The sequence below is a fragment of the Trematomus bernacchii genome, unplaced genomic scaffold (genome assembly GCF_902827165.1).
Source record: "Trematomus bernacchii unplaced genomic scaffold, fTreBer1.1, whole genome shotgun sequence".
NCBI lineage: Eukaryota > Metazoa > Chordata > Actinopteri > Perciformes > Nototheniidae > Trematomus > Trematomus bernacchii.
The window spans coordinates 2653766-2775000 of NW_022987567.1; the positions used below are offsets into that span (position 1 = coordinate 2653766).

Sequence of the window (121235 nt, forward strand, 5' to 3'; positions counted from 1 at the left end):
GCACATAAAACACACATACCTTTCTGTATCTCAACATAAATCATAATGTGGTCTGCATGGAGCCTCCATTATATAATAGCAAGCTAGGTCTTGTCCTAGTAAGTGAATATGCTGTGCAAAAGCATTGAAGTAGTTTATTATGTTGACATATTATCTTGTGTATGAGTCTAAAGGTGCTACTGTCAGCAACACATTTCCATAATCTCCACTGAAAATTGGTTGCTTGTTAGAGAGTCAACTGGGAGTCATTTAGCTTAGATACAGACATTTAGCTTTGAAAGGGCTATAAAAATGTATGTCCCCTGTGTGATAGTATTATATATTATATCATGAGATTATCATTACTCATGCATTAATGTAAAAGCAAGGGGTTTTACTGTTGTACAGTAGTTGGCGAAGGTGGAATAACAACACTGACATATTGCTTGTTACAACCTAAATAGGGGTCGTTTTTTCCACAAGGATGAATCCAAATAACTCCCACGCAACCACATGCACACATTCTGGGAAGCCTCTGGCAGTAATAAGAATAAAAAGCCGATAACTGGTGGGAACAAACAGTTTAAGCTTGGAGCCTCGCCTGTCTTTCTCTACTAATGGCAGGAAACCAGGTCCCTTTGTGGGGGACTAACTGTGCTCAAATAGGATCTCATAGCATCATAAATAAGACATCACAGTGACGACTACACCTCTTTGATCAGTGTGGGATATATAGACAGCCCCCGGCAAGTTAAGTAAAACAAATCATAACTATCATCCAAGCCGTTATGAGAGAATGAAATACAGCATATTTAAAATGACTTATCAGCAGCGTTTCTTCCTTTCTTTTTATATCAAATAAAATAGCGCATCTCCAGTCCCTTTCATAACTTAAAAATGTATGAAAAGTATTTAAATCAGAGAGCACACTCAAATTCATGAATACAATTGTTGTAGAGCTTGTGATTTTCCAAAATGTAACTTACTTTTAAGTTACATAAGTCTGGTCATGAATGTATTTGTATATGTAGTGTATCTATATGGTGGGCTATTTGCATGGCACAAATATAACTCAAGATTCAAGATTCAAGGCTTTTATTGTCATTCGTACATAGATACAGTGTAGTTATGTCGATGAAAATCTTAGGTCCCCAGGCTCCTCCAACAGTGCAACACAATAAAACAGATAAAATAGTGCAAGTAAATACAATAAAATAGAATAGAAGTACCATAAGGGTCTATATACAAGTGATACATAATTTGTAAGTTGCAAACAGTTGAATGTTATGGATGTTCTTAGTAACTCACAAGTAAAGGCAAAACCCCAAAAAGCTTTATAGGGCCCCTTACCTAACCATACAATAATATAATTGATTGATTCATAATAGACATGTATGGGGTGAAAGAACCAGTTTGCTGTTTGCTAATTCAAACGAATGTCGTCACCTTAGTATTTGCATTAATTAATAGGACATTCCTCAAACTGGCTTAGCCAAGTCGCAGCCATTAATTGTATGCCATGGGCCGTTACTCCATTACATTTCCATTTGAGGTTTTTCCCCTTCTTGCCTAGACTGTTGATGAATCCACCCTGTGTTTCTGTCCAGCCTACAGGCTTTCTAAGTTAATGAAACAAAAGCGCTCATTTCAAATTCCATTTTCCCGTTTCTGAGTGCATTCCATGATTAATTGGACCCATAGTTTATTTTTTCCCAAACAAGTCCCCATGGTATCACGGGCTTCCACCATCCTCCCTACAGAGCCCTGCCCAGCGCAGGAAATCAAATTAGGATTGACATCATTTCTTTGAACCGACAGCCTCGTGTGTACAAAGGGATGACAACATCTAGTCGTCCATTTGATGGATGTAAGTGCACCACAAGTCTATCGTAACAAAAATCAAGTGTAGGCAAAGGAGGCTGCACAGAGATGTTTGTCAGTTTTCTTGCTCAGTATAAAGAGCTCAAGCTTATCCTGGCTGTGTGACAGCATGACATAACATAGGTTGCTGAGCATGCTGGGTAAATGGCATGCCAGTTAAAGCCACAAGGACAGGGGGTATAAATGGTGTTGTATCTCCTTTGAGCACAAGTATTAGGTTTAGGTGTTCAGAAACTGTCATAAATGACTTTTAAGCCACATACTTCTTAAATGTAAACCTTTTGCACAGGGGCTAGATTCTGTGATTTACGGTAAACTATGGAGTGAAAATCAGCCACCCTCTCCTAACTTTATGTCTGACAGCAAGAATGAGCCCCAAACACAGAAAAGAGTTAGCATTCTAGCACTTCCCTTTACTCCCTCGTCTCGAAGTCAATGGATTTTTCAATTATGTTTTGGTTAAATTCACGAAACAAGGTCTGTGGTTAATACAAGCTAACAATATTTTCACATTTTGTTCTATGAAAAAACGTCAGTTAACACACCACTCGTGAACCCCTGAAGCCCCTTTGAGCCATAAAAATGGTGGTTGCTAACGAACGAGCATTAGCCACTGTAAGCTTAGCGGCAGTGACATGAAGTCATGCCATTTTGTTGTACCTCCGTTGAGCAATAGGTGTAGTTGTTTGTTAAAACATGTCCTAAATTGACTTTGTATCCAGTTGCAAGCCACATAATATATTATACTGGTCTATTTTTCCTATAAATGTTATCCGGAGAAAACATTTTGTTCATCAGATATCTGAACAATCTTAGCAATCCGAACAGCAGCCAAAAAGTCTCAAAGAAACACAGATTGTTTACTTGAAACTGCTTTATTTAGTATTTGTATTGGTTTTGATCACTAAATCTGTTGGTTTTGGATCAGAGGAGGTAAAATCCTCCCTATTGTCTGGATCTTAAGTTACCAGAGAAACAAGCTGAGCAAACAAGTGGAAACTCAGCTCACAGCCCCTCCAGGACGTCTTAGTCCTCCATGCAGCGTCAAAAAAACATAGAATTTCTAATGTGGAAGTGCTTAATTCAAGTTTTTAGAGGTTTCAATCAGCAGCTCAGTAATTAGTTTTGAAGAAGAAGATACCTTTGAGGATAATTTCTTTACCTGTGAAATCCTCCTGAAAGATGTTTTACTTCACAACACCACCAAGATATGTATTTCGGGATTGTTTTAATTGAGAAAAATGTGAAATGAGTTTGGTCTCTTTAGGGGGCAACATAGTAGGTAACAAAACCAAAACAGTGAGCTCAAAGGGGCTAAAAAGCAGGGTTGGGTGCTAATTATCTAAAGGTTTGGCATGAGCGACCCATTCACATTTCATACACTCATTTCATTCGATGCTAATTCCTAAATATTCATGAATGCAAGTTTAACAAAAGACTTCTTGAAGGCGTTTGGCATTGAGACAAAAATAGAAATAGATAATAAAATATCCATTCGCTGCAGTTAGCAGTATCCCTTGCTCCCCTGTGCGGTCAAGCTTTTGGAGTCAAAGACTAATGTGTGCTTTTCATCCATTGCAGGCAGGATACCATTTTCTTTTTACAGCAACAAGCTGAACATTCAAACTGAAATCATAAAAACTATTAGATTTGATTAGAATAAAAACGGCTGTGATATTCTTGCAGCAATTCAAAGGATTTTATTTTGCAGAATGTTGGTTGAAAAACGCTTTACTCGACAGTAAAACATGGTACATTTGCTCGTATGAAAATGAAACGAGAAAGCAAGCAAATCTGCATATTGTGAAGGGGTTATACTGTAATAGAATATTCATGTATTTGCTGGAGCTTGAAACAGGCCATTTAGCGATTGAAAATGCAAGAGACCCAATTAAAAATGAAAATGATACAATAGCTATAAAGGGTTTTAAAAGGTTTGTCATGCTTTGTGGTTGCTTTACACAGAAAATAAATTACTTATTTAAATGTCAAACTTTTACACAGGTGCTAGATTCTGTGATTTATGATAAAAACATCATCAACTTTACAGCAAGAATGAGTCCTAAAAACCAATGAGTATGCATAGGTAGATTGCTTTGGCTAATACAAACTGACAAGATTCGCACATGTTGTTTTCTATTAAAAAAACACCCCGCGAGTATTAAAAAAAAGCGGATTGCTAACACTTGACTAAATGAAAGTATTAAACGTCATCTCTTCTAATATTAGCCGCCATTAGCCTAGCGGTGGTGATCTGAAGTCATGCACCATCATGTCGTTTGTTCATAGCTTTGCTTTTTACTTCTGGCGATTAGATTTAGGATTTAACTATTATAAAAGCGGCATACAGTATCTGGACATTATCCAAATAGTTTTCGATTCGAGGTAGAAAATTCAATGCTTTCTTTAGGGTTGTTCTACAAAAATACGTCATTGCTGCACCACTATATTTCCCTTTAGTTTTACCAACCTGCAAAGTTGGAGGTAGCCATTTTCGCTTAGCTGACTATATTAAAAGTCGAAGGAGCTCTGTCAATACTTTCTGAATGTCTTGTCTCTTTTTCTCATTAATGAAATCATCCCGGATGCTGGTGTTCAGCCAGCCTCACTCATTCGAGCAGCAAACTGGATGAACAATTAGGAGTACTAATCTCATGAGGGCAAGCCTTTACCTCCCTATGAATAATTTAGCATTTAACAACCTATAGCTGATAACAATGAAATGTATTTCCCTCTGCCAAGCGGAGACTGCAGCCGCACGCTTTTGCATTCCCTTCGGCACTGAAAGGAGAGTGTGGGTTTTATCCAAAATGTAATCACTTTGAGATGTCTGATGTCAGCGAATGGGAGAGAACATCAGTTATGAGAGGATGCTCGGAGCGCTCCTCTGCAGTAATGGCTCTTTGAGATGCCTGTCTGCCCACAGCGAGGAACCTGACATTAAAAGTGAAGTTTACTTTTATACTTTATATTTTTTGTGAAAGGTAACACCATATGAACAACAAGGCTACAGACAGGAACTGAATACCACAATCAGAGAAGCTTCTACCCAAGGGATGGATGACAATAGATCAATTTCAGGGCAGCAATGTCAAAACTTGTATTACATAAGCTGTGCGAGTGTCCTTTTTGCAAGGAGCAAATCATAACTTAGAAAACCGCCTTCCCTTCAATAATCGCAGGGATCAAGGACAGAGAGAGTATAGGGAATAGCAGGAAGAGGAAGAGAGACTTATTATTGAAGTCTAAAGTGCAGTTTGTACTTCAGTGTGTGAGTCATTCTGTTAACCCTCAAAAGAAAAACTGTCATTTAAGGTCAGGAACACACAACTCCTCATAGTTTACATCTGATAGAACTTTGTGACCTATGAAAATGAAAAGACGGCGGTAAGAAGAAGAAGAAGATTTCGATTCTAAGAGGTTCACACAGAGCAACTTGACACAATCCTTGAAGGGGTGTTTTTATATTTAGTGGCACAGGTTTAGTCATAAGTCAGCATTTCTTAAACAGATGCAGATATTAATACATGACATTATTTAAAAGCTTTTATAAATTGTCTAAGAGGGGTTCCGCAGTAAAAGTTTGCCATGTATGTTTGCAGACATTCAGTAAGTATCAGAACTGTTCTCTAATACATCATGATTTTTTGCATCAAATGTCAGCTATCCTCCCTTTATCAAGCTGTTATACATATGTGTGCTCAGTAATTTTCTAGACATACCATTAGTTAGTCATGGGACTTTACTAATGCGATTTAAATTACAATAATACTAAATATAATGCACTTAAATTCCAATTTATTGGGTACTACTAGCTAAAGTCAAATATGATACTCCTGGAATTATTCATACCTACATGAAGGTTATAATGTTCAGGTTTTAATTCATTTTGAAAAGTGCTAATTCAACTGTATGGTTATTCTGGTGGCTGTATGATTCTGTAAAATTGTATTAAGTTGTACACATGTCCTATAATAATACAACATAATAATGAGGGTGGACTACATTTATTTATTTTTTACAATTTTATGTTTCAAAAACATTTTTACACAATGGGCCTTAGCAACACTCTTACATTGTGGATATTTTTTCTTTCATTTTACCTAAGAGATCAAATAAGTCACCTCCAGATGAACCGAATGTTCTTAACCATCCAAATGTGCTTTCCCCCCAATGTCGTTAGAGATTGGAAACATGTGGGCGATTGTATATTATTAGCATGGCTACACCCCCTTAACACTAAAAAAGGGCCATGTGCAAACACTCTGACACATGCGATAGAAATGGAAAAAGGCTGCAGTAGTGAGATTAAGGTTCTGATAAATAAACAAAGTAAGCATGTGATTTTACGGATTGTCAGTACTGGCAGGAAAATCTAAATCATCCAAAACCAGTATGTAAGCCAGTAAGAAGCAAAACATTCAATCTTTCAAAGGTTTTTAATAATTTTGATTGGGACCAATGGACCTGAAGTTTTTCTTTAGCCAAAAAAACAAATAACTAAACCATTATAATTACTCTAAAGCAGTGGTTCCCAACCTGGGGGGCGCAGCGCTATTGCAGGGGGGGGCACGTGAAGCTTGGGAAGAAGTTGTAAACAAACATTGTTTGCTCGTAAAATCAATACAAATTGACACATTTTTAACACAACCGGCAGTTAAAAGAAAAGTGGACACGCCCACGACAAGCCTTTCAGCAATAATGCCCACATCAACAAAGTATGATGATGAGGCATACATCTCCCTTGACTTCAGTTTGGTGTAGCACACAGAGATCTGCCGGTGGAGAACAGAGCGTTCAAAAGTGACAATCTACAAGGCTCGATGTGGTCAATGCTCATTTGCCATAAGTATTTTCGCATAAACGCGGAAACACGAGCAATCTGTCCATCAGCTGGCCAGACGGAGAAATGCACCGTTTTCGACTTCCTTAACTCGGAGATCTGTTGCCCCAATTATTACGTGTAAAGTGGGATAATTAATCCAAATCTGTAAAGTAACTAAAGGTATTTTATACATGTAGTGGAGTAAAAGTACACAATTTACCTCTGCACTAGTGGAGCAGAATTACAAAGAAGCAAACGTGGAAATACTTAAGTACCTCAATATAAGTACAGTACTTGAGTAAATCTACTTACAGTAGTTACTACCACCACTGCAGGTATGTCATGTGTGCTAGCAGCTCATAATCCACATTAGGCCTATACATAAAATAAATCAATGTTAATTCTGTTTCAAATTTGTTTAGTTTTTCCCTTAAAAAGTAACAAAAATAACCTATTAAAATAATGTTAAAGTACCGGATTGATAAGCAGTATTTGTAATTGTTTCAATTAGGCCTCATTATTTCACAGTGGAACAGGGTCATCTGCCAATACAAGCACTTTTATTTTGTTGTTCAATCCATAATAAAAGAAAAAATTCTAGTTGGACCTTTGTGTCTTGTTATTATTAGCAGAAAAAATGTAATGTTTGTACAACTATATACAATTGATTCAACCAATCTCGATGGGAACCGGGTTGGGGGGAGCTCGAAAATATTTCCAATTACCCAAAGGGGACCTGACTGAAAAAGGTTGGGAACCACTGCTCTGAAGCAATAATTCAAATTTGACTTTATGATATTCATGCATTTTTGTATGTTCCTCAAGTTGAAAAATGTGTGTTTCCTCAAGATGGAAAAACTATTTGTGGACTGTGAAAACAATGTTTTATTTTTCTTATCTTGGTAATAGCGACCTCAACAACCCCACATTTTCTCTTGAAAAAGAAAAATCTAAAATATATAACATTTGCCGACAGAATAAGAACAATTGAGGACAGAAACAAAGAGGATATTTGTTTTGCCATTTATTTTTGCTTTCAATCTAACAGTATGTTTAGATTTGAGGATGAAAGGTTCCCTCATCTATCACAGTATATCATAATGTACGCCCCGTTCTCCATCATCACTGACAGATGGTCTTCTCTTGAGAATTCACTGCCATGCTAGCAGCTCTTTGATGCTGTATTTAAGATCAGTGGATTATTTGAGCTAAATGCTCACTGACTATGCTAAGATGCTGAGGTTTTGCAGGACATGCCTACTATGTTCACTGTAAGTATGTGAGCAAGCACTAAACACAAAGTACAGTGAAGGCTGATGGCAATGTCATTTGTTCTACCTGTACTTTTTGTTACTGACTAAAGTATTGGAAGTCAAATTGAATTTTGATCTAATGAAAGGTCAGGGTTTCAGTGAGGTCACTTAAAAAGGACAAACGCCAATCTATTCAAGAAAGCGGTTGAAGGGATCAAGGGTTTGTTTGCATGTCAAGTAAACACATTTGAAAGAAATCCTATTTTCACTGCAGCCTTTAAAAGGGAATATAAGTGGAATAACACATTTTGATTTGAAATAATTGAACACAACTCCGGTGTTGCCGCTGTGATTCCCTTCTGTATAATGTGCGCTTTATGCTTTAGGGCTGCTCGTATCATAGTATTCATATTGCGAGCACTATCTGTTCTGTTCCAGTGGTCTCCAGTCAGTGAAATATATTTGGTTTGCCGACGTGCTGTTCATGGTAAACATCCGCACTGGAATTACGTGAGGAAGTTGGGGTCAAACTTGGGAATGGGATGAATTTGCGACAAAACCGGAAAATGTAAATGTGGTCTCTGAAATAATAGAATGCAATGTTTTAAACCACTGCAAAGCCCTGTTTGTGCTTTAAAGTGTATCTGACTTAATGCAGTCAGGAAGAAGCAACACAATCATAAGCCAGCTCTGTGCTCATGCACAGTGTTTTAAAATACCAGGCAAAGCACCAAATATGCATCTACTAACTGATGTGTTCCTCACCACACTCTTTGGCAGTGGGGTGTGCAGTATCCATGAGATGAATCTTAATAGGGAGTTTCTTTTCACTGTTCCCTTGAATAAGCATCAGTTTACTGACTAAAGCCAACGCTCTGAATACCAATGCAAATGTTAATGAGCTTATGTTAATTCCACATATTCTGAACAATAAAACACTTTTTTATACTCAGCCAATGATAAGTCTAAGGACAATATAAGGGCAGCCCTGAATGAACACTGAATGCTGCAATATACACCCATAATGCAGACTAGAACAATCCATACACTAGATCAATACACCTGGCGGCAGCAGACTTATGAGAAAACTCTGCCATTTGAAGATGAATGCATCACCCTGACATTCAAGACAGGAGGGAAAAAAATATATCTCAAAGTGAACACCGATGCCAGGGCCCTCAGCGGCATCTGAGACACCTGTGGTCGGGTCACGGAGCCGTCGAAGAAGCCTTAAATAACTCAACCTGAAACAATAACCGGAGAGATGGAATAGCTAATTTTTCATCCTTGAGGTATATGTGATGAACTAGACACAACCCAACCCCGTTCGGAGTCTGTGTCAGTATGTCTGGTATTCCAATAAGAAATAAAGCCAGGCACCACCAGGGCCGAGCAGTTCCCTTCGGCCCTGTGGAGCAGAGCACATCCCTCATCTTTATACTTACAGTAATAAAAGTCCTGAAAATTCTAACTTTGTGTCAACCCCATGTGTACAGCTATTTCCAGTTTCATCATGACAACGTGTCTTCATACGGCATATCATGTGAATAATTCGTAAAACAGAAACACAAACAGTCATTGTGCAGTCAACAAGCAAGCTTTTTTGTTAAAAAAAATGAAAATAACTCTATACCAATGTGATCTATACTTCTTCATATGAATAGCTACATTTGGATATTGACCTTACATGCTTTGTCTTTTCTTTGCTTTCTTTTTTAAATGTTCCATAAGCGTTCCATAAGTTGTAGCCCGGAAGATATAGCGTCCTGTTATCCCAGGAAGGGCCAAATGTTTGGCATGGCATAGAAATAAAAGATACAAGTTCAATTAATTAATAAAAAACGTATAGAGGACAATAGGCATACACATTCTGGGAACTGCTGTTTAATATGTTGTTATAGCTAAGTATACTTTACTTTTTTGTACCTTAACATACGTTATACGGAGTGTCTATTTGCACCCAGGGTAAAATAGTCACATGGAAGCTATTTGGCTATTTACACCCTGCCCAGGACGACTGTGTTTAATTTAAGCTTGCACGTCACTTCATTCCGTAAAGCAACATGCCTAAACGCCAAATCACTCATACATCCATGCTAAGCATGCGCCGAGTCATGGCCTAATGCCAAGTGCAACCAAAGACGGTTCAAAGGCAGAACATCTTGTGGTGAAATACAATGTTATTCATGTGTAGATGAACCATGTTCGGCTTTCCACTGTGTTTCATAGAGTGATGCAGGGCTGACTCCTTTTTGTTGACCTATACACAGAAATTAGTTTAGCAATGGGATTTTTCCAATGGATTTTGTAATATTGCAGAAAATAAGACCCTTGGTAAACAAATGTTGATAGCACTTAGACGTTTTGTTCAACAGGATATTCCCTTTTTGACACCACTTTTGTGATTGTTGAAGCGTAAATAAAAAGCTAACGAAAGGCTATAAACAACAAGGTTACGGTCGCACCACTGTGCATCGCCTTCACCAGCGCTAAGCTAAACGGACGGACTCACGTTCAGCGTGATGGCGTTTATTATAGTCTCATTTAAACATATTAGCAACCAGGGTTTTTAATGACACGTTGTTGCTTCAGACATTCAAAAGTGGGGTATTCACTGATGTACTTTGTCATAGTAGAACTAAACGTGAAAATCAATAATAAAAGGCTAATTTTCTGGGGTTAGAACTCCTTCCTGCACCATTCTATTACTTGATAAAATACCACCCGTCAAAATTACTAGTAATAAACATCTACAAACATTTAATAACTTTGCTTGAGTTGTAGCCTTTAAATAGAGTAACAACACTAACAGCTTTGTTAGTTACGGGGTCACTCACGTAATGGCTGTGAGGAAAGCCGTTAAATTGAAGAGGCACGAGCTGTTGTGGCAGGGGGCGGGGCCTGTGAGGACCATGTCGGGGGGGGGGGGGGTCCAGTGTGACTTTCTCTCCCGCCAGAGGAGTCAGGAGGACGGCAGGCAAGGAGGCTCTGGAGCTCTGTGGTCTCCGAGCTGCCCATGGAGGACACACTCAATAACGCATGACTGCTTTCAGAGAAAATTAGCTCACCGTCTCCCCTTTTTTTAAACTCGCTGCAGTGAGGTGTGTGCGCTCTGGACAAGGTAAGACTTTTTTTTCTTCCTCACCCCTAATCCCACATCAGGCTACTTCCCTGGCTGAGTGATTTACTATTTCCAGAGTGGATAGTTATGAGTATTTTTAATCAGGTGGGGGATGTGTTTTTTTTAATAGGCCACTGATTGGCAAAATTGCTTTATTTCTAACATCAGGTAGTGATGCTAATTCATGCAGCCTAACATTTAGACATTGCTTAATCCTTGCATATTCTTAAGTATTCAAACAAGCAAAAAGCAATATATTATTTTAATGATATTGCAAAAACAAAAGGCTTTTTGCCTCTGCAGACTTATTAGGATACATTATTTTGAGAATCTCCCCTCAACAGGTAGGCCATCTTTATCTAAAAACTTGGTTTATGGGACGTAAATAAACATGTTTTATTAATATTTTAAAATGATAAATGACTGAAGCTGCAGAGGCTCGCAGCATAGGAACATTTATTATCATCCTGTCAGATATATAACTGCCATGTGGGGATAAACACTAACAACACAACGTCCTCAGATGGACGGAAGCTTGAGACACTTTAACTGTCCTCTCTTGTGTGCAAGAGCTCAAGGTTAATAAAACATAATGATTAATGTCATGCAGCTTTTGAATTCCCTCCCCTGGAGAGTACAGCTTTTTAGAGATACACTTCCAATGAAAAGCCATTCATCATGGAAGTGCTACAGACCTGGCAACAGTGTTTGTGCAAACTAATGATATATGAACTCTGCAGTGGCAACACAATACACTTTATACTAAGGAGAACTGTGTGTAGGATTTTTTATTACATGTGTTCAATGTGACCTGAAGATAGTTATGCTAGATGAATATCAAATACAGAAATTCAACTCAATAGTGGGGATGTGGAGAAGTAATTACGGGATTTTAGGAATTCTTACATTACATTACATGTCACTACATGACGCTTTTATCCAAAGCGACTTTCATACTCAATACTGTGGGCAATCCCCACAGGAGCAATTTGGGGTGAAGTGTCTTGCCTAGGGACACAACGACATGCTGACTGCAGTGGGGTTTGAACCTGTGACCACCTGATCTGAACACCACTGCACCACACGCCTTCTTACAACATGTTCTGCTTCCAGCTGTGGCGATGTGCTGCTTTTCTCAGTTTTACATTTCTCATGAATCTATAGGAGTTTTTTAAAACTGATTAAACAAAATTCACAATTTGAAGAAGTATATTTGGAATCTAGGAAATGGTGATGACTATTTCTCACTTTTTTCTGGCTTTTTTTTCTCCTATTTGCAAAAACAACACAGTAGTGGTTTACAACACTAATAAAAAGTGACATAAAACCTAAAAAAAACAAAAAAAACAAGGACAGAATCAACATAATGATTCTCGTGATGAAATATAGGAATGACTGTGATTGAATATGTATAATTGCCCAATGATTAAGGAAGAATCTGTTAAATATGACATGCACATTTATCTTTATATTTGATTTAACACCTTTTAATGACTTTCATAGTATTTAGCCAACCCATAAATCAATACAGTTTTCATGTAATGGGTACATGAATCAATAATGAGAATAATTGTAATTTCCAAGCCCGAAGCCAGTAATACATGAGATGCGTCGGAGGAAGCACTGAAGCCTTTATTCTGTCTTTCTACAGCCATAATGATGTGATTATTAAATATAATGAATGTATAGGCCTTTGTGCAACACAATGCAGAGAAAATTCAGCATTATGGCAGACACACATGCTGCAAAAAGAACAGGAGCTGCTGCATAGACGAACTGTCAGGAAGCTTTATGCTCATTATTGTGCACATTGCCCTTGTGATGGTAACACTGTCCTCTCTCTGTGAACTGCTGTTCTGATTAAATATGCCCACGCTTATGCTACATTAAGCTATATATTATGCCCGCTAATATTCTGTCCCGTAAAACAAAATCCTAATTGGGATTCCAATATAAGATTTAGTCTTGTCTAAATTGTTTAATGGCCACTCTGAGGCTGAGGAGGCTCTAGCACTAAAGTTTCTTCAAGGGCAGAGCAACCATCTTTCCACGAGATCCCACTAATGCAATTCAATGAGCGGTGCACCTTTGGGTTCCAGATGTAAATTGGAGTGTAATGAAGTCCGCTGAAAGCTTTTGATCAAATATTATGCGCAGGGAATGAGAGATGTATGCAGTCTGACGGTAAGGAAATGCACTTAGGGATGTCAAAAGTGATGGTTTCTCTATAAAAAGCTCTCCATTCTTTTTCAGAGAGCAAAGTAAACTTGCTTTGTTCCATAAAAACAATCCAAAACCCAAAGATATTGAAGACACAATTGTAAATAAAGTGAAAAGCAGCACATCGTCAGATTTTTGGCAGAAGGTATGAGCAAATAATATATACTGTATGTTATGGTTGATTAATGACTTGAATCCATCAACCATGAATGCTCTTAAGAGACTTATTGATCGGACATATTGACTATTTGATCCTCTCCCAAAGAACACAGATTAACACATAAATGGGATTTTTTGTATAGATTAACTCTACATGTGTAGGTCTGTGTCGTGACACACAGAAGCTATTACGTGAACCTTTTTTATCTGCAGCTACATAGAGTATGTGGATAAATGCACAGGCGTATTTTCTGTGTCTGCCACTGTCCTTTTGTGAAAAACATAAATGGTTCAAAAATAATTGCATTTTCTCTGATAAGCCTCCTGTCCTGGAGGAAGGAAATGATACGTAAAGAAGCCAGAAAACTGATGCAAGGCGGCTGTGAAGGCAGTCAATAATGCCGCAGAATGCAAAGATCATTTAACACACCCCACACCACTTCATCATTCTGTCACAGCGCTGCCATCACCCTGCTACTCCAATACTAATACTATTACATGCAGGAATAAAGCAGGAAGCGCAAATACATATAGGAGTTTTTACTTTTTAAAAAGATTAAAGGGATACTTTTCCAACAAAATGACAATTTACTTGTTATTGACTTGTCCTGTGTTGCCTTCAATTCTTCAAGAAAACTAAAAAAAACCTAACATCAAAATCTTTAGTATAATCCAAGTATCATTTGTTTTTATTCATTCATTCATTTATTTCCGAACACACGCATTTTATGAAGTTCGGAAAATGATATAGTGTAGAAGTTGTTTAACATGGCCCCTATTTCAATGCATCTAAAAGGTTCTAAATCTTTCAAAATTGGACCATTACCAGAAAGAAAAAAAAAAGTTTCATTCACGATTTCAAGATGACACGAGGTGAGTAATTCATACAACAATGATTGATTTGGCGGTATTCCTTAAAGCAGGAGCCAACACAGCACATGAAACTACAGTAAAACTTAATGTGTTGGTTCGAACATATGAAAGACTTATTTCTCTTGTCACAATAGCCCACAAAAACAGCGGGGCTGTGTTTTCAATGGGGGTTTTCCGTTTTACACCGGCACTTCACCGCACCATGAAATCTCATTACATTCGAAAAGGCCATCCGAGTATCACATACATTTAGCCATCCTGCAGAAACAATCTGAGATATGCATTCAGCGCCTGTTTGAATTCCATTTCCCCTCAGGCTACTGATGCTGGAAATCCCGGCATTAAGTGTTTGTTTGGATGGATTTTCGTTCCGCCTCATGGTGGGATGAAGCCTTTGATCTTGCACAAACACGTGACGAGCTTTATCGCAGCTTCTTCTACATTCTTCTTCCTCTAGCTGCTGTTTATCTCAGTCAGTGACATCCCAGCTCTCCAACACGTACATGGAGAGTGCCATTGAGTGGGACTATCAGCAGGCCAGAGCCTTCCCCTCGGTAATATAGAGCCCACCTCAAGGTTCAATTCCTGGCCTGTCATCCATCGTTGAGTAAGAGCCCGGCTTGCAGTCACAAGACCTTCAATGAAGCCATCTCAGGCCCCGTCTGAACGTCTGCTCTTAAAACATTTTATTTTTGTATTACCCGCATGGCTGGCTGGTTCTCTTATAATGCCACGGATGATTTTCTTTATTCCCCCGTGGATCGTAATTGCCGCTGTGGTGTCCTTGTCTTTATGCCCTGTTGTTGTTTTTGATTATGTCTCCTTTTTTTATATTTTCTATTATAATACCCGCCCTACCCCACTGCTCACCAGCTCTATTAAATAGATAATCGATATGCCTGAAAAGGAAATTGTGACTGCCACTTAGTTTATTCAAGCAGAATACTACATTTTCTCTAATGCAACGAGGGAAGAATAGATGGACTGTTTCCTCTGAAAAGAGACTATTAAAGGATATTTTTACTTTTTAATCATATCCGAGTGCTGTATAATTACTTTTTTTCCATTTACCTTTAATGTCTTACATTCTATGTGTGAAGTTTTGATTAGTTCCCGCACTGATGAATAAATATCAGCTCTTAAAAGGGTGATGAGCCTGTTGTGGGTATTAAAATAATCCTTGGGTAACTATAATGTTTTGTTAACTATACTTATTTGTTATCTCTTTTCTTGTTTCTAAAAGGTTTGCTTCAAGAAAGCCTTTCAGCATGGCAGAACATGACATTCCAAATCCATCAGTGGCCGCCTCTGAGAAATTGAATATTTGTCATTTCCATTAGGCTGTTCTTTAATTCTGGACACAATTAGACAACCCATGGCAGTGTTCCTCTCTCTGACTTTCTGCCAAGGAACTCTGGCAGAGGCCATGTGATTGGTGGATCGTTGTCAAGTGTCACCTCATTTACTTATGAACTGGAAGAGCAGGTTATGCGGCAGGGAGGCTTTCATCCTCTGCATCAGGAGGAGCAGAAAAAGGGATGTAGCTGTACTAATTCGAGTAACAGATGTGTCATGAGTGTTATCACTCTTCAAGGCATTTAGAAACGTGATGCACCCAACAGTTTACAATGGATTCCGCTGAGAACTCGAGTGTTTTTCCTGCAGCAGATCGATGTCCCAACTGCAGCTCATCCTCCCAACATGAAGTGGAAGTAGCCAAGATGGTGGTTCTGGGGATGGTTCTGTTGGTGTTTATCGTGTTTGGGGTCCTTGGCAACATCCTTGTCATCCTATCGGTGTTGTTCCACCACCACTGGCGCTCTGTGACGCACTACTTTATTGCCAATCTGGCCGCCGCAGACCTGCTGCTGAGCTCGGCTGTGATGCCCTTCTCTGCCACCTCGGAGGCTCTTGGAAGATGGGTGTTTGGCCGCTTCTTCTGCAGCGTCTGGGCCGCTCTGGACGTCCTCTGCTGCACCGCCTCCATCCTCAGCCTCTGTGTGATCTCCATCGACCGCTACCTGGCAGTTAGCTATCCTCTGCGCTACCCTGCCATCGCTACGGGTCGGCGAGGCCTGACGGCGGTGGCTGCTCTCTGGGTTCTCTCTGCGGCTATATCTGTGGGCCCTCTGTTTGGCTGGAAGGAACCGGAGCCAGAAGACGAGACAGTGTGCCGGATCACGGAGGAACCCGTCTATGCTTTGTTCTCGGCGCTAGGATCTTTCTACATCCCTCTGGCCATCATCCTGGCCATGTACTGCCGTGTGTACACTGTGGCAAAGAGAAAGAACGCAACCCTCCGGAAGAGCGGTACTGGAGAAGGGGTTGAGGCAGAAGGGGTGACGCTGAGGATTCACAGAGGGAATGCTGCTCAGACTGAGAAGCAAGAGGAAAACAAAGGGACCGTGGCACGCAAACGCACCACCTTTTCCCTGCCGAAGATGCTTAGGTTCTCAAGAGAAGAGAAGGCAGCCAAGACTCTTGGCATCGTTGTCGGGTGTTTCATTCTGTGCTGGCTTCCTTTTTTCCTGGTATTACCCATCGGTAGGTACCTCTTAACCTGGGATTATGTCATTAATGAACTATGACTTAGTATGGTCTTAAATAACCTTTTTCCCCCAGGACTAAAGGCTATATGATGACAAGACAACACTGACGTCAAACACGTGGGACTAGATTAATATGGAATATGTGACAATTCTATTTTGAACTAAATGGTAGTGTAAAAGAAGACTAAGACAATAAGAAAATAGCTTACAAAATGTAAACTACACCAACATGCTTTTGCCTGAAATGTGACATTACCTGTCTTATTATATTCAAGTCACAAAGTGAAGATTCTTCTAAAAAAGATACATCTTTTAAAAACAAAAGTAGGTCTTTTAACAACTTTTCCTTTATCAAACTATATTTTGTCTGCAGTTATTAAAACTTTTCGTTAGAACTTATTGAATTACAACACCAGCAATTCATTTTACAATCTTCACTAACTGCTGAGGAAGTATATAATTCTCTTAAGCTGCTAAATAATCCACTTTGTTAACCATCTAGTCACTAACAATGTCTTTCCTGATACTGAACAGGTCCCTAACTTTGCATGTTATCTGCCGATTAAATGATGGTGATCAGATGTTATTGGGGGTCAGATTTGATGGCCTTACACAACCAATTGGCTCAGTACTGTATGCTGTTATTTCTTGGTAAGCAAGATAACAGCAGGGAGGTGCAAAATTGTTAGGCAGAGACCTAAAGTTTGCTTAGTGTTTACGTCAGGAGCAAAGGATTACAATTAGTGACGCTGACTTGTTGCAAGTGAGGTACGTACAGTAAGTATTTAAAAAAAGATAAACTCACGTCACTCAACCAACAAACATATTTACCTAGACATAAACACGTTTCTAAATGCGATCAATCATTCATCTTCTTATAAAAGTAACAACCTGGGTTTTTGTTTTAATTCACAATTTTAAAAACGTTTTACATTTGTGACTGTTTGACATTATATGCAAAGACGCCATTTAGCCATTGATCAGTCTGAACCATCACAAGAGGGATAACAGCCATTGCCATTTAATGAGCTGTTAAAACAGGTGAGCAAGACATTTCAGTGCTTTTTTATTGCTGAAAACAGATTCCTGTATCTAAAACAGCACCATGAGAGCGTTGAAAGGGAAGACTGGAGAGTAGAGCCATTTTTAAAATGTTGTTTAGCTAAAGCAGCTACAGATTCAGCTGATCATTCTCTGCAGGTGTATTGCTATGAAAGACTCCTATCACATTGTCATTTGTCATCATGTCCACTGTAATTGGAATCTCAATCATGTTCATTATAACTAAATAAAAGACCTTAGTCGTAAGTCAGACATTTACCTGCTCATTTTGTACAAAACAAACAACAAAACAGACAATTTGATTATTGGAAACAAATCTGTTTTCATTGTAATAATACACATCAAACCCCTACTGCAGTGATATAGAAGAGTATGTGGGTGTGGATTCAGGAGGACATTTAAACAGCGGCTTTTCTTTAGGATGAATGTACAAAAATATGCAAATATGGATAAAGTTACAAAGTCATTTGGCTGTTTAGTTGTAGATCCAGATGAATAGAATAAGATTTGAGGATTTTGGATATACTTTAAACAACAGCATTGTCAAACAACCTTCTGGGTTTTTGGAAGGTTTTCAGAAAAACAAGTCTTTATGGTAGCAAGGAGAATGTAATCAGTAAGAAAAATGGAAACTAACTTGTGGGAAAATGACGAAAAGAGAAACTTAGAATATTTGATTTGCTGTGTCTGAAAATGGAAATAAGGTATTTTCTGAATATAAACGGTATTTAAATGTTTCAGACATGAATTGAGTCCATAATGAGGGCTCTGATGATTTATTGTAGAGGCCTGCTTTATTCTGTTAATTTAAATTCAGCAGAAGCAACACAGGACAGAAATGAACTAATTAAGGATTAGTCCACCATTGTATCAAAACTCCATGTCGGAGCTTTGGTTGCCAATACCAAGAGCTCAGGGAAAGGTAAATGTCTACTAAGCTCGATATTCTTAACTTTATCTATGAATTACACCTACATGTTGTCAGACTCTTTCAAAGAAGGCGATAACAGCGATGTTATCATAAATGTAAGAGGGGCTAGAAACCGACCATTGTAAAATCTAATCTTGAATCTTAATTGTTTCTGAAATAACTCTTACGGCTTGCCTGCGATAAGTGATTGTCAGTGTGGACCTGTGTGTATTTAAAGGGTAATAGTCTGTCAGCAGTTACTGCCCAGGTCGCAGATGGTGAGATTATTTCTGAAATGTGTGTTTTGTTAGTGTTACACAAACTGTAATCGTATTGAACATGATGGAGGAGATGTGGTTGAAACACATCTAGACAAGTGATATGCATTACCTTTTTTCCTTGATTTGTGAACATTCATAAGTGAATGTATTAAAGGCCAAATACGGAATCCAACTGTAAACAAAAGGGATAATCTGCCAAAAACTGGGATGTATTGTCTGTACTGTAGGAAATGTATTAAAATGTCTAAACACAATAACTACATTTAAGTAATAATGGTTTTGACTTAACTTTCATGGCTATTTACTCCATGTAAATAAACACTTTAAACAGAAGCTCTTTTGAAATGTCACAATAGGAAAAACACAGGTGTAAATAATACAATTAATGATGGCTGAATATAGCTGCTTGTGTTGATGGGTCCTGGTATTGTGTTTACTGGCCCACTGCCACACTGTGATGGCTTACTGTGGCCCTCGAATAGCACTGCCATGATTAGCTATGATTAATGTTATTAAAAGAAACACCTGTGCTTTCCCAATGACAAGTCAACACGTCTGCTGTGAGAAGAGATGTTTTAATTAGTTATCCGTTTGACAGAACGTTTATCAGTGGCGACAATTTTCTGCTTTTCACTGTGATATATCATTACAAATTGAATAATCCCAAGTTTTGGTCTGTTGGTTGGACAAATCGAGCAATTTAAAGATGTTCCCTGGTGCTCTATGAAACTAATGGGATTTTTTCAATATTTTCTGACAGTTTATTGACAAAGCAAACAAAAATGCCAACCTTATGGTGGCGCTATAGGAAATGTCAGGGGATTACGAAGAGTCAGGATCCTTCCCCATGAGACCATGACTAACAACAACAAGTTTTCATGGCAATCCATCCAAAAGTTGTCAAGCTATTTCAGTCTGACCCAAAGTGGCACACTGACCAACTGACTATTTGACTGACAGATGATCTTACATACCAACATTGTATCCATGGCTAAAAATATAGCCTGAGCCATTTTAATGTAGCTCTAACAGCATCCCACCAATGGCTTGGCATTGTAGCCATTGTGATACAAAAGCTGTTGAGGCTTGAGTCATTTGTATCATATTTCTTGATAGGTTTTGCACCATGAACACAACCTCAGGCAAGGCCTTGCTACTTCCCCGCTGTCCCTCGACACTACTGAGTTTCTTTAGAAGGGACATCAAGAAATTCAATTACAAGCAACCAAATAGACCAAATAAGACACCACAATGGGGCCGAATGGGCTTCTACTGTGAGATGAAACTGTAGCCGCCTCCTATGAAAGCTATTATAGATTACAAGCACCAGGCTTAATGGGCTGTAATGCTAGGAGGCATCCTCAGTCACCCTGTAGCCTCCCAAGGCAGCTAGTCATCGGAGAATAGTTATGCATTTCAATTGAGACAGACCTTCATGGCTCACAGCACAGTGAGCATTCAAGCTTTGAGGCAATGATGGTCTGAGATTCCCAGACGGCTGTTGGGGAAAAAAATACTGCATTTTTTATTATTCCTCCGGAGCACAGAAAGAAAGCCTGTTTTGTGCTGAAGCACTAGGTGACCGCCAGGAATGCTTTTCAGCCACCGTAACAACGCTGGCATTAGAGTATGCATACCAAATTCAGAAAAGAATGTGATGTGCTGTCTAATGGCACCATATAGTATAGGCACTGTGAAGCATTATGCAAGCAAGTTAACCCGAAGGTATTGAGCTTATTGTTGTAAATGTGAATTATGTGCTCAGTTTTTCCAACTACAAAATGGTAAACAAAAAACTACTACTATTTTTGGGCTAATGTCATGTTGAATCAGGTAAATGCAAAACACAAACTGCTGCCACAAAGTAGGGCTGCTCAATTAATCGTATTTTATTCGCAATTACGATTTTTTATTTAAAAAAATAATAATTATTGGTTTTTCAGTTGAATTATACTTAAAGTTCACGGTAATCAACTGTTAAAAACATACTGTTCAATAAAAAAAATTCAATAAATGGATGTTTTCAAAGTAAATGGATAATCGTTTTTAATAATCGTGATATCAATTATTGACCCAAATAATCGAGATTATGATTTTTGCCATAATCGAGCAGCCCTACCACAAAGTTAGAAACACTCCAAGCTAAAAGATCATTGATTGTTGAACGATGTGGATTTCTCTTAATTAGAACCAAGGGACCCAAATCATGAAAAACAGTATATGGCTAAAAGTACACCTCAGTCGCCATACTGTGTTTTATGATGTAATGCCAAAGGAAAAGGGTAAATGTAGACTTTCAGGAAGGCAGGTGCAGATTCCATGTTCCGGTTAAAGAAGTTTCAAAGAAAAAACACAGGGCAAGAAAGAGACATTAAAGGGGACCTATCATGCAAAATGCACTTTTGTACGTCTTTTATACATGAATACGTGTCCCCGGTGTTCCAGGGAACTCACCAAGTGTCAGAAAACACAACCCTCTCTATTTTCCTCCATACCCAAATCTCTAAAAAAGGGGCTGCAACGGATCTGATAAAAACTGATCCAGATTTGAACACTGTCCTGACGTCAGGACGGTGGCGCTACGGCTATTGGGCCAACTCCACCAATCAGGAGGAGACAGCCACGGCCATTGCCGTTCGAAAGCGCTGGAGACGCTGTAGTACATATGCCAGGCCAGTAGATGGTGCTGTTCTCACAGAATCTGCCCTTGCAGAACAGAGCCAAAAAAAAGTGCAAATTGAGCGAAATGAGGCATGGCTAAAATGCATGATCTGTTTGGTATTTTGAAAAGAAAAAAGTATAAATATGCCTTATATAGGTATGGTCCTACACTATATTATTCAAATATAGCATGATAGGTCCACTTTAAATGTGGACGAACTGGACAGGAATTAATAGTACTGAGAGGCTGATGAGGTAATGACATGCAGGCGGGGGGGGGGGGGGGGGGGGGGGGGGGGGGGATCCATGGCAACTGCAGTGCTGATTTAGAAGGTGGGAACAGGTGTGTAGATGGGTAGGGCAATGGGCAAAGGTGGGACAGTCTAAGGGCATCTGTTGGATGGATGGAAATGAATTGCCTATCAGCACAAAACAATAGTAAATGTTCTTGAGTGTGAGATTTAGAAAAAAAAGTAACCCTTAGGAGCCTGTTTGTACAAGGGGAATAAGAAATATGTCTGGAAAGAAGTGAATCACTGACAATTTACTAGCATTCTGTGCTAGTTGTTGAGCTTAAATGGTATTGACTGCCCAAATGCTTATTAGGGTTAGGGTTAATCTTGAAGAATAGCAGTGTATTAGTGTGTTTGCTTCCTTATTTGATTTGTGTCTCTTTATTTGGTTACTCTAGGATCCATATTCCCGTCCTGTAAGCCTTCTGAAACCATCTTTAAGATCACCTTCTGGCTTGGCTACCTGAACAGCTGCCTTAACCCCATCATCTACCCCTGCTTCAGCCGGGAGTTCAAGAAAGCTTTCCAAAACGTGCTCCGTGGTCGCTGCCTTCGAACTGGGGCGCCTGCGGTCAAACCACAAGGACACGTCGGCCCCCACTCCTCCAGTCCACACCACCCATCCCGCAACTCTGATGTCTCGTGCCAAAACCGCGTCAATGCTTCCTCGTGGGGCTGCTGCAGGGCGCTGTCGACCTCCTCGTCATCAGTCGCTGGTCCGGATCAAAGCGCGCAAATCCAGAGTAAGAGTCTTCTGAAGGCGTGGTGTTTCTCAGCGAGCCGAACGCCGGTGCCCCAGAACCCCTGCAGTCACAGATCGGCCAAGGTCTTACGCCTTTCTCTTAGTGTGGCAGGAGAAGCTGTTTGATTGGCCCAATGATGCAATGCCGGGATCTTTGGGAATCCAATCTTTGGTTTGCCTTCCGGAAAAACTTCTGTACAACTTTTGCATGTATATTCAAATTTCTCAGAGACATAGAGGGCAGGACTAGGTCATAATGTGACATACCTCAAGCACTGGCAGAAGATAACTGTTGCCTTAAGATCTTATGTGTCAAAGGAAATATGATTTTAGAAAGTGAATGAAAACATTTTTTGTACAGATTCATCAACAGCATTCTACCCTCATAGTGCTCTCAAGTGTCAACACCGGATCAAACCAACAAGAATACTGGAGAAAGACTTACAGCAAGATACTTTTGGAAAAAAACATTACAATTATTGAGTTAGCAGGGATCATTTCTGCACTTGCCATTGTACAATAACTGTAGAGACATTTCTTTCAACTTTAGTGGTATTTATTCAGAGTGCACAGAAGTCCTTAAGGACCAGATACTCACTGGTGGCATGGCATTCACTGACAGCTCTTAAAAGGTGTAATCTAGTGAAAGATTGTGTGTATTATATATGTGTCCTTCGTGTTTCTAAAGGGACAAAACACCTGCAGGATTCGATGTAATAATTCCTGTCACATGTGAATCGTCGGACTGAAGAGAAACAAGAGTAGATCTTTGAGTGTGGTATGAATAACAGTTTGCAGAAGCAACACAATTGTACCCCTCTGAAGCTTTCAATGTTCTGTTTTTGTTGAGGTTGTATCAAAGTGTGTTGAATCAACTTGTTTATGTTTGACATCTTAGCTTGTGGTGTTGTTGAATAAATGAAGAGGTGTCAGATAGTTTTCTCTGGATCTTTGAGTACTGGTTTCCTGCCTGTGCAGTTTTGTTTTACTCAGGCAAACATATTGTATTTCTTTAACTGACATCTGTATTTGAGCTGACAGACAGCCCTGACTATTATCAATTTAGCTGTCATGACTAACGTGTAAACAAACAATTATCTACTTACAGGCATCCAGGAGACACAGAGCAACATAATAGTCACATTTGAGTTGTGCTCGTGTCCGCCCAACCTTTACTTTATGTCTAGTTTTAATTGCTAGCAATTCCTGGAGGGAATGAACAGGCTCCTTAACTGCTCAATTTTCCTTTTTGGGGGGTGTTTTGCCGGTAGTGTACAGTCAGTTTAATAATTAAAAATACAGTTTATTTGTAGAGCACCTACTATAAGAGATGTAGCTCAAGGTGCGTAGGAAAATATAAATGCAACATTAAAACGTCAATTAGCCAATAAAAGACAATAGATGATCAGCTTTAAATGTTTATTAGGCTGATTTTCTGGTTAATATTTGTATTTTGTGACATACTGTACTAGCATCTTATTTCCCCCTCTGTCTGAACCCAGAGGCCAGTCTTCTCTGATTGGTTAGCTGGCTGGGTCTGTTTTGATTGGTCAACTGCTTAGAGATGTCCCGCCTCCTAGCCTATCATGGTCAATGTGTTCGAGTGCCAGCCAATAGTATCATGAGTGTTACATAGTGATGTCACTGTGTTACTAGAAATAAGGAGTCAAATGGAGGTGTGTCTGGCAGGGTGTGGCAGAGAAACTCCCTCTTTGGGATTTTAGCCTTTGCAGACCATTTACATGCACTAAAAACCTATATAACACACAACAGGAAAGCGAAAACCCCAAAAAGCATAAAAGGGACTTTAAGTAAAAAAAAAGAAAGCCATAGTGAATAATAACAATTTGAATATTTGTTTAAAGAAATATAAGCATGACGTTTTTTCAGCTGTCATTTATATATATCTATATATTTATATAGCTGAATTGTTCACATAGCCTGCATCTGTAATTGTCCTTTGTAGATTATAATATTGGAGCATGATTTCATAGATTTAAAATGAAGTATAAAAAACACAGTTTAAAAAGGTCAAAATAATACGTCTGTAGCATTGCACAGATGGTGGGTTTTAAATCATTACAAGTAGACGCTTACAGAATCTTACTTTTTAAATGGTGGCATTTTAGCTTCCAAGGCTTAAAATAAATGTCCATTTGTTGCATCTTAATGAAGCGACATTGCTGTGAGGTTGTTGGTATTCAGTTCACATCATGAAAACGCTAATTGGCTTTGAATAAATTACTGCTGCAGAAGCTACAGTACAAAGATGTATAAATGTAACCTTCAATAAAAGTGACAAATACCCACATAGAAAAGACTTTCAAAAAGCTATTGAAAATATATTTTTCATTGCCAAGGATTTGACTGCATTATACCTTATGAAAGCTTCTTGCCTGCCCACCCACGCCGTCTTTATTGAAAAGTAAGTAATTATATTAATTAGCTAGCCCACCATATCACACAATTCCAAACAAACAAACATTGTGTGGTCCAGTGTTGAGAGAACGGCAGCATTAAGAAACATGACATTGATTAATAGTTTCAAAACATGTTCCGGTTGTCTGATCCTTTTGTAAGAAGTTGTCAAACGTTTCTTCTTATCTATTAATCCTTTGTTGTTTTTGGTGTGCTCGGATTAAAAGACATTTTTCTACCTACAGACATAACAGGGATGAATAGCTGAGTACGCTTATCTGGGAAGTGCAGGGTGGTGAAAGGGTTTTTAGAAGACAAACTGTTTGTTTTTATTTTACAGTCACCTAAGGTAAGGACACAATAAAAAGTGACATTTGTTTTGCGTTGTCGTGCTGAAAACAAAGGGGGTATTATGTTGTTGTTCGGGGGGATAAAGTATGTTTAAAGTCTGCATACCCCACACTTTATGTTTTCACAAGGACAAATATAGCAGCAGCTCTCGTTGTGTGCGATTATACAGCCAGGGACTCGATGTTACGCCGCGTTAGGCATCAAGTAGCTGAAGGCGAAGTGTTGACTTTTCATTAGAGGGGCATGACTGAATGCAATGAATATAATATATAAGTAAATACAATGACATTTACCGCTAAGGCTTAAAAACACATTATCATATTATTCCTTAGGATCTTAATAACGTCTGTCTCCGAACGAACATAACATGCATTTGCATCTCCAGGGACAGCTTTCTCATGTTTGAATGTCAAACCCACTTACATATTCTATCATTTTTTCAGTTTTGTTCAAATTCACAGCAGACACTGCCTTTCTCCTTGAAAGCTAATGGTGCATAACACAATGTTAGGGCTACAGGGACACTAGTATTCAGATGACTACTTTATATGAAAATACAAACACTACTCTCTGAAAACACTCAACTACAGGTAAGTCAAGCATTCATAATAAAAAACATTGATTTTCCATTTAAAATGTTACCCGTCAATCTTTTACTATGAGATTCACGGATTATCATTACAGCTGCATCAATGTGTACATTGCATTTTACTACTACTTTAATTGTAACTCCTTTATGTGTGTGGAAGTTTAATATACAGCAATGCATTATGTTTCATAATATCATTATATTTTGTAGTTTTGTCACTGTCCTGTAAGAACCAGATATCTCTGTTTAAGAGGCTTTCCCTCTAATGTAGTGTTTTATACAAAGGATTCAATGTATACTGTAGTGTTATAGGTTTTTGTGCATGTGAATGGTCTCCAAAGGCTAAACAAAGTTCACGCCACAGGGAGTTTCTCTCCCACCCACCTGCCTGAAACACCTCCTTGTTGTCCTTTGTTTACTTCCATATAACTTAGTGATATAACACCCATGCTTCTATTGGATAGCACTCCAAAACATTGTACATGTCAGGCTAAGCGCCTGGACAGCATTAGGAAATACCAATCACAACAGAGCCGGCCAGTTAACCAATCAAAGAAGACTGGGTTCTGGTTTCAGACAGAGGGTGAAAGAGGTGCAGCAGCACAGGTAAGAGGACCATTTTGAACATTAAAACATGTAAACATGCCAGAGTAAAAAGCACAAAATGCAAATATGAACCTGAAATGAGCATATTTCCAGATATTATTTATGGAAATGAATGCATCTGATTTCTATTGAAAATTCCACTCTCATTTTCAAAAGAGCAGCACAAGAGTCAAACAGTGCTGCAGCAGCTGTCATATTAGGGCAAACTTAAAGTGCTATGGTAAATGGCTTCAGGCACCCATTACTGGAAAGACAAGCGTGTGCAGTTTAACTTAATCAGTTGACTTAGCAAAGTGATGTTTCATTACGAAACGGCGATCATGATTAATAACAATGTAGAGCAGCGAGATGACAAGAATTAAGCTGCGTCGGGAAGTCAAAGGAGCATCATTATTTGCAATGAGTTATGCATCAAGCTGGAAGACTTCCACAAAACTTCCGACAGTCTTTTCTTGAGTTTGGGACTGAGCATAAATTCTACATTTTATTGATACTCTCAGAAATGTTCCCAACAGTAACTCGAAAGAAATGTAAGAAAGTAACTGCACCAAATCCTTCAACTCCTGCTTAATGAATGTCATGTGCAAAAGTTCTTCATATTGCAAGTATCTGCAGTGATGTCTGTGCAAATGTGCTAAAAGTAAGTAGCATTTTTGCAAAGGCATTTCATGGTATTAATGTTAAAGTTGATGCCAGAATTCCACACTATGTTGTTTACTGTCTGTGTCATTTGGAGGTGACAGTTTCTTTTTTACTAGCAGAAATTCAATTGAACACGGATCCTGATTTATCATTGAAAGTGCTTCTGAAGGTTTGGGTCAAGGTCACATTTTTCTTTTAAACTGTCTCCCCATTATATATTTACTCAGTTGGATGGATTGGACAGCAGTTAGAATTGTAAAAGGACAACATTTCTCTTTTCCTGAAACATTATCAGTATAATGCCCTTCCACCTTGGGCAGCAATAAGAGTTGAAAGGCATCCCTGATGTACTGATATGATTCTGTTTTCTTCAAGTTTGTATCTTCCTGGTCGAATGCACTTATTGTAAGTCACTTTGGATAAAAGCGTCAGCTAAATGCAATGTAATGTAATGTAATGTAATGTCCCAGCCATGGATTGCAACAGCATTCATCAATACTATTTAATCAACTACTTCCTTTAGTACATTGTCATGTTGTACACTGTGAACAACTGCACAGTGTGTGAATTTGAACTGTATAGCATTGTCTCAAATCGCCCACAACTGCTGAGCCCTCAACAGAATTGATGATTGTTGCGGTTAACTAACTAGCTAGCTAGCAACGTTATCGTTTGCGGTACCAAATCACTACAGACATCTCTATTAACATGAACAAATTCAAGATGGTTTTTTTTCCACACTAGAATATGTAATAGTTAAAATCCCTTTTGTATAACTTTTATTCTTTGAGTGCTGTGTTCAGCGGAGAAACTCCTTTAACGTAGCCAAGATGGCCGTCTCTGAGTGTGAGAAGTGTCCTGCTTTCAACACTCGACTTTTTGACCTATAGGTGCACTCAGAAAAACAGATGTAAGAGTAAGCAAACTGAGACACAGTAAAACAATTGATGTAATGTCAAGTGGACATTATACAGTGAAGTCACCAAAGATAACTGGAAGGGTACTAGAAGAGCATTCGAAAACTGCAGAACCTCTGCCAGACGAGTCCACATAATCAAATCCCCCAGAACAACAACAAAAAGACACCTCGCTGAAGCTGGCTAAATCAAATAAATAACATAATAATTTACTCAAGGAATCCTACATAGGGGTTTTCACTAATTGTCCCTTAGAGACAGATTATGTGCATCTTGCAGAGTTTTGTTATTCTAAACTCAAAGTACTCCTAGCTTTTCCAGACCTGAGGGGGGGGGGGTCTCATCAGGCACAATACGTGAATGACCTGTGTGGGTGGGAAGGTCCTTGCAGATCTTTTAAAAAAGAACACATCCTGCAGCTGTTGCATTGATAGTGAAGCAGAAGTTGTATGTGCAGGTCCAGGGTCAGTGCCATACAGTGACTGAACACGAAAACAACTTTTCTGAGAAATGCATAAACAGCTTTTACATTGCATTTTCATTAAATAACATAAACATACTGTTTTCATGGAAGTTTGAACAAATGTATGCTCTGGTGTGTACTATAGCTACAGTTTGTCTTCCAGCAGCAACAAGCACAAGTCTTGTTTGAACTGTTTTTTTTAAAAGCCATACTCAGCTTGAAAAGGTCAGTGCACTCTTCCGGTCATTGTTCACATGTAGTCTGAAAGTGCACACAAAATCAAGACGCTTGTAAGTGTTACGGTTAAATAAACACAGTGTTGACGGTATGTCTTTTCACGATTTGGGTATAAAGTTTGAGTCAACCTTGCGATTGTGCAAAAGTATTAAAGCTGAATGCATCGTTCATTCCTCAGTTGGCAGAAAAAAGACATCGCAGAAGAGGCATAAAATATACGTGGTAAACAGGATCAGGGCCAACAGACTGCTATAAGGTTAAGGAGAGTGTGGGAGGCTTAGATTGAAGTGCAGAAACTCTAACTCTGTTATCAGGTATTTAAAAGCTTAACTTTGACTTTGATTCCTCAATTTATTCTAAATCAGAAAATCCCAAACTAATTAGGTGCACTAACACCGCAAAGAGGTTTGTTTGACCCACAGTGCCCCGCAAAGTCAAAGCGCAGTAATTGACTTCACAGTTTGTTTATTTTTTTGACAAAATTAGCTTCTGTAGCCTACTGTAAGGACACATTTCATTTAAGAGCGTTAACCCATCCTTACAGTTCAGCAATCTTCTTATTAATAGCATTGATATTTATGTCCTGCTGTTCAGTTCAGTATTTTTTATCCTTCTTTTTTTATTTGTTAGTGTTATGAACAGTTTTGCCTTTTCTGCACCGAACCTTAAAACAATGTTATTTCCTGTTCTTTATTGTTGCGTGCAGTCTCCCGCTTTCATTGTGGTAACTTCTGTAATTGGAAACGGATACAGATCACTAGTTTCCCTAACAAATAATGAAACACTAAATGTTTTCCTAAAAGCTATGAAAATGATATTCATTTTCGTAATGTTTTAAACTGGCAATAAAGCTAAAAATTAATAGAGCATAAACCTAATCCTAATAAAAGTACTCAACACTGATTTCTAAGAAAACTTTCACTTAAATTAAGATTAGAACAGAGTAACAAAATACATTTTATATTGGGATGTTAATCTTTTTTAATCACTGGCATTTAGATTAGTAACTGTAATAGTTTTACATAGTTTTTCTTGGTAACTGTAATTGATAAGTTACATGTATTTTAGATGTAATTATGTAACTCTGTTTCATGTAATTTGTTACTTTTTACAGCAACGCTTTTGTATGTGTATCCGTACAGTTAGTCCTCTGTTAGTCTATCTGGTTTAGACCTGAGTTAAAAATTGAAGCCAGTTGAGTCCCTTATCTTCCTGAAGTCAAACATGTGTAGCCACAGGTGAATCTGACTTAAAGCTGTCCATATTTATGAATGTGATAATGAATAGTTGCCTTGGGATGATAGAAACATTGAATGTGGAGAAGTGGGAATAGAAAATGGATGAGTGGAGGCTATTGACATGAAGGTGAGATGATGGAAAAAGTGAATATGGAAAAAAGCTTTGCAATGGAACCTACTGTGTCAATGTGACATGAACAGCCACTAGAGGGCTGTGTGGGCGATACTGAGCTCCTTTGGTAATAGGTAATACACTGTAGTATGTGTCACAAAAACACATGATTAACAACCAAATATACAGCATATTTAATCATTGTATGGATGACAAATGATGCTGATCTCTCCAAAGGAAATTACATGTGAACTTGGGAACGATTTTTGTTTTTTTATTTTGGCTGCAGGCTGGATTCGAACCCTGGCCTCTACGGTGAGTACTCACCATTAGAACAATAATTTTTAAACACTTTCCTTTGAACACTGCAAGCCAGGATAAAACCCCAAAAAGAAAAAAGAGAAGCCGAAAGAGAAAACATAAATTATACTTTTCATTTGAATCTCAAACAGTCCATTCATCCAGTGTATATCTTGTCTTACTCTCCTCTGAGGAAGGCACATGAAAGAGCCTCTGAAGTACAAGAATCCTTTAAGGTTGGGAAGTATTTTAATTCATGACAGAGCAGGAAATTAGCGGGGGGTTTTGACTTTAACGCTCATGGGAGCAGGCCTGGCAGGTTAATAGTTGCTTACCACTTATCCCACACTTTACATTTTGCATTGATCCAACATGAGTATTACTGTAATTGTAAAACATGGAGGATTTATAAGTGCAGCAGAAGATGTGTCATCTAACAACTGATGGCAATTTTCATTCATTAGAAGTATGAAAAGGAAATCCCTCCAGACAGTGGCAGAAAAAGCAGGAAGTGGTGAGTGAACAAGATGACAGTACTGCCCTCTAGTGTACAAACATTGAATGCTTCCTCCTGGTACTGATTCACTAACTGCAGTAAGCTGTAATAAAAACTAACTGTGATGTTACCACCCAGTTGCAGTGTTTTTAAAGCTACATTTGCAAACTGGTGGTTAAAACTAGCAACTTGTTGGGACCTGGTTGTCTAGTCCAGCTGGCATTCATCATTACAATAATAATTTGCAATTAATGAGTGTCGCTAACTAGAATCATAAACATTGTTTGTTGTCTCATACCAGATGGTCAGACTTAGATGCTGCTCTCACCGTTTTTCTTCTGCTGTTTGGAGGTATATCAATTAAGAACTCAGATTCCAGTTTTATCAGCTGCTATGTCTCTCTGGTTTATGTGGTTGCCATGGTCACACGACAAGCCGCAGCTGGAGGTCGCAGCTAACTGTTAGGAGGCCTATATTGAGGATTTTTCAAACAAAAGACAGGGCGTAGGATTTCACACAAAGTCAATTCAACATTGTTTCAAGAATACTAAGGTTTCAAGCTGCACTGTTCATCTGCTACATATTCTTCCTATCATTATTGCTTCCAAGGCAAGTAAGAAAACAAATTCTGTTGATCTGGCAAAACCTTTTTTTTTACCTGTTCTTCAGTGATAAACAAAGGAAATAAAAGTGTTTAGATCAAATTTAGAAAATGGATCACCAGAAGAAAAATGCTTCTTACTGGCCTCTCAGGGCTTCCGTACAGCTCAGATCGAGAGCTTGGTGTTTGTATGTTTATAGATCGTCCAAAAAAAACAACATCTGAATTCTACACTAAATTATATTTAGTAGGCTATACTAGTTTACATGCGAACAGCACATCCAGATGCCAAAAACACTGTAGTTCCATTGTTTTGTCTCTCCTTTGATAGAATCTATAAAACCTAACAAAAAAACAATCTTAAAAAGTGACAGATTATGCTTATGGTAGTACTCTTGAAATGCACTTTGTAAGTATATTTAATGAGTTTTACATGCAGCTTTTTATGTCAGAAACAAAAGAAACAGAGATTGAATTCCCTTTTTCTTATTTTTTTTATTGTTTGTTGTCCTTCTTGTTTTTTTTTTTTACATTACCATCCATGGGATTTTACTCTTTTTCCATACTGAGCAAGCATCCCAGAAACCCCACAGCCACCAAGACAAATACCGTCACACAGTTTCACTTTCACAAGGGGTGGGGTGGGGGGCTTACAGAGGGGGGCGAGGGGGTTTGGGGGCAAGAAGGTGTTCAACAGCATCAACAAAGGAAGCTCCTCTCAGCCTGCAGCACGTTGCGTACATACATATCACTCGTATACAATTAGCATAATATGGCATAGAAAAGCATTCCAGCCGACAGAGCGTTAAAAGGGGTATAAGTGTGTGTTTTAGTGTGTGTACGTTTGGGGAGGCATGGGACACGGGGAGGGGGTGCCGGTGTTGACGGATGTTTTTGTTTTTTAAGTCAATTCTCCAGGCAAGGGTGCTGCATCACAGCAACTGATGTTTAGTGGTGAGTTGGTGTGTGTTTCGTCTACAGTCTGTAGTGCTTTTATTTCTAACTGATTCCTTTTTAAGCCACAGGGGATTCCAAGCAACTCGGCACAGGATTATGTCGAAACGGTGCAGAACGGTCACAGAATAATAATAAAAACCTGGGTGTGTGTGTTTGTGTGTGTGTGGGCGCAAAGCTGTTTCTAATAGCGCCAGGTCAGCACTGGTTGCGAATGGCAACCTCCGATCTGACAAGCGTTGCCATGACAAACAAAAAAGCAGAACCCTGCAGGAGTGGAGGGGTCTGTCGCCCCGGCAACAGCCAGAAACATTAAAATAGCCAAAAAGGGGAGGGAAGCGGGGAGGGAGGAAGACGGCTAAAGACAAACTGAAAGGAAGGAGTGACGCGGAAAATACAAAAATACAAGCAGCATGCTATAACTCTCTCAAGAGCTACGTTTGCTGCCAGATTGTATTTGTGTGCTGGACTTCGCCTCCTAAATCTCCACCCACATACTCTCCCGCCTAAAGCAGCAGAGAGAAATACAGTGTAGATTAATATGAAAGTCGCTGGTCGGGGTCAAATTCCCCACTCCTGACTGACAAACACCTTGTTGTGTGATGAGTAAGTTGCCGTGGAAATGAAGTTTCCATTTCCCATTCCTATCTTGTCACATATTTGAATGCTTTCATTCCCCCTGCTGTGGATTCTTTAAATACATATACACCATGCGTAACACTGAAAGACTTTGTCTTCTATACGTTTCCAGTTAGATCAGAGGGAAAGTTTAAAAAGTGTGTATGAAAGCACAGACAGACGTGGTGTATATCTAGCCTACAGTATGCATGTGTGTGAGTCAGGGTTCAGTAAAGCAAACGCAAGCTCTTATGTGCTGCTATAGCGACAAGAAGCTCTTCACCACCCTGTTGACTAAAATGAAGTCTGTGTTAGTAGTACTGTATACATACAGAGTTAAAGTAACTGGGGCCTCATTACAGAAAAAATATCCTAGCTGCTTGTCCTATCTTAAGTAAGTTTCAAACATATAATTTTATCTTACTATCACAGAAGGAAAAGCTTAATTCATGGCCATGTCCCATATTTTTTCAGATCTAATATCTTGTCTTAAGAAATCCTAATACCTGTACATTGGATTCTGCCTGAATCTTTGATTAAAATGTACTCAAGACGGACCAGCCACAATATCAACTGCTCTCACTTGTCATCGGCTAGCTAGCTCTTGCTCTATCAGCACTGTCATCAGCTAGCTAGGGAGAGCTAGCTAGCGTGCTATCATGGAGGGAAAAAAGAGACACGTGTTCTTAAATAAGTGTCATCATATGGTTGGAGTGGCCTTTCATGTATCATATTTGATCCGTTCCCTGCTTTCATTGTCATTTAAATGTAGGACAGAGTATATGCCATCCTAACTTAGTAGGCTATAATTCTGTTAAAAGTAAATACTACAATTCAGGTTTTTATTTGTAATCCCTATAAATAGTTAGGAAACATGTTTCTTGCATGTCATCCTAAACCGAGATGAGATTCTGTAAAGAGGCCCCTGATCCTTTTGTGAGCTTGTTACTCCGTGTTGAGTCATGGGGGGAAAAAAGCCTGCAGAGAGAAGGTGACTGGTGGCCAAGACCTCGTTGACACAAGAACTAACACAGGAAATCAGTTGCTTGGCTTAATGAAAACCAGATCACGTAAAAAATAAAACGTCAAGTCCACAACAGTAAGCAGTGCTTTACATGAGCCTGCTGTGCGTGTCCCATTCCTCACACATTAACACTGCACAAAAGTACATTAGCTCATGTCTACTTTCAAGCATAAATCAATAGTGCTCAGCCCTTAGGCACCTAGTTACAGAATGACACTAAAAAGCAGTTTGACAACAAGTTAAAAACTCTAAAACATTTCAAGATATCGAGCATTTTTCGACTTTTCAGGGGCTCTACCGGTAGGATAGGCCCTATGAAAGCACAAACTCTGGCACCCTTGAATCGGTTTATCCTGGCTATTTTACCAGGATTATCAGTACAACTTCTGTGGGTTCAGGCACATAAAGAGTAGAAAAGAAAAAGGGATTTGGATGAGTATAAAACAGTCACATTTGGAGGAGGAGAAACATTCTGTATGTAAATGCACTGGTTGGTGATGGGACAGTTAACGGCTGACTGACAGCTGTCTATCAAAACCGTTATAATTACAGGAAACAAACTGGGGAATTTGTAGCAGTGAATGGCACCTTTCCCGCACCTCTAAGAGTTATCTAATAGGACGGCATTAAGAGACAATAAGGCAAGGAAAGGTTTGAAGTGACAGCGAATACAACTTTCTCTTTCCTCCCTAAATCTTTCCTACAATTCTCCCACTTAACAATGGCCTAACGCTTAAAAAAAACGAGGCATAAAGCTCTATTTACTACCTGCAAAAGCTCCTTCTCCTAACACTCACAAGCTCTAAGGCAGCTGCCAAATACGGAATATGGTTTTTTACTTATTTAGCTTAGCAAAAGGGAAACATGAGATGAGAGCCAGTGCAGCCAGAGTCTATAACCCAAATAAAAGATTTGTTTAACCTCAAGGCCGACCTCATGGTTAATAATCAATTGGAAATGGATCGCAGCAGTGTGTGATGGATGGCGGTGCACTGGAAAGGGAAGCAATTCAAACGCAACACAGTACAAATCACAGATACTCTGTTCTTGCCTCCTGAATAAACTGTAAGACTATTTCAATCATCCAGCTTGGCCTATTCAAGGAAAGATAATCTAGTTTTGTACAAATGCTCCATTTAAACTACTCCCCAAATGAAAAGAAACACAATGGACATCCTGCATGAAAATGTTCCTCTTCTCATAATTCAGTCCCACTTGACCCCCTAATAAAACAACAAAAAAAACATTAAAAGAATACAATGGCAGGGAAAAAAGTACGGTATAAAAAAACGAAATAATGCAGTCAAAAGTGCTCAAATAAGGAGTATTTCATTTTTTCATCATATGAGGCAGACATTTTTTTTCTTCTTTTTTTTTCTAACTGTGTCCTCTAGGATCCGGTTTTGGGGAGGGGGAGGAGGGTACGTGGTAAAGGAGGAGGGGAAAGATGGAGGCTGACGGATGGACCGGTGCTGGGAAGGGTTTGGTTCCCGGTGTCGTGATTTTTCTCGACCCCTCAGCTCCTGTCGGCCGACCCGTCCTCCGGTCTTTGTTTCCTCCTAAGTGGCCGAGGGCAGACCCCTAACCCAGGCTGGTGATGTTGGCCCTGCCGCCAGGGGGGGCCAAGGTGCGCTGGGTGTTCCGGCGAGGAATGTTGTCGTCCATCTGAGCGCCTGTGAGATCAAGAGGAAAGATGGGTATTCAAAGTTGTGTTTTCACTTGGTTGTTTAAAGGTCTCCTATTATACTGTTTTTCATCGATATATTATAGGTCTCGGATATATACAAAACATGTCTCTGAAGTGTTTGGCTCGAAATACCAAACAGATCACCCGTTGTAGCATCCCATAATCCCCTCTGTTTCAGCCCTGTTTCAAAAGTGCTGATTCTCTGTCTGTTACTTCAGATAAAAATAAGGAGCCACTCCCCACGCCCCTCTGAGAGATATTTGGTTAAAAAGAACACAATGGTGCTCTAGGAGGAGATTCAGGTGATAAGGGGGGGGGGGGGGGGGGTTACCTTGGTTGGTGATTGGCTAATACAAGCCAACAAATCGTTATGACATCATAAAGTGGCCAAAATCTGATCGGCTCATTTTCAGACAGGTTTTTATATAAATGGATCAGGACAAAAAGAGTGAGAATCTTTTTTCCTGAACGTTTATACATGTTGATGTATAAACGACATGAAAAAGTGGACTTAGCAAAATTGTATGTGGGGAATTCCATACATTTTACAACTGGTTCACTGGACTTGGTCAAACCTACGGAAGCCCTAAGGGGCATGTACGGAAGAAAATAAATAGCATCTCTTTTTTGTTATTTATTTTCTCCAGGATAACCTTCTCAAGTGTTTTTATTTAATTCTATGAAGTAAGGTAGTAATGTGCTTTTTCAGGTGATCTTTTTTTGTCAGGATCACTTTTAGAGCAATCATAACCCGTTTACTTACATTAATTAATTTCTCCATACACCTTTAATAATAGGTCATATTTACCTGCATGTATACATGTAACAAAGTTTAATATAAACCTAAGACCTACAGAATTTAAAACATGGTGTGTATATTTTTTTGCATCTGTTTTTTAACTCAAAAAAAGGAGAGAAAAATGATTTAGGTCAGACATAGAATAAGGATCAGGGATATCATAAAGTGGCGGGAAAATGTATTCCATGCATTGATTCACTTCTGCACTGTGTTTAACTAAACTAATGTAAAGTCTATCAGAAATCAGTACTTTTTTTTATCCTGCGAGAAACTTGCTTTTGTGACAGTTGCTACAATTATATGAAATTGAATAAATATTGTTCAAACTAAAATGCGCATATTTAATTACAACATATAACATGTATTTTACAATATACACTGGTGTTTGAGTACTAATAAGATATCATTGCTGAATTGCACGGCCAAGCAGGCAGGGTCAGGGGAAAAAGTGATGCAAATTAGCTGGAGGTCAATAATGTGATTACAGAGTTTACCTTAGTTGAACTCTTTATGGATTTCATGTAACCATGCCATGAGAGAATCCAATGCAGTGACACGGCTCAGATGGATTGGATTTGGTTCAATGTTCTCTCTCCTGAATGCTGGTGTGGTGGAACGCTTTACGTTTCCATGTGCCAATAGATGCTGAATGGTGTCCTTAGCTCACTTCATAGATGTTCATGGTAACAATAAGCAGTGTTAAGGAATAATTCTTCTAGATATCTAACCTTTTGCTCTGTGACGTTTTATGATCTACTCTGACGTCTGTTATCTCCTTTAAGGAAAGGCATTGGTGCCATATGTGTTGTTGTCACCAGTTTGTGACCGGTCAACTTGTCTGGCACGAATGGTAATTGTTGTGAGAACGCTGAGGCACTTCTTTATCGGTGTTTGTGGACTCTTAAGGTGTGAAATCTTTGAGGCCATAAGTGTCGGACGCAAGTGATTCAGTGTTCCCAGCTGTTTAGTCTACTCCTTCAGAGATGTTGATTTCTCTCTGTGAACCAGTTAAAAGGTCTAGCATAGAGAGAGGCTCTTCAGAATTGACGTGGCAACTCTCCCGTGTAGTCAGAACCTCTGACTCTTTGATTTGTGATGTGAATCCTCCGGCCGATACTCTGAATAAACCCATCAGTGTTTGACATCAAAAGCTCCAACTCTCACCGTGTCTCCTTCCTGAGTCGGTGACTCCCACTGCATTGATACACAGAAGTTTCCCCCACACTAATAAGATATGATTGCTGAATTGCACGGCCAAGCAGGCAGGGTCAGGGGAAAAAGTGATGCAAATTAGCTGGAGGTCAATAATGTGATTACAGAGTTTACCTTAGTTGAACTCTTAATGGATTTCATGTAACCATGCCATGAGAGAATCCAATGCAGTGACACGGCTCAGATGGATTGGATTTGGTTCAATGTTCTCTCTCCTGAATGCTGGTGTGGTGGAACGCTTTACGTTTCCATGTGCAAACAATAGATGCTGAATGGTGTCCTTAGCTCACTTCATAGATGTTCATGGCAACAATAAGCAGCACTATTCAATGGTACAGAAGTGCACTTTCTCTAATGCTGGGGATGTCATGCTGTGTAGTGTAATCATTTTACGACTGTAGGTAGATGAGTGCAAAATAGAAGTTTGTTATTCCCTTTTGTCTTTTCAATTGAACCAACACAACAGACATTAATTGCAAACTGTGGTTAATTAGCCATGTATTTAAAGAGTTTAAAGCAAAAAGCCAAAAACTATTTTTGTCGGTGTAATAAGGACATTGTAAGTAACCAGAGCCAGGGGAGGGGGGGTTATATTATAAGCAAATAACTTAGAATATTCAAGATAAGAGTTAGTTTTTATTAAGAAAAATTATGTAGATCAAAGTGGTAGATTGATGGGGGAAACAAAAAAAATCATACATTCACAATAAATTACAGTAGCTGATCAGAACTGACCGGAGAGGCTGAACCCAGACTGGTGCAGGTTACGGACGGGCTGGTTGGGCTGCTTGGCCGGCGAGTTCTTTGCGGAGGAGGCAGGGGTCATGGTTTTGGGGGTGACGGACACCTCGCAGACTGGGCCATCATACAGACCTCTGGGTACACCCCTCAGCTCAGCAAGCTGGATGCAAAAAAGGACACAACATTCATGGCAGTGAGAATAAACAAGAAATATCTCTAAAAAGCTGCTTCATCCCCCAAAGTCCTAAAAATGATTAATCCTTAGAAATGGCTGGGTGTGGAGCTTTGCCTCCTATCTAAATATAGTTTATGTTAGAGGAAACTAGAGTACGGTACCCTGCTGCGAGCCTTTATCCTCTTGTAGACGTAGTCGGGGAAAGGCTTGCGGGCCACGAAGCGCCCCGAGCCCTCGATGGTGTGGAGGTTCCCTTCCTCCAACACGATCTTCCCCTGGCTGATCACCACCAGAGGCCCGCCGCGCACCTCCGTGCCCTCAAAGATGTTGTACTCCACAGTCTGCAGAGGAGGGAGAAGATAGATAAAGTGTGCGAAAATGAAGTGTGAACATCTCAATATAACTTCTTCTAACACATTTCATAGACAAAGACAGTACAGTACATAATGAATCCACTATCCTTGACATTAGTTTTTGATGAAAGTGGGTAAATTCAGTTTGTGTGGGTTTGTTGTTATCTCAAGTACGCCTTTAAGATTTCAGTCTCCAAATGATAACTGGATGCTGGGTTCACGTGGTGCTGGAATAATCGGAAAAATTAGTTCCAGTCTGGGAAATTGCACATGTATCCCCCTAAAGTTGGAACAATAACTCGAAAAGTAATATGGTATTAGGTTGTAAGTTATCCAAAAAAGTAAAAAGATAGTATTGGCAATAACCCCGTTACAAGTAACGCAATCTTCTATTGAATTTAGGTAAATTATTTTTATCCCAGCTGCTTGTACTTCAAACTACTAATGAAGATAAATCCTCACAGAAACACATTTAAAGCTGACTCATCTCCAGCTGATTTCCCACCATCATCATAAAGATTTAACATCGGGTTGTATCTGGGAAAGTTGCCGCTTTCATTCACAGCTTTATCCAAAAATCTCCCTCAGACTTCCTCTGGAAACTTGCCACAGAAATATTGATGCACTTTCCAGCCTGTGTGTTCACAGATGATGCACGCCACCTTACAGAATTGGCAGAATGTCGATGGATTACAGTGCACTTGTGAAAAGAGCTTAACTGATTTAACTCGAACAGAGATGAAAGCGATTCGCTGGGCAAAAAAAGAAAGCCTGATGTGGTAAACAGACCTCAGTTCTCAGGCCAAAGGAGGAAGAGGAAAGAGATGAAGGAGAGGGTCCTGTGAGGGGTTTGGCTGTTTGGGTGTGTGTGGACAGGGAGGGAGGGGAGGTTGCTGTGTGACGAATTTGGACGCTGTATGAATGCTCTTTCCTAAAAGCTACTGGAGCTGAGGTCATGGCAAGCTGGTGGAGTCTGAAATGAGATCACCAGAAGGCTGGGCTATCCTGTGACACACACACACACACACAGACACACACACTTAAAATGAGCAGTTTCTCCCTTGAACATTGGTCATTTTTCTGACCAAGAGGAATCAAAAGAAACTAAAGAACATGGGCTTAAGCAAACGGAGTCCGAGGACATACACAGTAATAGTCTCTGTGTCTCACACACGCACACACACACACACACACACACACACACAAATCCGCCTGCTAACAATCAGAAGCGATGTGTTCAAGTTCCCTGGCAGATTTTAAGGATGACATCACTCCCTTGACGCTGTGTGAGGCCCACACCCTGTTCAATGGTCAGACGTGGATACAACCAAAAGTGCAAAAATAAATCAGTGGCTCTGACGGTCATGAATAATATTAGCTGGATTCTAATAATCAATCAGATATTTTAAAAAAGTATTTATTTTGAAACTAAATAAATGTTTTTGCACGAATCTAGGATGTATATCATTGACAATCACTAACCTGCTTGGTATTTTTTAAACTTTTGGAGTTACGTTTCCATCAAAAGTATTCATATATTTATTGCACCTTGTGGACAAGTCAAAACTAGTTGCATTATTTTCAGCTACTCACTCATTTGTAGGGCCATTGCTGCCTGAATGTAAAACACCAGTAACTTGAGAAGCATTTCAAAGAATCCACTATTTTGAGAATGTCAAAATGTCTGACTCGGGATTTATCAAAAAAAGCCCTGTGGGCAGAAACCGCATAACAAACACACATGTGGCTTCAATATTTGACGTCAGGTAGCCTCAGCATTTGTAAATATTATTAGTTATGAAACTCTGAGAGGCTGGTACCGAGTTGTGGCTCTTGGCGGAGATGATCTTGGTGACGTCGGGGTCCCACAGCACCAGGTCGGCGTCTGAGCCCACGGCGATGCGGCCCTTGCGGGGGTACATGTTGAAGATCTTGGCTGCATTGGTGCTGGTCACCGACACAAACTGGTTCTCGTCCATCTTACCCGTCACCTGGAATCAATCAGAACTGGGAGTGAGAACAGAATAGGAACCACTGTCCCACTTTCATTTAGTCCTGTCAGATCTGATCTACTCCGTGCCATAACTATTTCCACATGTTTATTCAATCATTCTTGCTCAGTACGGACTTTTATGTTCAACAGTTACAGTCATTTGCTTATGTGTGTTATGATGGATATGCATTTTTTTGTGTGCATGGTTGTTGCGATGTTTTCCCCTCTTGCCTGTGTCATGCTGCCGGTGCATGTGTGTTGTCAAATTGCTCTACTGTTAGCATTTAATAAAGGCGAAATGCTAATGAGTTAGACAACATGCAAATGTGAATAGCATGACTAAAACAGACATATCTTTCTGGTTATTTTAAATCCAATCATTTGATTTTGCAAAAGATGAACTATTTGATTGGTTTGATATTGTTGTTACATATATGGTATGGTATCTATATGTCTTGCTCCTTTTTTGCATATTTTTTACAAGAAGATTAGGCAACACAAATATTTTTGTTATACTATTTTGTAGAATTACATTTCAGAGATGCTGGGTGAAATTTGTTACAGACGATGCAGACATTTCTTAAAATTTCAGAGCCCTTTAAAGTCTAAAAATCAACATTTAATGAAAATTCACAACATGCATTTGAAAAACCAGATAGACTGCTTGAACCAATATTTGTTGTTGTTTAGCCTTTCAAAAACAATATTGTTTAGTGTGGTCTGCTTTCATGCTTGCTGCTTAAAAAGGGAGGCAATGATGACTTGTAAGAATGAAAGAAAGCTGATTTTAAAGAAAGCTGAATAAAAAAAAACTGATTTGATTGGATGATTACCTTTATTTAAATTGAGGATTTTGTTCAACAATTGTGATGACATGATAAAATATGACAGCAAATGTTCAAAGCTTGATTCAAAAACCTCAATAAAAGCTTCAGATATGTTTTGAACAGCATTCGAAACAGCCCTACTATGGGCTTCATTAAAAAAAAATAGTATAAAAATACGTACCACACACTTGTCCCAGATGATAGACATCCTCTCCTCAGTACCATTGACGCCTTCAGGGATCAAGCTGAAGTCATCTTTGCCCACGGCACGCTGGGCCGTGTTAAAGGGACAGTGCGCACTTCCTGTCACCTGCAGGTCACCACTGAAAGAGAAAGTGAAGTTGTCACACAAAGTCCAATTTGTCATTAGGATATTTCTCCCTGTTTGGATCCTCCCTCACCAGGACAGCAGGGAGTTGAGATAGTCTGGTGTGGTGGGGTCGGGGCTCAGGGGGGGGGGAGGTGACGAAGGCCGCTGCCTTGGCCCAGTTCTTGCTCCAGTAGTGAGAGCCATCTGTTCCCAGGCTCGCAGTGATTGGCTCTCCGTAGACCACAGTGCCTGCAATAACAATCCCACATTTAACACCAGTTACTACACTCCTAAAATGTGTGAGTGTCTGTTTTGATGTCTCTGTTTGGCAGAATACACTTGAATTTTAAGTTATTTTAGGAGTTCCTAGTCCAAAACCTAAGATTGAATAGTGGAAACCCACAAATGAAGTGTTTATGTCAGTGTTAGTGGGGTAGATTGAGGATTTGTTTTAGGGCTCATCTCTTTGGTTTCTAGTTTTGGAAAAGAGACATTAATAGGCTATTTTGATTTTGATTATTAGGTATGGTTGTTTGAGACACCCATGCCATGGGTATGGAACCAAAATACACATTAAAAAAACAAAATACACGTTAAAAAAATGCATCTTATACGTTTTTCTTACATGAACTTTTCTTAATTTAGCATACCAAATGTGAAATCAATATATTTAGGTGACTTTCTTTTCGACTATAACACAAACAAGGTAGGTATCTTCTGAAATCTGATCTATCCCATTTAAATGGTGACATATTGCAGGAAATGATGGATTTGTGTATTTTGAGTCTCACCCTTCTTCCTGGCCTGGGCGATGACATCAGCAGCGCTCTTGCTCATCACCTTGGTAATGTAGAGAGGGCAGTTGGTCTGATTGGCCACCGTCACAGAGCGGTTCACAGCCTCCGCCTCCACCTGCACAAGAGAGGGGACAACAGAAAGTGGAGGGATGATATTAGTTTGATATTCCACTTCTACATACTTTTTTATTCAATACTGACCACCACATCTCCATCATTTCCCTACAAATATAACCTCCACAGCTCTTACGGTTTCCCCAGTCCTATGGAAAATTCATCAATTCCAACTTTAAAACATTCGGGGTGTTTTTTTGTATAAACAATACTTCCGACTTTCTTAGGAATTAAACACAAGACCAATACACAGATAAAGTGTCGATCAAAGTGAGTTGAAAAACTGGCTAACATGAACTTCGTAAACAGCCTTTGGACAACATTCTTAAGAAAGTAGATCCAGAATTATGTTGAAAATGTAATCGTTTTGTGTAGACATTAGCTATTTGCCGAGAGATTAAAAAGAAAGAAAATGAATACCACTCATCTGTACACCATTTATGAAACAGCTGGTTAGCCTAGCCTAGCTTAACGACTGAAAACAGCTAAAGGAAGGGACTGAGAGTTCATCATTTGTCCGCACTTTGTTCTTTGTATGTACTGATAAAGAGGGGATAATATGCTATGTAGTCCATTGAGCTTTGGACAGAGTCATGCTAGCTGTCTCCCCCCAAATCCAATCTTTGTGCTAAGCTAAGCTAACCAGCTCCAGACAGGATCTTTATATTCATGGTAATGACACGGCAAGAAAGCGAAGAAAGCTATTTTCTAAAATGTTCACTCAAGTGTGTTGATGCTTTAAAATCAGATTTTCATCCATAGCAACAAAAACAAGGTAAAACACTTAAGAGAATCCTGGCAATTTATTTTGACAAGTGAGATGGCAGGATGGTGATATTTCTGTGACACACTAACAAAGTGTTCCAAGAAGTAAGAACACACTCTCTTCTTTTGGATACTGTTTTACATATTTTTGGTTGTCTTTTTTTGCCCAACCACCAACGTTGCTAATAACACTATTATTAAATCCGTAAAATAACAGCTTGGATTACAATCAAGATTTGATTAACCTAAGCACGAATGGCTCAGTCATGGCAACTTCCTGTAGGGTGGTGAGAAACCCTTTATTACTTTACCTTACTTAAGTGAAAGCATGTTATAGCCACAGAGGAAAATATATGCAATTTATTTTATTTGAAGAAAACCTTCCTTTAGAAGAAGACGGACAGTTCAATCATTAAACCCAGCTACCATACTACTTTGTTCCACCGTCTGAATGTTCATGGGTAACAACCATGATTCATGTGCTCCCAACAGGAATTTTCAAGTTAAATATATGGAGGTGGATCTGAAGCGGATGTTTAAGTATTTGCCAAGGCAGCGAGAAACCCATGCGTCAGTGTAAAACTGTCAAACAACGTAAGGCCAACAGCTGGGAAGCTTGGAGAGGTCAAAAACCCTGGCTCAAGAGATTAATTGATTTCTCACTTCCCAAAGTCACACCAGATTGAGGTGGTCAGTGTCCACAGAGCTGAACCTGTCTTACCTCCTCAGGGCGGCTCAGCACGTGTCCCTCAGGCCCAGTGATCCCCTGCTCCAGGATCTTCTGCTGCTCCTAAACACAAACAAACAAATCAGCCTGGAAACGGGAGATATTGAGTCCTGTCAATGTGCATGCATCGACACTTAAAGCCTAAGACTTCATTGGTTGACTTAATGCCATGATGTATTCATGTCTAGATCAATTCCTCAGGAAGTGAGAAGGCGCTGAAGTAATTTTTTCATAATCGCCAAATGGTGGTGCTACCGCTGTGTTAGTCACATGACGTCAGAGGGCCCAAAAATACTTTTCCCCCCATTGACTAACATTGGGAAAGAGACGTCTGTAAATGAGCAGATAACTTGTTCGCAGCTAATCCAACTACCCAGTTCAACACTTGAATAGCCCTTAGGGTTAGGTCCTTGTGAGATGTGAAATGCACTGAAAGTAGAATCAAGACTTATTTGTCCTCTTTATTCATTTAACTACAGCTGAGACCAGAAGTGTTGTAACGAAGTCAACTAGAGCTTAAAGAAAATGGGTCCAAATCAAGGTAGTTGAGAGTCAGAGCACTTTGGCTTATTGTGCCACTGAGTAACTTTAACAGAAATGAACAGGGCCCCGCCTTCAACACTTAATCCAGTTCTCTTAATACATCCTGGGTCCAGATCCCGGCTCTTATGAAGTGAAATGTCGTACCTCAGCTACAATGTCTCCATTCTCAGCGTGCACCTGGGCGATGGCTCCCAGATCTCGGATCACACTGAACACCTCGTACACCTGCAGCGAAGAGAGGGAGACGCACTTATGATCTGATGCATGAAAGCAACTTGTGGTTGTCAACACACATTTATACAGTCTTCTCTCTACAGTATGTCATCTAGGAGTTTCAAATAGCAACAAGCCAATATCATTCATGAAAAGTGAAACACTGACAGATTACATATTCTTAAAAAGGGACGCCTTTATTTGGAACTTCCCACGGCACATATGTTTCACCATTTCTGTCTAAGCTCATCCTAGGCATTGATTGACTAGTTGGTGTAGAGAAAGCATATCATATCTTTGTTTCTTTCAAATAACATTTCTATCAGTGTGTTTTCTAAAGAATAAATACAGAATATATTTGTCTTCTTTTAGTGCTGAAGGGGTCTTTGAAAAAACACTTTTCATCTGTTAAACAGGGTTCTGACAATGTTTTTATTTTTGTTCTTGTCAGTATGATTGTCAAAGTGCTTTTCAAGTCATATACACAGGAGAGAAACATATTTGGATTAAACTTAGAAAAGGGGTTCAGAGGAAAGATAAAGTCTCACTTGCTTCCCAAAGCTTCGATAGAGTTCTGACAGTTTTTCTTTTTCTGTTGTTGTGTATTCCTATTTTTAGCCATGTTTGGGATGCCGATGCGAGTCTGACACTTGAGGTTTCGAGGGAAAGTATGCGTTTATGGTGAAACGGAAATTCGACACTGATTTCTGCAAAGTATGTTTCTCTCTCTCTCTCTCTGATTGTTTATCAAACCCTGCGATAACTTCAGGGACCGTAGGGAAACTGACGAGTTGAGTGAGTCATCCCCTCCTGACTGCAAGACGCTTAACAATAAAGAGTTGCCAGAGTTTGACGCGAGAAAGTAAAAATGATAATCTCTTTTCTCCTCACACAGGTGCAAAAAGAGCGACACAGATCTGTTTCAAAACACATTCACGCATGGACTCATTAGTTTTGCACCATGAGTCAGAAAGAGACTTGGACAGAGATGTATTTTTTATTATCCATTCACTCTCCCTGGAGAAACACACACACACACACACAGTCGGTAGGAAATGAAGAGCCAAAATCAAGGCTAATCTCTACATCTGCTTTTTTGACTCATTCCAACAAGACAACATCCCAACAGACTGACTGAAAACATATTTAAAAAAGATGGTTTGTTCTTCCTGTAATTATTCTGAATGACAGCAACAGTAAACAAGTTATGATTTAGTTGTTTTCTGGATAATGCAAAAATGCTTCTACAGTAAACGGCACTATCTTTGATTGTGGATTGTGCGCTGTCACTTTCCATATGTCATGTTACAATGAGGTCCATTATACTGACTAGAAATTAATATGGATCATATTTGTCTTCAAGTGCCGCAGAAGAAAGTCCCATGTTAAAGTCTCAGTTTAATTAGATTAAGTGTAGGCAAAACAGTGTCAATGTGAACAAGCCACAACACGCCCCCAACTTTACTTAAAATCGATAACATTGTATTCGATTTATATTTGACCTTTAGTGTAGCATTATTCATATCTAAAAGCCCTGCAGAGAAAATGCATTTAAAGTCTTCTGTTTGTGACAATGAAAAGAGGAGAGGTCCCTACCTGAGAGTCAGATAGCTGGAAAACGTCCTTATAAGCCAGGTAGACCAGAAAAGAGTTGACACCTACAGACACAGGACATCAGTGTGAAAACCACGAAAGGGAAGATAAAAGCAGAAAATATATAAAGTGTGAAAGTGTTCGAAGAGTACCGTGGTCCTTCACGAGCGTCTCCATGTCCTCCTGGATGCCCTTGTGCCACTCGGTGATATCGACGTGCAGCGAGTAGTCGCAGCAGGACTTGCTGTCGGCCCATTCGCGCCACTGCTCGAAGGCCGAGAGGAGGCTGACGCCGGTCTCAGGAAGCACGTGGTCAACTGGACACACACACAAACACAGACATTGATTGAGCCAAACAGATCATTGCAGCATCCCATAATCCCCTCTAGTTCAGCCCTGTTTCAAAAGTGCTGATTCTGTGTCTGTTACTTTAGATGAAAATAAGGAGCCCCTCCCCACGCCCCTCTGAGAGATATTTGGTTAAAAAGAACACACTGGTGCTCTCGGAGGAGATTCAGGTGATACGGCGGGGTGGTTGGTGATTGGCTAATGGTTACACAAGCCCAAAAATCGTTATGACATCATAAAGTGGCCAAAATCTGATCAGCTCATTTTCAGACAGGTTTTTATAGAAATGGATCAGGACAAAAAGAGAGGGGGTCTTTGTTCCTGAAACTTTCAGAATCTCTTTACACAGAGGGGACACATGTTGATGTAGAAAAGACATGAAAACGTGGATTTTGCATAATAGGTGACCTTTAAGAAATGTAATCCTTAAGTGTTGTTAGCCTTATTAGACATCTGTTTTAAAGTTTCGGACAGTGTTTTATACCACTGCAAGATAAGGGTCCGTGGGAAGAAACACAAACTGACCTGGGGTTATAAGGTCACCTCTTGCAGATCCCCTTCAGTATAAACATCTTGTGTCTTGTGTGTCTCAGTGTTTTATGGCGGGTATCTGGTCCATGGTTTTACGACATGTATGTGTTAGAAAATCGCTCTCTTGTAACTCTTTAAAAAGCTGTATGTTACTCACCAGTGGAGAACTAAACTAACATTATGTTCATGTGTGCATATACTGCTCACTAATCACTCTCCAGACAGCAACTGATTTTAGGTTGCAATGACACTTCGAACCAAACAGAGACAAATTAAAGTTGACACCTGATGGTCAGATATGTTCCAGATTATTCTCAAATTACCCTTGATATTAATCCTCGAGGATTACCAGATCCATGACTCCTGTCATTACAAACCATCATCTGCTCCATCTGCTCATGGTTTCCACCACACAGAGAAGAACTATATGATCTCAAGATGCTATTTTTGAAGAAGCTACTTTTCAGTGAATGTAATGGCTCCCATCTGCTGATGTGTGTTCCTTCAGTAGGCCTAAAAACGATGTGCTTTTCTACATTGGGGACACAAATCCTGAATATTTTTACCCAATTTCACTGTCAATCTGTCAAATTAATTACTTACTATTTTAGTCTGTACAACTTCAAAAAAGTAGTTCATAGTAAACATCAGAATTTCCTAGACCATGTCTCGACATTTCTAAAGATTGCAGTAGATAGAAGCATGGAAATATATTTAATTTACTAGCCAATCCTCATGCTAAGCAGCCAGAACCAGTAGGTATTGATAAATCAATTGTAAAAGTGTATTTTTTTTATTAGTAAACTTGTCAGTTAATTATTCCAGAGATAAATCAAGTCATGCTATGTGGTCCCAAGAGCTTCTAACTTCCTTTTTTGTGAAACTACTTTGAATATATGTTCAGACTGACGGCTCACATCAGATTTCTGGAGTTTAGACGGAATTTGGATTAATTTGAAACCCAAAATCCACAGGAGGATTGACAAGCATGTTTTCTTAAAAAAAAAAATCACACCATTCATCTGAGCCAGAAACTGCAAAGACATCAATTATTTGCATATTTTACAATTCAGAACAGTCCTTAAAGGGCCCATGTCATGGCCATTTCCACTGATCATAATTCCATTGTTGAGGTCTACTAGAATAGATTTATACTGTGCATTTTTCCAAACTCACATTGGTTTCTCATACAGCATCTCTGTAAACTACGTGTATTCACTGAATTTCACTCTCTGCCTTTAACGGCACGTTGTAGCTCCAATAGCTCCAGCCCCCACCCTCCCTGTGAGCACAGTGTGCTCTGATTGGTCGGGACGTTGTGAATCGCGCTGAGCTCTGTGGAGGTGTTGTTTCCTTGTTAGCGATCAGAGATGGGGTCGTTACTAAAAAAAAGTAATATATTACATATTACATATTACTTTTTAAAAAAAAGTAATATATTACACTACTTCGTTACTCTCTACATAAAAGTAACTCGTTACTTTACTCGTTACTTTACTCGCAGGGCCGGCCCGCCCCTCCCTACAGGCAGATCACGCAGACTGCTAAAGTTTTAAATGTTCTCTTTAGTTCAGTTTCCATTGTCGCATAAGACTGATCCAGATAGCTCTGACTATGGCTGTCCTCTGTCTCCTGCTATCTCCTGCGCAGTATATCTCTGAACGATGCGATGGTGATTCCACTGTGCAAATGGGCAACATTACCTCTACTATGAAGGATGCTACAAGCCTGTCCATCTCTGCTTTGGTTACCGGTCCTCCAAATTCTAATTTGTGCTGCTTCAGAGTCGGCGGCGGCGTACTCACAACATCCTCACTCTGGGTTCGGGGGTCCTTAGCTATTAGCTTCACCTTAGCATGTGTTCTTTGCAGGTGTTTGTTGAGGTTTGACGTGGTGTTTGCAGCAGTGGATAACAGCTTCTGGCCTGGACACAGTTTGCACCTCACCGTCACATTCCTGTCTATTCTTCGGACGAACTCAAAATAATGGGCATACCTCCACCCCTCGAAAGTTATCGCTGACTCCATGTTTATGCAGCACTGCACGTGGAGATGTGGACGTGCAAGTCGCGCAGATTACGTACATATAAATCTGCGGCGGAAACCCCTCTTGTCTGTCAGTGTGATTATGACTGATTTTATAAAAGTAACGAAGTAACGCGTGTCGGGGCAATGTTAGTAACTGTAGTGTGATTACTGAATTATAAAAGTAACGCGTTACACTACTCCGTTACCGACAAAAGTAATATTATTACAGTAACGCGTTACTTTGCACTAGTTACTTTGTAACGCGTTACACCCAACTCTGTTATCGATACACAGCCAAACACAGCCAAACTCATCCTGAGCAAACACAAAGTCACAGCCGAAGTAAAAACAATAAGTGTGGCTTGATATTGAGTAAGAAAAAGGTTGATAAACGCTGTGAGAATGGGTCTGCAGAGAGAATTTCGCCGCGATCCCAACTGTCTGTTATCAGCCTGCAGCCAGGGAGGAGAAATCAGCTGAGCTGCCTGCTCCCTGCACACAGATGTGTGTGTGAGGAAGTCCGTGGATTGGTCAATTTGGACCAATCAGCGGGGGCTTAACGTAACGGCTCCGCGGACGTAACGTAACGGCTCCACGGATTGGTCCATTTCGTTCCGGGTACGGCTTGACATCATGCCGTACCCGGAACGAAATGGAAGAATCAAATGGACAATGACGTATCTCCGATGAGGCGTTTTGGGGAGGTATTTTCTGTGTTAGAGTTTTACTCGCTACAGGGTGTACTTTGAGGGTTTGTGACTCTGCACACCGTTTACATGCATAAAAACCTTCATAACACACAAGGGGACGGGTAATAACTGGAAAAGCATGACATGGGCCCTTTAAATGAATCATGTGTAATACAGCCTGGCTTCAGGAGATACAACCACAATACGCTACAATCTTAGATAAAAGAGCTAAATCTATCCAAAGAATGTATTGTACAGAAAATAAACAGGGTGCACTAAACGTATTCTTTAAAAAACAATAAATTCAATCCAACAGTCACAGAAAAAATTTAATTAAAACTGATCAAAGAAGACAAGAGAGGTTTGAAGTAAAGGTTGTTGAAATGTCAATAGTTCAAGTAAAGCCTGTGGAGTCCCTGTTTCTTTTTTGTCCAATTATTGTAAAAGGAATGATCAAAGAAACCTTTTAGAGCATTAAAACGATGTAATACTGCACCATAGCAAAGCATTCTCCTTCTTATAGCCATGATTGTGCAGTTTTACAGGCGGTGCAGGACTCATTTACTGCAGTGACAAACGAGGCTGCAGAGTATAATGTGACAGGAGGAGGAAACGCCCTGAAACTCCTTCAGAGGGTTAAAGTCTGGACCACACAGAACATCATGGAGTTTAATCGTAATGTTTGATTTTAAACACATCTGTCCGTCTACATGTTAAACGTTTGTCTCTGTCTCATCTCTCAGAGGACATTTCCAACGCTCACTTTGACCCTCTTTATGCGTTTGGTGCAGTCCCGTTCGGCCATGCGTTACGGCCGTGTTGCAGACCTGATCCTGCAGCAGTCAGCGTTTACGCTCTGAGGTGGCAATGACACACGAGAGCCTGGGAGAGTTTGTTTTACTGAGAGGGAGGGTTCATTTGCTGAGTCAGCACAGAGGAGGGCCGAGCTTCATTTAAATGTGTTGTCTATACAGTCCTCTGTCCTCTTAAAACAACGTACACAGGAACGTAAACCGCTAGTAAGGGACTGATAGTATATAGACAAAATGTACTGACAAATCTCCTCGTGGAATCAACGTATGTATTCAATGTATACCAAATCTATATAGGGTGGAACACTTTTAAGTCTTAAATAACCTAACAATTGGTCTCAATATTCACATAATTGCATAAATAAGGATATAAGTATTAAGTAGAAAACCTCAAAGGAATACGACATGACCAGGTCAGCAGCTTAAACAACTACGCTAGTTAACTCTACACGATAACTAATAACTATGGCATTAATATTATGTTTTTGTTGTAAAAACAGAGCCAAGGGAAGCGGGGTTATATTCGAAGATGAAAACATTCAAGTTTAAAGTTGTCAATTTACAAAAATATATGTACACTCTCAGAATATAAAGTCATATATTTGCGAGAAACAAATAAAAATAAAAACCCAACAAAAAACCATCTCGTATCTCTGAAATGTAAGTTTGGAATTTTATAAGAAAACGTTTCCCGGCTTCTTAATTATTGTATTATTTTAGAAACAATGGTCCTATCACAAAACATCATGCAAACTAGATTACAACCCCCAAAAACATGAAGCATAACATTTATGAAGGACATAAATACATACAGGTTGTTTAAATAAACAGTGTCAGGCTGATAGTATCTATGGGTCAAAGGGGAAATGAACTGACTTCCTGTCTGAGTGCGAACAGAAGTCAGGCTCAGAGCAGATGGACGGTTTTACATTTCGGCCCGACCTGGCACCAGTCGTGTTCTCATTTAAATATTTGTAATTAAAACCAATCAGAGAATGAAGGAGCAGTCAGCCTCGGTGAATAACTCACAGAAAGACTCCAAACAAGCTGATGAAATAACCCTTGACAAAAGTTCCTGTGGAAGTACTGATACAGGGTGTATGCAGGAATCCTGAAGTCAAATGTAATACCTTTTAAGACCTTTTTTCAGACCCTTTCCATACATTTTAAGACCTCATCGCCACTTCGAGTTTTAACAGGTTACATTGGCGACACACTTTACCTCACATTTACTATATACAGTATTGATTGTCCTTCCTCCTTATCTTCCAACCATTTGGACGCAGACTTGCATTTCCCCATAATGATGTTGTTTAACAACCGGCGTAAACGGACTTTCGCGCGCTATCAAGCAGTGAGCGTGCGATGTCCTGTTCAGGTGACGTCAAACCCAACGGGATGCCATAAATAAACTACACAGAATCACACTACACACCTAGGCAATGATTACATTCAGGCAGACTGTAGAATACAACCTCTTTGGACAATTTATATACTTATTGACAACAAGCTACAAAATGATATACCTTGGAAAATCCCGTTTAATACTTTTTAATAGCCTTAATTTTCACTAAATTGATTTATCAACTTTTAATACTTTTTAAGACCCCGCGGACACCCTGTGATATAGAAATGTTATATACAGTATTGTTATATACAGTATTGTCAAGTTAATCATTGTAACTGACTTCAGTCCTGATTATAACCAAATATTATTCATTTTCAGAACTTCACTTTTAAGTGCCACTGTGTTTTTAAGGGGAACATTCATTTTAATGCATTCTTTCTGAAGCAAACCTGGTTATTGGGCAAATACGTGAAAAAACGGCTCAATCTAGTGGGAAATAGTATTATAAACCTACAGTTTTGAAGGCAGGGCTTTAGATTGAAAGCCAGATATAACAGAAAGCTTGTTTTTATGCTGTAATGGCTGTCTGATTCATATCTTAAACGGCACTGTAACTTTTATTCATGTATTTTTTCTTTTAATGTTTCTTTTATTATCTTATCTCCTTTTAAATGCCATTTTCTTAATGTCTTTCATTTTTGTAAAGCACTTTGACTTGCCTTGTATTGAAAGGTGCTATATAAATAAACTTGCCTTGCCTTACACAGTTTAATATAGACTATAAAAGCTGAGATCGTATTCCAAAATAAATAAATAAATCCCACCCTTGTCAAAAAGTTGCCGTCTGCATTAAGTGTTCCTAGTAAGGCAGAAGGTTTTAATGTTCAATCAGTAGGATCCTTCTGATAACTCACTGATCATGGTGGTTCCTCCGGCCAGAGCAGCCTTGGTCCCCTGGTAGAAGTCATCGGCTGACACCATGCCTCGATCCGGCATCTGGAAGCGCGTGTGCACATCGATGCCGCCCGGCATCAACATGCGGCCGTGGGCATCGATGGTTTTCACCCCGCCGGGCACAATGAGGTTTTCCCCAATTTGTCTAAAAAGGAAAGAAAACGTCACAATTTGATTGACACAAATCACAACTTGGACAAGGCTTTTAAATTCTTCACCTGCATTATTAAAAGAAAAATTCACAATAGTAAAGAAATGTAATGTATATGATGAAATGTGAATGATTTAGAAAAAATCTAATTCAGCAAAAGGTAAGTTTATTTATAGAAATCAATAAAGGACAAATGTAAAAAAAACTACTGTACTGTAGAATATTGATTTAATGGATCATTTTTAGGGAAGAGATGGAAACGTGTAAAAAAAAAAAACTACAATTTCAAAAGAAAAGCTACAATATAATTGTTTTTTTCGGATCATTGTCAAGTGTTTGTTGATGTGATACTAATTTCTGCCACAAGAGGCTGGAGACTACATGTTTCATAAATAGGGGGAACAAATTACTTGGAAAGATTATACTGGAAAAACCTCATCTGTTCTTTAGTCATAAACAAAGAAAGACTATTGAGACCTGACTTATAAAATGCATCACCAGATTTTATTTTTCTCACTGGCATTTAAGGGCTTCCATACTCCTTTTGAACCACGTCATACATGTGGATCAATTATAACGTTTTAATTATGATTAAACTAAGATGCGACTTGAATAAAGCAGTACACTCACTTGATGACTCCATCCTCCATGTAGATGTCAGCACAGAAGGACTGGTCATCGTTCACGATCTTCCCTCCTTTGATCAGGAGACGATCACTCTGCAAAACAATAAAGGTGATTAGTTGCTGCACTTTTAACTACATTAAATAAATCATGAGAGAAAAATATATGCTTGTGGGAACTTTTTGTGAAAAATATTTTATGGCAGGATGGGGTTTTATAGAATCCTATAAAAATACACTTATAAAGCCGAGTAACCGATTTGGCTGGATCGGATGCTGGATTAAGTGCATTTGAGGAAAGGCATTAAGGGAAACGTCACATAAAAGGGACGATTGGTCTCGCAATGAAAAATAAATAGATGAAACCTGCCGGATTTTACACAGCAGCCTCCGCTTGGTCTTTTTAGGATGCTTTCTGATAAGGAACACATGGCTTTCAACTGATACTGGGTTTCTTCATCTCCACACACGCACATAATGTGAGGGAGGGATTAAAGAAAGGATGCAGAGGATGGAATAAGACCTGGGGTGGGAGTGGGAGTCTGGCATTGGATCAGCCTGGCAGTCGGTTTTTCCTTTTTATTTGTTGGGTTCATAGCAGGACAAGTGTCTGAATCTACTGAGCAAATCCACAGTAAGTCACAATGAAGTAGGGCTGTGCGATTATGGCAAAAATCATAATCACGATTATTTGGGTCAATAATTGATATCACGATTATTAAATACGATTATTCATTGACTTTGAAAAAATCAATTTATTGAACTTTAAAATAAATACAAATAATTATTTGAACAGTGTCTTTTTAACTGTTGATTTCCCTGAATGTATAATTCAACTGAAAAACCAATACACAAATAAATTAAATAAATGATAAATTTAAATAAATAATATCAAAATAATAAATACCAATAAACAAGATCAACAAATATTTTGGAGCGCACTTCCACAAGCTACTAAACATATATAAATATGATAAATACAAATAAATGAGACCAAAATTAATTAGATCAAATATGTCACAACCTAGCAAAGCAAAATAATTGTTTTTTTCGATTATGTTGTTTTCGTAATTGTGGCAGGCCAAAATCGTAATTGCGATTAAAATACGATTAATTGCACAGCCCTGCAATGAAGTGACGGCTTATGAACCGATTTAGGAGCAGTCTAACACATCTCAATACTATGGACTCTTTTATCTAATAAATAGATCAAATTGAAATGTTTGCACTTTGTGATGTAACATTTTTGTATTTAATGTTAAGTGGACGACCCAGTTATTGGTGTTACAGAATTTTCAAGGGAATTTGTGTCAAGAATATCCTTGTCACAATAATTGTGATTCATGATGTATACAAAAGATAATCCAAATATCCTTAACTCTTAAATTGGCACTAAAACTGAAATCACTTAAAGGTAAGTTAGAGAAACCGGCTCGAGATACACGTTTTGTTATATTCCGTGGAATGCTCTTAACATCCCGATAGCAATGAATATCTGAAGTGCTTTGACAAAAAATCCATAAAAAATGTCATCTGTGGAAGCTGTAGTACTGTAAAAAGCACGACCAATCATTTGAGCCGGCCCGGCTAAAGTAACTGGATGGCCTACCTGCCTGTCAGCCTTCCATCTGTGCACAAACTTATCTCGTGCCCTCATTGGTCATGTGCGCGTTCGTGTGTGTTGGAGGAGGGGCTCTGTGAGGAAGTGGCAGATTTTCTCCGGTTGTGTATTTTCAAATTCTAGCGCACTCAAGCTGGTTTCTCCAAAATTAACTACCCCACCTTTAATCTATCACTGTTAAGAAACATTTTTTTTATTTCATCAAAGATAAGAAATACCTTTTTTAGTGTTAAACAAAAAACATACTCTTAAATAAGGTAATCATAAATCATTGGGTCTTCCTGCCTAAATAACTAAAATAAAAAATAAAAACATTGTGTGGGTCTGTTCTTCCTTACATGACCATTCCTGTATTTTAATTTCTCTAGCATCGCTCCAAAGTTTTATCCAATCACTTGTGTGATGAAATGTACCACCATTAACTTATTGTTATTGTTATCTAATTTGATAGTTACACTACAGTTACACTATTGGGACTTATTAGTGAACAGATTAGTTTAAATCTAGATTAAAAGTGTTGGTGCTTTTGTTCAGAGAGCTTCCACAGCATCACTGCTTTCATTTCCTAATTCCAGCTCTGCTTGAGTAACAAAGTGAGGGATAAAGTATTCACTGTGGCAACAATGAAGACAGGAGCCCCCCTCACCCCCCCTCCCTCCTCATGTGTTCGAGCTGTCACATGAGAGAGCCAATCAGAGCGCAGACTGTGTAATCAATCTTCCATGCCTTTTGCTGTGCCACTTGTGTCTGTGTGGGAGAGGAGGGAGCATGTTCTGCCACCTCCACAGCCTCCCACCAGGAGCCCCTCACCCCCCCCCTCGTCCCTCCTTGTAGTCACCCCCTCAGCTCGGGGTGTCCTCTGTCCACAAAGGGAGTGGCCGCTCTGGTCACAAGGCGTTCAGCGTCCCCGACCAACAATGGCTGCTCTGTTCCTGCCGCTCGCTGAAAGCCTGGCGAGCAGCGAGGGCCCCGGACACAACTGCTGCTGCCCCCCTGTCAGAGCCCCACCCTGCATCTGAACAGCGCACGCGCACGCGCACGCGCACGCGCACGCACGCACGCACGCACACACACACACACACACACACACACACACACACACACACACACACACACACACACACACACACACACACACACACACACACACACACACACACACACACACACACACACACACACACACACACACACACACACACACACACACACACACACACACACACACACACAGCTGAGCACTGCACCACTCTGCTCTGTCAATATTACATTTACTTTATCCAACCCTAACCCTAACGCTCACAACCCTAACCCAAACACTCGGACTAGGATGGTGAATGGACTGCATTTCTACAGCGCTTTTCCAGTTGTTCCACCCGATAAAAAGCTTTACGAATACAAATCAGCATTCAGCCAATAACAACCCCTTATAGACTGTACTTTATAAATACAGAGGCTGCCATACAAGGGGCCATGTGCTCAAGGACACTTACATTGACATACATTTAGACACCATTGACCATGCCATCGGAAGCCATTTGGGGTTAAATTGACTTGTTTGACTTTCATGGACAGAGGATCGAACCAATGGCCTTCCGATTTGTGGATGACCACTTTACCTCCAGAGCCAATGCCACCCCACATCACGCTCGTAGACTTCCCCCCAAAACCGACACTGTCTTCATTGACAAGTACTGTTTTGGCAGTCATTTAAAAAAGGGAAATGTCGATAAACAAAATGTATCTTTTCTCATTTGATTTAGTTCTTAATATAGCAACCAGACATCCACATGGATAGCATTCATGTCTAATAAAGTCATATCCTCTTTACTATTGGAGGAAAAAAAGTCTTCTTAAACTTCTTTGGCAGCTACACACTCATTACTTACAATGAGGGAGGAAGACCCACACAAACACAGTACACAATCTTACACACACACACACACACACACACTTGAGGACTTCAGCTGACTGCAGCAGGTCTGGAAAATGCTTTGCAGTTGTTATCTGAAGGTGTGGCGAGCTTTGACAGCACTGATGGGACTTATGTAAATAGAGCATGTGGTAATCTTCGATCTATGTGCTGATGGAGCGCCTGGCCTCGCTCCAAACCAGCGCTGGACAGCTTCCACCCCGACAACGGCTCTGAAATATGCCGTTACATCATGTGCCTCATCATGACTGTCATTATCACATTACTGACGGAAGTTCGCCAAGAGGCTTTCGTTCTCGAGTCTGGCACTCAAACAGACCCAAAGCTGCGGGAGCCGAGATTGAGAGGCGAAATGATCTTTTCAGAAACAACTACTCATTATTGATGTATCAAAAAGGGCTAGTGTTTGTTACTCAGTGCACAAAAGGCAGATGGTTTGAGGAGTCTTACTAAAAAGGTGTTTTTTTCTCTTAAAAGGGTTCAGGTTTTTAAGCTGCGGAACATTAAAAAGATGGGAAATTAGCAGAACAATCGCCTGCCCTGAATACCGTTTGCATAATCCTCTGATTGTTTTGGAGCGTCTGATTGTACTGGCTCGGAGCCAAACATGACAGCGACCTTTCCTTCATGGGAACCTCTCACCGCCTCACAAACAGGATATGGACAAAGCTCAATGGACTCACTGTTGCTGAACTGCTGCGTTTTCATTCCACACTACAATATGTAACCGTCCTGCTAATATAAATGTCACCAGGGGTAGTGTACAATGTTTATTCATTGATTTTTAAATATAGGCAATGACTTTCTTTAACCCCACATCTGGTTCTCCAACACTGGGGGCAGGGGGCACTTGACTTGATTTGTTTAATGTGGAAACAATAAGGTGTGCTCACATGATCCAAACATTCAGGTGACCCATTACATACTGTATAACCATGTGACCTATTACTAATGTGAAAATATTGATTATAGCAGCTTAAAACTAACCTATTTAAATAGGTCACTCTAATGCAAATGGCTGCAAAGAATAAACATAATAGACTGCTGATAATGGACTCTGGGAATATTGATTAATTCTCTATTACAGATCAATCTGTTGTATCATGTGACTCATGTTACAATACATACATATTTTGTATAAACAAAGCCTTACAGGTAAAAACTTAAACGCCTCGGAGGAGTTTTATTAAATCAGAATGAAATCCATATGCACACTATGAACAATTCCTGCTAGTGTCAGACGTATCCCGGCAACGTGGTGTGTTGTTATACAAATGGAAAATATCCTGGGAACATTTGAGCAGTCAGGTGGAGCGCGCTGCCAGGTCAGACATTCAGCACCGTGATTTATGAGGCATGGATTATTTGAAATTCAGCCTGCTGCCAAAATGATATCCACGCATGTTCAGACAACTGCTTCGAAAACACATGTTCACTTTTTTATTGTTTTTTTATTTAAACGGAAGACGGGCTCTTACAGAATAACCAGCCCAACAGGTATGAAACTAACTCCCAGAGGATGAATGTGTAACTTAACACCTTGGTTTGCAAAATACAGCAGACTTTTGGATACAACAATAACTCTGAACAGTGGTTAATGTGTGTTTATATTCACCTGATATCATGAGATTTGGATAGATACAATACGAGTCCAAGACACAAATATATTCACTTTGATACAATATTAAATCAGAGAGAGCAGCAAATCCAAATATGACAGGTGGGAAACTGTTTTTTCTGACATTTCTGCATGACTTTAAAGAGGCCCTATTTTGCTTTTTGGGATGTTCCCTTTCATGTAGTTTTATCATATAGGTTGTTGTGCATGTACATGGTCGGCTAAGGCTAAAATCCCTGTGTTGCGAGGGAGTTTCTCTTCCACACCTGAAACACCTTGATTGGACTCCTTTGTTTACTTCTGTAACATAGTGACATCACTACGCAACACTAATATGCACTTCTTTTGGCTAGCGCTTCAACACATTGTAAGTGATAGGCTAAGGGGCGGGACATCTCTCAGGGATCACAACAGAGCCGGCCAGCTAACCAATCAGAGCAGACTGGGCTCTGGTTTCAGACAGAGGGTGAAAAGAAGTGCTGCAGCACAGGCAGTATGAGAAAAATAAAGAGCTTTTTGAACATTAAAGCATGGAGACACTAGGCCTGTCGCGATAAGCAATTAATTGACTTATCGTACGATAAATAAAAATGAACTCGATAACTTTTCTGACCTCGATAAATTGCCGTTTACATGCGTGTTTGTTTACATCTCCGGTGTGGGAATATTTTGGATTTAAGCCAAATCAACGAGGCGAACCAAGGGACTTGAATGAGCCGTTATGTCGCATTTGTTTAAAAAAGGTAGCAACATAAGCTAGCAATACGACCAACCTTAAACTGCACCTGAAACACAACCACCTCATTCCGTTTTCCCAGCTGGGAGCAAACACGGCAGCTGGAGATGGAGAGCCCCCACCTTCCCGACAGTTTACAATCAAAGATGCATTTGCCCGACAATGCAAACATGTTGGAGTTCCTTGCTCGAAATCTTTGAAATACAGATTTGGATATGGCCTGTTGAGGCATCTGGGTCTTTGTATGGACAGTGGACTGTACACTTGACTGTTGTTTTAAGGAGGGTTTTTTTGCTTGTGAGACAATGTGTGCTCATATTTATTTATTTATATATATATATATAGATAGATATATAGATATATAGATATATAGATAGATAGATAGATAGATAGATAGATAGATAGATAGATAGATAGATAGATAGATAGATAGATAGATAGATAGATAGATAGATAGATAGATAGATAGATAGATAGATAGATAGATAGATTAATAGATTAATTTGTTTATTTATTATATACAATTTATATATTTGAATATTATTTAAAATGTTCAATAAAAAGTTCTGTTTGAAAGGATGTACTTGAATTATTATTATTATATATTATCATTATGTCAGTGGTCTAAAATGGTCTTACAACAGTGCCGACAATATTATCGTTTATCGCAATAATTTCCCGGAAAATGTATCGTCCAACAAAATTAATTATCGTGACAGACCTAGGAAACACGTCACAGTAGAGACACTAAATACAAATAAGAACCTGAAAATAAGCATAATAAGGCCTCTTTATCAAATGAAATCCCACTTTAATTATCTCTTAAACATCCATGCCCTCTTCAATGTAAGAATTCCCTTAAATACTCCCCTTAAAGTCACTATTACATTAATTATCCTTTCAACTAAACAGAAAAAATAAATCTCATAAATTATTTCTTTGAACTATGAAGAATCCTCTCATTGACCTCTTTCTGCGGTTTCTTGAGGATGCGTTGCAGCTTGAGGCTCTGTTACAGAATTCTCCTTTGTTCTGCCAATAAATAAAAAGTTAACCTTTCTGTACACACTTCGGTCTCTATGAATGAGAGCTTTAGGGTAATTTTGAGCGTGAAAAAGCGCGACCGAGGTGCAGCATGTTGTGTGATCAGAAAGTGCCGCGGGCTGCTGTGCGCTGAGAGATAACAGCGTGAACACACACTGAGGCGACCACAACAAACACACACTGAGCCTCCACTAGGGAAAACTACAGCGTGGTATACTAGCAGTCTGCCTAATGATCCTTCATCCTCTGGGGATTGTAGTCTCAGACTTTAATCCAGGACAGTCTTATTATAGCCTCACGCTATTTTTACCTGCCTTTAAAACATTAGCTTTGTTTCTTACTTTGCTTTTGTCTGTGTTTATATCCTTCACTGTCGAGACACACGGTTCTTGTTTGGGTCGAGAATCATTTTTGGCTCATCCCCCAAGATCAGAAATTACCAGCAAATGAACAAGCATCTTGATAATCGTTTCGGTATTTGTTATGCAAAAATGCTTCAATATGGTAATGGTCAGAAACTAATGGTTATTCCTTAATCTGTTAAATATTTCCCCAAATAAGTGTGCAGTTGTTATGCCTTTGAAATGGGAGATGTAGAGCTGAATTGTTAAGATATGAAAAAAGAATAGCCAACTTTTTTGATCATCTAATAATTATTTCAGATATTTTTTTCATTAAGGAATAAAAAAACAATTCCAACATTCTCTGACTTCTGCCTCTAAACGGAGTCTACTCTGGTTAGCTTGCTGCTTCTGTTGCGATTGGTCAACCGCTTAGAGACCTCCCGCCCCTTAGCCTTTCACATACAATGTGTTGGAGGGGGGGTGATAAACTCTTTGGAATTTTAACCTTTGCAGACCATTTAAATGCACAAAAACCTTTATAACAGGTAAGGGAAAACCCGAAAAAGCATAATATGGCCCATTTAAAACACAGCCCTTGTTAGCTAAAAATTCTCATTTTTCTACACCTTTTAACTCCGTTCTGTTTTAGCTGTATGCGTCTGAGATTTTGAGAACAGGCATGAGCTACACCCAGGTTGTGAACTTGTGGAGGTTCATTCATATTTGATGAGATCTGCATTAAGTCGACCCTGCCTGTGCAGCTGACCGGACTCCATCTGTCCCACAGCAACCAGTCCGTCTACTGTTATACAGTCACTCCGCCCTAATGACTGGGGATGGATGAAACATTGAAATGATGATGTTAACTGTAATTGTGATTGGAAGACAGACACAGAGTTCCTTTGTGTGACTGCAGCCTTTCCTGTTCAGCTCTTATTCAATTTAACCTCATCATTTCCTCTCCAGCATCTGTTTGGTTTAATAATGTCATCCACTCTTCATGCTGACGCCAATTCAGTGAAGGAACCAATTCTTACTGAGGAATAGCTGGAAAAAAATGAAATCCAAGTCATTAAGAGACTCTACTATTCATGCAACACTCCATTTTTAAGAAAATATACTTTTAAATTCTGTCCCTGACCCCCTTTTTCTTCCACACACTGTTCAGGAATAGGCAGTGGATCCATTTAGATCTGGCCTAATCACTGTTGGAGATACAACCGTTGCTAATCCTCTGATCTCCCCTCTCACTGGTGCTGCTGACGCCTTGAGCTCTCTCCAGAGAGAGAGAGGAGGGGAAATGATCCACCTGAGAGGCTGCCCGTTTTCACCGGGGGGACACAGCCCAAAATATGTTTCAAATTATAATACAAAAAATATATTTTCAACAGCCTTCATCTTGTAAATAATTAAGCTATCCAAAAAGACAAAATGTACTGATTAGTTTTCCCCACTGACAACAAGAGGTTTTTATTGCCATGTTTCATTCATAGCAAAAACAGAGAACATTAGAAAATCCTCACCATTGAGAAGTTGTATTCTTTGCTTGACCAAAAATGACCAACTGATTTCCCATCATAGACTAAGGCTGCAAAATGGAACGCCCAACAAATAAGCTAACTTGCATAGCCAATTAGTTGATTTCAGATTAAGTCAAACTGAGTTTCTCCACAAAGATTCATGCTTTAAATCCTGTGTTTGCCAATGACGTGCTCATACGTTATGTGGAAAGAAGTCAATGAGCATGACAAATGCATAAAACATGACTGATCAACTAAAGAAACATTTTTCAACTGAGCCCAGAGCGATCAACTAAGGGGGCCATCACTACAGGTAACCACAACACAGCACCCCTCTCTATATAGATCCACACAGGCATCTTTTCAGAACTATGATCCAAAATGTTCATAAAGGACCCTGTGGTGCCAAAGTCAATGTCACTATAGCTGCACTGTGACATCCACCTGGTGCAGGATGGGTGGAGGTTCAGGCATCTTATAATACACTATAAACAAGAATGAATGAAGACCTGGGCCCAAACTAGTAAAAGGCCCGCATCCTTCCGAGCATGCAGCCACCGCCCCACCCACATCATAATATAGTCAATTATATTAACAGAATTAGAAGGTTTTCCGAAGGCCTTTTAATGTTGACATCATTCAGTCAAAATACACACTGTTGTGCTTTTTATCACTCTTGATTGTGTTAGTCAGATTGTTGGAGATATTGGCCGTATAGAGGTCTGCTTTCTCTCCAATATAATAAGACTAGGTGATACCTTATGGTTCTCCAAGCAACCAAACAAATATTATTATTATATTATAATAATAATCCTGACCCAGTTTCTCAAGATAATCCACAGACTTTGTTATAAACAAATTTCACGTGGGGACTATTTTCTTTCAAACAAAATACACCCCACCAACCGTATTACTTAACACTATAGCCAAAGCTTAGGAAGCCTCCTGAGGACCTCCTGTCTCTCATATTTCTGAATATTAACCAAATAATTCCTGTAGTGATGCATCTTCCTATTTACACAAAGCGTGGTGTCATATTTGCATCAAGAGGCCCGAACATAAGCCACACATCGTCCTCCATATTGCTTCAGCTCTGCTTGTGCCGAGCCATCTTTGGCAATTCAACCCAATTACATACTCTCGACTAACATCAGCATGGAGACAATGACCTCCTTCCTGTATGCATCTTCCTCATTACAGCTGAGAGGAGAAACATGGAAGGAAATAGGACCCACCGTCCCCTCCCTTCCCCTGACTCCCCTCCCCTCCCCTCCCTATTCTCTACTTTCCATTGAAGCACCACCACCATCCCTGCAGCTCTGCTACTTAACCAGGGGGAAATAATGTAATTGCAACATGTATGTGGAATTCAGCTTCTTGAAAATGGTAATTTATGAGGATAGCTTGACATAAAGAGCCGGGTTTAAGTGGATGCAGGGAAGCATTTGCCCCACCAGTTCGTGTGCAGCAGTGATACCCGGGTAACACCACACACAAAGAAATGTGAAATCTCAAAGTCATGCATACCATGAGTGGCACCGTGAGTGTAAATCTACTGGAGGAATTAATATTATTACAGATTAAGGATGGATTTTCTGCACTTGTCGTAAAGATGCTATAAAAAAAACCTTCCACCCTCAGCACATTATTGATGTATGATCCATGCAATCTCAGTGGTGCATGTTTTGAAGTAAAACCGATGTGCAAATTGCATTTAAGGAATACAAAGCTAATTTAGCGGTGATATCCTGCAGTTTGGAGCTCAGGTTTGTCGCGGTGAAGGGAGCACGCCGCACCGGTGACATCCTGCACCCACACCCCGCAGGCCCGCGCCGAAATACACCGGAACCCCAGCCGGGTAAACCCTCTGTTTGAAACAACATTAAAGCCCCTAACACTCACTGTGATGCGGGGGATGTTCTTCTTTCCCTGGTATCCAGACATGTTCACCAGTGTTTCGTGTTGCGCTACGCCGCGCCTGATCCGCAATGAATGCGACGGATTACCGCTGCTCGCCGGGTGGAAACGAGGATGACCGTGGAGAGAAAAAGGAAGGAAGAAGCTCGCTCTGAGGTCACACAAAGAGTCAAAGTTATCTCTCAACTCCGGTTCGAGTAGTGTCCTGTCCCTGGCAGCCTCCCCGCTCTCCGCCGATGCACCAAACCTTTCCTTTCCCAGACTGGATTCAGACAAGAGAGGAGGGTAGAGGAGGGGAGGGGCCGCGTGCGAGGCTCGTCCCATAAAAGAACCGCACGGAGCATGCGCAGAGCCTCGCCCTGCTCCTCTGACAGGAAAGAGCCTCTAATGCCATCAATTGCTCTCCTGGGATTAGTGAAGAGTGCGCCAAGTGAAGAAAGTAGCCATCTTACTTTCTGCTGTTTCAAAATGTAGTTTATTAGAATAAATGAAATGTCACTATATGCAAGGACGGCTCACTTTACATAATGAACGTGTTTCATCCATATTTTTGGGTGATTTTAAAAGTAACAAGATAGTTTCAAGACACGAGTGACACTTGTTGGGGTCAGCAGTTTTAGTAGACAATGGGATTTTCATTCCCATTGTTCGGTTAAAACTAAAATAATATAAAACTAGGAGAGTGTAGGTCTCTGTCAAGGCCAGATCTCTTAACTCATGATGATCCTTGGTGTTTCTATTGACTTGCATTGAGAGAAACTATCTTCCATACACTGCAGAAACCAGAGTACACGCCTATAATTGATTTGTGTAATATAACAGGATGGATTACCCAGATAAAAAGAAAAAACAGATTGACAAGAGTTCATTTAAAAAAAAAAAACTAGATATATTTTCTCATGGTTAATAGTATTATCAAAGTGAAACTATATTTACTTCTGTATAGGCCCTACTTTTGCAGTATCCTAGTAGAGAAGACTCAAAAAGTGAGTAAACCGATGAAAGTTGGCTAATGTTAGCTTAGCACAACACATGGCTACATAGCCTACTCATACCGCACAGTTAATGTGGCAGAAAAGCCTTGAAACAGAGCATTTATATTTCTTATGTATTCAACGTTATTTATAAGAGGAAAGTGGGTTGTTTGTTCTTTTAAAGGACTTGACTCTTTAACGTTACATAAGTCCTGCTTCAAGCTCTTTTAAAAGTGGTGCACAGCTCTGTATGAGTTGTTCTCAAAGTTCAACCCTAATGTAAAATATAGATCTTTGCAGTCTGCCAGTGGTAATATATTATTCCTGTGTGAAAATACTGCATTCAATATTGTACACAAGTCATATTGATATTAAAATGCGCCTAAAGTATCAAATGTACTCATCATGCAGATTGAGGCGTTGTAGTACAATGTATTGTATTATGTTACCGGATTACTATCATTGCTGCATTAATGTGGTCAGATGGGAATACACTAGTGCTGGGTAGCTTGTACATTATCCCATTGGAGCAATAACGTTTTATTTTCATAATCCTTTATGATAATTTATCTGTTGATTATATATTCGTGTTAATAATATAAAATCTAATATAAAGCATGTAGACGTGCCTTTTTAAATATTGTAAAGTAGAAGTACACATTAGCAGAAGCTAGAAAACATAAGTCAATGAAACATGCACTTGGACTTGAGTAAATCTACTCTCCACCACTGCAGTCTGCTAATGTGATGACCAAGCACAATAGCTTTTAAACATCCCATCATTTCATTGTAATCTCTCTTATTATTCAAACATACATGCATGCTTTATGTATATTCCTTTCTTAGAGAGCCCCAGGGGAAACTACAACAAAAAAAGAGTAAGCAGATATTAGAGTATAGATAAAGGGAGTAGGTAAAGAGTACACTGTGTGACCAATGCTCCCAATCAATATGTAACATGAGGCTCACCCCTAAGCTTTTACCAGCATCCTGAGTGCTTGGTTATTAAGTAAAGGAAGTATTGATAGTGTTAGTGCCACCGTTTACCACACAAGTGCAAAACCTGGGTGGTGAGTTTGAACCATGTAGCAGAAAAGTTGACATTTTCCTGCAAGTCATGCAAGTCACATCTGCCATCATCCTCCACACCCTGCTGTTTGACAAGTTAATGCATACTAGCACAACAATGCAGCAGCCACAAATAAAATCCCATTCAGAACCAGGTAAACATTTCTTCTGATTGGTATCATTCAGATATTAGCAGATGCTTTGCCCAAGGACACTTGAGCAGATCATAAACACACAGCCCCACAGTTTATGTATTACTGTAATGTGCAGCAGAGGGGATAACATATAAGCCCACATTGACAGGAGCCACTCCCTCCCGCAGCCCTGCATGGTGGGGCCCCTCCATCTACAAGTCTATTACATAACCACACTGCTTCCTGGGAAATGTAGTCATGGCAAGTTGACTGGCAAACTCAAATGAGTGTCATTCGTATGGTTGTGCATGAAAATGGCGCAAATATCTAAACGTGGATGACAGAAATAAGACATGAAAACACAAGACATAAGCTTTTAATATCAGATACATGTACCTTTTTATCATCCAGGTTCTGCAGGTATTCTTTCCCCGTGCTCTCCCTTATCTCCACCTTCCTGGGCTGGGAGATGTCGGTCTGCCGGTCGATCACCCGCCCGTCACTCCTCTCCCTGCCCGCCTGGAGCGCGTCAAAGTCCAGCGTCTTGCTGTCCGCGGAGCCCTCCACCGGGCAGAACATGCCACAGAATTTCTGCCTGGGCCTGGCGGGGCTGTCAGAGCCCATGCCCTTAAAAAACGCTGGTACTTCCCCGGCGGTGGACATTGCAAGTCTAGCAAGTGAGGCAGGGGACGGCGGTGAGGTTTCTGTGGGGGAGTAAATCTGCTCAGATGCTCAGCTTTTCCTTTTTTTTTTCTCAGCTGAACAGCCACCGCCTTTTGCCGGATTGCAAGCGCAGGTGGTCGCACAGTGACAAAAGATCTGCTGCGTGAAAACACTCCCACTTTGGAGAGAGAAATAAATCTGCGTAATATCTGAATGTGTGGAAATGCGCTACAGATCAGCAAACAGTTTGCTTACTCATGAGTCTATATTAGCTCCTATAGCCTCCAGCCAATATCCTCCCTGTGCGAGTCAGCATATGAGGGAGAGACCTCCAGTCAGCCTTTGTGAAAATACAGATCCAATTGGCTAAGGAGGAGGTGGTTTCCCGATGAGAGATTACCTGTAGCCTGTGTGGAGACATGCACCAGATCTGCCCGTCCGGAAGTGATCAGATCCTTTCTCGTGCAAAGTAAAGACTTGTTCTATAAACATCTAATCCATCAGAGAGCTGCTGCCTGTCAGGGACAGTAAATGCTGTGTCATGGTTTAAGTGTCATACAGCTGTGGGTCTCAGCAGGGCGTGTCTGGGAGAAAGTTTGAAGTGATCAGCACCATGGAGAGATCCACAGAGTCACACCCTGTCCATCAGGGCGCTGTCCCTTCAGCACCAGCCTGTCCACAGCACACATATGATACAGGACATGTGTAGAACATATTGAGTCATAAACAGATACATACATGTAGTAATGACAAGGAAGGAAAACTGTGCGAAGTGCAGGTGACAGTTTCCAAGGACAGATTCATCCCACAGGTTATAAGACTGAACTGAGTGAAGTGTCTTCTTCATGTGTGTATATCATATCCATCTGTTAACAGTCCACATATTTATCTATTTTTACAATAAGCAGTGTTTTATTCCACTGTAGAGTATGTATACACTTTTACATTTTGTTCCATCTTGTTCAAAAATCTAAATACACAGTTTACATATTCATGTAGATTGAGATTTGAACAAGTTAAAAAGATAAAGTAACTTTTTTCATATACAAATATTAGGTAGGGGACGGCAAATAAAAGGGGGCATAAAAGTACCCAATCTTAGTCTTATATAGATTGTAACCCCTGCACAATCAAGCAGTGTGACTCATACACATTTTCGGATTTGCAACCTCAACACTTTTCCAGCATCATGGTCTGCTCACACAAGGTTATAATTCATTTAATACAGTTGACTCTAGGCTGGTGTAAAGCAGAGTAACACACTGCCTGTGTCACACTGCTACACACCCGCCACCACACAGTACACCACACTGCAGCTGCAGTACACAGAAAGTATGTTTGTAGTAGAGCTGCGTAAATATCAATACATTTACATCATTAGGCCAGAAACGCACATTAGTGTAACTCAATTCGTTTTTCTGACTGCCAGATGTGGCTCGATGCAGGAAAACATCCCTATTGTCACAAATGATATCATTCATGCCAGAGTGTACGTCGCATGTGTCGTGTCACTGGATCATTGCTTAACTCCCGTTATTTTTATTAATACTGTTAATACATGTTTATTCTTATTTTATTTCTCATTTTACATTGAATTGATTTCTTCCCTTGTATATTCCATGTGTAATATCTTTGTTTCTTCTTATTCTGTTGCTGCCATGACACGTGCATTTCCCTAGGGGGATAGATAATGGTCCATCTTATCTTATTTGTTCTTAGTCCATATTTAAAAAACACATGTATTAGGAGTGGTGGAGGCTTATCGTCTCTGTACACCACATGTTTTCAACAGTTTGACAGTATTCTCAAGGCTTGTCATTCTTACTGCCACAGTAACGCTTCTTTGATTATCGTTTTAAACGCCCTTCAAGTCATCAAGCAGGCATTGTAAGCACACCACAATGCATCCCAGCCGGATCATTAAATATCATTACGCAAACTTGAGACAAGCAGCATAAATATGACGTGGAAATGTCATGAGGGACTTATTATATTAATTAGCTTTAAATACCCTCAACAACACAAGTTAATAACATGAATGGGTTACTGAACGGGCCAACCGGGCACATGCCCAGGGACCTAAAATGTCAGGCCCCCCCCACCCTGGCCTTCAACTGTGACTACAAAATGACTACGAAGACACACAAAAAAACTACAGATAGATCAAACGACCACAGAGACTCAAAACTCCTGCAAAGAAACACAACAAAACTACAAAGGGTCTCAAAATGAATAGAATCTGAAACAAACTCAGAGAGATGTGTATGGACTTCAAAGGGACACATAAAAACAACAAAAAGACACAAAACAATCTTAAAGTCTTTCCGTCTTGCTCGGATGTTTGAGAGGTGCCGGGGCCTTTAGTCTCATACTCAACCCTTGGCCAAGACAACTACTTATATCCTGAAAACGCAGATTTAACTTCATCAGCTCATATAACTTACAGTAAAATGGTCATTTGAAGAATATGTACCTGAATAAATTATGTTTTGTAATGGACATATTTCCATTTTTAGTTGACCCTAGTATAGAGCTTAATGGCTGTGAGGTATAAATAAATCAGTGCTGCATGGTGATCAATAATGGCCGATAGAAACAGCTAACACACACACACACACTACACACACACACACACAACCACAGACAAAAGCTGTCCTGCACCGTGGAAACATTTCAGCAGTGAGTTCATGTCCACTCAGTTTCCATAACAACGTGGTGTGCAGCAAATGGCTTTGCTGCTACCATTTCCTCTCCCAGTGGTCTGTGTGTGTGTGTGTGTGTGTGTGTGTGTGTGTGTGTGTGTGTGTGTGTGTGTGTGTGTGTGTGTGTGTGTGTGGTCATCTCTGCAGGAGAGACAGACAGTCTGATTTCCAAATGTCAAAGGTGGAAAGTGAAAGTGTTGAAGGTGCAGCCACGCCCAAAAGCTATTGTTCCACAACACAAAACACATGTCCCCCTGCTCAGAGACAGAGAGAGAGAGACAGGGGGGTAAGGGGGGGGCAAGTGTTAAATCATTAGAGAGGAAAGTTGGCAGAGTGCCCGATAAACAGTTGAGTGGTCTCTGGGCAGGAACACATGTAGGACCTGCAGGGAGCTCAGCAGCACTCTCTGGTGGGCTTTTAGATTAGATTATCATTTTCTTGCAAGGCAGTACAAAGCAGTTTCTCAATGTGAATAAAGCTAATTCAATATGTGCAGGATTATGCAGGATCCAAACATTTAAGAGATTGAAATGCATCAGCATGCACCGTGATGACGAAGCAAATCTTTTGAAAAAGAATGTCAAAACCAATAAATGTATGGATTTGATGGAATACACAGATATTGAATCACTAATCACTTCAGTGGTCTTCTGGTTATCCTCCCTAAACACTGACAGACGCACATGTTCAGGGTTATAGTGGTTAGGCATCCATACCAAAAAGAAAGGGTTTCAACCCCAAGAAGACTATTTACTTGGTGTAAACAAGTAAAACCTACATTGAACAAACTTAATTTAGGCACTTAACTCACTCGCCTCTCTCTTAATGAATGTATGGAAGATAAAATATGGAGAAAGTCCCGTGTTTCTTTGACCCAACTATCCACCATGACCTCCTCCATACACAGTGTTTAATGGACTTTGATCAGAACTGTGTTTGTGATCCAGAAAAACAAAGTATTCTGAGATTTTCTTTTGAAATGAATCTCATTTAAAAAGTTGTGTCATTGTATTTTGAACACAATTTTCAGGAGACCGAGTCAGAGCAATTCAATCGATTCCTTGTTTGTTATTCAGGCGGTCAGTCGATGTATCGCTTTAGTTCAAACTGAAATACCTCGACGACTGTATCATGGTCATGGATTGCTAGCAAGTACAGGATTCATTGTCCCAAGAGGATGAACCCTGCTAACTATGCTGCCACCATCATTATGACCAAATCCCAATGACATTCCCATAGTAGACACTGAACGTCTCCACACAGTATAGCTGCTTGTTCGTGTGAAGCAGCAACGTCACTGTGTCGGCAGTGACTAACAACAAGGCAGCAACATGAGACGAAGAACAAGGAGCCCATATTAATATGAAATCATCCTTTGCCACAGATGTTTAACTACAAAGGGGATTAAAGGAGTGGTTTGAGTGGCACTTACCCCACATTTGTTCCTTGTACATACAAAAGGAAGTGAGTGCAAGGAGGAAAGACGCTCCGCATGCCTCTGACTTTATAAATAAACATGACTAGAAATGGCTTTTTCTATATTTGATGGCTCCATGTGTTTGCAATTTGTGTCAGCTGACTTTATAATCCACCTTATCCATAACTCATGAACACAGCAGTGTTTTACAGTCATCATTACAGCTGTCTGTGTTTTGCAGATTCCTCAGAAGATTGTCTCGGGAGCAATCTGAATTATTTCTGATTTTTGATGATTCACGTGGCACCGAGAGCTGCTGCAGTGCTGCATCCTGAGGAGGAGAGGAGAGTCTTCCTCACCGGAGGGAGATGGAGCTGGCCACCACCCTGTAACCCATGGTAACGCCATCAGCTGCAGTGGGAGGAGCCAAGTGTCTCGCAGTGTGTGTGGATTGGCTGGGAACAGGTGTTCTGAGGTTCCATATAGGGAAGGTGGAGGAGGACTGGAGGAGGACGCATTCTCTTATGTGAACTTCTGAAATCTATTGTATTGAATAGGCTTACTGACACTTCCATTTGGCACATGCAAACAGTCACATCAACTTCAATATCTATTCATTTAACGTGAAGTAGGGTCCAATCATTTTGTAATTTCATCCATTCAAAATGTCTGATATATTTGACTAAATACTCTGCCATCATAAATGTCTTGTTTATTATCATCTTTGTTTTTTAGCTTCATGCATTTGTTTTGTATTAAACACTTTGTTCTAGTTTTCTTAACCAATTTTGCACTTAGAATTCTATTTAATCAAAAGCTCAAAGACATTTTAAAAAATATGACATTTTCTAGTTACACGAGTATGGAGTATGAAAAAAAATGTATACTATAAAATGTATTTAAAGATAACTAACACATACAAAAACAAATACAAACTTGACAATGTGTTTCATGTTTATTGTTAGTTTGTATTTCTCTGGTTTCTGTTTTTTTCCCCACATTACTTTTAATATTCTATTATTGTATTTATTCCTTTATTTTATACTTACAAAATGTTTTCATTCTAACTTTTTTTACAGACAAATATGTATCCTAGCTGAATCCAGCAGCCGGCTTAGCAAACAGACTGGACACTATTCAACTGTCCAAATGTAAAACCTCAGTACCTTCTTTTCAATTGCATCCTGGTCGTCCTGTTCTGACTGCTGACTAGCTGCTTCACATCAATGTGTTTTGATTGCATCCTGTTTTTCATGATGCTTTCCGCTCTCCTAAGCTTTTCATCCCGTTCAGCTGCTTTACTTTCTCCGGTTCTAATGTACATGTTGTGTCATTTACTGTTTATTTATTGGCTAATTTCAAATCTGGCCAAAGGACAACAGGTAAAAAATGTGCCTTTTGGCTGACACTGGAACATGTACAGTGTCTCATCGCTATCCTTTTCAGCAAACAATGGTGGTATCAATGTTCTCATCTGAAATATCACACACCATTCCTTGACAAACGTACAGGCTGTGGATGCGTTCTCTCTTAGATGTGGAGCACTAGAAGTATATTGCATTCAGAAATGTACACAAAATGCACAATGCCTCATTTCCATAAATCCACTTTGGACTTCAGCAAAACATTTACACATGGGGTCTTACCAGAGGTGAACGTATGGAGGAGGGATGTTGAATATCCTTCAGTACAAACAAAACCTAGTGAAACCGTTGAATGAGTGAGAAGTGAAGACCTGTGATGAAAGTAGAAATAAAGCTTTTTAAAGGTTCATTACCTGAGTACATGTGTGTCCCACGGCTGCACTTAAGCAGGCTTTCTGGAGGCAAGAAGAGGGTTCATTTTCTGTCCTTTCGCAAGTAAGACAATAACATATCTTAAAAGTGTAAGGCAAAGTCCTATCATACTAAAGGCCTAAATGCAAATCTACAGTTGTAACTAAGTACGTCCACAATAGGCATTTTATAAGGGTCTGTGAAATACATGTAAGTATGGTTTGTGATACTCTCAAAAAACATATAGACCTGTAATCTTTGCAGCCAAATAGTAGCAAATATGGGAGCAAAATAAAGTCCATTGTAATCGTTTATAAAGAACATATTTAAGGGAAGAAGAGAACAGTCAGCAGTGCAGAGGGTCTGCCACTGGAGTGCAGTGCTTCCCCAGGAGAGAGAGAGAGAGAGAGAGAGAGAGAGAGAGAGAGAGAGAGAGAGAGAGAGAGAGAGAGAGAGAGAGAGAGAGAGAGAGAGAGAGGCTGTGTGTGGCCCCATTGACCGGCTGCAAATAGTTAAAGGGATAGTTTCGATGTTTTTCTGCTGCACCCACTAGCTTCCTTTCTAGCACTCTTGTCTGTTTCTCCAAACTTACTATGTACTCATCGTCGCCTACTACACTTATTGTATAAGTACCCTCATAAAACCCCACTTAAAAACATCCAGACCCTCCCTTTAAAGCCAGCGCTGACACGGTGACTTCCTGAAAGTTGATGAGTTTCAGGCAGCTCAAACATCCAGGATGAGGTCAGAGGTCAGAGGCCTGAGGGTTCTGCGAAGAACAACTCCACACTTGTGTTTGACAGCAGGGACTTCACACAAACAGATCTGTTACAGCAGGGCCAGTGAGGACACTTTGTATATTAAGAGACGATAAACAAGTGCTGCTTTCTTCTAACCTGAGCTGAGCGTCAAACAGACCTCAAAGGGATTTAGGAAAAGTAAAGAAATGTCTTGTGAGATTAGAAAAAAACAGTAAATTCAAGGGTTGATTTTACAATTTACACTTAAAATAATGCAGGACATCTTCACTTAAGCTGCTCTAAATGTGGAATGTTTCTGTCCACTTTAAGAACTTATGTGGCATTATTGATAAGATACGTTTGAGTTTTGGTGGTTTCATATTGAAGTTAATTGAATATTTCACATATTAATTTGCCTGCTGTTTAGAAAACATTATCCATTTATTTTCAGGATTAGGAAACTATTTTTTGGACATCGATCACTTTGGGTTTTTGAAAAATACCGTTTTGAACATGAACATGAGTATAATAAGGCCCCTTTAAGATTCAACCATTACTTTTTATTTAAAAAGTCATTAAATTAAGAAATTTAAAGCAGGCTTTTGCTGAATTTTTTTTTTTTTGCTTTCACATTTCATCTCACCTACTGATTTAGACAAATGGTTCAAACCCTGAATGTGTTTCTCATCATATTAAAAGGTATTCAGAAATAGTAGATTTGAATACAAATTGAAGTATTAAACAGCAACTGATTCAGGACTGTTCAAATGTAAAAAGGCACACTCAGCGAAACCCTTCATTCAGGTCATCTTTAATGACAAAATGTTTGTTAATTATTCCAATGTGTTGGGAAAAAGAAAATCAAAGCAATGCATCATTACAATAATATCTACTGTTAGAGCGTCTCCTTCTGAGGGAAGTCTCTCTCCACACCTTTTCGGTTCCTGTTCACATTACGCCCTGCAGTCAACAACAGGGCTTCTGTTTCCACTCTCTGGGCGTTCACAATCTCTCGGAGAATCAGGGACAAAATCTTAAAAGCAAGACAACTCGACACAAACCAAGTAGGAAGGAAACATCCAGAAACACTGCTATCAGACACAGGCAGAGGGGTGTGTAGCGACAGTACCTGTGTGGCTGAAATAGGTTCAAAACCCGGTCAATTATTATTGAAAAACTAAAAGGTAACGCGTCCTGAGACCACCCACTGGGTCAGATAGTGTTTGCAGTTTTCTTTTTTAAATAAATCTATATACCAAACGCAAAACGTTCCTATGGTTGTGACGTGCAAACTTATATATTTTCTTGTCGTCGTCTTTTTGTCTTGCTCTGTGAAATGTAACCCTGAAATGCAGTAATCATAAAATAATATCTCTAAAAGGCAACAAAGCAGGTAGGTTCATTCTCACCTTTAATACTCATTACGTCATCCTATAGGTCACAACCCTATACAACAGACGTAGAAGAAGAAGCAGGAAGAAAGACGGCGTCAAAAAGAGTTCCTGAAATACCAGATCTCTAGGAATTGACTTCTGGATGCCAAAAAAACACCTTTGTACGTCATGCAGGAATAAAGTTCTCGGCATCTGATTGGATTAGATTATCTAAATGAAATATGATTCGACCCAAGTCTGGCTGTGGGTGGATACTGCAGTGTAGCTGATGTCTGATATCAAGCTTAAGTCCTTGTGTTGACACGTAAAGTAGAGCCAGTCAGGTCAACACTAACCTCCCTTCAGTCCATTAGAAGTGTCTGAACCTCCTCAGCCAATCAAAAGCCTGGAATAAGTGTTAGAAAACAGGACTGGCTACCACCGGAAAAACAGCAGCCTTACCTTACCTTATAGAAGTAAATTAATTCATATTAGACTTTTCTTACGTGAAAAACTCAAAAAATCCTTAAAATACTTGTCAAGAAAGCAGGCAGGTTTTGATTCGAAATCTAACGTTTTTGAGCTTTTTTTGGTACCAATTCCTTTTTGATTACTTAAAAATCCACCTAAATATGGACTAACAGGAAGTGGACCAGCTCTACGATATGTTGCAGACAAACCAGGAATCTAACTGGAAGAAAAACTACCCGGCAAACTAAACTCTGCCAGTGTCTGCCTGCACATCTACACCCTGTCCTCCAGTTGCAAACTGTTCATTCAGCTGCAGATCCTTTCTAGTTTCCATCAAAGAAAAACAAAAAAGTCACATAAATCTCTCTCGTCTAGACTTCCCCAGTGCAATTCCCGAGCGCTTGTGGTTTAGCTTGGCCACTATGGTTACTCCTTCCATCATTACACCTTCTCATGAAACCACCGGTTGTAGTAAGAGTAAGTTAAAAAAACGAAACAAAAACGCGATGAAATCTAAAGAAAATCAGCAAAATGGCTACTTTCAAAAAGGCATTTTTTTTAGCTCGCCCTTTTGAGATTGAGCGTCGGGAGACTCATGGAGGTGGTGGCACAATCTGTGGTCACATGATCAATTCGGGGGGGGTTTGTAGAAGAGTTTGGTTTGATGCTGCGACCCCCCCCCCCCGTTATAAACCCAGTCGCGGGGAAAATTATGTTTTGAAAAGCTAACACAAATGAGTGAAAGATATAAGGCATGGGAAAAGGGGGGGTTTCTACAGATAGCAAGAGAACAAAAGGAAGGGGGGGGGGGAAGGCAGATGCATTTCTCCTGAGAACATGTCATATCTCAGGGACGAGGGGGGGGGGGGGGGGGGGGACGAGAGCAGGCGGGACAGAGGTGAGAAGAGACGGGACGTTCTTCTCACGACAGCAAAACTTTCTGAAATATCTCATGGCCGCTCCTCAGGCACTAAACTTCTGTCTCTCCTCAGAAGGAGCTGGTGGGGGGGGGTGATCAGCTTCTTCCCGATGTAGACCCTGAGGAGGGGGGGGGGGGGGGCAGAGGAGAGCAGGTTAGAGTCTGTTTAAACCTAGTAGTTTTACCTGTTCATTTTCCTGCTAGGAAAGAGTCCCAATTGACAAGTTTCCGTCCATTTTAAGCACAAATGTTGAGTATATTTTCATAAAATGATCAATAGAAATTCAAATCAATATGCTCTTATGTATATTTTATGAGGCCACTGAGGGTGCCACTTAATTATTGCAAAAGCGGGCACAACAAGACAGCATCCATTTTTTTTAAAAGGGTGGAAAACGTAATGAAAGATATGACACTTATGTTTGTTCATACAGATCTAACTTTTACATTTGATTTGTAATCATCAGGATAAAGATTAATGCTATTCCCATACAAGGAATTTGACAATAAAACACATCAAGAAGAAATAAAAATGCAGGCAAAGTTATGCAAAAGCCAAGAAACATTTAAAGAAAGCACAACCTAGAGTGCAACCCTTTACTAGTTTCTCAGATATTTAACTTTATTTAACTTTTATTTCCTTTAAAAAGGTCCAGCATACTCCTTTCTAAATCACATGAGGTGCCTTTGTAGTACTAGTTTGGTATATGAAGGAGGATTATGACAGATATCCATTATCCTAAGCACCCTCATGAACAGTTCATAGAGAAGCACCACAGCTGATATGTAACAGAATAGATTGGCCAACAGAGACGTTGTGAGGATGACAGGTTAGTTGATGACTTCTCATTCAGCGTCTCGTAGGAGGAGAGCCTGAAGGCATCACTGCTGGGACATTATCTGATTTAGGGTGATTATAACATGTGTAATCTGGAGCAGGAAGGCCTGATGGGAGTGTCAGAGCTCACTGTGAGACAGCAGGTGCTCTGACAGTTCACACACAGATAAACAGCTCCCCCTACTGGCGATTTATACCACTGAATATGGGGGAAAAGGTGATGTGTGGTGTGTGTGTGTGTGTGTGTATGTGTATGTGTATGTGTATGTGTATGTGTATGTGTATGTGTATGTGTATGTGTATGTGTATGTGTATGTGTATGTGTATGTGTGTGTGTGTGTGTGTGTGTGTGTGTGTGTGTGTGTGTGTGTGTGTGTGTGTGTCTCTCACCCCAGCCCCAGAGCGAGGATGTGTGATAGCAGCAGCGAGGGGATGAAGACTTTCAGGAAGTCTGCGGAGAACATTCCTCCTTTCTTCATGGCCCCCGTCTTCCTCATGCTGAGAGTTACGGAGCGCCGAGGGTGACGGAAATGAAACTCCCTGCAAACACCACAGTCGCTTTAGACACAGCGCTGAGGATTCTGGGAAAATGCTAAACTTTCAGTTTACAATCAACTCTTCACACGTCGTCAGCATCAGAGGTTTATTCACAGCCTCTGACAGCTGCTGTTTTATCTGTGCTTCAGACCGTCTTAATCGCTGTAACGACTAACCGCCTCCTCTGGACAAACAGGCAGCTGTGTGTGTTCAGTTGCCATGGAAACATCACGTTTCAGAGTAGAGACTTACTTGGGGGGAATGTTTTCCGGTCGACTGGACCAATCAGCGACCCAGTCTGCATCCTTCATCAGGATGTCCAGGTCCCTCTCCTTCTCCAGGGGGTCCTCTTCTGACTGAACACACACACACACACACACACACATATTAAAATACAAATATGGCATGTTGTGTATATGTATGCATGTTTTAAGTCCAGTAATGGTGACAACACTGACAACACTGTAAAAAGGAAAGCAGCAATCCACTTTGGGCGCGGCAGCTATCTCCATGGAAACTTATGGCAGACAGCTTGTGCACCTCGGGGCCGGTGGTTGATGTTGCCATGACAACAGACTGATGGAAGAACCTGAGGAAGGGAAGGAGCTCTTACCAGGCTGTCTCTTCTGCCGCTCACGTCCACGTCAAAGATGATCTGTCCGTCATCCTCAGGACTGTGGGGCCGCGGGGGGCTGCGGAAAAACACAGATCAGAGAATTAGTTAAAGGTGAGCTCAGTACTCCTTGAGGTAGAAGTTAATCAGAACCAGAACACTTCATTTATCCCGTGGAAATTGGGTCTGGTGACGGTTGGTCCACTTTAGAATTAAATATGAGAAATTTAAAAAATGTAAGAACACATACAAATATTTATATAAACATAAGAAGTTCAACTTAAAAAAATGTGTAGCTGCCCCTTTAAGGTTCAAGGTTAGTTTATTTGTATAGCACATTTTAAGACACAGAGGCAATTCAAAGTGCTTCACATAGGCATTCAACACATAGTAATTCAAAACAAAACAAACACACAATCAAAACAAAAAAGAAAGTGACGGGGGATGTGATTGTTATCAATGTAATGTATTCCAATGACTCTTGATGAAGTCAACTTCTCCTCTCAATACAGAAAAAGTGATCAAATTCATAGATATAAACTGTTACATATCAAGAGCCTGCTTTATCAGACTTATACTAACGCGTCAGTAAAGATATGATAGTGGTTTTGTATTATCATTTCCTTTATATCTTCAGTTTCACTCATTAAAGATTCTGTGTGAGAAGGCTTGACATCACAACTCTCTGATTAGAACAGTGTGTGATGTGTTACACAGCATTAAGTCCTGCTGCTCCTGTACTCTCGGGTGATTGTGTGTCATGGGCATTTCCCTAATTAAATCTGTGTAATGTGACACCCTGTTGTGTTAAAATTGTGCCACGCTGATGTTTGTGTCGCAGCTTGTTCCAGATCAGCGTGTTGACACAGCGTTCGCTTCTCAAACATCCTCAGGTGACTCACTGGCAGCTGCCTCTGATAAGCTCTTTTTATTATGGCAGGAAGATAACACACAGGCTCTGGGATGTGGCCGGGGGTCAAAGGGTCAGGATGTTTCTAACGTGCCTTAGAAAATGGGAGGCATGCTGCATTAAGGCGAGCTGGTTTTTAATTTGAGAAGTTGAATCAACTCTTAGGCAGCTGTCAAAGCTGACTCGACGAAAGAGAAGCCCACTGATGATTGGATGATTTAAAACTGGAATATTAAAGGTGGGGTAGGTAAGTTTGAGAAACCGGCTCGAGATCGCTAGAATTTGAAAATACACAACCGGAAAAATTCTGCCACTTCCTTACAGAGCCCCTCCTCCAACACACATGAACGCGCACATGACCAATGAGGGCACGAGATAAGTTTGTGCACAGATGGAAGGCTGACAGGCAGGTAGGCCATCCAGTTATTTTAGCCTGGCCGGCTAAAATGATTGGTCGTGTTTTTTACAGTACTACGGCTTCCACAGATGACATTTTTTTATGGATTTTTTGTCAAAGCACTTAAGATATTCATTGCTATCGGGATGTTAAGAGCATTCCATGGAATATAACAAAAAGTGTATCTCGAGCCGGTTTCTCAAACTTACCTACCCTACCTTTAATGAAAGTTAGGGGGTTGTAAAGCGACCAATATTATATGTCTCTCTGTTTCAATTTCCCAGTAGTGGAGGCACCCCTTTTTTGTACTTTAACTATATTTTATTGAATGTTATGCTACTTTACACTTCTACTCCATTACATTTTAGAAACCAATATTATCTTTTTACTCCTTTATACTTATTTGATAGCTTTAGTTACAGATTGAAATCATTAGCTAATACAAAATAAAAGTATAAATCAACCAAAAATAAATAAACGTTGACATTCAAATATCCTGCAGCAGAATATAAAGTAATTAAAATTAGCCTAACCTTTACCGGCTTTGATAGACACATTAATACATCAATAACCATAATCTAGTAATTATATATATCTGAAATAGACCATTATGTTTAAGGACTACTCCTAGTTTACTTTTGGTAGTTAAAAAAAGGGTTTGAATGCAGGAATGATAATTGTAAGACAGCATTTGTACAATTTTGTGTAAGTATAAGTACAGTTTAATAAGACTAAAATCTTAGTTTTACTTCTTCCAACACTGCACTTTTCACAGGAACAGATGAACAGACATACGGGTGAAAATGGTGAAAGCATCTGATCAACAAGTTATATTTAAGTAGTTTTCCTCTAAGTATCCATTTCATTGCATCCAGTTTTTCACAATAAAAGACCCGTATTGTTGTAAAAGAACCAGATTGGATCAATTTGAATAGCCTTGGATTTGACTTTCCTTCACACACACATAAACTCTGCTCTGTTTCTCACTGAAAGGAGACACTGAAGTTCAAAGAAAAAAGGAACGTTTTTATATTGAATGCAGGGTAATAATCTCACAGCGTGGAAGTGATTTTATTTTGGCTTTAGGTTCAGATGTAACTGCTGAAGGAGTCATGAGGGACAGGAAGCAGCTCCACCACGTGCCCCAGATCTTCCACCACTATGAACACACGGTCGTATAACCCCGCAACTCATGACTTTCTTCAAATTCCTCAAGCATGAGCAAATTCTTGTGCTCTCGTCCACGTTCAATAACAAGAAGATAAGGAAGTAGTAAAGCCTGTTTTTCACGAGTATAGCCGTTAAAGAAAGAATATTATACTATATTGACTTTTAATTAGCATAAGTACCTTTTTTCTACCATAGTTATGCAGTTTAGGGTTTTCAAAATGAACACATTTGTTTTATTATTATAACAGGCACAACTACAAGCAGATCAGAGGTGTGGTTGACTGACAGAGCAACACCTCTGTAGGAATGAGTCTATTCTTGGCAACAGATGCATTACAATACTCTTTTTTCTTAAGAAGATAAATTAAAAAAGTAACTTATACACACTTTCTTCTTCTTGTAAAAAATGGGAGCCTCAATATCCACAATTACTTTTTAATTGCACAGTCATACTTTATATTTTATTCATCTTAATTCTAAAATGAAACGAATAATTTCAGCTTCATATCAGTGTGTAGTGTCTCTACTGGGACATGTCTCCCTGCTTTAATGTTCAAAAAGCTCTTTATTTTTCTCACACTGCCTGTGCTGCAGCACCTCTTTTCACCCTCTGTCTGAAACCAGAGCCCAGTCTGCTCTGATTGGTCCGCTGGCCGGCTCTGTTGTGATTGGTCAACCGCTTAGAGATGTAGCCTATCGTTTACAATGTGTTGGAGCCCTAGACAATAGAGGCGCGAGTGTTACATAGTGATGTCACTATGTTACGGGAGTAAACAAATGAGTCCAATGCAGTGTAACGTCTGTATTGTTCCCCTCTAACACTACCTGCCGCAGGAGGAGTTGCTGCGGCTGGACTCGTGCTGGGCGTCCAGCAGGATCTTCTCCATGTCTCCCTTGTGGATGGAGGACGAGGATGGGACGTGCTCCAGCCCCCCCACCATGGCCTCCTCTTCCTCCACCTCAGGGGGGGGCAGCAGGCTGGGAGCCGCGATGTCTGGGGACGAGGGCTGGGGGGCCCCCGCTGAGCCTCTGTTCATCTCCAACTCCACCCAGGACCCTGAGGAGAGACAACAGACACAGTTTTTATCTCACCTCTGTCAGTGCTGCGAATGTTTCATATTTTTCTTATTAATAAAAATATGTGAACACAAAATTAATTACATTCCTGGATTGTTTTCTCTTTTTTCTATTTTGGGAGAGAACCATTATTAAATAAAGTAAAACCTAAATGTGTACTTACTGCTTCATCTGAAAATGAAATGAAACTGCAAGACTTCATGACTGTGTGTATATAAATAAACATTAGTCACCATAAAATTGCATATTTTCTCTGCAGTTTTTCCATATAAACATGCGCGGATCCAAAGTGTCAGGGTCAGCTCATAAGAAGGTTCTAGCGTGAAGTCGTGTCAATAAACGAATACGCCAATTTCCTGCTCAGAGCATCTGATATACCCCGAGGAGCCGGATATTTACTGACCCTGGCCACGAATCACAAGAAAGCAAGTTGGAAGCATCGTTTAACTATGTCCTTCCTCACTGTGGTGTATCGTACCACCCTGTTGGATACTATCCCATAGCCAGCCTGTGTCACTGCAGCAGGGGACAACACTGCCTCTTATGTGTTGATGCTTCCAGCCTCTGATGTTGTTCATATGTACGTCAGAAGATTTGACAAATACATTCAAGTACGCAAGCAAGAAGGTTCTAAACATTGTTTTCAAACAATATATTTTGGGTTTCGATTTTCATCATTTTTCCTTTAAATTCTTATGTTTACAACAATATTTGTATTTTATTGTATCTCTTCGTGACAGATTCTTACTTTATGTTTGTTACGGAGATGATGGAGTACATTATAAATATATTAGATACGTCAGAGCTCTGTAAAAACAAAGCTGTCTATGCTGTCTGACGGCATTTTTTCTGGAGTAATTATACAGTTTTTGACGAACAGAAATATTGTTTTCTGGCATTACTTTTACATTTTACAGGGAAAATCTGTAATTTGGTATGAGGAAGCACGCCAAAAGTAAGAGGGAGCAGCGTCCCTGTTTCCCGGTATAGACACAACCCCGGTGCCAAAAACCCTTAATATGTATTTTCTCATTAATGTACCACTTAAATCTCCCCGGGCTCTGTCATTCATTTATTCTTTACCTACATTGTGTCTCAATATAGCAGTGAGAGAAGACATCGTTTTAGTCAGAACCATGAGAGAGATTTTTCCAGCAGACGTTTGCTTTTCCATAACAAGGCAAACAAAGAAGTAACCAGATTAAAGGTGGCTATTTTTAGACATTTTTAGTGTCCTAGTAAGCCACCACACACAAAGGAGGAGACACTAACACACCTAAATGGATTTGCAAACATAATAAATGATACAATTGCACCGACTATGACATGTCACAATATCTATCAGCACTTCCTCTTAGTGAAGCAAAAAGGCTTTTCAGAATCAAAATCAAACACATATAAAAGTAAGTGGAGTAGCAGTAAAATATTGGACATAACATTGTTTGCTTTTTAACAGTGGCGTTACAGCCAGAAGTAGTAAAGTAAGTCTCTTAAGCCAACGAGAAATAGGGGGATCAGAAAGAGACCAAATAATGTCAAAATGATTTCCTGGTCCTAAGCTGAGAACGAGGCAGACATCCTGATCCTGTCAGTGAGACGAGTTCAAGAGTAAATCTCTTTCTGTGTGACGGAGGTAACGGCCTGCTGTACTGTATGAGGAGTGTTGTAGACCTCGACTGTGATATATGACGCCCGGCCTGCTGGTACGTGAGCTCCAGCCTGGAGGGGCCGGCAGGTCAGAGGGGGGTTAACACAATTTGGAAACAGGGAGAAACGTTCCTAAGATTCCTTTTTGTGCAGCTTTTAAAGACACTTTCTCCTCATCACATTACATTACATGTCACTTGTTAGACGCTTTTATCCAAAGCGACTTACATACTCAACACTGTGGACAACCCCCACAGGAGCAATTTGGGGTGAAGTGTCTTGCCCAGGGACACAACGACATGCTGACTGCAGTGGGGTTTGAACCTGTTCCCCCCTGATCCGAACACCAACGCACTAACCCACTATGCCACACGCCTCCTATGTGCACACTTTTACTTTCCCTTTATATTTGTTTATTATTATTTTATATTTCACTTTAACTTCTTATGTTTATCTATCCTAATAAAATGTCATCAGATCTTTTTTTACTCAATTTACTTTAATGTATTATGTTTATATAAATATTTGTACAAAACATTTGTTGCACAATTTAGCTTTAGCATCTTATTTGTTTAAATATAATTTTTTCTATTTTATTTTACTTTGAATTGCACATTTTTCATTTAATTTCTTATGTTTATATAAATATTGGACATGTTCCTTCCCTTTATTTAAATATTATTTTCTATTTTATTTTATCTGTCTATGTGATACTTTACTTCTGATGTTTATAGAAATATTCTCTTATTTTTTTAATTGTATTTCATTCTAAAATGAAGAAAGGAAACCCAATTCCCATGAGGATAAATAAGACATTCTGATTTCCTCACTCAAATGAAGATGAAGGCCTTCTTTAAACACCGTGTGAACAGGGGATTTCAGTGGACTACATTTCAACATTTCAGGCATTAGGCCAGTTATACCCGCTACCCTAATGTGCAACCCTCCCCCCTGGAACTGACCCCGACTCAGCACTTGCTCTCACTGCGGATTACACATCACCGGACAGCGAGCCAAGCTGCCGGCGACAGCCCATTGTCCGCGCTCCAGGGACTAAAACCACACGGCCATGAGCGAAAGCTTCAGAATATTCTGGTTACAGAGCAGCCGTCAGCTGTTGGCCGGGTTTAAAAGGGGGCAGACGGGGTGAGACCTCTTTGAGTGACTGATACTGAGGCTCGGACAGGAGGGTGGAAGGTCAGAGGATGCCTGAAGATCCCAGGAATGAAATAAAAATGACTGTAGTGTGAGAGCTCCAGAAAACGCCAGAAATAACACAAGTCTCAGATAACACTGCTGGCTCTGAATCTAATCACTGCAAGGTCTTATTGTCCCTAAACATGTTCTGTTACAGTCTCATATCTGGTGCAACAATGCCATCCAAAACAATTTCATAATATTCCAGACATGATATCAGATCTTTACTACAGGTATAACAATGCCAGAACAATTCAATATAATAATATTAATACAAAAATATTTAGACATGAATCTTTAACTTTGTTTATTGTGCATTTTGTCACTTTGTAGCAGAAAAATCACACATAACATGAGTGAAGAATGTATGGTTAACATGCAATGGAGTATTTTCACAATACTATAATTTGTCTATTATTAAGATATACATTTTTCATTTTTAAAATAACACATTATCCTCACTACCGACATATTGCAGCACTCCTAAGTAATTATAAGTTATTCTGTCACAGTCAGATGTAGTATGTACGTCTTTTAAGTAAATGTCAAAGTAAGTTAATCAACAATAGTGCTGGGTACACATTGTGATAGCAAGGGATTATGGAGCCCTAGACCACAATAAATATGTCTGAACATTGTGTAATATTTGCAGGATTTGTCCAGTCCTTTTCCTTTAATTGGCATAAAACGCAGACAAAGTATGTATAACTAAAGTTGAAGTCGTCTAAAAAGTCTGCAAACCAAAGTTAAACATAATAATAAAAAAAACCTTCCATCTCGTCCAACAACAACTTTCCATCACTGGCTATCCAATCCTATGAAAATAATAACTTGTGTCTCTTGAAATACATAAAGTGGATGGAAAAGTTTGAGTCCTGCCCATTACAGTGTGGCTCTGAATCAAGCAGCCTCAAGTGCAGTGCTGTAACACTTTCCCTTCCTTTCCTCACGTCCAAAACGTCTGTCCTCTTGTCACTGTGGCCATAAATAGCATGCCAAGTCACGACCCCCCATAGTGTGGTAAAACTTTAACCATGGCAGCTCTCAAAGCAACGTTAAGCCCCTGAGTCAGTGCGACAGGCTCATAAACATGCCTTTGTTTACGTCTCTAATGGCTTATGCAAGCCTAGTTCGTGCATGTAGCTGATCCCAACAACTGTTCAGGTGAGACATTTCCACACACTTGTAAAAGATGAAGTGAAGGCATTTTTGTTATTTGCCAAATGGAAATGTATGTAGAAATTGATTAAGAAATCCCTTACACTGTTTTTTCAAATAAAATGTCCAAACAAGTAATTTTCACGCAGATTTATGTTGCTTCTAACGATATTACGGACTGTAAAGTACAGCCACTTCGTGTAAATGGTCTTAATGTATGTCCGTCCCAATTCTTGCCTGTTCCGACTTCTTCCATCTCGCCTTGTTGACAAAGCTTAAACCCGCCTCCAGCCTTCCGAGTGAATCGCTGATTGGCTTAGCAACACATCAGTCAAGCGTGTCTCAACGCTATTGGTTCCCCCACTGTCAATAAACACTGAACATTGCGTTCCCACGTATCCCCTTCAATGTACCCGAAGAAAAAAAAAGATAAACGGGCAGAATAAACTACCTTCAACGATTAAAAACTTTCAACAAACGTATTATAAACACACTAGTTTATATTGACTCGTTCTTTGTAGAGTAAACACACTGACAGGCGGTTACAGTGCAGTAATTTGGTAACATTTTGCTCACCGTTTAGCCCGGAGTCTCCGTTGTTGTCTGTAGAAGTAGCGTTAGCAGCGTCTGACATGGTGCCTAGCGAGCAGGGCGAGATTCATAAAAATGTTCAAGTCAGTGCTTCAACGTGCACTATCTTATCTGCACAAACTCACACATGCGATAGTATATTTAAACCAAGTGGTCTATTCCGTTTTTCAGAGCGCGGCTAGCTAAGCTAACGCACCGCCGCTGTTTGTTTTGTCGCCCGTGCGCTGGACTGGAGGCAGCAGCAGCCGCGCGAGCGCTCAGACCCTTCCCGGAGCTGGGTGATGACGTCACGCTGTCCCGCTTATAACAAAAGAGGCAGCGGGGAGTGGAATTACATAACAACGAGCAGGAAAAACACACCCGATACACGGCATGCATGAGCTATAAGTATCAATAACTGAGCGGAAGAATACATTTCAAACACGACATGTGGTGATAGATGTGTTCCCGTGCAGGTGGTGTGCACCCACGTACAAAACACATGCCAATCTGGACACCACATCAGCTGATTGCAGTGAATCTTCAATGGTGGGGTGTCTTTATTATTTCTATCACTCAGATCAGGGACACCTAGAATGCAAGGGGCTCCAAAGGGCTCCAAATTTGCAATGATTTATAACCAGCAGAAACAAAAATGGAGAATCACTACACACCAGAAGTTGTTCTTAACAGGGACCCTAGCTTTTCTTTTGTTATAATGTACTGAAAGCATACCTTATAAATGATGTAGAACCGTAACAAATAAATAATGGACAACATGGATAACACATTTAAAAAGAACACAGTACTGATGAGATCTCAACGATCAGGCAATCACAACGGTACAAAAAGTAGTTCCTTTATTATCTTCACCGTCATAGATTAAAACTGTAGTTATACATTACTAGAGGCATCAATTTAATTGAACTGTCCACATTTTAAATACGTGTGGAGACATCAACAGCTGCAAGTCCTGGTGCAGCTTATTGTACCATCACATTACAGTAGCAGTAATAATGTCTGCAGTAGTTTTAAACAAACACTTTAAGTGACGTAATGCCTCAAATAATGTTTTCTTTTAAACCGACAACACATCCAATTACTTTAGTTGGTGCAGCAAGAGTCCAGTGTCAAATCAAAAAAAGGTTTTTCCCTGTTGTGAAGTACTGCTTCGGAGCTGTGGTACACCACGGGAAGACAATACTTAAAGATCACTCGAAAAGATGTGTAAGGTCCAGCTTCATTTCACAAAATAGGACGGAACAAATCTGGTGACATTTTTACTTTTTTTAATATAAATATGACAGTCATAATAATTATTTGTTAATAGGCTATCTCTTATACCTTGTCCAACACAAACAAAAGGAGGAAGAGGAACCGATGCACGAAAGACAGAGCCAATCAAAAAAAAGAACCTATTTTGTAGTCTGGACCTATTTTAGCCCGAGGCACAGCAACTGGCCGGGCTTTAAATCTGTGAAACAATCCTTAAACTCCTGGAGGCGAGCACTGAGGTGTTGCTGTCCTGCATGTCTGAGCAGCAAGAGTGGAAAGAAAACTGAGCATACATTTGTGACTGTTGGGTATGTAAGGTTGAATGAACCAGGTTTGTGAAGAATACTATGGCAGTCTAATGGTTGAATTAATAAAAATGTGTATACACACAAAAAAAAAAGACTGGCAAATTTTTCTTAGAAAAATAAACACTACAATGGCACAGGACAATAAGGGGAATTACTAAATAAGTGTGTTTTTACCACAGAGCCATTGGCAGGGGAAAGTTATAAAAATAAGTGTGTCTGTATTCAGATTTTTTTAAGGAAATTAAACGTGTGTACCCATGTTACCCCCGGGGAAGAAAAAGGGCAGGTGGGCTGGCAAAAAAAATAAAGCCATACCAAAATAGGGAAAAGAAAAAAATTGGCACAACATCACTTAAACAACAAGGCAGGTGTTACTCTGCCACAAACAGGCTGATGATGGGCAAGAGCGAGGCTTCCTCTGTCCACATCTAGAACAAAGTGGCAAAGTCTGGTCACCCAGTAGCGACGGACAAGGATGCTGGTTGTCGGGCGTTACCGCAGATCACCCCTGGGTGAGGCTTGCGAGGCTGAGGGTGATGCAACGGGACGTCCCCCCGCGCCAGATCTCAGGTAAACTCACCGCGGCGTTAGTTCACTTTGTCCTGGAATATGTAGAGGTTGTTGGTCGTCGCCACGGCGATGATGTTGTCCTGGGGGTGCCAGGCGGTGTGGAGGATCTTCTTGTTGAAGTCCAAACTGTCCACGCTGATTTCGTCCTTCTTGCGCTTGCCGCCCGCACACACTTTGCGGGGCTTTAGGACCTGCATGGGCTTGCTGTTTTCTCGGGACGCCTCCAGAGTTACGTCCCGCCTCTGGCCGCGGTCGAACATCCGGAAGAAGTTGTTGTATGAGCCGGTCATCACCACACTGAGGGGGGGGGGAAGGAGAAAGGTACGTGAGCCTTTCACACAAGTAATGCTAGAATAATGTCCATAACTTAGTACTTCTGAACAGAAATGCATTGGCAAGCAGCTGGTATGGCTGCACAATGAATATCATTCCCAATATGGGCTAGTGCTATATTCGAATCAGACGGTCCAATAATAGTTAAAAGTCAAATATAGAATATATATATTTTATTACATTACGATGCTAAAAGAGCTTTGCTGTAATTTGTAAGCACCCTCAATAAAATAAAATCCTATTCTAAAACACAGATAAGCAGCATCAACAGAGTAAACAAAAAACATTTTATTTTATTGCATTTTCTTTGGCTCCCGCATGTACTCACGTGTCATTGCCATTCCAGCAGCACTCAAACTTGTCAAAGATGCAGTCGTTCTCGTACAGCGAGCACAGCTTGCTCCTCAGGTACTCATGAACCTGCAATAAGCAAAGGCAGGTGTGAAGGCGCTATTTAAAGACTGACACATACAGTGTTAGTAGTGTACACACATTAGTGCAAAGCAAAACCATGTATTTACAGTGCCCCCATGTGGCCACATTATGGAATTACAAGGTAAGATAAGGCGTGGCCATTGTTAACCCTTAGATGCATAAGTGGGTCTTTTTTGACCGGGTGAGGTGGTATTCTTGAAGTATCTTTGTAATTACATTTTTTTTATCATTTCATATTCCAGCTATTCCTCAAAAAACATGTTTTGGATATCATGCCATTCAAATTTTAAATGTAAAGAAATTGTAGTTTTTGTATTACTACCCCAAGCGTCAAAAATGACCCGCATGCATTTTCTATGGAATCCTATGGGAACCGTTGATTCTTATCACCTGTGGCTGTCAGGAATACATTCACTGTAGACCACACAGACTACATCACAAGTGACACCTCTCAGGAAGATTATTTTACACAGCAAGATCTGATACCTGTCAGTATAATAATAATAATAATAATAATAATAATAATAATACATTATATTTTTATAGGGCTTTTCAAGGACTCAAAATCGCTTTACAATATAAGGGAAGGTTAGGGTGGGGGGTATAGGACTATCAAACTTGATCAACCGGCATGGATTGATGGGGGGTGGGCTATGAGTAGACAAGAAGGACTTCAAAACGTTTTTTTTTCCAAATGTAAAAAAAAAGGTCTAAAATTATAAATAGTGAAAAATTAAATATAAAATATTTCTAGTGTGAACCAAAATATAATACTAAATATTATAAAAGTGATTTTTCTTAACCAAAATGACAGAAATTGCATAATAACACTTGTGGAAGAGTGTAGGGTCCAGTCACTCGTGCATCTAAGGGTTAAGAAAGAGTAAAAATAAACACTGACAACATTATATAAATTCTACCTTAGTGGAATCTTTGTTTGGAAAAAACTGAAACATTTTTCTATTTCATTTTCATTGAGGTTACAAGCCCAGGTAAATTCAGAGAAGTGACATTTTCTTTTGCTTCAATTCAAGTGGTGTGATGCATGTAGCTGCTTCAAATTAATCTTTGTGGTAAAAACATTAGCTGTGCATCGCAAAGAAATTAAATGTTGTCAGTTACAATAATACTAAGAAAAGACAAAGTTACAGAGTAGATACATTACTAAACTAATACGTTACTGTTTATGTGTTTGTCCCTCTCACCTGGTAGGTCTCCACTGGCCTGCTCTCCATGTTCAGATCCCAAATCTTTACGGACAAGTAGTCTCGGGTCATCATGTAGCGTCCATTGTGGCTGAACTTTACATCCGAGATTGAGGATATGATCTCGGAGAAGAAGGAGCGATTACTGGGATCTTCAGGCTCCTCAAACACTGGACAAGAGAGGGGAAGATATAAAAGTGAGTATGATGAAATACAGTCAGACTTCAGCAGTCAGGTTTCTGAGTGACATTAGGAAGATGCGTGTGCGGACAAAACTAATCTGAATGACAGAGATTATGAAGAGATCAACAAAAGAGATATTTAAGCCATGAACTGCACACAAGACTAAAGTAATAGATGCAAGAATTGGTATTGTCAAAATCCCAAACAGGTTTGCAGAGTCTCTTCTTAGACCCCATTTACACGGGAACGCAAATCAACCGAATTCGATATCAAAAAAGTATTCCGCTCACACGGCTCAATAAACGTGTCCCTTCACACGAGACCGCTCGACCCGCTCGACCCGCTGTAGTACATATGCCGGGCCTGTAAGTGGCGCTGTACTTCCACTTCATCAGGAAAATTATCGTATAGGGCGTACACACGGAGCCGTTTGCCCCCCCCAGAGCGTTCCGTTTGCAGATCTATCCACCTTGGGACCCGTTATCGTTTGCGGGGGTCCGTTTCCGCGGTTCCGTTACGGCCTTGTGTGGCCGAACGGGCTATACGTGAGAGAAAAGTAGCGGATACAACCCGTTTAGTTCTCGTGTAAACAGCGCCTTAATATCTCCGGTGGCCACAATGGCTGGTAAATAATGCTCTGAAAAAAAAAAAAAAAACTGTACTATTACGGCTTCTAACAATGGTGCTTCTGGCAGATGAGCAGCGATAAACTCAGAATTTAAGCCAACAGGCACAGTGCAGATTTACATATAATTATTTAACATAAGATAAATAACGTATACATGAGATATGAAAGCCACATCACACATGATGGATGACAATGCACCATCGTTTCAGATTCGGTCATCTCAAACTGTGGCGAGGCCTGAGAAGCATCAGTTTAGCTTCAAGTTTCAACATGTCCAAATCTTTTTATCAGTGCTCTGATGGTCACTTTTTTACTGACCGTTGAGCCTGAAGAACTCCCAAGCCGGAGAGCGTGTTGCGTTACTATAACAACCAGAAAATGCAAGCTGTCATATTATTTTTAATACAGCAATTTTTTTGGCTTCTTCCTTTTGGTCCTCCCACATTAAAAAGGGAGCAGGGTGGCTGGCTTACAAAGATAGGGAGAGGAGAGAGTGATGCTGCATTCAACGCAGAAAACGTGGGAGGAACTTTCCTATTTGGAAATACCATTCACTTCTCACAGCTCTCAGGTGTAACACACTGCTTGTGAATTATGTTCTTTTCTTAAAGTGTTGGCATAATTTAAGAAAATATGATAAATCTTGCAGCATTCTTAGACAGCCTGAAGGCACTTAGGAAACCACAGGGGCAGGTCAATGGTATGAATGCTACTGGCTGCACCTTTGACTGGAATAAAGTCTCATTTCCACTGAATGAAGAAGGACTTGCAACACTGCAGACTACGGATGTGTTGTCACTACAGCAACATGGGTCGTTTTGCACAGGTCCCAATTACAGCTGTAAAAACATGTTTTAACTAAACCCAGATTTGTTTTAAATGACAACCCGCAAATATAAACAATCAATACTTTGTGTCACAGTGTTGTATACCTCCCTGCTGGTGTACACCCTTATTTGTTTGTATGTTAGGAAACACCAGTGTTTCCCCTACTATTGTCTTGGAGGGGGGCTGCGCCCCACCAACGGAGCCCCGTGCCCCCCCTGAAATTCAAGGTGTTTTTTTTTTATAGTTTTTTTTGAAATTATAATATATATAGCACCAAATTGCAACTAATCTATATCTACTGTCACTTTTCACATTGAACATGTGCTCTTTTATTAAATAAACTAAACACTTTCATTTTAAGTTGTGAGTTTTGTGTTTTTGACCCTAAGAAACACTGATGCAATAATCAATAACAATAATCCACAGCTCCTCTCTCTGCTCCAGAGGACTTAAAAAAAAAATATATCCCAATACCACCCACCGCCCCCCCCCCTCGCTCAGGCAGCACCCCCCCAAAGCAGTAAACCTAGGGGAAACACTGAACACCATTATTCTGCAAAGGCAAATCACAAGATTTTCTTTTTTAGGACGTGCGATATTAAGTAGGCAAATTAACTCAAACACGTCATGTTACAATTCTTTTGCTGCTTGCTACAAAAGGAAAACTTGCGCGGCACTCATGTCAGGGGTACTTGAGTGAGTGACATTAGCCGCTTTCACACCAAGTACTTTGCCGTACTTAGTTCCCAGCACTTAGTTCCCCCATGGAACAAAGAGCCGATCGCGTTCACACCGGAATAAGTCCCTGAGGGAAGATGACGCAAATGAAGCCGCTGACGTCACTTCTTCTTCTGCTTTGGGTTTACTGGCAGGCCGCAAACAACTTCACGGCGTATACTGCCACCCGAAGTCCCCGGCCGGAAGTCCCCGGAGTTGGGGACTGGCTTCAGTAGAAGCTGAAGCCTTCCGAGTAAATCGCCAGAACGCCGACACCTCCTCATCTCCACCACTCCCATGTTTTTTTTTGTGTTGCCATAAGTTAGTCTCTCTCCGTTGGTGCGCTGGGCTAATGCTAATAAGAGCAAATAAAATGGCGGCTTCACATCACTTTTCAGAGTTTTACGGGGCGTGGTTTGCAATTCGCCCAGCCAATCAGAAATTGGAACTTTTTTCTCCCCAGGAAAGTACCTGCTCTCTAGCAGGCACTGAAAAGGGGGGAAAAGCTCTCATGAACTAAGTTCTCTTTTTGGTGTGAACGCAAAATCCCAGGAACTATCGGAACTAAAAGGGAAAAGTACGGGGAAAAGTACTCCGGTGTGAAAGCGCCTATTCAGGCTCTGCATGCACAGCAAACCACCAATCACAATCATTCTTGATCAGATCAAAGCAGGAGAACCGAGCTAGCTCAGCTTGTTGCTCTGATAACTTAAGATCCAGAAGTCCGTGACTAAAATCCTTCATCCGGTTAAATATCGTAAAAAAAATACCAATTGTATAGCATTAAAGTTCAAGAAAGGATGGTTTGCGGACAAAATAAACTGTCTTTTCTTCAATTCCTGTATTTTTTCATATCGCAGGGGAAAGAAATATCGCAATGTCAGTTTTTTCCAATATCGTGCAGCCCTAGTAGGGACTCACATTTGGACTGCTTGTCGCACAGCGCTGAAGCCCGCATGTCACACAGACGGATGGTTCCTTTGCTGCTGCTGTAGACGAAGGTGTTGCACTGATGAGGGTGGAACTCTGCCGCTGTGATCACCTCCGTCAGCTCCTCCATGTTGGCTGGTTTAATGTCAACAATGTCTTAAGGGCACAGGGTTAAGGAATAAACCTGTGGAGTCATTTGGTCAGGGGATGAAGAAAAATACAGCCTGAGTATCACGGATTAGTTAAGTTCACACGTATGAAAGGATACTGAAGCTGCGGTCGGTGATCTCCAGGTTCCAGAGGTTGATGCGGAGGTCGTCTGCAGACAGGTAGGTCTCCTCGTCACTGTTGACCGAGATGGAGTTGATATGGTAGGTGTGAGCGTTGGCAAACACCCTCCGTGGACTGGCCTCCACCATGAGATCCATGGGTATTAAAACGGGAACCTGAGAAGGAGACAAACGGGACATAAAGGTGAAATTCATAATAAAAGACAGGAAGGACATTTGAAGCTCTGAAAGCTCCTTGAAGCCAGTTTTAGTCAGTCAGTAATCCACCCAGTAGTTTATGTATTTAATTAGCTAATTGAAATAAGAAACACCTACATTTCAGCTTTATAATTAATTTTAGTTTTTTTTTTGTCCATTGAACGAGAGAGTCTGAGAAACATTTTTAACTTCCATTGAGTTTCTGTTTGTTCAGTGAAGATTTCATCCTTTTCTTTTTCTCTTTTTTTAAATCAAGAACTCAGGCCTTAAGAGTTGGGGCTGTACCCGAATATCCGAATATTCGTTCGTTGGAGTACTATTCGGGTTTCAATTTCGTTATTCGTTTCGTTTTTATTTTATTTATTGAAATCTCCAATATCAACGTAAGAGCTTGTGCCTCTTCAGGGGGTGCTAACACTTAACCATAAACTTTATCGTTTACTTTCTCCGTCTTTATATGTAGATATGACTTTTCTCCGTTAATCTCTGTCACGTTGTTTCCATAGCAACAACAACTTCCTGTGAACAGCGCTAACTCTCCTTCAAAATAAAAGCATGTCCATAAAAAATAGGAAGCCAAGCCAAGTTACACTTAAGACATATACAACTGCAACAAAAGTAACAAACACAATGCAATATCCTTTTCAATTTCAAAGAACACGAATTGGGTTATATACATTAACAAATAACTATAAAACGACAATGCTGTAGAATAACAAAATGAATGCCGTGAATAAACCGAAATACACGTGTTGAAGCGGTTCGCTGCCGATTACTACGCACCCCCCGCACGGGCCGAATATTCGCGAGCCCGACATTTTTTATTCGGGACAGCCCTATTAAGAGTGTGAAGAAATGTAAATAGATCCTCAGTAAAATGCTTTTATTCAAAATGTAATTGTATACTTTTGCATCCTAGATTTTTCCAATTTGTTGTAGAAGACATACTTTATAAGTCCCTTAGCTTAGCGATTAGCGGCTAGAGGTGAAATCCTTTATATCTGGTTCATCAAACAAAGCTAGTACCTGTCTAGATGAGGATAAGTAAACCATAGTTACAGTTAAAGCCAACACACCTTTGTTACACCCAAACAGGTGTTGCCAGTTTAGACTATTGAGGGCTCTGTTGGATTAAACGCAGCGCTTGACTCACATTTAACTAGTCCCTCTACATAACCAAGTTGTCAGTTTCGTCACACCCGTTTCTGTTAGGACAGGAAAATGGACTCTTTTGTATTCTTTTATAGAATAAGTGAAGCCATACGGGTGAATTTTTAAGGGCTATTGAAGCATTGGAGTTCATTTCCCCTTCCAAAACAATCAGCATAACCACAGGTAGGGATGCATACCGGTACCCGGTATTACCGAAATACCGATTACTGGCGGCTACGGTATACCGTACAGAAATCAGATCCGGTTTTCGATAGTTTTTTTTTTTTTTTTATAAAAGTGAGGCGTAATATCCTTAAACTCGCGCCCAAACCGTCGAAATTACGATGTCAATTTTGCCGTGAAACTCCGCAAACTAGTCACTGTGGAGTGTGGGCCTTATTTAGAAAATCTAAAGTGTGGCTGCATATGACTGCCAGTCTGAATGGTGGGGTCTGTAACCACTGCCAGTCTGAATGGTGGGGTCTGTACCCACTGCCAGTCTGAATGGTGGGGTCTGTAACCACTGCCAGTCTGAATGGTGGGGTCTGTACCCACTGCCAGTCTGAATGGTGGGGTCTGTAACCACTGCCAGTCTGAATGGTGGGGTCTGTAACCACTGCCAGTCTGAATGGTGGGGTCTGTAACCACTGCCAGTCTGAATGGTGAGGTCTGTAACCACTGCCAGTCTGAATGGTGAGGTCTGTAACCACTGCCAGTCTGAATGGTGAGGTCTGTAACCACTGCCAGTCTGAATGGTGAGGTCTGTACCCACAGCAAGAAGTTTATTTCTGGGAAAGGTGGGAACACATCCAACCAATGCTGTCTCGTATGGCAACCAAGTCCCTTTGTGTTCAGGGAAGCAGCGTGCCAAGCGAGAGAGTGTTCAGTTCAGCAGGTGATATCCTACGCTGTGAAAGGGCCCGTTTGGATCCAGAGAGAGCAGATATGATATAATGCAAAAAAAACAAAAAACTGAACTGTGATGGGATTTGTTTTCTTTCATCAGGCAAATGTTGATTTTAATGATGGCGAGATCTCATGATCTGTTATGTGTTCTCTGGTCAGTCGAATCTCAGGTTGAATATTGATTATACCGGTGCTATTTTCTTTTTTGCATTGACAAGATGTGCTATTCACGCCTGATGGTTGTTATAAATGATATTGCAGAATCTGTTTTCTTCATAGATAACGTGTTTTTCATCGTTTGTTCAGTACTAAAAAGGTCCAAGTCCCACAATTGAATTTAATATTAATTTGACATGTTAACTATATCATAAAGCGCTTCATGGGAGTAATTGAGGGATGATTACATTTTTCCCTTATGCAACATGAAAGTATCACGATATGTATCGGTATCGTTCAGTGGTATCGTAAAAAAGTCAACGATATGCAACTCTAACCACAGGTCAGGTCATCGGAGTGTATTAACTCACAAAAAGAAACCTATCAAACTGGGCAGCACTGCTCTCTCAATAAACCAAGTAAAAAACTATAATCTAATAAATGTGTAGAGACTCGTTTCAACACTGGTCTGTCAGAGTAACACTGAGGTTGTGTCTGAACTGACCCGCAGTGACGTGATGGAGTTGGGGTCTTTGTAGCGTCCATCCTCCTCTTTGAGGTTGTAGCCCTCTGGTCTCTTGTCCCGCTCACTGATTTTCCACAACTTGATTGTCTTATCTGTCAAAAAGAAAAGTAATCGTGTCAATTATAATTAAGCTTTTCCGTTTTACATGATGCTCGGGTCATACATAGATTAAAAGGGTATACCATAGAGTGCCACAGTGACGCGTCCTAAAAGCCGGAAGTAAACTCCTTCCGGTTCCTTTGTCAAAAAAGCAATGCAATTTCTCCATAGTATTTTGGAAAATAGCTCAAAATAAGGTCTGTGGTTGACACAGAGACGGATCACGTTTTGTTCAGCCGGATAATATCCACATGTCTACCCTACTTTTATAATTTTCGAATCATAAATCTAGTCGCCAGAAATAAAATGCTAACGTTATGCTATAAACGAACTACAGCAGGGTCGCTGCTTCAACGTCACGCCAACTTAAGATCCATATTCAAAACTACAGATTGAAGCGAAGTTGAAGCGTTTGTTTTAACAGTTTGCAGGAGGCAGGTACTTGCTTTCAAGCAGAACACGGGGAAAAACAAACTTAGCGGGAGTGTTTACGTGTTCGCTGTAATGACGTACAACGGTCTCGACAATTTCTGTAGTCCTATTCAGCCACTTGTTAACAACCATCGTTTTTCAGACACGTAAACTCTTCAGATATCCCCAGTGGGGTCACTGCTGATAGAACTCGTAGAACAAAACGTGATCTGTCTCTTCAATGTGTGTCAACCGCAGACCTTATTTCAAGCTATTTTCCAAAATCCTATGGAGAAATTGCATTGCTTTTTGGCGAAGGAACCGGAAGTGGTAAAACGCTAACTTACTTAGGCTCTGGAACACTCTGCCCCTCCATGTGAGGTCGGCCCAGACCCTAGGGGTTTTTAAATCTACTCTTAAGACACACTTCTTCGCCCTGGCCTTCTAGTCAGAGCGGAGCACGACTCCTGACTTTTCCCTGTGTTTTTTATATATCTGTTGTAATTTATTGTCTTTTATTGTGATTGTAGTAATGTGTTTTTATTACATGTACAGCACTTTGGCTCGACCAAAAATTGCTTTTAAATGGGCTTTATAAATAAAACTTGATTTGATTTGATTTTAGGACGCGTCACTGTGGCACTCTATATCCTAATTGGACAAAGACACTACAACATAGGGCTGTGCGATTATGGCAAAAATCATAATCATAATTATTTTGGTCAATAATTGATATCACGATTATTAAAAACGATTATCTATTTACTTTGAAAACATCAATTTATTAAAAAAAACAGTATGTTTTTAACAGTCGATTACCCTGAACTTTAACTATAATTCAAAATAAATAATCGTTTTATTTCGATTACGTTGTTTTCATAATCGTTGCAAGCCAAAATACGATTAATTGCACAGCCCTACTACAAGAGCAGCAGAATAACCAGAGACGGGAGAGTTGACCAGGCTGTTTTTAGTTTTAGGTTAAAAAGGGTTCTAATGTCAACAATTTTGTATAGAATATTAAACTAAGGGGTTGCTTTTTAAATGACTCCACTCACCGTTAGTCGACAACAGGAACTGAGCAGCATTCTTCTGAGGAAGCCAGCGAATTTTGTTGATCTTCTCCTCTATTTCCAAACTCTTCAAGTAGTCAAACTCGGGCTCATGGCTCTGGAAAGTGCTGTAAACGTTGTATTCGCTCCGGAACTGAGGCAGATTCTTATTCTGCCCGGCAGCAGAGCAAAAAACATCAGACAAGGATAAACAAAAAGAACAGACGTTAGAAAAGAACAAGCCAGTGATGACCTTTTTTATATTTATACATTTGTTGAGTTTCAATCAAAAATACTTGTCTGTCTTTTAATTGAGAAGTGACAGCTACTTTCAGACATAAAGCATTACACTAGTTTAAATGTAATCCTTGTAGTACAACAAATGAGTCCTAAACCTGGAAAGGATTTTTAGAACTTTAAGTTTTTGATTAGATGCCTTAATACAAGCTTAAGAAACGTTTCCTTTTTTATCCTACGCCATAAAATACGTCAGCAAATGCCACACTTTGGAGCTTTAACATTTCTTTAAAAAAAAAAAGGGGGTATGCTAACAAGTGACAAAATAAACTATTCAACATCACGCCGAACATGGCGTCCGACTTTATCTTAGTGGTCGCAGTCATGTGACCGTGATGTATTTTGTTTATAGCCTAATTTTAGTTTATTACTACTAAAGTGGTGTTACTATGGGGAGATTACCCTGCTGAACTAAATGTGTATCACATAGCAAGAATCATAGAAATGTGTTTGCCACAGATCTTATTTAAAGTTCACATTGCTTTTAGTTGAGAAACCAATGTCGGCCTACAAAATTTGCCGTCACTGCACTACTATTAATCCTTGATACAAAGCCGCTTCCAGAAGAATTTCTAATAGAGTAATTGAGTTCAGGGGGTGACACTCTCTAAAATGAATATTGTGTGGGAATAAAACAAAGTTGCAATGTACCTCTATTTCCTGCTGGAAAATGACGACACGCCCACCCTTGTCTCCTGTGGCTAGCAGCTCCCCTGTGTGGTTAAACTCAACTGTGGATATGATGTCCGCTGCAAAGAAACAACACAAACATCATAAACTTGCCCATGTAGAAATGTTCTATTTATACATATAGCATATTTCTCGGTGCACAGACATAACATGACGAATAGAAACGAGAAAGAGGAAGCACTCTGTTAATCCTAGCTAACCCTGGATGTATACGTGCTGGAGTCAGAGTGCATGAGAGTGCAGGCCGGAGATGCACAAGGATGTCAGAGCATGTAGAGCAGACGGAAAATTATTAGTAACCTAGATTCTCCCTCCTTTTCACCCCCCATCCCTCACTTATACAGCATTACACATCCACCCCTAGCAGTAGTATGTTGCTTTATAAACGCCAACCCGTTCAAACACACTGACTTAACCCTTTGGTAGCCACTGGAGCAGAAAGACAATGCTGCAAAAGGTCGTGCTAGGAGGTCTTTGTGCATGTTGTGCCCCCCGGGGCCAAAAGTAGGGGGTCATGTATTTCAACCAGGGTACTTAAATTAATATATACTTGAAAATCATTTTTCCATCATTATCCATTATTGTTCGTTTTCTAGTACTTCAACAACTTGCCCTATAAAATACTGAAGAACGCCCATCAGATATGGAAAAACAGCAACAGTAGAGAACTAAATGCATTGCTGTGAGTGCATTATTTATTAATGGCTAATGGACGTTACTATCTATGGATGCTGCATGAATCAGGAAGCCAGGATGTAGGCCGAGGATAATGTGCCTTTTTTCTGTCACTCCACTGTTGGAATGTGTCAAAGGGTTGAAACATGCCAGACTGCTGCAGAACATCATGAACTGAACAGATTTACCTTTACGGTGTTACAGTTAAGTGTTGCCATTCTTTAGATTCCAGCTACAGGCAATCCTTAGTGTTATTTACAGTGCTGTGATTCAATAGAAATGTCTGAGGGATGGAAATCGTATGACACAAAACAATAAGCTGCAATAACCTGACAATTTCTATTATTGGCTCAATGAAACATCAAATACAAAAACTTAAGAGACATTTTATATTCTTAAGACATATTCTATCAAAAGGCGCATTAAGTATGAATATTTGTTGCAGTTACTAGCAATACACAGAAGAACAAGAATAGCTGTTTGGTGATGGTTTTGAGTTGTATGCTTAAAATGTACATCAATTTGTTTACCCCATTTCCTCTAATATGAGTAGGCAAAATAACACCTCTCTTAGCTACAAGGTGTAATGCAATGCAACATTATCCAACAAAGCACAGTACAGGCTAGTTAAGTACATGTTTAAGCTCACATTCACAGTTAAATACCTTATACCATGAACAGCGTAGCATTGTGCTAATTCTATAGTTTAGTTTGCATCGAGACAGAAGGGGAAATTATTCATGCCTTGACAACTCAACATAAATCCTGTTTACATAAACTGCTGTACAATGTCTGACAGGCCTTTACACTAAGCATATGACCAACAAATCTTCTTGTTCATTTGGTCCCTAACTTGAGTAATAAATAAGGCTGGACTTCCTGTAAAAATAAGGAGCCTTTTAGTGGCTTGCCAGTTGAAAGCCTTTAATGTAAAGCGGTGAGAGGAAGAAGCGTTTGGTTTGCATTAGAAGTACCTTAACACACAGCTCTAATACAGTCATTAAATCAGAAAACAGGCTGCTGTATGATACAAGTAGAATCCAGAAGTGTAGGAGTGGAACTACAGGGACTTCTGTTACATGGGAGCTGCAAAAGTATGAGTATTTAACATAGTGAGTACCCATTATATTTTTGTCCTTGTGCAGGAAGGGCACAGTTGAAATGTGTAGCATCACGGCAAGTTGCGGCTAAATTGTGCAACATCTAAGCGGCTATAGAACAAATCAGGAAGATGTTGAGATGCCATTTGCCCCCTCACTGAAAGTAGTTGTATATTAGTCAATTTCATTTGTGCAAATGTCCCATCTGTCCTTTAAGCTTACAAATACTAATACTTTGCAGATATCATACCTTCAGCCACGTCATCATCAATGGCTCCTTTCACCTGAGAGAAGCACCACTGCATGTCACCTCCAGGTCCTGCAGAGATACAAATATAAACATTTGAGTTAATACTGAGTATTTTAAATTTCAGGCTTGAGTTTCCCGGATCTTAACTGTGCTGGACATCGACTATGATGTAAGATGAGAGGAACTAAGATCGCCAAGTTTCAAAGTTTTTGCTGACGGTGAAACGGTGTGCCCAAGCAATAATTAACTACATGAAGTGGTATGTCAAAACAATGTACCGATTGTGTTCAGACATTCCTTGTTCATACATGCAAATAAAAAGGGAGTTCTAATTTCATCCGTTGTAAGGCAGCGTGGGAAAATTCTCAAAGTCTAGACGCTAAAGATACATGATATTAATATCCCATATGATCTTTAATCTATCTAAAATTAAACTCAATTGTGTCACACACACACACACAATACCTGCACATCCATTTATGGTACGGCCACACCACGAGGCCAAAGAGAGTTATATTCTGTTATGAAATACAGGCCACTTTCATATTAAAGATCATAAACATTTAATGAGTCCAATAAAAGCCAGATTTTAACCTTGGTTTGGAGTGTTTTTTCTGGTTATGAGAGAAAAAGTAGGTTGCAAATCAATTTCATAATTATGCATTTATCTCCAGATCATAATAACAGTTGGTGAATGTAGGGTTGAAACGTCTATTCTTTTAAATTTGGCAACCTCTTATACCAGCAGGAGATGCTCTTACAGCAGGCTAAAATAATTAAATACATCAACAAGAAACAACATGCTGGCTTGTTCGTTAAGGACCTCCATCGCCCGCCTCAACAGGTTCTACCTTCAACATCATTGCACAACATTGGTGTTTAAAGACCGCATATTTCTACGTGATCATTTATGTTATTACACAATGAGAACTGGTCTGATAACACCTTGTGGAAGAGCTCTGCAGAATAATCAAGGACATTTATGAGTCACCATTCTGAGATGAATCATGATTTAAAACAAACAGCCAGGAAAAGGGATGGTTCTGGTCAGAGCAAAATGAAGCACTGTGGTGGATTGCAGCACTCCTTGAGAAAATGCATAAAGCACAAAGGTGTTCAAATGGTAAAATCATCTCAGTCAGTCAGTCTCAACGAAAGGATGATGTGCAATGCCTCTGCCCAAAGACCAGTGTCATTTCCCCGCCCAAATGGACCAAATGCATGTACAAAATAGACAGTTGTGACCATTTCTTCCAGATGAATAAATAGCCATCTATTACGATTGGCTATTACAGTTTAAAGTCGCATATTAAGTGTTATAACTCTATATTCACTGCACAAGTAGCAGCTAATGAATGAAATGTGAACTGCTAACGTAACGTTAGACTACAGAGATCCTGACTATCTAGGCCTTATTTGAGGGAAGCATATTTATGCACAGGCATCTGCATGTTCCCGATACTGGCTTGATTTTGTAGTCCCTTTAGTCAGAAACTGCACAAAATATGGAACAGTCTGTTCAGTCTGCAGAAGGCCTGGAGTATTAGCCTGCATGTGGGCAATGTCAAAGTTTGAGCTAGCTAGAACGTTAGCATGCCTGGCTTGTCAAGCCAGTCATGGCATGTTTGAGGAATTGTGTGCACGGGAGTGAAAACCGCCAGTTTTACGTCAAACTATTTTGGCTAATGTGTTAACAGAAAATAAGATATTTTAAATTAGCCCTTTGTAAATCCCATGCAAAAGTGAGAAGCAGCAGCCGTCACGGCTATGACAAGTTAGCTTTACATGTTAGTGTCGTGTTAGCTATGTTTGGCTAACACGGTATGCAGCGTTAGCTTGCAAGGCAGATCCTGGGCCGGCGATAGTGGTAAACAGCTATCGTTTGCTAGCAGCAGCTGGCTAGCTAGCTTTAGCCGGCAAAGACAGGCCAGATACATGGGCGATGACACTCGGGTTTGCGGGCTAGCTAACGTTAGCAACAGCTAGCTAAGTTGTGTTAGCTAGCAACCGTTAGCTTAACTGACACTGGGCTGGGTTAACGAAATACTGTTCCGACCGTCGGGGCTGAGAGCCTGTTGGAGCGGAGACTCGTACTAAAAACACCGGCTGTTGGTGGTGTTTATGTGTGTAATGGTTTAAATGAATTACCTGCCATGACGAGACAGACAGTGGAGCTTTCCTCAGTCAGTCACGATCCTGCTTCCCACTCCCACGCGCTAGTTCGTGGGATCTGAACTTTTCTTCCGCTGTCTGTCTGTCTGCGCAAACCTGGATGTCAGGCGCTAAATTAACCGTAAAGCAGGGATTTTATATCTAATCCTCCTTCTCTTTCCCGCTAGTCTCGCTGTTGTTTCACTATGGGTGTCACTCACTCTCCCCCTCTGTCTCTCTTGCCGCATCCCACAAGTCACTTCTTCTTCCCCACCCCTCTCGAGTCTCTTTCCGCACGTGAACTAAAGGCTTTTTATAATGCGCGGGCACAATGAATGGCAGATGCACAAGCACGCGCGTGCACATCAGACTGGCCTTTTCAAGCATTTATAGACTATAGTACATACATTGTATTGAATAATTAAAGCTTGGAAAAATTATAAAAACACTAACAAATACCAATATAGTTATTGTTCTTGTTGAACATTTTGAGAAACAATGTGGCATCTTGGAGTAGGGTATCCTTAAATCTGACACATATATATATTTTTTAAACCCTCTACAACTCAGGGAATGCTTTTTGCTAAAGTTATCTAATGCACCACTCATTTTTGATCTAGGAGGACATGTAATAGTCAGTGAAAACTGTAAAGCACCTGTCTTTTAATAGCAGTATTAAAATAAACACCTTTTTACATCCTGAACATGTATTTCCATGGATGACTTTTGCATTCCAAAATAGGGCTTTTAGTCAGAATTTGCAAACTAGATATGTCTCCTTTCCTCACATTTATTATCCTGCATATTGTAAAGCAGCCACAGTCTGCTGGTGCTCTCTGGAGGGATTGAAAAGCTTTAAAAATGTCTCAGTGCCACAAACGCGAAGGTCTTCAGACGTGCGACTGATAGTTTCACCACCCACGTATATACTTCACATCTCTTTCAGAAGAAGGTTGCCCACGGAACAAAAGAGAAATACAGCATTAATGAGTTGCTAGGAAATGCAAGAATGTTAGAAATTCTATCAAATGGCCAGGACACAAGAAAAGAGGATGAATATTTCCTAACAATTAAGCTTGTTCAGTTGGAGCAGAGCTATCAAAACTGCCCGTGGTGCTGTCAATTTCCTCCCAGGCACTGCTTTCTGATACACTTCACCTGTCAGGGATTTCAAAACCCTTACTGTATATCAACAATTCCAAAGACAAGATCCCCCTCAATCTTCTTCAAACGACCAGCAGGAGTGGACCCCTCTGCTGACCCAGCACCTGCCTCTCATCCCAGAGGCTGAGAAACGACACAAAAACGTATTATTATAGGCATCTCTGTTTAGAGCCTCAGAATTTGCAATGGCCAGCTGTTAGCCTGAGATTCATAGGATGAACCACAAACCTTGCTGTCAGTTTTTCACCAAGACTACATGTCTTTGAGTTATGACTCATTGATGGCATGGGGAAGCCCATTTCTGCCAATTTGCCAATATAACATGTTCTTACAAAGAGATTTTGTCAAAAAACAAACAAAACAGACTTGGTATGAACTACAGTCGCTATTTTAAAATACTAAGTCATTCTTTTTATTTTTTTAAGTTTCTCATTAGTTTAACAAACCAGTCATTATTTTAAAACACTTAGTAATTTTTTCAAGATATAATGTCATTATCTCAAGATAACAAATCAATACATAGAAACACAATTTTTTGAGATACTAAATCATTATTTTAAGATAATTGTGATGAGATAGTTATTGTTTAAAGATATAATAAAGTATCTTATTATTTTTTAGATACTACAGTCGGCCATGTATAATAATAAGTTAAAGGTCACCTATTGTGCAAAATTCACTTTTTCATGTCTTTTATAAACATGTGTCCCCTCTGTGTAAAGAGATTCTGGAAGTTTCAGGAACAAAGACCCCCTCTCTTTTTGTCCTGATCCATTTATCTAAAAACCTGTCTGAAAATGAGCTGATCAGATTTTGGCCACTTTATGATGTCATAACGTTTTTTTGGCTTGTGTAACCATTAGCCAATCCCCCCCCCCCCCCCCACCTTATCACCTGAATCTCCTCCTAGAGCACCATTGTGTTCTTTTTAACCAAATATCTCTCAGAGGGGCGTGGGGAGTGGCTCCTTATTTTCATCTAAAGTAACAGACAGAGAATCAGCACTTTTGAAACAGGGCTGAAACAGAGGGGATTATGGGATGCTACAACGGGTGATCTGTTTGGTATTTCAGCCAAACACTTCAGAGACATGTTTTGTATATATCTGAGACCTGTAATATATTGATGGAAAACAGTATAATAGGGGACCTTTAAAACTATTGGGCCACCAGTAGGGGTTCGTGGGAAAACATGTTTCCTTGTGATTTGGTTGATGTGTCCACCTCATGTCCCCCGTCTCCAGTGTCCTGCTCTGCCTGTTGAGGCTGCACTTCCTGTCAGGCTGAATGCAGCTTCTGTTACTGTCCGAAACAGCACGGCACAAAAACAAGACTTTTTTTGTTGCGATGTTTTCATCCATGACTGGAGCCTTTCAATGTGTGCATGCTGCTAAATTTAGAAACTAGTTGACGAGACAATGCACATCAGTGACACTCATTTGTTTTTATAGCATCTGTTAATGCAGGGCAACATGTGTTTTCCATGAATCTGTTGTCAACATATTGTCACCAAAGACAGAAAATAATTGTTTCTATTGCCCTAATAGGACATATTATCGTATTATATCATTATATTGTCAATCACTTTACAACTGCGTCGTTACCATAGCATACATTCATTATGTTTAATGTTATCAAAAGAAGGAAAAAGAGGAAAAGTGAGACTGTACTTAATGGATACTTTTTTACATTATTTAAATCAATTGTCATGCTAAGTTATATAAGCTTATAATGCTACTCTGTGAATGCCTTTCTTGTTCAGTCATTAATGGTCTCATAATTGTCTAGTAAGTATGTCAGTAAAGATGAACACAAATGACCCACTGTTACTGTCACTGTGTCTTTTGTCCACCAGAGGGCAACCAAGATTTGAAAATGTGGGTTTACAGTAAGATACAGGGCACTATGCTAATGGGGCCCTATTGTGCTCATTTTCAGGTTTCATATTTGTATTTTGTGTCTCTACTGTGACATGTTTACATGCTTTAGTGTTCAAAAAGCTCTTTATTGTTCTGATGCGGCCTGTGCTGCAGCACCTCTTTTCACCCTCTGTCTGAAACCAGAGCCCAGTCTGCTCTGATTGGTTAGCTGGCCAGCTCTGTTGTGATTGATCAACCGCTTAGAGTTGTCACAACAATAGGAGCTAGCCAATAGCAGCTCAAGTGTTACATGATGTCATTATGTCACGGAAGGAGCCCAATTAAAAGGGTGAAAATAACTTTATGTTACTTTCTGTAATGTTGGCCAACACCAGTCGGTGTCCTCAATGACTGGGGCTCCTACATTTTCAGACATCTTAATACAAATAAATGGTATTCTTAGGGGAAGTAGTGTCACAGAAGGCCGATCAACAAGACAGACAAAACACAAAATAAAAAGTTCAACAGGGTAAAAAGCCTAGGATTTAATAGCATTCTGACATGTATGGACATCTGATTTCTCTTTTATCCTTGATGTGTATTGATGGGATTGTACGATACAAACTAATAAATTATGTCAGGGGCTGTGTTTGCTAACACTATAGTGCACTCTGCCTGAGTTAAAGGTGGGGTAGGTAATTTTGGAGAAACCAGCTCGAGTGCGCTAGAATTTGAAAATACATAGCCGGAACAAATCTGCCACTTCCTTACAGAGCCCCTCCTCCAACACACACGAACGTGCACATGACCAATGAGGGCACGAGATAAGTTTGTGCACAGGTGGAAAGCTGACAGGCAGGTAGGCCATCCAGTTATTTTAGCCGGGCCGGCTCAGATGATTGGTCGTGTTTTTTACAGTACTACGGCTTCCACAGATGACATTTTTTTAATGGATTTTTTGTCAAAGCACTTAAGATATTCATTGCTATCGGGATGTTAAGAGCATTCCATGGAATATAACAAAAAGTGTATCTCGAGCCGGTTTCTCAAACTTACCTACCCCACCTTTAATCACATAAATGAACAATGGAAAATATGGAATATTAACAGGATGAAACCATAACTTGCTCCAGTGTTTGCTTGACAATTGAACACCTGCAGCAGTCACCACCTATAGCTAGCACCTGTTGGCCACAGTACTTAATAGATATTAAAATACGCTCTTTTTCTAAAAAAACATGTTCATCTTATACACCAAGGAGTGCCTTTGTACCTTTGACCCTAAGTTGAAAAACAATGATTATGCACATTCTCCATTACAGTAAGTGTGTTAACCAGACTGTAAAGAAGGAACAAGGTGTGCCCAGTGAGCATCTGTGGGTTAATGGGTGCAGTAATCTTCTATACATCAGTAGTACACCAGGTAGGGGCAGTGTTGGGCAAAGATGTACTCTGTTGGAAACCGGAAGTGCAGACCCTAGTCTGACAACCCCTGCAAAAAAAATCAAAATCAAATATTTTTCTATTTTTTTATTGAGTAATGGTTTGGCATCACTAAAGCAAAAGGAAGTTGAGTGAATGTATAACCTATTAATACATGTCGAAAAAAACATGGACTCTTTGTAATCCGATTCAAAGAGCAAAACCCTCACCTTTATGACGCATGAAGTAAAATCATTGCAGACAAGCTTATTATTCATAGTCTCGATAGATTGCGGGACAAAAATGATTTATTTAGATTGATAAAGTCACACGTGTGCATGTATGGGCCACCCCCTCTCTGCAGCGAGCGGTGCAGGGGAGGGTCATAACGGGGAGTGTCCCGGGCCAGAGGCATAAACAGCGGCTCATCGCTCCGCAGCCCGCCGACTCGACGCCTCTCTGCTCCCGCTGCAGCTAGAAGCGCTCACCGCGGCTCTCTCAGGTCCAAACCGATCACAACCCACACTTTTCAGGTACGTTTAACCTCTCTTACTTCCACGAAACTATACAGCCTGTTAAGCACAGATTGCAGGACGCTGATTTAATGCCTTGATTACAGCATTATTCAACCGTTACTTTCCACGTAGGCTGGAACAAAGATTTGAGAGGGGAAGGAAAGGGAGTACATTACTTCTTCTTGGTTGTACAAAGGGTTTACTTTAACATGTTTGTCAAGCCCACTTAAAGTAGTGTAAACCCTGCTTTTATTGTCAAAAGTGCAATGCAGTTGCCTCCATATATGGACAGCAGTGGAAAACCTGGATGATGATTACAAATGTTGAGTGGGCCTTAACTGCACATTCTTCCTGAAAGTGACGTCACCTTGCCATGATGGTGAACCCAAAGCAACATAAACATGTTATTATGCTGCATTACATGAAAAAAGTCACTTGTTTGAGCTTCTGAGTATAAAACCTGTGAGATTTCCTCAGCAGCTGTTTGCTCATCTTTATTTAAGGATAGCTGTGGTTGCCATAGAAACCCACAACCAAATAGAGGAACTGAGGAAGTTAATCACAGCATCCTGCAACATGTGGTTATAGGGACGTGCGTCAGACAGTGTACTGTCTGTCTACACTGTAGAGTGTATGTGTGAGAGATAAAGACAGAGTTTTGTCAGCCAATCAGGAAGCGCTGTTTCAGATCAGCGGGACAGAGATTAGGGGATCCTGAACACAAGCCTCTTATAACAGCTGTTTGCATTTTTCTGTCTACGATTGCAGGACAGCTGGATGGTGTGGATGTTTGTATGTGCACACATTCTCCATATTCAAGTGTAGGTCTTGAATCACCTTTTCTAGATTAAAAACTATAAAACACTGTTTGTGATCTCACCAAAAGGTTTCTTTGAGACATTTTTCATCCACTGGCAACAGAAATCTAAATGTAGTGTCCTTTCCTGCCATCACAGCGTCATTAGCTTTTTTACTGTAAACAGAAGTTATATTTACATCTCTTGACAAGCATCCTCTCATGGTTTTTGCAGTCATATTAACTGCCCTCTCTCAGTAGCAATAGTGGAGCAAGCATGACAAACAAACCCTTCCCTAGGAAGTCGATGGAAATGTGACCTTACACGCCCAGTAAAAATTGATTTGGTGATTTGGAAGTCAGAAAATGTCCAGTTTAAAAATGGGGAACCTATATTATACTATATGTATCATTGTTCTAGCATTTAAATTACTGTATTTCAATACATAAGTAAAGCACATCCTAACTTTAATGACAGATTTTTCGAACAATGGAGGCAGTCGTTCCCTTACGTTACCCACAAAGTTTCAGTAGACCTAACCTAACCATATCTCTTAAGCATTGGGGTGGCAACCAGAAAATGCTCATATGAAAAATATGAAGGAAACAGTTACATGATTGTTGGGTGGGGCATTCACAAAAATATCTCAAATATTTCTTTCTTCAAGCCTTAAAGTGACATGCGGGGATTTTCCTGAAAATCAATGTTACTCATACACAAATTACCCCTTTCATCGTCACTAATGACCCACTGGAAGCGTGTATCTGTATTTGCAGAGACCCAGCTGCCTTCTGACTGGATTTTCTTTATTCAATTTCATTCTGCTCTGTCTGGGTCGATTCTCAGTGTCAAAGTCTGAACAAAGCTTGGCAACCAGGTGCCAGATCGGAAGCATTAATCTAATAGGAAGCTATATGACAGACACCGTGACTGACAAAACGCAAATAAAGTGAGGCAAAACAGCCAAATAATACAAACTGTTTATTATGTAAGGAAATATTCAAGGAAAAATAGGCACTCTGAAGTTTCTCCCTCCTCTATAAATGAACTATATATCTTTTATAAGGTCGATTATATTCCCTTTTTCATCAATGAACGTTTTTTCAAAGCAAGAGAGTGAAAGATACCCTCAATCCAGATTTGTTAGCGCCTTTAATATCCTCTAATTGAGAGCAACTTTAAAAATCTCTTTTAAAACAACATTAGAAGAGAAGAAGTTAGCAACAGAGAACATAACTTGTTCAAAAGGTATTTGAAAGACAAAGCATTTCATCATTTCCCCATTGACTTCTTTATGTTCCATATTGATGTACAAAAGGGCTACACCTCTGAAATAAAACACACATGGTATCTTCTAGCTGCTTTGCAATCTAGGCCATTTGAGTGTACATGCTATGATTAATTTTGCAATAAAACTGGTTTGAGATAGATGGTTCCCTCTCATATCCTTTAATAACCATCCATATATGAGCTTGGTTATTTACTCCTAGTCATAAACAGCCATTTTGATTGTCTTTGTCTTACACTGTGCAAACAGAGGAGAGGGAAGCAGAGTGTGATCAGTTCAGATCTGCAGGACAGCTGCTCCCTGCAGAGTGGCATGAGTGGAGAAAATGAGTCATCGAGAATCCTTTCTGAAAGAGAAATTCCTTCTTTTCTTTTTTTACGCAGAAACTTAGATTACAAACTATTATGGTCTTGTTTTTGAAGTTGGACACCAGCAGACAAATCACATGAGATGAAATAATAAATAATCTGACTCCACTTGTGCTTTCTGCACAGAGGATCGAGTTCTGAGGCCTCAAGGGGAAGGCAGACACAAAAGAGAGGCTGGTAAATATGGGGGAGGGGACCACATAGCTGAGGTTGGAATGACAGACTCACTCTATGATTATTTGGAGGCGAGGGAGGGGGGGCAAAAAGCCTGCAGCGGGGGTGCAAAAACTCGATGAATCCCTCCGGCTCTGCAGAGCGGGCCTGAAGACACCATATGTTTTTCCCAGCACGCCTGAAGAGAAGCACTCTCCAACAGTCATGTGACCTGTTCTATTTTGGCTTGAGCTGTGTGTGTGTTGAGTCAAACCACCCCTCCCTGAGTCACTTTATCCAACAGGGAACTACCAAAAACATTCATAGTTTATATAGTTTAAGTCAGCTTCTTATTCGTACATTTTTGTTTTAGATCTAATTCTCTAACCTTCTCCCACATTCTTGTAAGATTTATTTTTGATCTACACCTTTTGTCACAGCTGTTATCATATTTGTAATACTGGCTTTGAGTTTTCAAAAGTCTGAGGGGAATCAGATGCTCAGTATCCCTTCTGATGTGACATGCAGTATCAAAGTGTAGGAGAAAACAGCTCTGATGTGAGGCGACAGATGAAACATTTCTCTCCGTTACAGGGGAAGATCACAGTCAAAGGCAGTCAAACTTATATAGAAACTAAAAAGCCTTCAGAATAAGAAGGTATCATTTCGGTAAAATGAGTAGAGGTATGTGTTGGCCGCTGTTGAAGTAAGAGACATGAATGGGTACATTTGTCAAGAAATGTAAACCAGTAGCCTTTAATATGCCCTAATTTCTTACCCTCCGCTACCGGCCTCTTAAACAAGGCCCGGCCCCCCCACTGACACTTTACCTCAGCCAAAACGTAGTCTCTATATGCATTACATTAATGCACACAATGTTCAATACTGCTTACTGCACATATTCTTATTTCATAGTTTATATTCTATAATTCATTACATTATATTTCGCTGTAAATTACTGCTTTATTTTATTGCTATTTAACTATATTTTATTACAGTGTCCTTAAAGAATTGTTTTATATGGAGATTCTTTGTTTTATATTTTATGTATGCACCACGACATCAAGTCAAATTCCTCGTATGTGTGAACCTACCTGGCAATAAACCCGTTTCTGATTCTGATATGTTCCCTTCAGGGACTTGGTATCCAATTAAACTTCATGTCTGTAATAATGATGATCCCCAAGCTCGGCTCACATTTTGCCCACAAGCTGTTTTCATATCTCTGGGTGTGTCACTTTAAGTTAATGAATGGCTGTATATCATCTAAAGCAGAAGTTGTTACCAGTTGTTTGGAAACATAAATCATAAAATGTTATTGTATTCTTCTGTTGTGTTCCCTGCTGTTTTCAGGAAGTAGCAGTTTGGAGGATGTAGTCCTATTTCACCTCTTTTGTTTTGTATGCTAAGCTAGGCTAATTAGTTCCTCATTGTAGCTCTTTGGTAACCAACAAATTAGTGATATCAATCTTCTCATGGGACTATCTGGGGATAAAAGTATTTTTCTACGAACTTGAGCTGTTCCTCTAACTTAATAACGATAACTGGGCGCCTTGTAGCAGACATCTGTGCCGAGATATCATGAATCAGTTCCACTAAATGACAGACTTTTTATCTTATTAAATATCAGTCCACTTTGTCCTGTGGATGAAAAGACATCCACAGGAACTTTCTTTGATTGCTCTTTGATAAACACGTCTCTTATAAAAACTGCAATGCATGGTCTAATATGTCGGGATATGCCGATATTATTTAGGTCAGGTTAGGAGCATTATTTGACATAAATACAGTGCTTTTGTAATGTCCATATAAATTGGGGTTTTCAATACAGTTTGTGAAATGTGGTCTCTTGTCTGTTATGGTCACCTCCTTACAATTATCCAACAGTTTTCAAGGGTGGGTTTGAGATTCTTGCCCAAAAGCCTTTCCCACATTTTTGGTTGAAAAGGAGAAACATGCCTACTTTTAAACACTATGAAAGACTTGGAAACCAACAGATTTTTGTGTACGCTCAAATATTGCGACACAGACCTTTTGGAGACAGTGGTTGAAGGACTGAAAGAAGGAGTCTGTTTGTGCATCTGAACAAGTCCACCACAGTACCCTATTTTGACGGAATATTGATGGAATCTTCATTTTCATAAGTCATTAACCAACGACCAGATAGTTGTTTTTTTGCAATTAGGCTTGACAAATTAGGGATGCCACATTGCTAACTCTCCCCCCCGAGCTTTGTTGAACCTTCCTGTGTGAGGTTTGCTGTCTGACTTTTGTAGCATTACAGCTTCTCCAGGCTGGAAATATCACCAGACTACTTTAGAGCCACTGTAGGAATCGCCCAGAAGTCTCACAACACAGGCGCTCAGTGTCATGGAAGTTCAGACGGCTCCTGACCTGGTATGACTCCAGGTTAACCCGCCGTTTTGGCTACTTTTCCTGTGTTTTTGTCTGCATAATTGCAATTTTTATAAAGGAATTAGTAAAATGTTTCATTATCAGACACCTGAATATATTCCTTCCTTTTCCTTACAATGTCAGATATCTATCCAAATAAGCCACATGTGCTGACACCGGGACAAAAACCTCTAAAGTTAACTGAAAATTGTTCTTTTCCACAATTATCCACTTTACTTTTCCATGCTAAAACATTCCTTCGAAGTTCTGCTCAGAGCGTCTGGCTGTTACATAAAAGGAGAGCAGAAACATGGGGAAATAGGAACCCCAAAATTGTTGGTCTTGTTACTTGAATTTGGATCCACTTCCAGGGTCACGATCAGATTCCTGCCGTGTTTGTGGGCAGACGGCCGCCTAAAAGAATGGGAGATTCTTGTTAGTCGTGCAAATTGAGGGGCAGCGTGTCCAAGCAGCGTTCCTGTGGAAAACTACATTCTGTGTTCATTTGGAACTCCATGACCTGAACAGGTTTTTAAGGTGGACACTGAGGGCTGGAATGTCGTATAAGAACATAATTGGATTAAATTAGCAAGATAAAGTAGAAACGCAGCATAAAAGCTCAAAGGAGTCCTTTTCAGAGAGGTCAGGCTCTGAATTGAGAACAGAGCTCGATTCAGAGGTGTTTGCGCTCTCTCTGCAAGTTAAAGGCACTTTGTAAGTTAGAGTTTATTGTTAAAGAATGAAGTTATTGTATCGTTAAAGAGTAATCTAGCAAGTACATGTACATTTTTAAAACGTTGCCAAACCACTGAAACTTCCTTTGGTATGCCGTCTTTAATAAAAGGGGCCTATTCTGCTCATTTTCAGGTTCTTATTTGTATTTAGTTCCTCTACCGTGACATGTTTCCCTGCTTTGATGTTCAAAAAGCTCTTTGTTTTTCTCATACTGCCTGTGCTGCAGCACCTCTTTTCACCCTCTGTCTGAAACCAGAGCCCAGGCTGCTCTGATTGGTTAGCTGTCTGGCTCGGTTGTGATAGGTCAACCGCTTTGAGATGTACCGCCCCTTAGCTTCACGTACAGTTTGTTGTGGAGCACTAACCAATAGAAACGTGTGTGTTACATAGTGACTTTGTGATTTTAGCCTTTACAGACCAATTACAGTACATGCACAAAAACCTATAACACACTACAGGAGAGGGAAACCCCCATAAAGAATAATAGGACCCCTTTAAGAAAATATAAACATAACAAACAATTTAAGACTGTGTGCCGCATCAAAAGCCGAAACTTAAATATAATCGGTCCTTTGAATTTGTGAAACATGTCCAACCCAACAGAATCAGCTGATTACATCGTTGTTCATTCATTAACTGTGGTTCTGTTTCCAGACGGCCATAACAAAGATTTTAACAGGATGCTCAACTCCCAATGTAAAAATCTCAAACATCCACACATGCTAGACTATGGGGCAAGTGGCTGTAATCCAATGCAACACACACACACACACACACACACACACACACACACACACACACACACACACACACACACACACACACACACACACACACACACACACACACACACACACACACCACACACACACACACACACACACACACACACACACACACACACACACACACACACACACACCCCCCCCCCCCCCCCCCCCCCCCCCCCCTCCCTACTTGAAACACTGCATGTCCTTTATGCTCTCAGATATGGCTGAAGTGTATGGTATGTGTGTGCATGGATGCTCAGGAGGTGTTCTGACTGGGATGAGACAGCTGTCGGACTGCTGAAGAGTCTAGGGTGTTACGACCCTGGTCATTTGTGTGTAGATATTTTTCCCTCCTCCTGTGTCTGTGAGTGTGTGTGTGTGTGTGAGTGAGCAAGCTGCCTTCAACCTGCTGATTGGTCCACCTGAAGAAACAGGGGCATTTTAGCTGCAGCCATGCAGTTTCTCTGCCCTCTCTCTGACTCGACTTCTCCTACACACTTGCGTATTGAGATATCTGTCCTGTTGTGCTGTGTGTGTATACTTATACCGTATACCAGTCCTTTTGCTTGTTGTGAAATCTTAGGAAGATAAACTAAGTTAACCTGTCTTGTAAGACACGTTTTGTTTTGTTTAGGAGTGAGAAACCCTCTTTTTGTTTGAACCTTTTTCTCCTGTTTACTGGTAAGAGTAGGTAAGAAACCTGTATTTTATTTGTTTTGTTAGGCAAGTTTAAGGAAACTCTGTAAAGACGTTGTTTGTTATGTAGGGGTTGTCTCACCTCTTTTTGAGTTATTAAATCTCAAAAAGCTGATTTCCTGTGTCGTTTACCATTTCTTGGGAGTGGGAAGAGTGGGGAGAGGGCAATTTTATGCTGCGCCTAGGTTCCCCTAGACCTGGGCGTAACATAGGGCTTTACTGTATATACTATGAGACCTTAGAGACATGGGTAACACATTTAAAGGTGGGGTAGGTAATTTTGGAGAAACCAGCTTGAGTGCGCTAGATTTTGAAAATACACAGCCGGAAAAAATCTGCCACTTCCTTACAGAGCCCCTCCTCCAACACACACGAACGCGCACATGACCAATGAGGGCACGAGATAAGTTTGTGCCCCGATGGAAGGCTGACAGGCAGGTAGGCCATCCAGTTATTTTAGCCGGGCCGGCTAAAATGATTGGTCGTGCTTTTTACAGTACTACGGCTTCCACAGATTACATTTTTGTATGGATTTTTTGTCAAAGCACTTAAGATATTCATTGCTATCGGGATGTTAAGAGCATTCCATGGAATACAACAAAAAGTGTATCTCGAGCCGGTTTCTCAAACTTACCTACCCCACCTTTAAGAAAAAAATAAATCAAGATTACGGTGATAGCAGATTTATTTTTCTTATCTCCAACCCCATGTACTGTTTTGTGATTGCATGCTTGAAGTAAAAACAGAGCAGAAAAGTCGAGTTATACACATATTTTCCTATATACTGTATACATATATTTTCACACACAGGTTTCTTTTGCCAGTTATGACTACGCCTGAGTCAGAATTTCCTCTTCCTGCTCACATGAGGAAACACCCTAAGCACAGGGCATCGGTGACTCACCCTGCTGTACCATTAATATCTAACTATAACCCTAAATGTTATCTTTGTATCCATGGTAACACCTCAGCCTTAAAGGGAGTGGCTTTCCAAAACAGATGTCTCACACATAGGGTTTTCTAGTCTTACTTATAAAAGGTTATTTTCTATGGCTCTTATCTCTGCAGTATTTGACCGCTGCATGTTGAGGAGAGTATAGAAGCTAAATCTGAGCGGTGTGATTTCCCAGCAGGCAACATGGCAGTGCACCCAGAGTTCGATCGCGCCGGGAAGAATACGGGCCTCCAGGTGTGGAGGGTGGAGAACTTCGACCTGGTGCCCGTTCCCGAAAAGCTGTACGGGGGATTTTACACCGGAGACGCCTACCTCATCCTCAACACCATCAAGCAACGCTCCGGGCATCTGCAGTACGACCTGCACTTCTGGCTGGGTGAGAACAGGAAGACGGATATTATGATCAGAGAGAAATAAGCAGAAGGGAATATCCACTTTTAAAATATGTTCATTTATTATCCAGGAGTGGACATTAGCTTATTGTTTTCTCTTGTCCCCTTAGGATATCCGTAGAAAACGTTTTCCACGTCTATGTCACAGATATAACACATTGAAAGAAAAAATCAACTCAATTATTTAAGCAAGAAGCATTTATAAATTCCCTTTTTCCATTTTGGTATCAGACAATTTGCATGTTCTGCTCTGTGGATGAGAAGCGAAAAGCCTTCTGTCCTTACATTTGTAAATAACAGATGACACTGTACGTTAACAGGCAGATCTGTGTTTACTGCTGCTGTTGTGTTTTATGTTTCTGCTGCGTCTCATCCTGCTTGATTTGATCAGCATCTGAAACTGTGACAGGCCTTATTTCCTGGAACAGATGTGCGCTGTGATTGTACTTGAAAGGCTTACATGGCAAACACTTTGTCAACGATCTCAAACCTAATGTAGTGCACATGATGTTTTCATTTCAGTACAAGGCTTTTTTTCTAGACCATTTTGCACCATTCAGCACACACACACAAATACTCAGAGGTGGAAGAAGTACTCAAATGTGTTGTGGTACTAAAGTAGCAATACTAAATTGTAAAAATGCTCTGTTGCAGGTAAAAGTACTGCATTCAAAATCATACTTAAGTAAAAAAGAAATTATCAAAACAGACTCAAGTACAAAGAGTAAATGAACTCATTATGATTAATAGCCTATTTTAGAATCATATATATATCCATAAATACCTGTATTTTGACTATTGACGCATTATCTTTTGATATATATTGATGCATGTGTTCATCACAGCTGGTACTTTGTACTCTGGAATAGCAGAAGCTGAGTCGTGCCTTTTTATATTGATTTCACGTCTTTTTAGTCAATTGGACTGATCATTGCAAAGCTTTTACCAACAAACACGATGTGATGTAACCCACCTCTATGCTGCTGAACACAAACACCTGTTGTTGCATGTATAAATATGTGTGACTCATTTGGAGAAGGACCTCATCAAACACAAAATGAGACTCTGGGTAGAGCTACAGTACAAAATGAAATGATTAATATGGAGAACATCTGTGGTTCCTCTGGTGCAGGTGACTTCTGCACCCAGGATGAGAGGGGCTCGGCGGCCATCTTTACGGTCCAAATGGACGACTTCCTGGGGGGGTCGCCTATCCAGTACCGCGAGGTGCAGGGACACGAGTCCAAAACCTTTCTTGGCTACTTCAAGTCTGGACTCAAATACATGGTAAACGTCATGTTGATAGCTGTAAAATATCTACATACAAGGACAAAATCCTTTTCTTTGCTTTTGTTTTAAACCTAGGAACGTGTATAGGTAATGATATATGGGTAGTGGGATTTGTGCCTGTTTAATGATAATGTTGGGGTTATATTTCATCATATTCTAACATAATTAAATATTTCGTAAAATACATTTGTTTTGTTAAGGTTGGATGAACTTTTATTAATTGTAATAATTTTAGATAATTCTTCTATAAACTAAATATTGTCACTTTACCTTTTATACATGGTTTACACCTATATATATTTTTTTGATATATTTATTAATTTGCCATCACTGTATAATTAATATTACTTTGATATTATGTTAATGGTTCTCTTTTCTAAAAGGCTGGTATTTTACCTTGAAAATACATCTCTTACCTTTCAGAAAGGGGGCGTGGCTTCTGGGTTCAAGCACGTGGTCACCAACGAGGTGGTCATGCAGCGGGTGCTCCAGGTCAAAGGCCGCCGTGTCGTCCGGGCAACCGAGGTGGCGGTCAGCTGGGACAGCTTCAACCAGGGAGACTGCTTCCTCTTGGACCTCGGGGCTGTGAGTCACTCTGAAGCAAATCATTATTAAATATAATTACTGTAATACTGCTGAGAGTAGACATACAGTGCATTGCCAACATGTTGTGTTGAGCAAATAGAAGCAAAGCATTATGGGTAATCTTTATTCGGGTTCCACTTTATTGACCTTCCTTGCATCTGCTCCTCTTCTGCAGGAGATCTACCAGTGGTGCGGCTCCCAGAGCAACCGCTTCGAGAAGCTGAAGGCCACGCAGGTCGCCAAGGGTATCCGTGACAACGAGCGCAATGGGAGGGCCCGGGTTTACGTGTGTGACGAGGGGGTGGAGAGGGAGAAGATGTTGGAGGTGAAAAGAGCGAATCATGAGAAAATATAAAGTCTAAAAGCTGAGTTCTGTGTTAAACTGCCCGCTGCCGTCCTCAGGTGTTGGGGCCCAAACCAGAGCTGCCTCCTGGAGCCTCTGATGACATCAAGGCTGACGCTTCAAACAGGAAGAGGGCCAAACTCTACAAGGTGACCCCCCCCCCCCCCCTGTACACACACGCTATCTCTTTCCCTTTAATATATTATGAAGGGCTTATTCTTTTCCGTTTCAATTTGAAATACAAATCTGTGAATGTTACTTTTTAATTAAAAAAGAAACACAATAAATCGGGAGGAAATATTTTTACGATGCAGGATAATTAAAATGTTCTCCGCTGTTTGTACAGATATAGTGA

The 121235-nt window shown here is 40.1% G+C and overlaps 5 protein-coding genes across 6 annotated transcripts in view; 2 read left to right on the forward strand and 3 right to left on the reverse strand.

The window, feature by feature from the left end:
• The first annotated feature begins 15749 nt into the window (after positions 1-15749).
• On the forward strand, positions 15750-23733 carry adra1ab (adrenoceptor alpha 1Ab). The gene is made up of 2 exons (XM_034125960.1): positions 15750-16855; positions 22466-23733. Exons 1-2 carry the CDS (start codon positions 15940-15942, stop codon positions 22933-22935), a joined length of 1386 nt encoding a protein of 461 aa, XP_033981851.1. The 5' UTR covers positions 15750-15939; the 3' UTR covers positions 22936-23733.
• Positions 23734-34389: 10656 nt separating this feature from the next.
• dpysl2b (dihydropyrimidinase like 2b) lies at positions 34390-68413 on the reverse strand. The gene is given in 15 exon segments (XM_034125872.1): positions 34390-36048; positions 38809-38974; positions 39151-39330; positions 41163-41333; positions 42344-42485; positions 42564-42619; positions 42621-42721; positions 43264-43384; positions 44870-44938; positions 45563-45643; positions 47228-47289; positions 47377-47541; positions 53894-54078; positions 54715-54803; positions 68013-68413. Coding segments are annotated over 15 exon segments (1947 nt in total). The 5' UTR covers positions 68280-68413; the 3' UTR covers positions 34390-35956.
• A 7294-nt stretch (positions 68414-75707) lies between these two features.
• Positions 75708-88087, reverse strand: bnip3lb (BCL2 interacting protein 3 like b). The gene is made up of 6 exons (XM_034125824.1): positions 87797-88087; positions 82967-83198; positions 79665-79743; positions 79304-79407; positions 78905-79054; positions 75708-77795 (listed from the first exon to the last, which is right to left on the reverse strand). Exons 1-6 carry the CDS (start codon positions 87852-87854, stop codon positions 77708-77710), a joined length of 711 nt encoding a protein of 236 aa, XP_033981715.1. The 5' UTR covers positions 87855-88087; the 3' UTR covers positions 75708-77707.
• A 546-nt stretch (positions 88088-88633) lies between these two features.
• ppp2r2ab (protein phosphatase 2, regulatory subunit B, alpha b) lies at positions 88634-105439 on the reverse strand. Its single transcript, XM_034125823.1, has 10 exons — positions 105153-105439; positions 103005-103073; positions 100941-101038; positions 99999-100164; positions 98410-98522; positions 95471-95648; positions 95194-95358; positions 91917-92086; positions 90605-90696; positions 88634-90240 (listed from the first exon to the last, which is right to left on the reverse strand). The coding sequence occupies exons 1-10, from the start codon at positions 105157-105159 to the stop codon at positions 89961-89963; spliced, it is 1338 nt and encodes a 445-aa protein (XP_033981714.1). The 5' UTR covers positions 105160-105439; the 3' UTR covers positions 88634-89960.
• Positions 105440-109973: 4534 nt separating this feature from the next.
• The window catches only part of gsna (gelsolin a), a 22107-nt gene continuing 10845 nt past the window's right edge, over positions 109974-121235 (forward strand). The window contains exons 1-6 of one of the 2 annotated variants that reach the window (XM_034125826.1): positions 109974-110132; positions 118449-118646; positions 119795-119949; positions 120376-120537; positions 120713-120862; positions 120940-121029. In XM_034125826.1, coding sequence (XP_033981717.1) covers positions 118454-118646; positions 119795-119949; positions 120376-120537; positions 120713-120862; positions 120940-121029 — 750 coding nt within the window. In that variant the 5' untranslated portion in view covers positions 109974-110132; positions 118449-118453. Of the gene's footprint in view, positions 110133-118445; positions 118647-119794; positions 119950-120375; positions 120538-120712; positions 120863-120939; positions 121030-121235 lie in introns of both variants that reach the window. The other variant, XM_034125825.1, reaches the window with a different exon arrangement.

Coding starts and splice junctions, on each gene's coding strand:
- adra1ab (XM_034125960.1), top strand. CDS start 15,940: ATGGATTCCGCTGAGAACTCGAGTGTTTTTCCTGCAGCAGATCGATGT. Junction 16,856..22,465: donor TTTCCTGGTATTACCCATCG/GTAGGTACCTCT, acceptor TGGTTACTCTAG/GATCCATATTCCCGTCCTGT.
- bnip3lb (XM_034125824.1), bottom strand. CDS start 87,854: ATGTCAGACGCTGCTAACGCTACTTCTACAGACAACAACGGAGACTCC. Junction 83,199..87,796: donor CGGAGACTCCGGGCTAAACG/GTGAGCAAAATG, acceptor GTCTCTCCTCAG/GGTCCTGGGTGGAGTTGGAG. Junction 79,744..82,966: donor AGCAACTCCTCCTGCGGCAG/GTAGTGTTAGAG, acceptor GTTTTTCCGCAG/CCCCCCGCGGCCCCACAGTC.
- ppp2r2ab (XM_034125823.1), bottom strand. Junction 90,697..91,916: donor GGCCAGTGGAGACCTACCAG/GTGAGAGGGACA, acceptor TGCTTATTGCAG/GTTCATGAGTACCTGAGGAG. Junction 90,241..90,604: donor TGCTGGAATGGCAATGACAC/GTGAGTACATGC, acceptor CCCCCCCCTCAG/TGTGGTGATGACCGGCTCAT.